The sequence below is a fragment of the Neopelma chrysocephalum genome, unplaced genomic scaffold (assembly GCF_003984885.1).
Source record: "Neopelma chrysocephalum unplaced genomic scaffold, ASM398488v2 Primary Assembly neopelma1_69, whole genome shotgun sequence".
Taxonomy (NCBI): domain Eukaryota; kingdom Metazoa; phylum Chordata; class Aves; order Passeriformes; family Pipridae; genus Neopelma; species Neopelma chrysocephalum.
This window is the reverse complement of record NW_020897729.1, coordinates 5413745-5557923: the sequence shown is the minus strand read 5'-3', so window position 1 is coordinate 5557923 and position 144179 is coordinate 5413745.

The window sequence follows — 144179 nt, the reverse complement described above, 5'->3', positions numbered from 1 at the left end:
AGTCAGGCTTTGAAGAAGAAAATAGCTCATTACCATGCAAACGCATGTTGTCTTGGTTCCAGGCTAATTGTTGTATAGCATATCCTATATAACTCAAGACAAAGCCCCAAGGCTTGTAAGCCAAGTAAAATGCAAATTACACCATTGACAGAGCTGAAGGCTCCATGCAACTTTAATCAAGGGGAGGGTGCAATGTATTTGTGAGACAAATGAGCAGGGAAGTTATATCAGAAAGACAGAGCTCTCTAATATGCAACTTGACTAATAAGCTTGAACACGGGTGAGAAAACGTTCACCTTGGCCACCAAAGTCCAAGGAAATTCACACTTGCAAAACCCACCATAGTCATTGTGTGCCAATGGTATTTAACATTTCTGTAATAGGTTATGGAAGTGCTCCACGCTCCAGTGGCTGTTTCCTTTCTTTCCCGTCTTTATCACTATTTGTTGTATAGGAGCCCTCTGGGCTAGAAACATTCACAAAGGTATTCCTGCCCCATAGAATGACCACTTTAAATACACTGTGCTGACACACTCTAATACCAGAGGCTGGTAACTCCCAGAGGCTGAGAGTTAATAGACCAAGGGCCCATGTTAACCTGAATTGCTGGTCTTCAAATCAGGGGATTCCAGCCCATGGTCAGGAGGTGGCATCCACCTCTGGGTTGCCCAGAACAATCTGTAAAGCATCTGACTGCTGTACCATTTGGGCTGCTGGCCTTCTGTCGTGGATGACCTGTTGGTCTAGAGATTCAAGCATCCCTCCAAAACATTTAAAGGAGCTTGGAAGTGAAAAAGTCACCCTCTTGATGTGAGGAACAGGCACTGAGAGAAAGAGAAGAGGTGTGAGGTGAACCACTGAAAGAGAATAGAAGAACCGAAAATTAGAACCGTTCAGTCAAGCCTCTAGCTGATGCAAATATGAGTCATTCACAAACAGAAATACAGCTGATTTTTGGGGAAAGGCACTGGAAATGCCAGATGCATCATGTGGGAAACTGGCTCATCAAGTAGTTGTTACTCTTCCATGGCAAGCCCTGGTGAGTTCTCTGGAAGAGCTTTGCAAAGGCCCCGGGAGACGCAGGAGTTTTGCAGTGGTTTCTGTTGCCTGATACGGTCTCGCCTCATTTAGTTTCAATATGAGCAGGCGCTCCACGTGTCCTGGGATCAAACACTGAGTGGATCTCCACGCTGTTTCATGTACTGTGCACACTGCAGCTGAGACATTTCCAGTTTCATAATGCAAGAATTCAGAAATAGATATAAATTTACACGTTCCACCACAAACAGATGGTGTGTTTGGCTGGCTTTCGCCGTGTTCCTCGAAGGTAACGCTGGGTTGCAAAAGTCGATCTTCCTACAACAATCCCTTCTTGCAGGTGTTTTGGGGTTTGTTTTGGTGTCCCATTCACATTGCACACTGGCAAGGTCTCAATGAACACAGAGGGGGTTTCCCAACCTTCTTCCCATGCCAGGAGATGTGATAACTGCTTGAGGTGGCCACAAAACAAAGTTCTGGTTCTCACTTCTCCGTGGCACCCAGCAGAACTAGTGTGAGAGTTTATGGCTCACCTGAAGCTCTCAGAGGGAGGAATTGAGACAATCCTCCAAAGTCACCTCTTTCTGCAGACCTAGGGAAAAACTGTCTGAAGAGAAACACCTGCTACCCCTGCTGATGGTGAGGACGTGACTGTAATGCAGGAATATTGCAAGGGGCCTTCTCAGAGCACAGCAGTCATTGGCTGCGAGGATGTATCGCCTCTGGATGAGGACAGCTCAGGGGAATGGTCCTCTCAGCAGAGCACATTTAGGTCCAATTCCAGCACAAAAGGTCACTCACAAGGAAATGGTATCTGGTAACATGCCCGTGGGGAGAACTTACAGCAGTTTCCCGTCTCGGGCGCAGCTGCTCCAAGGGCTGGGGAGAGCTCGACTGCTTGTGACTCTGCTCATCAGCCCTCAAGAACAACTGCTGCTTCCTCGTGCCTTCCACAGCTGAAAAACTATTTCACGAGTGTGACAACCCCAAACTTCACAAAGAAGGACCGTGCCCAGGGTGAAGTGTGAGGGATTGCCCCACACTAAAGTGATGAGCTCAGCTCTGTGTTCAGTGCCGCTGATGCTTCCCAAGAAACCCATCACAAACAAAAATCATGTCTCTGCATCTCTTCCAATCCCCTTCGCATCCCCACGCTATTTATCCTGAGTGGGCTAAGCCAAAGCACACATACCAAGGAGTGTTTGGGACTGGTGAAAGCTTTCGGGAGGCAGAGTTGGCTGAGCTTCTGTGGCTGGTTACGTAAGGGGACTATGTGACATTTGGACCACCCAGAGAAACGATTCCCAGGGGTGAGAAACTCGAGTGAGGAATACATGTTACAACTGTGAATTCCTTCAGCTTTTGAGCTGACACTGAATTTATTGGAGAGGAGATGAAGGAGAAATGGCAAGAAACAAAACCACCTAGCAACAAATGCACTGGGGGAGGCAGCTCTGATTATTTCTCAGCCATTCACTCAGAAAGCAAAGTTATGTAGCTCTTCAAGCAGCCTATTTAACACTGGCACCACACAGTAAAGGGAACTTTGCCAGCATATTTCATTAAAATACCTCTCCATCAGTTAATAGTCATTCTCTGCGCTTTAACATCAGTTCTCCTCCAAGATTTCCAAGCAAACCCATAAAAGTCAGCTCAGCTTAGGGAGAGAATATATTCTTAGAGCTATTTTATATGTGGGTAGATGGAGCGACAGAGAGATGTTCCTCCCAAAGTCCTGTATTTTTGCCCCAGCCCTGCATGGCAGCAAGTCTTTATGCATGAAGTCAGATAACTAAGTGGTTGTTTGCATAATGATGGCCTAAGTTAAAGGCCGAGCCAGAAATCAAATCCAGGACTGGTGATTCTTATTCACTGCTTTTCCCCTTCTAATAAAAATTTCCACAGATGCTGTGGATGAGAAGTTATATGCCAAATTCCAGGAATAAGTAAATTGGAAACAAATGTGCTGTGTGACCTAGTAAAGTGTGTTTACAAGAGGACGACTGCTACACTGCTGCAACACCAGTCTGGTGCATGAGGAGATCTGAAACTGGATGAGCAGCATCCTGGCTCCCCATTCCCACAAAGGCAGCCTTTTCACGTGGGTCTATTGGCTTTCGAATGGTAACATCAAATATTTATTTTTTTCCAAGTCAGAAGAACAGCCAGCTTCCTTGATTTTTGTCTGTGGTCCAGGCAAAGAAATTTCCCAGTAACTGGGAATTTTCCTAACAGTGAAACAAGTATCTGTGTTACTCGTGCACCATATTTAACTTAATCTGAATTACTGAGAACAGACAAAAAAGCAGAGCTATTAATCTGCTTGAAAATAGAGAAACTTTTGCTGTCCAGTTCAAACAGAAATTGCTCATACTAAATATTGTACCTTATATCACCTATAAAAGGAACACATCAAGGATCTCTCTGGTACTGTGCATGTGCCACTCTTCATTTTTCACAAGGTATGACCTTATAAAAAGTTGCTTTATCACAGTGGGCCACTCTGATCTTCTCAAAAACTGAAGTTCCCCAAGTGCACATGGAAACAGACAACATTAATAAACCCAATAATAATAACGCCATTATGTTGTGGGTCAAAATCTTGATCCTAATAAGTAATGGTATGGAATACATATGGACTTTTGAAAAGCAGCCTTCAAGGCATGCAGAGCTATAGACAGCACCAGGAGGAGGAATTTCTCCACAAAAATACTCCAATCACCATAAAACCCACCTACATTTATTCCAGGGACTTGGAGCCTTCATTCATGAGGCCAGCTGACAGCACTGGAAACTCCCTCTCACAGGGGATTGGAGCTGTACTTGTTAAGGAGGAAGGACCCGGCTCACAGAGACCCAGCTCTCTTGCTCCAGTGTTAAACCAGTGAGGAGTTGGGCGTAGTGGGGTGGAAAAAGTGTCACTGCTTTAAAGGCTTTCCAAGGCAGGCATTGTGGGAAATCCAGCACTTTAGGTTCATATCTGCCACTGACATGAGCTCCCAATGCCGCTGGCAAGGCCCAGAAGAGCCTGTGTGCCCTAATCCCAAAGTGTTCCACAATTACACTATCTGATATTTCCATCCCAGCCACTCTGGAGACATTGATGTCCATCTTCCACCCTCGGAGACAGATAAGTAGGAAACCATACATATTTCTGGTAAAGCTGGTTGTAATCCTGTATCAGAGAAACCTTCCGATGTTTTCATATTTAGCTTTTTTTTTCCCCCTGACTTTAAGAAAAACCCCAAAGCCATGAATGCATAGAGACATTTGCTTTATAAAGGAATTCCTTCTCAGGGAGCTGTCTCAGTGTATAAAAGGGAGACCACAGAGGATCCTTAAGCCACTGGAAGATGTTTGAGAATATCATTAAGATACTATAAGATGCCCAGTCTTTGCCTAATAGCGGCACGCTGTACACTAAGTGTCTCTGAGGTCATGCTTTTGGCAGACTGTGAGCCAGGTTTTGAGGGCACCAGGTGAAAATGTTGCAGGTACTTGTGCTAAGGAACAGTTTCTGTGTATCCTTGATGTGATGGGGCTGCAGCCTTTAGAGATAAGAGGAGGCAGAATAGCACAGAGCATCTTATCTGGTCAGGGTCAAGCTGGCTGGAGAGGACACAGTCGATGTCAGAACAGCACAAATATATTTTTTTTTATCATTACTGATGTCCAAGCCATCTTTTAATCTGCTGCTTGACCTGCCTGGCAGCCCATGGTCGGAAGCTCCCCAGCCTGACAGCCCTGTTCGCCGCCTGCACTCCTTTTCCTCAAACAGATGGAGAAAAGACAGGATAGGAAATGATAATGTGCTTTTCCTTCTTTTGAGACAAATGGCCAGAGGAAGCACCACCTTTTAAATTAGCTGTCATTTGGAAAGCAGTCGCAGGATTCCCAGCAGAGCGACTCTCTGCCCCGGATCTGCTCCGGCATTACGAGTACGACCAAGGCCACCCGGGCGCCCGACACAATGTGATGCACAGATGTTGATAAATCCTCCCATGTGAAAAAAATATTAAGTCATTACAAACAAAACAGCCTCATAAACAGGGCTTAGGAAACTATGATAAATCAAGTTCGTTAGGCAGCAGAGTTGGTACGAGCCGCTGTCTCAGCTAATGTAGATTGAGAGTTCAACACATGCTGCATAGATCAGCATTTTAAACACATACCGTTTACTGGCCTTAATGAATACTAAAAGCCCAATAAGCAGCAGCCAGAGCCACTCAGACATGGTTTCATACAGATGTCAGCAGCGTTGTCTTTCATTTTATTTGCTAATGAGTTATCGATAGTGGTAATTTGCTGCTGATAATGCTGCAGGTTATAAAAGAGAAAAATTAACAAGTTCTGTTAAATGAGGAAACAGGCTGTATGCCCTGCTCCATCTCTGCATGGAAGCTGATGCCAGGTGGGGTTGCAGGCAGCAAAGGCATTGAAGTCCCTGGTCCAGGCAGAGCTGTGGTGGTGCTCACCACGGCCCACCACCACCACCACCATGCTTGGCCACGGCCCCAGGCAAAGCTGATTCCTCCAGCAGGGAGGGAAGTGATGAACCAGCTGCTGTTGGCACAGCTCTAAGTGCTGCCAGAAAGAGTGGAAAGAGGAGAAAAGAGCAAATCAATGTGTTCTGGGCATAATAAAGCTGCAGGCTGAGTCTACCCTGCTACAGCATTAGGCAGGACTCCTCGTCCTGGGTTATATCCTCACTTAAGCTGGGGACTCTGGTGACACTGAGTTCTGGTCCTGAATGAATCACTGCCTTCCCCAGGTCTCGACTGACCTTCCAGTTCCGCTGTTGTAAATTCTGAACATCATCTTCAGCCATTTGTGGTAATACATATACATAACTATAGGCACTGACCTGCCCAGCTCACTGTAACAACTGATTTCATACAGTTGGTGAGGAGCTTCGAGGAGGAAAACCCAAGGCACAAGCAAAATATTATTTTTACCCATTGCAGCTAATGGGTGATATTCTTGATAAATGCAGAGGGCAAAATAACCCCATGGAGCAGCTTCTAGTCAAGGAAGGAAAGTGTTAAGGAAGGCAGGGGTGACCTTTGCCTGGGCAGAGCAGGAGGGGACGACTGGGGACAAGGCATGGCCTGGAGGTTGGTGCCTTCAGCACCTGCAGTTGCATACACAGTGATTTTTAGAAAATCTGCATCTGTTCATCAGTCTCTGACTTTGTAAGTCCGATGAAGTTCTGTCGTTTGCTAAGCACCTTCAGCTCCTGGATGGAAGCATTGTTGATCAATTCCTGAAGTGTTGGCTCAAACCTACGCTTGGCACTGAGCTGGGCAATCCTCCAGCTGCACACAAAGTCAACAGGGTGCTGCCTGGAGGAAAACACTCCAGAATCTCAGCACTGGGTGCTGGCAAAGGAAAAAGACTATCGTTACAGTTGCTAGCATTAATAAGGGTCCAACCCTTGCAGTCCCTCAGATAACAAGCAGTAAGTGCGTAGTGTTGATGTGTTTGTGTGTAACAGACAAGCCATGTGTCCATGAACCAGTGTTTCTGTGGGGCACTGAGGTGTGCAGCAGGCACTGCTGCAATTTATCTTAGTGCTAGTGTGTCATCCCCTCTGTGGATGCGGGTCTTTTGCACTTCTTGGAAAAGCATTACTGAGTTGCCCTATTTTCCATTTATTTTTCTGTAAAGGAAGTCACACTGATCCAGTTTTCCTCCACTGAAAGTGAGTGGACATCCCTGGCTCTCAGCTGGAAAAGCCTGAGGAAAAATAGGATCAGAGCGTTTTGCAGTTTGCAACCAATGGTCTTCAAGTCCAGTGCCTGGCTGTGACACTCGCTGGCAGCTCCTTGGCACCAAAACTCTGCAGGGACCCAAAGGAACAATCACTGTGACACACAGAAAAAAGGAAAATACAGTTACAGATGTCATCTGGGGGTGAGCAGGTTGCAGGAGGTTTTCCAGCCTGCCCGTGCTGCCTGCCAAACACGGTCTGTGGCTCTCTGCCTGGCTGGCCCATGAGATGCTCCTTGCCCATTTCCCTGTTTTGTTCCATGTTTCCTTCCAGCAGGATGAGCTACCTCTTGGGATGGTGAATGGAGAGAATCCCATGGCTGTGCTGGAGCCGGGGCCAACTCAATTGCCACCTTCTGCCAACAAACCATGTCCAGATTGTGGCTGAAACACTACACAGGAGAAAAAAGCAACTTCACCATGAGTATTAAGGTTTCACCTTCAGATGCCTTCTTTAGTAGTTTCTAATTTTAAATCAGGGTAATTAGTGGTTATAGTTTTAGATTTATAGGTTTAGATGCCATTAGTAAATCCCTGACACTATGGGCTTCATGGAGGACCAAAGGCAGGCTTGCTGTCTGCATGTCTGCCACCACAGGGAAATTAAGGTATATAGGGAATTTGGATTGGAACCAGCAGGCAAGAGACAGCTACTGAGTCCTAATTAAGGTGTGAAATCTTTGATTTTCCCTCCCTCATTTTCTGCTTGTGGTGCTTATGGAAATTAATTTAAAAGTATAGTGCAATTAAAAAAAAATTAATGGTTTCCTTCCTCTGGAATTGAGAGCTTTCTTCTGAGCAGGAGGGAGGGGTTTGTGAGCATGTCATTCTTTTTTAGGGGGCTGAATAGAGGCTTCTATCCTCTCACAGCTTCTCTCCTCTCATGTTTTAATTAATTTTCTATAGTTGCTTCATTAATTGATATTTATGTATTGCTTGTTGTGCATAAATCCTGGAAACAGCACATAAGAGGATGTTCTCGTTACAGTTCTACAAGTGCTTGGCCAATACTGGAATATTAATAGTTGGAGTCGCATGGAAAAGTACAGTTTGTTTCCCTTTCTCTGAGGTTTCTGTCCCATATGGTGCCTTCAGGGAATAAACAGTGCTTGAAGAAAGGCTTTTTTTTGTGTGCTGCAAGAATATTTTGTCTGTGGAGGTAAGTGCCAAAATGATGGGGATGCAGCTGAAGCCTCTGTAGCTCTGAGTTTTGTAGGTCCTATAAAACTGATCGTGGACAGAAAGTGCCTTCATGTGTGCACCTTTCCCATTCCTGCTAGCTAGTGGTCCAGCTTCCTGCTGAGAAGGGCAGGTAAGTACCCAGGCTGGTATCCCCAGCTTTTGCTGATACCCCTCAGCACAGCCGGTGTTCCCTACAGCTGAAAATCAAGGTCTGATGTACTTCTCAGTGCTCACAAGCTGTTCCTAAGTTGGCATTTCTCTGTTGACTCACGGCTAAAAACAATCTCCCCCACAGAGCAATCAGCCAGTGTCCTCTAAAGGCATGTGTCTGCCTGAGAGGCGAGTTATGATCTGCCCATTGAGCTATTGTTATTTGAGATTTTATTAATCATTTACTACATTTTATGAGGTTAGTCACCTGCATCGTCTCTGTGCTGACACAATAATTTACCACTACAAGGATGAAAAATAAAATAAAAGATCATTTACTGGCAGCTCACAAAGCTCTTACCAGGTTACAAAGGCAGCTGGTGGAGAGAGATTTCTGCTGGGGAATGAAAATAAAACAAAAAAGGCATGATGAGGCACAGCCAAAAGGGTATCACTGGAGATCAGTTTTATACTGAAGTGTATGGTAATCAATTATTCAGAAACATGGCGTTGAACTATCTTTCCCCATGGGTTTATAAACCTCTCACTGCCTTAGCTCTGGTAACAGTTATCCAGAGATATGTAAGGGTATCACTGGAAGCCACAAGAGGACATTGATATTAGGCACATAATGTAGATAAGGAGGGTATTAGAAAGCACAGAACTAGATCATCTCCTGCTGTAAATGTATATTGCTCCATTCCATCAAGGTCAATGGTATCTCTGCCAGCTCTCACCAACTGTGGGTTGGACCCACAAACTGTCACACAGGGCTTGGAAAAGAAAGAGCCCCACCGGGCAGGTCCATGGTACTCCTTTTCAAGCTGGGAGCAGCAGGCAGGGTTAAGCTATGGGCACACTGACACCCTTCTGCCAGCTTGTCTTCTTGTAGCAGGACAGCAACCCCTCAGTGTGGGCAGGACACAGCTGGCCATGGTGAGTGAGCAGAGTGCTGTGCCATGTGCCCAGGGGAGCAGAGATGGACATGAGGTTCAAGCCTCCTTAAAAGCATTTTTCAAAATAATTGATAAATTATTTACCAGCTATAAATGGCCAGGATAAATCTGCTGGTAAGCAGCAGCACAGCACAGTTAGTTTTGACAACTGAAAATTTATAGCCCCTGGTAGACCACTGTTAAGGATATTACTCACTTGGTCTCCCAATACAACACTTAAAACATAACAAACAATGTCCCCAACCTCTCCCTGTTCAGGAGGCCATCTCCTCCTGGCTCCTCATGACTTGGCTCTCTGGCTTCTCTAGCAATGCCTGTTGTTCAGCCCTGCCATCGCTCTCTGCTCTGGGCATTTCCCAGGCAATTTTCCCAGGACATTTGCAGCCCCTGGCTCGTCAGTGACATGGCAATGAGGCGCAGAATTTCTCCCTGGATGCAGCTGCTGAGGCCTTGGCAGAAGCGGCAGCCTTATGAAAAGATAATGGGAGATGTACAGTGGCCATGGTGATGCACAGTGTGGATCTCTGCCCCACCAGCCAGCAAAACACTGCTACTCCTTACTGCTGCATGTAAGAAGAAGTGACAATTTAATTTCCAGACCTACTCCAGGGGCTCCTCCTGCAAAGGGGGAAGAGCAGCTTGGCTGCTGACGACGAGGGAGACGTCTGTCCTGCCCGCAGGCGGGTGGTGAGGCTGGGTGTTGGAGGGACAGAAATGTGCTAAAACAGACAAACAGTCTTTCCCCCACTTACAGCATGGATATAACAAATATGCAAAAGTCACGTATTTTTTGCAAGTGTGGAGCCTTCCTAGCAATAATTAGCTTCTAAACATTCCCCTGTCCTGTATAATAAATGAGCAGCATAGTAAATGTTATGAGAATAATTCATTATTCATCAGGAATAGCAAATGAAGGGAATAATTTACCATCCGCTAATCTCTAAAAGGGCCCCGCTTCTTCTCTAATCATGTAGGGATGCTGAGTGCCGAGCAAGAGGCCCCTGTTCAGCCACACAGCCCCCATGGCTGCTGCTGCTGCTGCTGCTGGGTGGGTGCCCTGGCCTCGGGCCAGCACGCTGCTGCTGTGTATCAGTGGCTCTGTGACACAACCTGTGCATATGGAACCGTGGAATGTCCTGAGTTGGGAAGGTCCCACAAGGATCATCGAGTCCAGCTCCTGGTCCTGCACAGGACAGCCCCAGGAATCACACCACGTGTGATGTAAGCTTTTGCATGGGTCAGGATGGTGGTGAATCTCTGTTGTCCTTTCCACCCCCACGCTCTTTCCCGAGCCCATCTGTCTCCCTGCACGGCTGTCACAGATCTAGACAAGTTACCCTCCTGCAGCCCTGGCAAAGCCTCTAGCACAGTGCTGTACTTTGGCTGTGACAAAGAGCCCCGAGGTGTCAAAACAGCAATCAAAGGCCTGGTCACACGGGTGAAACGTATGAGTATTTTTTGGCCTCATCAGCTCTGTGGCACACACTACACCTGCTCCACCTGCCTGGCTGGGCAGGGGGATTTCGATGCTCACACCACATTCAGCATTACAGCCTGAATCCAGTCTTGCCCCCTGCCACAGCTATCTCCCAGGGTTTCCCCTGTCTACCTCTGTACCAGGAGCTCTCCTTTTCTCATTCTCCAGTATCAGATTTCTTTTTCCATGGCCACAGCCAATTTGTTCTGGTGTTGCCTGTTTCCTTCAAGGTACACAGTGCTGGATCACTCCTCTAAAGGATTTAAACCCTTGCCAAAACCTCCCTCTTTTGCCCTTCTCCTGGGGAACTGAGAGCCCCCACAATCCCTTTCCCTGGGAGCTTAACACTGCTGTCTGTTTGGGGGTAGCATTTGTGGAGTCATTGCTGTGTTATCTCTGCTGATTATTATTTGTTTATTGCTCTTCCTTCTCTTGTGTTCCTCCAGTGCTCCAGATGACAGACAGCACATAAATCACTGTAATGGAGCACAGTGAAAGGAGACCAAGGTGCACAAATTGTCTGTGTGTGCATGCAGGCAGATAAGGAGTTTTGGAGTATCATTTTGGTGCCTTCCACAGCCAAAAGTTACATTGCACAGAGAACACAGGGAATCTGTGCTCCCAGCCCAGGCATCTCCTGCATCCCTGAGCACTAAGGATGATCAAGATAATACCCTTGAGAAATGGGTCCCCTAAAAAATCGCTCAATGTACCATGCTTGCCAGCTGTCCTGATACCAGCAACCCCTGGAGATTGTTTTCAACTGTGATTTGTTATAAAAAACCAAACTAAGTGCTCACGCCTCATCCCTGGAAGTGTTCAAGACCAGGTTGGATGAAGCTCTGAGCAACCTGGTCCAGTGGGAGTTATCCCTGTCCACAGCAAGAAGGTTGGAAGTAGATGGTTTTTAAGGTCCCTTCCAACCCAAGCCATTCTGTGATTCTGTGATTCCATGTGCACCTGGTAGATCTGAATATAAAAATTAAAACTCTGCGTTGTGATTTTAGGAAGGTTTTGTTTTTTTTATTCCAACTTTTCACCTATAATATTGCTCCTGGATGTGAATAAGCACCAAAATATAAAAACTTAGTTAAAAGCATCTGCCTATTACACAGTAACTGCCCTCCTGTGAATTTAGCTCGGTGAGTACATTTAATGTTTTCCAATGATTCTAGCTCCAAGTTTTGCTAAACTTGCATTTTTTGAGACTATTTTTGAGTAAAGACTTCCATACTATAATCAAGATAATGCTGGCAAACTGACTTCTGACCTCCAATATCTCAAAATATTCACAAACCTGCTGACTAACTGGGTATATTTTTGGTTCTGTGGACTTTCCAGCCCTGAATGGAGTGATTAGCAACAAAGAGGGGATTTATATTTAAATCAGCAGGAGCTAATGAAACTCTGGTGCGTGCCAGCTGCGGCCTCAGATGAATATGCTGTGATGCTGTGCTGAGGAGCGTTTGACGCCTCAGTGGCTGCCACTCCATAAAACCCCAGCACCCCAGCAGCACCTGGGCTTCTCTCACTCACCCAGACATCAAAAGTAGGAACATCAAAATCATGCAACACCCCCAGTCTAATAACATTTAACCAGGGAGATGATGGTCAGACCCCCAGAGGAGGTCTAGAAGATGCTTTCTGAAAGCAAATGAGACAAGAAGAGTCATCCAAAGCATTGCATCTACCTACCAGCCTTCCTGGGCTGCTCTTTTCCTTGGGGTGCTGTAGAGGGGTGTTTCAATCTCATCATTTCTTACACATACCTTCTGGCTCTGGAGGACTGACAGATTTCCACGTGCACCCATGATTTTATGGCTAGATCCCACACAACCTCACTACAATAAGCCAGCAAAGAGCTTCCTCAGATACCTGCAGGGACCTGCATTTCAACAGGGTCCCAAAGATGATCAATTAAATGCATTTTCCAGAAGACCCAATTTAGGCGGCTTTAATGAGAATTACAGCACTAATTTGAACACTCGTGTGGGGGTATGAGCAGGTTTGACCCTCCCATATGTGCTTTTCAAAGACAGAGACAGCCCACCTGATGGTGGCTCATAGCACTGACCTGCAGAGTGGGACCTTGGTGTGGGTTGAAGGAGAGTTTGTGAAAATTTTAACCTTCTTAACTGGCATTGTGCCTCCTCAGGCTTTATCGGTCAGCTTTGAAGTCTAACCAGCTCCCTTGTGAGGAATTCATATTTGGCACGCTTGCATGAGACATAATGTGGTAACAGAGGTAGCTCTATATGTATGGTAATTTTTAGAGTTGAGTGACATTTCTCAAATGGATAAGTTCACTGAAAAATGCAGGAACCAACGGTATTTGTGAAAAAAATTAGAAAGTGTACAAATGTTTCATTTTGACATGTCAAAAAGAAATGTTTTGGAGATACAGAGGCATTTTGTTTCAACATCATCAAAACAAAATATTTTGACTTTTTGTTTGGAAACAAGCTTTGTTGTTTAAAAACTGACCTAAATTTTAGGAAAGGATTTTTTAAACCAGAATTACATAATTTTAAAAAAAGACCATTTCTTTTCCTGTTGAGGAAAATGCTTGAGTTTACTCATTTTCCCCCTGTTTTTGGATTTGACAACCAAACTAAAAAATCCATATTCATCTACTTTTCTCACTGTTAGCACTCCCGTCGCATCTCCAGCTGCTGAAAGGAAGCAACGCCTTCATCCAACAGTGTATCACAGTCGTTCCTCAACGTTCCTTTTTTTTGCTGTGCAAAAAGGGGGCTGTTAAAATGGGGTTCTGTCTGTGCCCAAAAGCATGGGGGCATTCTGGGTATGTGTGGCCACAGGTGACTCGGTGTCCCTGGCACAGGACATGGACGTGCCTGCCCGCCCCACGGTCTCCTCTGGGCCCCACCACACCTGCGTTTGCCCCCACCAGGGCTCTGCTCTTATCAGGGCTGTATTCAGCCAAGCTGGTTAATGAATAACCTCGTGTTTCACCAGCGAAATGAACCCTTGCCTGTGCCTTATCTCCCGATCGGGCGCAGCGAGGGAGCAGAAGAACAAAGGCGGATTTATCGTGTCCTCTGTTACTCACCGCCTGAAATGGCTGATAGAGCTCAGCAATGTGGCTGCGCGGCTTTTAATGGCTAATTTATCTGCTTTCTGCTTCCCTTCCCACCCGTGAGTTTCGATTCCAAAAATAGCTTTAATCAAACAGTCGCTGTGGAACCGGCTCTGTTTATGGCTGGCTTAGTTTCTGCTCCTGCTCTGGTGCTCTCAGACAACTGTTTTGCTGGCGTTTAAGCTCACCTGCCCTAGCAGCGCTCATTTGCAGAGCAGGGACCCTCAAAACCATCAGGCACATTCTGGAGCTCAGGATGTTGTGGTCAGTGAGCTCTGGTGTCTTGTGCTCTGGAGCCAAAGGACCTGGGGAGCTCATTATGGTGGAGTTCTTCAGATGCTGCAGCTCCTCGAGATGCTTGAAGCCACCCAAGCCCTTGGGGTATCTTTATTGTAAAAGTCTCTTCATTAACAGCAGATGAATTTGAGGTTTTAGTATGCCCACAGAAAGGATAGTTTGCCCCTATGTGTGAAAGGGCTGTAAGTTGCCTGCAACACTCACATATCCCTGCTGTGGCAGTCTGAGCATCAATGGAAACAGCTCCCAGTCCATGGAGTGGAGCCAGATTTCAACCTGTACTTCATCAACAGCTACTGACACACTTACTCTTCAACCTCAACTCTTTATGGGCCTTGGCCTCCTCATCTAATTTGTTTAAAAACTCTTCTGCCCGGAGTTTACCTGGACACTGACACTATAACATTGTCATGATGGGGTAACTGAACCCTCTTGCCACAGAAGCACATCCACTACTTTTTACCTTCCTTCCTGCAGCCCTTTTGGTTTTTGCTGCAAGAATCAGGATAGTGAGGAAATCCTAATGAACAGGGAATTCCTACAGGTTTTCTGACACCCTTCATGACACAAGTGTCTTCATCTGTCTGTTTCTAGACTCTGCAGGAGAAAAGGCATGCAGGAAATAGAAATTAATTTCTGTGCCCTGCCCAGCACTGAGGTTAGCAAATTCTGGTTCTTTTCACTCATTCACAGTGCATTGCTAGTGCCATTTTCTTCTGTTTTCACAGAATCATAGATGGTTGGGTTGGAAGGGACCTTAAAGATTATGTAGTTCCAACCCCCTGCCATGGGCAGGGACACCTTCCACTAGACCAGGTTGCTCAAAACCCTATCCAAGCTTGCCTTGAACGCTTTCAGGGATGGGGCATTCCCTGCTTCTCTGGGCAACCTGTTCCAGTGCCTCACCACCTTCCAGTAAGGAATTTCTTCCTAAAATCTAATCTAAGTCCCTCCTCTTATAGTTTAAAACCATTAAGGGTCCTACCACTATCCACCCATGTAAAAAGTCACTCTCCCTTTTTTTTATTAGCCCCCTTTAAGTACTGGAAGGCCACAGTGAGACCTCCCCAGAGGCTTCCTTTCTGCATATTTTAGTCTATTCCCCTCTTCTCCCACCTCTCTCTGTTTTGTATAACCCCAGGGTGCAGATTGACTCTCAGTGGCTGGGATGGAGCAGTAACATATCTGCAGCTCAGGGCTCAGTGTCCTGCAGCTCTGACTCAGAGCACACATCTCTGCTTTCAAAAAACCCTTTCTCCAGGACATCACAATTCAAAAATAATTTCCAGTTCTATTATTATTCTCTGCCCAAGGCAATTCTTCTTTGGTGCAGCCAGCTCTGCCAGTCACTCCTGTTAAATATACCCAGTTTTCCTTCCAGTTTAGGGTTAACAAAAATTAAATTTGTGTTGCCAAATATAGGCAGAGATTTCATTCCCGTGAGGCCATGTCTGCATTATTGAATCCCAGCCTTTTTCATGTGAAACAGAAATATACCAGTCATATTTTCTTTTATGAAATAATATCCCACTGAATTATGTTTCAGGGGAAAGGAGTGAGTTTGGGTTTTCCACCGTGACTGCAGCACTGAGGAATGAGCATTATCCAGGCTCCAGAAACAGAAAGGAAAATAGATGCAGAAGATTTGTGCACAGTAGTGTTGCTGCTCCTGATAGCTGAGTCGGGAAGGGTTTGGAGAATGGCAGGAATTGGATGAAATGTTCAGAACTTTGCAATATATGTAAATATGTAGTAACAAATTCCTCCAAAGGTATCCTCTGTCCTTGTTATTTGTTTTTCATGAACGTATGCTCTGATGCAGGGATGCTAATGAAGAGTGGGAGGTTTGCAATCCAATTTGTGGGATTTTTTATTTTCCCCTACCCATATCAGTCTCAGGATCATCCTCTTGTGGATAATCCATAGATCTGAAAGAGGAAGCAGAAAACATTAAATAACTCGCTCTTTCCCAATGCTTGTCCCAGTGCTAATCTATAATGTTGAGATGCTAAGCCGTGTCCATGAGTGCTGCTGTGGGATAATGATGTGCCTGGTGGGGCTGAACCAGGAGTAGTGGGAGCAGGGATCAGCCCATGGCATGGGCAAACTGCCTTTGCAGCACTGTGTAAAGGAGGAAAACCTATAAAAACTGCTTTTAACACAGTGAGGTCTTTAAGAATAGGGAGAAAAATACCTGTCATGGCACCCGGGATATACCAGTGCTGATGTGTTTATTGTGGTTATGTAATAATTATGATCAAGTAGTAACAAACATTAATAATTAATAGCACAATAATGATGTTAACGGTTAGGATTATTATTTCTGAACTTTATAGATCAAAAATTTCAATGCTAAGCCTTCTATTAGGCAAATCTGCATTCACATGTGATGTAATAAGAAGTAGGGATCGCCAAGAACCTGGTTCTGTGTTATCTCCCTCAAACATGAAGGTAGGTATTGTTAAATATGGATCTCTATGTGCATAACCAATCATTTTAAACAATTTTCATGGCCCGTAGAGGCATTTAGTAGGTAATAACTAAAACATAGTTAGGTCAAAAATAGTTAAATAGTTTTAAATGTGACTCTTCTCCTGGTTTTTTGTTAAGACAAAATAAATGCATGAGGTTCCTGGGAGAATTACAGATATGAAGGGAGTGAGCTATCTGAAATACAGTTTTTCTGTCTTATCAGACTTCTTTGAAATGGCTTTTCTTCAAAATTACACAGAGTTTTGGAATTTCCCCTCCAAATTTTCTGTCTGCACTTTTGGCACTTGCTGTACCTCTGTGGTTTCATCCCAGAAGGGTGCTGCAGACAAGTGTTGAATCTGCACAAATGTTTCCAAATCAAAACAGTCAAAGTGCTACTCTATTTCCCTGGTTCTCTGATGTTTAGAAATAAACATTGGCAGTGCTTATTTGGGGCGTTCTGGAGCATTTCTGCGCATGTCAGCAGCGCACGCTCTCGCAGACTGGTGGAGCTTGCAATTTTGTCTGGTTACTCAAAAGTGCAGCCTTGGAAAGAGTATTTAAAAAAAAAAAAGGTAAAAGAGAAGAGAAAACAGAAGTCCTACATGGAACACCTGCAGTATCCATATATTGAATGGTACCAGTGCATGGCATCCGATGGTCCATGGGGACAGGGGGAGCAGAGCCTGGTGCCAGCTTGAACCAGTGCTGGCCATGGCACAGCATCACCTGGCTCCCAACCAGCACACCAGGGCTGTTTCACACGTGCCCTCAGCTCTCTCCCTGGTTTTTTTCCCACCTTGTACAAATCTCCTGCCCCTTCCTTGCACATCGTATTGCCTCCTACTTCCCTCAGTGGAAGATATTTTTTCCACGCCTCCCCTAATCCTATGTGTAAAAACTCCCTTAACATCTCTACTCTTTGATGGCATGTTTTGCTCTCACCCAGAAAACAAATTCCAATATCTAAATTTTGAAAATTATTTTGTTTAATCATTCGCAACTTCTTATCTTGCCTGTCTTCACTCCCTTCTTATAAGTCTTGATTTTGTTCTTTTAAGATTTACTGCGATGTACAAATTGTTTCTATTTGTATCTGTGAAGTCATTTGTGAGGTGTTTGGGAAAATTTGCTTTAAAAACATAATAAGAAAATAAACAACATCAGGGAAAGCTAAGCTGGCTTATTGTCAATCCATTTTCCACCTTAGGAGGATTTCTTTTTTTGTATCATTTGCATTATTGCCTTATTTACATTATTGCCTTTTTCTGGGAATCACTCCAATGGTGGGACTAAAGGATCATAATTTGATGGAATACGGTGACGGTGATGCCAGATAAAATGTGCATGCACTGTTCTTTTTGGTTAATGTTACTGAGATAGCAGGGTGGTGGAGAAAATGGATGACCTACTTTTATCCTCTGCATCAGAGATACGTTTTACAAGGTTGTGAAACTGTTCTAAAATACATGCAAAATCCAAATGGGATCACCCCCATGACTTCCATTTACACTGGTGTAAGTAAAATCAGAATTGCAGAGTAAAGATAAAGGAAAAGCACAAATATTTTTGTGTCTGCAGCATAGCTCCACCCTGCTATTCTTGGGAAACTTCATGTCCAACTCTGCTGTGAAATGGCATTCAATCATCCTCAACTGCTTTTAATTATATTAGTGATGTTATTGTAGTTGTTATCATCTAAGGAGATGACTGAAGCCCTATTTATACAGAAAATATGATTTGTTGGACCAGCTGATACGCTGACAAGCTTTTTGGCATATAAGCCTGAAAAAGGGTCTGTGTGTCTGAAAACATACCTGCTTTTTTTCCCCTAGACTATCAGTTTGTTCTAATAAAAGGCATTACCTCTCCTTGTAGACTTCGTCTCATTTAATTATATTAACACTGAAAGCAGCTAAACTGAATTTCATAAGATAATTTGTTTTCTCCCCAAACTGTGCTACCAGCTCCCTCTGGAAGCTCCCTCTGTTTCCAAACAGAGCTAGAACATCAGGTTGAAATTATTACCAGATACATAGTAACTCCTTTAAATGAAAAATATCAGAAAGAGCATAATGAAAAATATCAGAAAGAGTATGAAGCATCAGACTTTGGGCTTTAAATAAATCTTTGTCTTTGAGAGACAGGACTGAGACTGATAAGGGTGGTGTCTACATATACTTGTGCAGGGGCTGCCCTTGCTAAAGGTGCATGAAGGGACTGCTGTTGGTGCCATGTTGGGTCAGAATGGGCCCCAGGTCTGTTCCAGTGAGGCAGCTCCTGTATCTCCACCTTGCTGCACAGTTATTTTCACATTGACCCATTTCTCTGTCTGGCAGAAGCTCAAAGCAGCAGCCCCAAAACACTTGAACTCATTGTATTTCAGCTCAACACAAGCAAGAATCGTCCAAAATCTTTGGCCAAAATAATTTCTTAACAAGTTTCCAGCCAAATTTGTAGGCTCAAGGGAGCCCACGAATCACAGATAAGCAGCCAGACGTTTTCTGTCTAACTTTGCTTCTAATTACAAATGGGCAAACATAATGGATGGAGTCATTAATTGCTCAAAAATAACACTGGGAATTTGATGTAATGGGATCAATGCTTAGATACAATGATGAGAAATACAAGTATTCAGTGTATGGGCAAAATGCAAGCTTCTTGGCTAGCAAAATGAAAAAAATTTTTAATGCTTTCTTGTACCTTGATTACACAGGGTTTAACATCATGTTTTACTTTAAATATTAGAGAATGGCTTTGTTTTGATCACATGCACTGTGGCCTCCTCATAACATTTATTCCTCAGGAGTAAGGATTTTATTTAAAGCAGAATTTGCAGACCGAAAGGTTTAATCTTTCGTATGCCTTCTCCTTTGGAGAGGTTTTTTTAGAAGGAATATATTTGTTTCATAGCTTTCTATCTTTTAGTATAAGTGCTTGCTCCCTCTTTCCCTTTCTCCACAGCTTGTTTACTAAGGGAATAAAAACTTGACCTTGACTTTAAGGTCTTTGGTGTTTCAGACTGTGCAGTCAGCAGAGAGTAAGGGGAAAAATCGATGTGTAGTGTATTAGACAAGTAGAAGACTAATGCATAAGTGCTGGGAACTCATCCTGGAAATGGAAACAACTGAGGTAGTTCTTAAAGGAGAGCATACCCCGCTGATGCATCTCTTGTGGTTAAAACCCCCCATCTCACCTTCTCCTTTCTGCACCCTTTCTCTCTCCAGCTGTCTCACACATCCTTGGGGCCATAAGAAGATGGGGATGCACCAGAGCCCTCCAAAGATACCCACCTCAGCTGGGTGGGAGCTGGAGCCAGGGGACAAAGCAGTGGCTCATGTCTTCACCTCCTGCCAGATCTGTCTCCACATCTGTGACTCTGAGTATTGCAGGGGTCCTGTCAAGATCTCCAATATAAGAAGCATGTCAAAAGAATCAACAAGCCAGGTGAGAAAGGGCAGCACAGTGGAAAAGAGATGTGATGCTGCTAATGAGGATGTCAGCAATTGATAAGATTGTGTTTGTCACCACCGGGCTCACAAAGTACCTTGTCTGTGCTGTGTTTTGGAGAAACTCTGCTGTTTCCTTGCCATTTCTCGATTTATGGAGTGAAATCCTAGCTGAGCTGTCTCAGTGTACTGTTGGGAGGTCAGGGAGGCAAAGTCAGACTTCATCCACCAGTAATGCCTTTCCAGGAAGCCCTATGGATCATTGCCATTTAAATGCAAATCAGGTTTGGTTCAATATATCTAAATACCAGTGAAATGTCCTCAGTGATAATAGAAGACTGTTAATACATATGGGTATGAAATTCTTAATTAATTAGATGACATTAGAGTACCAGTTGTGTTCTCAAAACAGCTCAAAAGTACTCTTCTAAAGGAAATTAATATTTAAAAGGAAAAAAATGCAATAGCATCCTGAAGTCTAAATTAAATGTGTGTACCTTCATGGTTTTTGCAAGTGTTTTACTCATAATTTAGTGTGCCAGGGATGTGCATCATAGGTGTTTTCTGCAACAGTGGGGGTTGCCCTGGGAAGTACACCATCTATCAGGCTTTCCTTCTGAGCCTGATTCCCCTGCTTAAACAAGGACCTTAGGGAAAAATATCATTTTTTTCCCCTTGCAAATAATCTACTGGAGGAATGAGAAGGGAAATTGCACCAGGTAAGGAGAAGACACACCCTCTGGGGTAGGGTACCTCTCTGTAGGTAGGGGAGCCCATCTGTCCCCCAGCCTGTCATGGGCTGAGGCTCTGTGTGAGCTGCAGGCAGCACTCTGGGAGCACTCACAGAGGTGATATTTGTGCCCCACCACAGGAATCAGGTGCCACATTTAGCCATTTCACAGGATTATCAGGTTAACATTCCCAGAGCTGGAACATCTGGGGTCACATCCCAGATATTGCAAATGATGGTCATGACCAGGGAAAGTCCCCATGCAAAGAACCTGTGAGGTTAATGTGAAAACAGCTGACATGTCACAGTAATGGCCATTCCTCAAATAAATTAGGCCCACATATGTACATCCTTATTAGCCAATAATCCATAGGTGTCATCAAACAATTTCCATTTTCTTTCTTATGTCACAGAAAATTAGGCAGTAGACAGCTAAAGTGAACTTCAAACTGAAGCCCTCTGAGAAAGCCATGTTGTTGCGAAAAAACATCATTTAGGGTAAGTTGAGAAACCAGCTGCTAAAATTAAGTTACTTTTTCCAGGACAGAAGAATTTATAGACCGAATCTTCAATACAAATAATCTCCATTAGATTCCCTTGCTTTTAAAATTGGGTTCCACTAACTTTTATTTATCCTGCTTCCTCAGGACTGCACAAATTAGACAGCAGCCTCTTTTCAGTTTAAACACGGAAAGCAAGTATGTACAATGTCTAGCATGAATAGTTTCAGCCATGGTTTTATTTCCACGACTGTTTCAGAGCTCCAGATGTTACTGCTCAAAACCCACCCTCTATAACAGCAGGGCTTCTTCAGTACCACTGTGTTATAAACAACACTAATAGTAGTAATAGTAGCGGGTAGTTCTTTAAGTTATCTCATATCTTTCTTCAATTTTGCTCTTGCAACGCCATGTCAGGACGTTTTGTTGGAGCTGATGGGAAGAAGGTGTATTGATTTTCTCAAGATTGCTGGCTTTTTCTCATCCTGTTTAGTGCCAAGGGCTGGTATGAATCGCGCCGGGAGCGCGGCACAGTGCAGGCATGGCTGGGGCTGGGGCTGCAGCAACGCCTGCTCGCTCAGACAGTTCACAGCAGGGACCTTGCTTGAAATCTCGGTGTATTTTTAGTTGAGCCATGTGAGGGATGAAAGTAGGGCATTGGCGCTCAGCAGAACTGCACAGACAGGTTTTGCATACAGAGCAAAACCGGAGAACGCGGTGGGGGTTGGGCTTTTCCCTTTTTTCCTTTCATTCTGCTGACTTTGTGCAAAAGTTGAACATCAGGTTTTACCCAGTGAACTTACATGAGTTTGTACAATAGATGTGCGAGAGAAAAATAAGCCTGTTCAGAGCCAGAGCAGGACCAGCCAGGTCTGAATCACCAACAGCCCCATGGGGGACAGTGAGAGAACTGGGGTGGGAAGAGGTTTCTGCAGCTTCTTCAAGATATCCTCTCAGTGCTCCTGGCTGGGAAACTGAGCTGGGATATTGGCATAGCTTGAGGCACTTCTCTCCAGCCTTATTCTGTGGTCTGGAAAGCAATTTGAAAGGAAAATGAAGAGAGTTTGAGGACAAATCAGTGAAGGAAAAATGGGATGAATACAAGAGGAGAAGAAATTAAAGGAGCGGAGTCTGGGCTTGAAAAACTCTTCAGTATCAGCATTTCTCCCCACCAAAAGGAAGTATTTTATTTTCCCTGTAAGGAGGCGAAATGAACAGCAGGGAATATTGTTGTGGCAAGAACACCTGGAGATGTGTGAGCTGCAGCGAGAGCTCGCTGGCAGGGATAGCAATGGCATAATTTGCAGCAAACATCTGCAGTTGGCCCAGCAACCATCTCTCCTCATTAATTAGCAGAAGCAGTAGGTTTACCAGACAGTCCCATTGGCTTTTGCCTTGTTACTGTAGCCCTTAGCTAATGAGCCATCCTCTTCCCTTCCTGCTGAGTGAGGTATATCCAGTCTGACCACAGAACGGGCACAGAAATCCAATGTGCATGAGAGGAGGTGACAGTGCTTGCCATCATTTTGTGTATATACCCTGCAGGTCATATTTACTACAACCACATGATTCAACAGCAGTGGGCTGTAGGCCTATGGAGATAATAGCAGAGGTTCACCGATGACTCCCCTGTCTCCTCCAGTGCATCTAATTTTATGCTGCAAGGCGTGCAACCATGTATGTATGGTTCTGGTTTTTACTTTCTCAAATTGTTTTGGATTATATGTAGTTTATTCACAATTCTGCTTTGGTCCTCCAAGCTGACAAATGCGTTCTTTCACCTTGCCTCATTTTCTCTGCCTGGAAATAAGACCTGTGGCCCCGTCCTTCAGGAGTGATTTGATTTCCACCAGTGAGACACTATCATAACCCAACTTTGTTTAAATCACATTTACACAGTATAGTCCAGTTATGCAAGGAAACAATATGTGGATCAGTACACAAGGACCCCAGGGGCGCCTTTGCCTGGCCATTCCATGCCATACCCATTGAGCACTGTCCTGGTCATGAATTGCTGCAGCAGTGGAGAAATTAATACAAGGCAGAGGAAGGCAGCAACCATTAGCAAGTTCCCGGCAAGCTTAGCTTTCTTTTCCAGGTTTGCACCTCAGATCAGATGTCAACTCCTACGTGTGGCTAAGGGACTGCAGGCTGTCACCTGGGGAGCCCCAGGTCTTGGTGCAGGAGAGCTTCCCTCAGGTGGCGGCTGCCCAGCCCTGTGGGTCCTGCAGGATCCCGTTTGCCTGCACACAGCACGAGCCTCAGGCAGCCTTGCTCAAGTAATTTCATGCACAGTTTAATTCTTTCCATAGTGGGGAGGGGGACTTATTCCAAGAAAACCCGATCCAAAATGATCAAGGTGGCTTAATAACACGAGGCAAACGGCAGTGCTATGGCCCTGCTAGACAATAGCAAAACACATTCGGATGCGCAGCTCAGACCTTGCTGCATTACACATGTAATTAGGTTGTTTCCATGGTAATGATCTAATTATGGTCGTCTTGGCTTTGTGTAATCACATTTGCTGCATTTTGGCAGAGCTGTTTTCCTTATTTTTGAACTGCAACACTTGGCAAGATGTTCTTTCTAAAGCCGAATAATAATTTCTGCCTGATGGAAACCGACGAGTCTGTGAGCTTTTATTTAAAGCAGGATTTAAGATACAAGAGAAGACAAAACTATATATATATATAGTATATCTATAATATATATGTATATATAAAGAAGGATTTTTATCCTTGTAATTTCTATTCCTCCTTCCTTCCTATTTTTTTTTGTGAATTCTTAAAATAATGAATTGTAGCAATGACTCCCACATGGGAGTGGAACCTCCAGGGACCTCTCTTCTGTTCCTGGGGTTAGTGATGGGCTGACCTTAGGGCATGAGATTTCACCTCTCTCTGTCTTATTTTCCCTGTATGGGCACTATATTGACTTTATTGACTTCAGACAAGATGCATACGCAAAATGTGCATTATTTCTTATAAACTATTTTAGCTCCTGGTAAGAATGATACCTTGGAGACAGCTGGTGAAATCCTGGCCCTGTAGAAATCCAAGGGCAAACACATTGATTTCCAGAGTGCTGAGGTTTCCCATGTGGCTGTTCAAAACATCAGATACAAAAAGTCATGGATACAAGCAGCAGGGATTCTCCACCCTGCTGCCCCAGAGATGGGCAGAGGGTGGGTTGGACTCTGGAGACATGTGCAGTACCTCTCTTCACTGCCACGGCACTGCCAGGGAATCCTGCTGATGGATTTGTTCACAAGTTACCAAACCCACCCTCCCTAGAGCTCAGCTCATCCCCCTGTATTATAGGGTGGTTTTAGGGAGGTGCAGAGTTCAAGGCTCTGATAGACCCAATGCTCGTAGGGATTTCCTGTGGTCCATGCTCTGTTGTGCAGGAGAGGTGCTTATTATAGCCTGTAATCTCTCCTAAGGCAACTCCCTCCCTGAAGTCAGCTGCAGGATCTGGCTGTTGCTTATCACTCATAAAGATTTGTAAAGCTTTCTTGCAAAACAAAAGATGTATTTCTAGCTTGAGCAATAAGGGATCTGGAGAAAGACAGGAGATGAAAGGTCAAGCAAGAGGAGCTTGTGAAACCCCATTGGAGCAGAACTGCAGGCTGTAGTCAGCCAGGAGCTTGTACTGCAATTGACAGGGCTATTCATGGAAAGGGTTTTGATTAGAGTTGCCATGACAATAGGAAACACCTAAAAAAGATCTATGAAATGTTATATCGGCATCAAGCCAAGAAGTGAAGCCAAATCCCACACTCTGGTTATTCCTATGAGTCAGTGGCTTTCATCATAGCATTGCTAAAAGAAGGATTTGCTCCTCCGACTTTGAAGATTTGGGAAAACAGGTATGAAATGCAAATTATGATGGAAAAGATTCATGCTGTAAAGAATTTGCTGTGGAAGGATGTTGGAAATCTTGCAAATACTGTTTGCAGCTCTTGCTTACTGTACTGCACATACACACACCAGAGTCCTCTGATTCTGATGGACAGGTGGGTATAGCTGTGTTCTGAATGAATGCAATATAACACCCACTCTGCAGGTCCTCTAGGGTCCAGGGATTGAAATTTCCATCTCTAAGCCTTTACAGAGAGTTTTCAAATCCAAAATGAGTGGCACTGAATTTCATGGACCCAGCAAAAAATAATTCACTTTCGAAAGCAGTGTTTTCTCAAGATATCAGAGGTGAGAAGAAAACCTGGTTGTTGCCATTTTTGGAATGAATAATGATGTGAGGGAGGTTTTTATTTTTCTTCATTTTATGTATCTCTGAATACAGGATCCCTGGAGCTTACAGCAAGGACCAGAGACTGTATCCCCTGCCAATTTGTTTGGTTTTTTTTCAGAACTGACCAGGCTGTTAGCCCAGAGAAAGTAAGTTATGCTGTTGAGCCATATGCTTTCCTGTTATGTTCTGCAGAGAATAAATCTAACTGTGATTAGCTATTGCCACTTCAGTTTTAGCAGATTGACACCTCTCAAATGCCAAGATGTACCCAAAAAAGCCCACAACAAATGCTTGTGAATGGACAGGCAACTGCATAGCAGTCATGGTGAAAGTCAAACAACAGCAGTGGAGTGGGGTGGGATCTCAGGTCTGCTCTGTCATTTCTCCTAGTGATGTGAACCCTTCTTCTGGGGACCTTTCAGTGAGTCACAGGTCATTGACTTGTACATCTTCCTTGTGGAGCAGGTGGGTATGAAACGTGCACTCTGATGGAACATTGCTTGTCTCCAGAGAGAATAATGGCATGTTAATGTGAGCCTCGCTCCCTTGAACTGCTAGTTCTTGTACTTTGGCTCTGGTTGTGGTATGGGAGGACATGGAATAGCATATTTTACTGTACAGGCTGCACAGATGCCCCTGTTGTGCAAATCCTCGCGTGCGAACCGCAGTTATCACCATCTCCTGCCTTCGAGGTATTGCACACTCGTAGGACTGAAATCAGAGTCGAGGAGCCTGTCCTCCTTTCCACAAGCCTGTGAATTTCATTAATGCCACCAAGGGGTTTATGTCTGCCAGTACCAGACCCCCCCCAATTTATTCTGCCTTGTTTCCTGCTTTTGCAACCCAGATATTTGCATAACACAGAGCAGCAATGCCAAGTGCCAGTGCCTCTGTTCCTGCTGCACAGGCTCCATATGCTGCCTATCTCTGTCAATCCCAGGGAGTTCTACCATTGCAGGCGGACAATTTTCAGACTGTATGAGTGTAAATTAGAGCTGACAGTCTGCAGCTTTAATTCATGGACTGAAGCTGATCCTTGCTCACACCCTACCCATCAGATAACCTTAGCACCATGATCAATACAGCCAGATAATTACAACAAGCAGAAAAGCTAAATGTAGTTTCCAGGTTTCTTTGCATCGAAACAAAGTCCTAGTGATATGTTCCTTCCAAGGCTTATACAGTTCTCCTTTATTACACTGGGAGCTCACACAAGCCTAATACTATATAATAGTTTTTACACGAACACCCTCAAACAGAAATTCCCTCTCATCTAAATCTAGCTCATCTATCTTGGTATGAATCTCTAATTCTGCATGTGTAGGGGGGGAACTATTTCCCTGTTGTTCTAGTGCCAAATACAGTAACATCAACAGCCAGAATGAGAAAGAGATTGAGAAAAAGGAAAACCTGATCCATGAAACTTCAGGGATTTCACCTTTGGGCTTCACTACCTAAAACTGGTTGATATAATTTCCCACTTGTATCCAGTCACTCCAGATCATGTTTCTCAAACATATGTTGCCCTTTTGCTCTTCGCATATTTGCTTTGCTAACGATCAAGAGAAGTTTGTCCCTTGCAGGCACTGACTTGGGAAGAGATACTGGCGAGCAGCAAGCCAGTTCACACTGCCCTGGGAAGAATTAGGGACATCCTGATTTTCTGTGTCAGGTGGAGCACCAAGGAGGACACTGCTGCTGACCACAAGCATTGACTGCCAAGCCTAAAGGACATGTCACCGTTCAGTGCATGGTGTTAAGTGAAACATGAGTGCTTTACTATTTTCACTTCACATTATACAAAATCAACAAGGTCCTCGAACAGGACACAAGGAACAGCTCAGTGATAAATAAAAACTCACCTCTGTGCACCAGAGCAACACAAGTGGGTGAACCCTCTTCATGGGAAAGGCAATGTCAAGGTCTGACTCCTAGGACCTCTGGAGTTAAAGAGCAGTACTAACCCTGCAATGGCAAGGAAGCAAAATGACTTCAATCATTAATTGCACTGCTATAAATTCTCTGCTATGACAAACTTTTGTCTGTGCACATAGTTGTGAAGAAGCCATCATCAACATGGGCTGTAGTGCACATATATACACACACACAGCATATGTACACACAGAGAGATCAATAGATTGCATATGGTGCACACGGCATAATTCATGACTCTTCTTGAAGGCTGTCACAAATCTGAGATGTATTGGGTGAGAAGAGTACTGGGGTAGTCTTTTAATTAGTCCACAGCTTGGCTGTGTTGTAAAATTTACTCTCTGACATTGCATCCAAAATTTATAACCTTTTAAATCAAAGGAACATCTCAGACTCTGAGTTTTTGCTAATCGGAGGTGTTAATGATAAAAGCACAAGCCTGGAAAAGTGACATGTTAGGCAATTATTCATAATATTCAGAACTGTTTCTCAGGCCAATGCGTTGCCCTATAAAAATTAATTTGAAAATATATGGGGCTCCCAGATGTCTTACTCATACCTGGATATTATCTGCTTGGAGCCGGTGGAGGGCAGGTTGCCCTTTGCTCATCTGTGGTGAATCCTTCCCAGGACTGCTGTTAAATGAGCAGAGTGTGGCTGCTACAGAGCCTTCAGGCACAACCATACCAGAAAGGAACAGCTCCTGGTGGCCACACTCAGGGCTCAGCAGCCTTAGTGAGCACTAGACCCCAGGAGGACAAGTATGGCATTGGCTTGAGGGGATTTGGGGTGCTGGAGTAGATGACTGTGGCTCTTGGCCACATGAATATTTTGCTTTAATAAGACACACATTAGTGTCTCTTGGCTTCTTGACAGCTGTTGCCAGATGTGCCCTACCTGCTGTCAGGATGGGAAGGAGAAAGACACCTCCAAAGTCAGTTTGAAGACATACTGAAACAGCTGCTCTCTGAAAAAGTTTGTGTTGTGCAGTTGTTCCTTCCTGCCGGGTAGTTATGATGCATGGCTTTTTCAGACATCAAAATGCTACTGAAGTTGATGGCAAAAGCAAAGTCAGACAACCTTGTGTCATTCTCAGGGGTCACCATGGGAGTGGTGCAACAAGAGTCCTCTCTACCTGAAAAGTAATTTATGCAAAAAGAGAACCAATGTGGGATTGACTGGCAGGGAGTTTTTGAAAAACTTTTATAAAAATTTAACCTTCCTTTATCTCCAAAATCAATTTGTTTTCAGTTATTTTGAAAAGTTTTTTTCAGTGTTGTCCAATCACAGGCTGTCTTGCAATGAGCTTTCCTTTCAAGCCACAGAGTTCTTTCATATTGAAATTTTTCATTTGGAAAATGTTTAAAGGTGCATTTCAATCATTGAAAACCCCTTTCCTTCAAAAATATTGAAAAATATTGCTTAAACCAGCCACTAAATATTTCAGTGTATGCTATTCAGTGATTTCTAAGCACAACTGCTGAAAGTCTTAAATACCACTACAGCAAATTAATTGAAATATCCTTTGCTCTTTAGAGTAGGGCCCAGTAGAGTACAAAGAGAAAGGCGAGAACACGAGAGGCTGACTTTTGACACCAGACATACTCTTTTTTTGCATTTATTACATCTGTATCCATACTGCAAATAGGTGATTAGAGTTTCCCGTATTAGATAGACCCCAAGTAGTTTGCAGGGTCCAAGTGGTCACTATGTTTGGTTTGTTCATTTGTTTTTTAATCAGCTCCAGTTTATTCCCCAGTGTTGAGGGATTTGAGGCAACTGCACTGCAGGTTGTGATCATCATGGGTGAATATGGCTTTGTTTGCTAAGAGTAATGAAAGTCCCTTGTTACATTGGGTGATGGTTTTACTTTGTGGTTAAAATATTTTTCAACTTCACCAAAGAAAAAGAAAGAAAGAAAAGCCCCTTTTTTCATGAGTATGTATTGATAGGACAAGGGCTAATGGCTTCAAACTGAAAGAGAGCAGATTTAGATTAGATATGAGGTAAAATCTTTACTTGTGAGAGTGGTGAGACATTGGTAGGGGCTGCCCAGAGAAGTTGTGGATGCCCCATCTCTGGAAGTGTTCAAGGCCAGGTTGGACAGGGCCTTGAGCAACCTGGTCTAGTGGAAGGTGTCCCTGCACATGGCAGAGTGGTTGTAACAAGATGATCTTTAAGGTCCCTTCCAACCCAGACCAGTCTCTGATTCTACGAACAGAAGGAGTTTCGTGGATACTTTTGCATATTTCCAGTAACCATTTCCATTTGCAGAAAACAGTCGTAAGAAAAACCCATATGATGCTTGGATATTTCAAGGTCCTTGTTGCAAAGGTGCAGGTGGCCACGCTCCTGCAGGTCTGTATGTTCTGCAGGTTCCCAAGACTCCAGCCTCTTTAGAAAGCCCAACCTGCATTCCCTGACAGAGCCCTGTCTGGGAAGGATTTTGCCCCCATGAGGAGGGACCAGCAGATGCTGTTGGCTGTGGGTAAAAGCCTGGCAGCAGTGGAGAGCCTGGGGAAAGCCCATTAGTTAAGAGCTGAGGCACCCGATGCTGTTATCACTAATGCCTTCAGCACAGGACAGGGCTGCAATCAATTTTATAATAAATCAACCCCATTTTCTAATATGAACCAATTTATCTGCCAGGCTGACTTGCCAAACACTATTAGAGGCTGAGGTCAAACTGAAAAAGACATATCACGTTTTCAGCTTCTGCTCCTAACTTCGTATCTCCAAGGCACACTCTGCAGTCACTGGTTCACAGCTCTTCCCCCTCCCTGGAGACTTCTCCTTCAGGAGACTCCCATTTAGAGACGATGCAGACACAGCAGGAATGATGTATTTAATGCCAAACACTAACACCACAGCTAAGTCTGAAGCTATCACCTGTCTTTTGTCACCACTGTACAGTATTTATAGAGATGGAATGAGAAGATATTTGGAAGGTTGGATTTGCAGCAGAACCAAGAAAATCCTGGTTTACTACAACCAAGATTACATTATGATTTTTATCTGTGTTCATTTAGGCTACACCTCTCGTGGAGACACCCAACTTAAAGAATTAGCTATGGTAAAAAAGATAGGAGAGAGATCTGAGAATGTTATTTATAGAAAGAACACATGGAGATGACCATAAAAATGATTAATGCATAACAAACATGGATAGCATTTGTCTAAGGATACACAAAAGAAACAAAGGAATCTCTGCCTTGAATGGTCATTGTACGGCACAGGCTCGTGGAAAATTCACACACACGTGAGCGAGGAGCTGAGAGCTGCTGGCAGCTGGGAGCCGTGGGCTGCACCAGATGAAAATACACTGATATTTAACTATTCATCTGACGTTACAGAGAGGCACAGTCAGCCATTGCCATCCCCAGACAGCCAGAGAGTATTGATTATCCCATTCAGAAGAGTTAAGGTGTTGCTGAAAGCTAGAACAGTAATAATTGCATCAGCAGCTATCATCCTGGGTGAGCGTGCACGTGAGCACGCATGTAAACAAAGGATGAGAGGTGCATTCCAGGGGAGGAACAGGGAGAAATGGGAAAAATGGGCTTAGTCTAAAGAAAAACTTGGTTCAGAACAACATAACCAAAACTGCAGGGAAAAAAGGCACAGGGTTAACTAGCAGCTTTCTCTAACAACACAACTACCATGGCAGCAGCACAAATGCCACCAACACCCAGGCATCTCTGTGCAGCAGCCGAGCTTTTTCCATACTTGTTTCCTCGCAAATACATACTTGCACCACTATTTCCACCATACTAATGGAAATAAAATCCAAATTGTTTAAGGAGAGGCTTCACAATTTACAGCGATAGCAACGAACCAGTCAGAACAATATTTTTAAAATCAAAAGTCTTAAAGAGAAGAAAGCCAAAGCATTGCAAATGCAAATCTGGGTGAAGCCTCACTGCACAGAAAGGCCAGTCACTAGAAATTTCAGTGACACAGGCAGTTACTGAAGATGCCAAGGAAGGTGGCTTGTTTGATTCTTCTGTGCAAAGCAAATTCCCTCTGCTGCATTTTTGGAAATCTTTTGATTTTGCACTTACAGCACTTACCTACTGGAAAATAGCTCAAGAGTATTGACAACCCCAAACTCTTATTATTCCTGGTATCTCATTTCAAACAAATATCCCTTAATATTCTTTCCGAATGCTAATTTTTAAAAAAGTGTTTTCCCAGCAGAAAAGAAATGGTCAAATCTGCAGTAAAGAAGATTACTTATGGCAGGCTTTTAAAAAATTATGCATATAAAGGCATAAAAGGAAGGATGTACTCTCTTAACCTTTCCCTTCCAAAGAAGCTGACCTTTTTCTATCCTAGATTCTATCTAGCTGATGTATATCTTCATATGCAAATCTGATTTGATACAAAGCCTGCTGAACTCAGTAGAAGGGTTTCCACTGGCATTCATCAGCACCGAGCCAAGTCCATACTACTAATGAAATTTCTTAGATAGTAATAATAACATTATGAGTGGTGTCACCTTTGTTATAAATCCAGGTACATTAATATTAAATTTGGCACTACCTTAGAATTTCTGAAACTTTGGTCCAGAGAGCTCTTCAACTTAGCCACAAAGCTGACTACAGTTAAAAAAAAAATGCAGCAGGAAAGTAGGAAAAAGGGTGAAAGCCTATAATCCATATTCTGAATGGAAGTACAATGAAAAGAATAGGTTCCACAGAGCAACCACAAATTACTTCACCATGGCCTCACAGATCGTAAGTGGTTTGTGCTGGTGACTTGGGTATCAACAGCCAAGAAGATGCAATAATATTATTCAGAAATTTTATCCATGTGATTTTTGCATATTGTTAAAATTGAAAAATTGAAGAAAAAATTATTCTGGGTTGTCATGAAGTTGTTCTTCCCCTTTTTGCCCCCCAAGACATAACCCACACAAACTAAAGATCTAAAAGCAGATATTGAGTTGACCAAAGTCTGATTCATCCCATCTTCAGCTTAAGCTTTTGAAGCAATGAAAATTTAAGATGGACAGTGCATTTATGCACTGCAACACATCTGGATGAGGGCACTGCTGGGACTCTGTGTCAGCTGAGCCAGACAGGAGGCAGGGAGGGTGACAACGAAGGCATGGTTGGTGGTTGGGGATGTCACCTGGCGTGTCCCTCAGCAGAGGCTGCTCCACCACTGGAGAGAAGAGAAAAAGAGAAGCTCTGCTGACCTTTTGGCTGTACTTGCCTCATCTCAGCCTGGTGTAGGTGCAAAAGTTAGGACACCTCTCACAGAGCTGGATGGTCACAGTGACCCATTGTCCCAGCGACCCATTGTCCCAGCAGCTTCCACATGACGCTTGTTTGGGAAATAGCTCCTTACAAATAAGCGTGTCAGGAAACTCTGCAATAGCAGTAAAATACCTGCTATGAAGCGAGTTGTAATTTCTTTCCCCATATAAACCTACCTGTAGAAAACGATCCCACAGCCACTTACATTAAACTGTCAGCGAGCACATCCCTTAAAAGCTTTTTATTCTGTTTTTAATTTATGGCATTTGACAGGGAAGAGAATTGAACATCGCTGATTCCAGCACAGTTCAGCTGATTTGCTCTGGCCGAGTGCTGGGCCAAGTGCCCGACAGCCCAAGCTGTATATCCTGGTTTTTCATTAACAGATATTGTCACTCCACCACCTCTGCACTCTGTTTTTATCTGGCTACTGAGCTCTGGAAACCATTAGGTGTCTTTCTCCATTAGCCATTAAGAACAGGTACATACATGTATTTGAGCAAGAAGTTTTCTCTGGTTGCATGACTCTCTCCTTTTTTTCTAAATGTTCTCATTTATCCCACAATGTTTTAGACACTCTGGGATGGACAATGCACCAGGAGTGCTGTGGTCCTTCTGGTTGTGGCAACTGGGCAGGATATGATCCCAGTAGGACCACTCTCACTGAGAGCAGCTCACAGCCCGTGACTCCTCGGGCTCCATTTGTGAAAGACAGCTAAGAAAGAAATTCTACCTTCAGTTGGCTTCAATTTACTGCAACTGTAGCTGCAGCTCCACTGGAAATTGGTGTCAGCAATCACTGAAACTCAAACACAGAACCACCTTTAAACTTAAGGAGTAAAAGACCAAACCTTGGGATACTCCAGAGGTGCCTGTGAGCAGCTGCTAGCAAATCCTGATTTTTGCAGGGGAAAATATCTGCACTTTTTTAAGAGCCTGGACCCTGCTTCTGCTTGGTACAGGTCAAACCCGGGGCAGACACTCCACAGGGTCCCAGACCTTCACCACAATATGATCACTGCTGCATCAGATGCTTCAATGTCATAGCATCAGCTCATTAGTAAGGGGAAAGAGCTTCCCTTGATTAGCATTACTGTCAGTAGGTATTTAAGGAAGCAGTCTTTGAGTGTTGCCTTCTGTGGTATGTGCTAGGACAGCCCAAGTTTTCTGTCCCATAGACACAGATGCGGTGTGGAACAGGGAATCTTGATCCTGTCTCCTGAACTCAACCCAGGAACAAACTCCAGGAGCAAACAACCAATCAATCAGTGCAGAAGACAAGCAAGAAAATCCTGCAAAATCTAGGGGAAAGCCTCCTTCCTGCAGCTATAACCACCCACCATGGTGTGCTGGACACCATCACCTGTATGCTAAGGGAGCACTGTTGGAGATGAAAACTTCAGACAATTTAGGGGGACAGTATATCAGGGCCTCTCCTTGCATTTCTTTGTTCAGCGCCAGGAGAGACTGTGCCTGGGCTGGTTATATTTATAAAACTTCAGTGAGCAATGGGAGTGTTGCAATCAGCTCCCTGTGCTAAATGTGGCTTTGGCAGATAGTCTCGAGCTGCACTAAATCCCCTTCCTTAGGGAAGGAGAGCGTCTCAGACTGTCTATCACCCCGTTTGCTCTGGCCAGCCTCAGCACGTGGCAGCACCTGCTGCCCCCAGAGGCTTCTGGCAGGGCTGTATCTCAGGCAGTGATGCTGTGAGGAAGGTAGGAGCAAGTCAGAAGCAAAGTTAACATGCAAAGAGGAGCAAAAAAAAAAAAAAAGCCACCTTTATTCTCTTTTATTCTTATTTACGTCTTGAAAAGGTCAGGCTGGTCACTGCTCACAGCTTTGGGCATTTCGTTTGGCTGGCACGTCTGGGGCAGCATTTGATGGATTCCTGGGTTGAAAACATGGCTTTCAGAGGGTGGTGGTCTCCAAAAATCAGGCAGAGATGTTGGGAAATACCAAGGGGAAACCTGAGGCAAGCAACATGGCTGGGCTTAAAGACCTGGAAAACCTGGAAGATAGCAGTGAAACCATCACTCCAGTGGCACGTATTTGAGCCTCTGCCAGGGGAAAACTTCTGAGGTTTAACTAACAAATGGAGGCATTTTCTTGCCACAAAGAAGCTCTCTTTTGGGTCTGGGTAACCTAATCCACTTGCAGTGCTGACAACGGCTCATGGAAATATTTGGCAGATGGAAGGGGAGAGAGGCAGGGCAGGGTGCCAGGGATGCAGTGGAGAGGAGGTGTCCCATCCAGCAAGTCATGTTTCCACCCCACTTCAGCTCCTATTAAGAGAGGCACAAGGGCCTAGTAGTGCAGATGTGCCTTGTGGGATATCACGTGGACTTTTTAGGAGCCTTATGGGGTTTATTTGAGAGTGCCAACACCTAGAAATTGCATTGTCTCCCCAAAAGCCTTCCTTAAGATCTGATGCTGTCTCTCTGTGACTCAGTTTCCTCTGCAGGTCATGGGCAAATATTGTCTCCCAGATGTGTTACAAAAATAAACACATTAAAAACTGCAAGATATCCAGAAACACAGTCATTTGTGTCAAGTACATCCTACAGATAGGAGAGAAAAAAGTCTCTAAAGCAAAACTCAGTGTATTTGCAGATGCTCATGAGCTCACTTATAGAATGATGGGGTTTTTGATGTTGTCCTGTGCAGAACAGACCAGGAGCTGGACTCAAAGATCCTTGTGTGTCCCTTCCAACTCAGGATGTTCTATGATTCTGTGATTCAAATGCCTCACAGCAGATCACCAGTGCAGTCATTTCTGCAACAGCAATCAATGTCAGCATCTCTGTGCTGGCTGCTCTTCATTTATAGTGAGTGGCCCCAACATTTGGGATTCCGAGCAGGTTTGGGAGCAAGTTGACTCAGGTACTGCAGGTTGTTCTTGTAGCACCACGGTGCTCCCAGAGCTTGGACAGGGAGGTGAACTGTCCACACTCACTGACACGGGGGCCTCCCAGCATCTCAGATGCCAACTGCCCCTGGATAATCACCTCAAGTGGCCAACAGAGACAAACCCAGGCTGCCTCTGGGCACTTAGGAGCCATGAGAAACTCTTGGAGTTGTCTGCATACCTCCAGTTCTGGTGACAAGTCTAGTTCAAAATCAATACAGCAGGTCACCTGTGTGAGACGTCACATTTTGTAATGTTACTTCATTGTGTCCAGTAAAGCTAAAATCAAGGAGAATTTCCCCATCTTTCTCCTTTTCCCTACCTATATATTAAATAGCAATGGAAATATATTAATTTTATCATCAGTAGAAAGGAGACATTTGTCCTTCCCAATATTTGTTGGCTTCCAACATCACCCTGATGTTCCCATTCTCTTTTACTGTTCTCTCTTGAAGTACAGCATCTTTTTCAACAGCTTTCTAACGTAGGCCAGAAAACACTGAACTTCCTATAGATTGTGTGTCCTCCAAGCTAAAGACCTCCTTTGTCCTGAGTCTGAATTGAAGCCTGAGATGAAGTGGGATGCTCAGGTGCCTGCCTGGGAATGATGGGCCAGTGGGGCCAGGGCAGAACCCTCTCTGATTTCTGAACTGACTGGCTACCAGCAGCCCCACTGGGAAATGATTGATTAGTTTTGCCTTTGCCATCTGTTAATTAGCTAAGGGGATGGATTTGCAGGTCCAGAGAGCTGCCTGAGGGGATGAAAACAGCCGAAGACATTGGTCCCTGTCGGGGGTTGACAGAGAACCTGTCAGCAGCCTGGCACTTATCGACGAAGCAGTCGATGTTGACCAGATCAAAGTGTACCCCTGAGATGGACTGAAAGAGAGGACTGAGGCCCTGATCCTGACAATATACTGATGCATCCTGAAGAAGCTGTCCCGTGAGAACAGGAACATTGTCTCATGAGAACAGAGACCTGTTTTGAACAAGAGTGGTTGGGAAAAACATCAGCATGAGAGAAAAATAAGAGCAGGTGCTCGGGACTGTTGTGGGAACCTCACAGGGCTGTTTTGAGAAAGAGCAAAGTTGTTGTGAGAAAGTAGAGTTTAGAAAATGCACCTATTAGCTGTAAGAATTCTGGTGTGAGAGTTTGAACTGTCCTATCTGTGTAGATTACGTGTGTTCAAAAACTGTACTTAAAGGGACTGCTAAGCAGCCCCGGTGTGCTTTCTTTTTCCTGGAAATAAACTTTGTTGGAACCTTTTTTATGTCGCATGGCCGTTCCTACCGCGACAGGTCCCCTCAGGTCAGTGCTGACAGCACACAGCAGCATTTGAAGCTCCCAGAGACTCAGCCATCGTGAGGACCAGCCCATGGGTCACGTTTTCTCCAGCCAGGAGCCACTTGCTGCCCACGCCCTGCTGCTTTCATGATGAGAAAAGGGAGGCAAGGGAGAGAGGCTGCCCCAGTGCTTGAGTGACTTTAAAATTAAAATTAGTAAAATCCATTAATGCTTACATGTTTGCATTGCTATTGTCAGACTAGAGGACTGCAGGATCACCTTGGGGTCAAAATCCAGCCCCCAGCTGTACCAAACCCCTAATATCCATGGAACAGCATGGACAAGTGAAGGGCAGGGTTTGGTGCCAGGACTGGATATAATTTCATGTGTTATGTCCACTTGATTGCCTACTTAGAAATTATAAAAATGTACTGTATTTTAAAACTGCAGTCATAAGACAGCAGTTTCCATCTGAATGATAATGAAACACACTCCAAGGTTACGCTGGTACTTCTCTGGTGCTATTAGAGATCAGCTCACAGCTACAAAAGAAAAAATATATTGCACTAATAAGTGTTCCTCATGTATAAGTTCCCCTTCAGGAGTAATTAAATGTGACTTTTCTTTTTTTTCTTTTAGATGGCTGATTTGTGGGGTAGCTGTCATATTTTTGTCTGAGGCTCGAAAAAGGGAATTTGAAGACTGAGATATTTAAAGAGAGTAACAAACACTCTGGGGAGAATTCCCACCTGGCCACGGCAGGAGCTTCTGCTCGGGAAATGGGCTGCCAGGTCTGTGAGTGAGGGCACAAGGGTGATTTTCAGTGTACCACAGAGAAAGTGTGCATGGGCTTGATCCTGCACCCTTTTCCCCACGGAGCACAGCTCAGGGGCTCCTTCAGCTCTTCTGTCTGTACCTCCCATGGAAATGCTTCCAGAAATGGGAGGCACAATCTTTCAGGATCTTGGGAAGTCTAAGAATTGCTGGGAGGCAGCACCTTGTGCTCTTGAATGGCCATGCAGATAAATCCAGCTGTGAATCCAAGGGATGAATCCAGGAATGGACTTGGGATGCAGTGGGGATACATGTGGGCGGTGCACCCAGGAATGCACTGGGTATGCACCCAGGGGATGCACCTATCAGGCATCTTGCCTGGCTTTTTACCTTAGTGGAACAGATGCCTTTTGTCAAGCATTAGAACAGACTGCCTAGGAAAGTGATGGAATCACTGTCCCTGGAAGTGTTCAAAAATGTGTAGATGCAGCCCTTAGGGACATGGTTTAGTGGTGGACTTGGCAGAGTTTGGATAAATGGTTGGACTCAATGATCTTAGACATCTTTTCCAACCTAAATGATCCTATGACTAACATGGAGTCCTACATAAATATTAAGCCTCACGAGGGGTGATTTTTCAAATGCGACAAATTACAAAACAACTGCATGAAACTCAGTATAATTACACCTCTGTGGCTCAACATATTATGTCAAGCCTCTCCAACTCCCCAGTATCCATTACCCACCCATGAAGGTTATATGTGCTACTGAGGGAAAGCTCATCACCAGCAATATGTGATTATTGCTGACTGCTCTATCCAGGTCAGGAGGTGAGTGACTGCTGCTCCAGATACCTTTTCTGGAAGCTGGGTAACAGCTGGGAGGAATCAGTCCACCCAGGACTGGCAGGGTGAACCTCTGGGTCTCCTCTGCAGAGGAAAAGCGACAGATTTGACCTCCTGGCTGCTGGTGTGGATAAGGAGGAGAGAGGGTGACCAGACTGGGCTACTGAGCATTTTATGCCACTGAGGCCAAAGGAATTAGCATGGGGGCTGGGAGGGAAAAGCTTGATTCTAGCTTTTACAGTCTTATATCCACACAATTAAGGTCAGGGTTTTATTTCTATTTGTTTATTTATTTGTTTTCTTGGTTTCAGGACTGGATGGCTGCATTTGAGCCCTGCAAGCTGCTGATTTTGCGATCTTCTCTCTCTGATGAAAGTGTTTTGTTTATATTACCAGGCATGTGTTATTTCAATTTTTGTTTATATCTCCTGTATCAATCAGTGAAATAGTCTCAAGAAACATGGCCAGACCAATGAGAAACATGCAGGTTTTATTTGGACTGAGATACAGCATTCCAGAAAGTTGGCTGTGCCTCAGAAAGACTGAGAATAATGGTATTTACTGATCCCCACCTCGCAAACAGAGCTGAAACCCAGGCTTTTCCCACTAGTGGCTGTTAAAGCTGATGGGGAAGGTAGAGGTGATTAACCCCTGGCTTCCCTCACTTTATTAGTTCTTTAGATGGTAAAAAAAAATATCCCTTTCTGGGCCAAGCCTGAAAGTGGACTTGGCCACCCTTTTAGTGTCTTTCATCCGTGCTGAGGGGCTGGTGCTCGGTACCCAGCTAACAGGACAGGAGCATCCATGGATGAAAACAGGTCTTTGCTGTGAACAGATCTGTGTACATCTGTTTTTAATCCCTCTCCCTGCCTACCACAGGAAAAAAAATACTATCTGCTGAGTCTCATTTCCTGGTGCTCTGCACAAGCAATGGGATCAGACCATTTGCATGTTAACTGCTCATCCCCAGCATCCGAATCCCGAGCTGACGGTGAGCATCAGGATGGAGGGGCTGCCAAGCCTGGAAGATGGGCTTGGTACCCTAATCTGGTGAGGCTGGTAAGGAATCTCTGGGCTCAGCAGACTGCAGAGGCTGTCCCCAGCTATCATGGTGATCTGATCTGCAGGCAGCGACTGGGAGAGGCAGGGAGCAGGATCACTGCCACTGGTGCTCACGGAGTGGGAGAGGACTCAAACTGTATTTTCTCTTTGGACTTGAGATTTTTGACTCCTTGAATTAAAACAAGACATCTTCCAAAAAACAAAGATGGGGAGGGGGAAAAGAGAGACAGTCTGCTCACTATTGCTGGAGAGGTCAAAGAAATTGGTTTCCTAACCGGAATGTGACAGCTCAAGGATTTACAGCTAAAAGCTTAAAGACACATGCATATTTGTGCTTGAGATGGATGTAAAAGGACTTAAATACCAGTTAAAATGTATTCTAAGAAAAAAACTAATACACTTGTACTCGAATCATTACAATTCAAACAAAGCAATTGTCAATTCCCGGGCAATTTACATTTAAATGCACAATATAATTCTCATGCTAAATTGTCTATTTCCAGTGCTGGCCTTCTCAGACTGTGTGTGTGGGGGAAGGAGAGGCAGGCTACAGCTGAACTCGAGGATAGCCACTGGTCTGGGGGACCTGCTGTACTGCCAAGCTGAGTGACCTATATTTTGGGTTTCCCTCAAACAACTGAGACAGTCATGCAGAGAAACCCAGAAATATTTTCACCTCAAAAGCACACAGGAGATGAGCAGATCTGGAAAAACAGAGATCTAAGATCTAAATGTGCAGGAGTACCAGGGCATTAAATAGTATGACCCTTTCAGACACAAGCAGGTCCCTCATCAGACAGAAAGGTCTTCTCCTATTTCATGCTCAAAACCAACCCTCTCCCAGAGCTCTGCTTATTGCAACATATTTCTGCTAACAAGATAAGACTTGCTGTAACATCAGCCTGCCTACACATCATCCACTGCCTGCTTCCCATCTGTTAGTCTTGATATTTCCTTAATCTCTTTCTCTCACACAGCTCCATGAATAGTTCCCCTCTGTAGCACAGGGAGTGAAATTGGAGAATGCAGCATTGCTCTCTGGGAAAGGCATATATTGGCTTGAAACAAGAAGCTTAAAGGCACAGGCAGGTTGGTTGTTCCCTGAGACAGCAGGGAGAAACGCAATGAGAAAATGGAGGGAGAGTTGAATTCGAAGTGTCTGTTCTTTAATTATAAATGTTCTTCCTCCAAACAGCTTTTCTTAACAGCTGGTCATCAATTACGCGGAGTTACTGAGGTTTTCAGACAGGAGATCAATAAATGGGATTTTTTCTTGGCCAGGAGAAACCATTACATAATGGCTGTGTTTCTTCCCTCTGCTTGCCAAGCTTTCAGGAACTGGCAGGCATTCAAGACAGTAAGGCTATTCTTAGATGAGGGGTACAGCATCAAGCTTGGCAGCAACAGCAGCGTGGTCTCCAACACCCAGAGCCCGGGAGGGCATTCCAGGGAGAGTCAGTGTGGGACAGGACAGCTCAGCCCCCCCCACCCCAGGAAGGGCACAGAGCTGGATGCAGCTTTTGGAGGATGTATGTTAATGAATCAAGAGCCTCAGTGCACCAGCATGTCCAAGATGCATTTAAAAACGTGCCAGATCTAAATAAAACCAGACCAGACGGTGACAGGGGAAGATGGACAGCCTTCCAGAGCTATCTACTGCTTCACACAGGAACCTCGGGATGTGAGGGGGAATAAATGCCTGTAGTGTAACAACATGAGAACTGTACACCTTTGCTGTTTGGTTTGACTGTGTTATTTGCAGTGAAACCCAGGCTATCTGCACAAAAAAAGAGAGAGCTGCTTTTTCACAGGCTGCAACCTTTGCGTGTTCCATATAAATCAGTATGCTTTAAATGGAGAATCTCATCTGCGTCTCTGCAGATGACCTTTCTCACACTGACATGACACATAAGCATTTCTAGAGACATTTCTGTGACCCACTATCATTCCATAAACCATCTGGCTACCTCTAGAGTAGCAGAGCTTAAAAATAAGGCCACTCCCTTCACAATCTGTGGCTTACAAATAAAACCAAATTCTATGCATGGGTTGTGCTGCCACAACCTCAAAGCATCACGTGCCAGCCTGGAGCTGCAGCAGCATGTTCCTGTCACAGCCAGCACTACAGGGGATAATGGCTTTGTCAGCTCCTCGTGACACAGCACTGCCATATGGGATGGTGCTCTCACCCACATCCATCTATCAGCCCTTCCTCAGGTGAGAGCGAACAGGATCAAGCTCATTAGGTTACGCTTGGTAGAAACATAAACCTAAGAAAAAGCAAATTTCTCCCTGCCATGTGCTGAGCAGGGGAAATGCATCTACTCCCACCAGTCGTCAGCAGCATCAAGCAAGGAGGACAGGACCAGGGTGGGCTGAGAACCAGCCTGAAGCCACTCGTGTGAGTGTCGCTCATGTGAGCATCACCATTGAGACCCCAGGCAGGGTGGTCTTTGAAATTTTGTTCAGCAAAGCAGTGCAAAAACCAGAAAAAAACTCCAAATATTTTCATGGCCCAAACACTGCGTGAGACAGTTCAAGCTGCCAGAAAGGCCTGGTGCTCTGGGGAGAAATGAAAAGATGCATTTCAAAGCAGAGCAATAAAAGCACGTTACAGCACCTGAGCCAAAACGTGCTCTCAGTTCACCTTCCAGTGTAAGATCCAGAACAACGCTTGGCTGATATCCACACGTATAAAGGTTTGGTTTCAGAAATATGGACTTCCAAGGCTCTTTCCCAGTACAACAAGCTGGGGCACAAAGGCGTTTGTGGTGTTGGCTTTCCCCAAGCCTCAGGGGTCTTGCTGTGATAGTTCCAGCCATTACACAGTCAGCAATTTTCTTGTCTGACCTGTGAACAAAGCAAGTATAACTCAGTCATCTTGTATCTGACAGCTCTTCTACTTGCCTGTGCAGCTGATTTCCCTTAAAATAAGTATGGTATCTACTGCCAGGTAGTCAGTGAATCCTGTTTGCAAGCAAGATAACTAACACCACAACCCCTTGAAGAAAACCAGCCAAATGTTAGAAATAGCCCCTCAAGCAAAGGCTTCACAAAGCAAGTGCACATCACAGGAGCAGCAGTGGACTCTGTGACATCATTTCCAAGATTAATTCATGCTTAATAAACAGCATAAAAAAGTAGGGTGATAGCAATGCTTTTCTTCAGGACAAGGTAATGCTCATTGCCTTTATTGTGTCTGATGTATATTCAGAAGGGAACATGTGCCAGTGTTGGTTTGAAAAAGCAAATTACACTTCATAGGTGAGACTAAAGGAACAGATAGCATTTGGAGAGGGGGAAGACATTAATCTGGAGTGGTCCTGGGGTCATACCAGACCATTTACCTAAAGGGGAAGAGGTAGATCCTGCCAAGTGTGGCTAGGGGCAGCATCCCTGTGGTACCAGCAGCTCATCCTGGTCTGGGGGATCCTGACGCCCCCTCTTTGGCTGCAGTCCCACTGCAGACCAACAGCCTTTTAGCCCAGCAGCAGAAGCACTCATCCCACACTTCTCAGGCTCCTTCCCAGCCTGTGATTCACTTGCATTTTTCAGTCTGCTCTGGGTCACCCACATTTACTTTTTCCCCGAAGAGGAGGAAAAATAAATTAATGAAACATCACAGCATGCAAGACGCCCTCCCCCTCACTGCCTGGCTTCTTCTGTGAAGACTGCCAGTGCTTCACCTCCTATTTGATGTACATTCAGCAGAAGACAGGGAGGCGCGGTAGTTTCTGTGGGCAGCAGAAATGAAAGGGAACGACAGAGGCAGGAAAAAAAAACAAGGAAAGAGAAAGATCTTACAGCTCTTTGATTGTACTGGCTCTTTGTTTGAGGTGCACGAAAAAAAAGCCCAACCTGCTGAAGGATTTACCTCTTCAAGATAATAACCTGTTCAGGAGACTCGTCTCACCTTTCAAGCATGGAGTTCCTCCGAAGGGATCCCACCTCTCGGGTGGCCCCTAAACATCAGGGCTATTTTTGGTTGAGGCTGAGATTCTCTTCTGAGCCCTTTTCCCTCCCAGTTTTGACACAGGACCACTGCTCACCCACAGACAGGCTGCCACCCTCGTGGAGCTGTGTGTGGTGCTGGGCTGGAGTGTGGTAGGAGACACCAGCGAGAGCACCCTTGGGAGGACGGGAGGGGTTGTCCCCACTGCAGAGCCTGGACATCAGTGTGCAGAAGAGACAATCAGCAAATGGGCAAGCAAGATGGACAGGCCACAGGCCAGATACTCATGGGGTGTACATCAGCAAACTGCCCCCAGACTCATACCCTTCAGAGTAACGGATGTGTGCTGCCTGCAGGCTGCTGAGAAAGAGTTAAATTCCATGATTCAGCAGGCATCTGCTCGGCTCCCAGGAAAGCATTATGGAAGATTTATGTCAGTCTTGAAAGAAGGGAACCAGACCAAACTAAAGCAAATCTATAGCATTTTAGGAAAATATCCTCTTTTCCCTTAACTTCTGAGAATTTCCTCATTACATCTGCTATATTAATTTTTTTCCTTTTTGTGACATGGTCCTGCAAACTTCTAGTACTGAGAATAACTTCAAAACATTTAAATCATTCTCCATTCTCCAACATTTGGATGTTAAAGTACTTTACAAGCATTCATGGGTCTCAGCCAAGATTTTCAAAAGCAACTATTTATTCTAGGTGCCTGCATTGCTGGATGCCTCCTTCCACAGAAAATTTCTGTAACAGGGCTTCATTTTCAGAGGTGCTGGAGTACCCAACCTCCGCAGATGAAGTCAGAGAAACAAAATCACTCATCACTTTTGAAAGCCTGACCTTTAATTTGACAATACCTTTGCAGAGTCTGATTACTAGAGAGGAGAATCATCAGGAGTTGGAGGATACATCCAAGGTCACACAAGAAGGCTGGGACAAGCAAGGCGTGGAGTAAACTGTGCTCAAAAATCACCCTAATTGCAAGACCATTCTTCTTGTGTTAGCTGCAGTAGAAAAAAACCACCTTCTTTGCAGGAAAAGGTTGTTATTTTCATGACTGAAAGAGTTCTTAAGGAGAAAAAAGAATGCACTGTTGGCAGCCAAAACCCAATCTAATAACTTTCGATTGTTCTTTCGTTTTATTTTAGCTTTTTGTAAAACAACAAAGATGCTGAGGCAAAAACTGAAAACAAATTTGGGATCAAACTGCATTTTGCCAGAAAGGTAAGCCCCAGCTCCTGACAGAGTTTACCCAATAAAGACAACTTGGCTGATAAGAATGGCCCAGCAAATTAAACATGTGAAAAAAAATTGTAATCAAAAGGGACCCCTAGTCTCATTTATTCCTTTTTTTTAACATAAGACGATGACAGAAAGCTAGAAAGCAGATATGATATTTAGGCTCTAAAATCGTCAATACAGACTTGGAAAGGGACTGACTGATGGATCAGGTTATAATTAACTATCCATTACTGGTTTGTCCAGCACAGCGAAGCCAGATCAGCTGCTGCCCGATGCCACACGCGGAGCTGGAAGGATTTCATACAAAGAGGTTTGGAGCAGGGAAAGCAGTTCCTGCTTAAATAACTCCTAATGGAGGACTGTATTTGAACAGTGATGAGAGGCTTTTATGTGCCTTCAGCGCTGTGAAAGAGCTTAAAACGTGAACTCTCAGCTCTCTCCTGGCCAGAGGAGATGAATGAAGGTTGTCATTGTTCAAGGCGTCATCACCATCAGAAGAAATTTTAGACTCTGCTGGGAAGGGGAAGCAGTTTTTCATCTGAGAAGCCTTATCTATTGTGCAGAGGTCTATTCACAACAGAGATTTTTTTCTGGAGAGAGACAGTAAAGCTCATTCTTGCCCCACTCGTGCTCTGCCTGGCTGCTCCGGGGGCATAGGTGGGATCTGCAGGACGCCTGGAGGACACGGTGACAACATCCCTGCAGTGGGGGAGCAGAGCCACCACCGGTGGTCCGGGCTGTCCCACCTAGCTGTGTGCTGCAGGGTGCTGCAAGGACAGCAGAAAGGCATGGACCCTGTGCGTGCAGGGCTGTGCAAGGCAACATTAGCCCTGGGAAGCCCCCTGTGAGCCGTGAGAGCAGCTGCAAAAGCTGTGCTGACACATATCATGTGTCGCTTTGGCCTTTCCAAAAGCCAGAATCTAGAAGGAGCAAAGTTATTATAGAGTTACTACTGCTTTTCCCTTCCTTGGCTGCAATTTCTGTGCCATACCCCTTAGGGAATACAGCATGAAGTGGGATACAAAGGCAGGATTTAGCTCAAGGCAGTGCAGTGGTCAGGAAGAACAGATTTAGGGATTAGCAATGCTTCTTTGGTGCCTACCTCTCAGGTGAGCAGCTGATACAAAAGAAATGTGGTTTTAACACAGTTCTTGGAGGACTTCTGCAGTCCTGACCCCTCAGAAAACTCTTTTCTTGTCCGTTTCTGCTGATATTAATCACATCTTTGTCACTGAATTTCCCATAGAGTGTGATGGCCTCACTTAGATCTCTGTACCAGTGTGTAAGCTAACATAGCTGTCCATCTTCCCTGATGAATCAAATTCCATGGTCAAGGGATACCAGTCATCATTAATTCTCTTTCAGAATAAATTGATTGGGGCAAGACTTGACCACAGATGTATTTTTAGCAGACTGAGGCCCATGCTTTCAAATCCAGATACTTTTGTATGTGCAGTCCAGCTGTAGGCTCATACCAAGGTATTTTTGTAGCCATTTCTCAGACAGGGATTCCATATCTCTCTTTTTAAAAAAAACAAAACAAAAACCAACAACAGGATCAACACTATCTGTATATAGAAGAATAGTGGAATGAATGAAAGGGTTTGCTGGGCTCTGAATTTCCCATCTGTTGGTTGTTAGTTTGTGACAGGATTGTCTGAAAGTTGTTCCAAGGGAGGAGTGCACAGCAGAGAGCATTTCCAAGAATACAGCTCTTTTTCCAGGAATTAATTTTAATTTTTGACCATTTAAATTAAACTGCCGTGAGGCCCCAACAGTGTGCACTCACAAACAGGAAAGTCTTCACTCATGGGAAAAAACACATTTTTGAATCTTACATTTGACTTGAAGATGTGAAATCTATAATTTTACTAATCTTAGGCAGCAGAGCAGGAGACCAGCAGAAGCTGAGAACCATTTTGCTGGCAGGAGTCACAGCAGAAACAAATCAGGCAGCCTGAAAATTAACCAAAACAGGGCACACTTCTCAGGAAACCAAGCAATTATTCATGCAATGGAAAGACATTTGGTAGTGGGCGAGCAAATAATTTTGCATAGCTAATGAGCCTGAAAATTGCAAAGGAGAAAGCATAGAGGGACTTATTTCTGTGGGTTATAATTTGGTCAGTGCTGGTGCAAGCCCTTGCAAAGTGACCTGCTTTGGACACACAACCACAGATACCCAAGGGAGCAGCAGGGAAGCACATGAGCCTTGGCCCTCCAGCAAGATGTTCCAGGGACTGAAAACACTGGAGCTTATGGGCATCCTCATTCCTGCAAGGAAACAGCTCCAGCAGGGAAGGTACCACCTGGAGAGACTGTACGGCTCCAACTGGAGCAAACCTTCCTCGTCTGAAGTCCTGAGGAGCATTTTCACACCTATTGCCCCACATCTCCCCTGATTTGGTCAATAAAGACGGAGCAAAGGTGAAATGTCAGGAACAGGGTGGAGGTTGTAGCAGCCCCAAACAGGCCATTGATCCATTGCCTTCAGGCAAATGAGAGAGCTGACTAGGTAGCAGAGGAACAAATTCTTTCCCAAAATCACCTCCATCCCACATGATGGTGGGACAGGACAATTCTGCCACGGTAGCTTCCCAGTCCAATCTCTGTGTCCAGCCGCAGGGATGTGCTGTGACATCATCTCTGGAGACACGGTGGATCTGGCCTCACTGTTTTTACAGAGGAGACTAAAAGTAATTGAACAAAATCTGTTTCAGATTAAAGAGATTATATCTCATAGAGCGTTTTTTAAAATTGCACTTAAATGGCTTTTATGTAGCTTGTTATTTTGCAATAAGATTAACACCAAGGTGGATTGAATTACCTGTTAATTCAACACATAATTTACTGGTACGTCCATGTGCCATCAAGGATATATTTAAAGACGTCTTGACAACGGATCCATAGAGCACACAATAAGGACATCATTACTTAAGAAGATACATCCCCAAAGAGACACATGACATTAACCCCATCTGTAGATGACTAATCAGAGCTAAATCAGGAATGTTCCCTTTTAATCTAAAAGAAATGGTGCCCTATAAATTCCATATACAAAAATCCTAGCAATTTACCACATGATTAAACCATAGTGATTTTTTTTTATACAGCAGTTTTGCTGAAATATTTTAACTTGGGATCCTAAAAAAAAAAAGATTTATAGCTCCGAATGCAGTGCTCCTGCTTGGAATAATCAATACTGATTTTAATATACTTTTAAAAAGATTTATTTCCTTGTTGCGGAAAAGATTAAAATTGCAGGGTGCCAACAACTGATGAATTATGATTTAGGGCCAAATATGTTTCACTTGGAAGAATGGTGATTTTAAATTCAATGAAGTTTCTCTGATGAGTAGGACAAGAAAGTTTTGGCCCACATTTTTCTTGAAAACCCACCAATAAAGTAATTATCTTGTCACGCTGACAGCCATGTGTATTTATGGCTGGAAAGCATCACGCCCTGGAGACATGTGACAAACAGGCACTTTCTCTGCAGCTCTTCTCCAAACACTGCCTTGTGCTGTGATGGAGTGAGGGTGGGAGAAGCGCCCAGGAATGTGGCTGTCAGGTCACAACAAGTGTGCACACAGCTCCCTACCCCGAGCGTGTTTACTTTACATACCTGAAGAATACTTTTTAAGATTTTGATTTTAAATGCTCTGTAACAGGGAGCATGGTGGCACTTTCCTTGCTACTGCACACAGAGACTGGGAGAGCTCCAAGCCAGGGATCACCAGCATCTCCCCACTCCAGTGCCCTGCTCTCACCCGAGCAATTAATACTGTATATCCACAGAACCATAGTTGGATAAAAACCTGGTATTTAATCTTGTCCATCCCCGAGCAGTTCATGATTGCTCCCCTGAGTCTATTCATGAGCGCTTTGTTCATTCCAGTTTTAAATGACTCAAGAGCTGATAGGGACTCCACCACCTCCCGTAGGAGATAAATCAGTACACTTAAATAAAAGACAAGATGGTATCTAGCATGCTGTTTCTACAACATTCGCCATTAGTTCTTACCCCAAGGCAAGCATGAAATAAACATTGCCTGCTCCCAGGTTAACTGCCTGCCTTTCCTTTGGTACAGTGTGGTATGGACTGTGCTATCATCAACATACAAAATCAACTTCTACCCAATGCTGACAGAGACACATTTAACGCACATACTTTGGCATCGCATCCAGCATTAATTTCCCAGCCCCAGACATGAGGAACGGAAAAGCTTTATTAGATCACTCAGTTCTGCTCACTGTTAGGCAAATGATTTGTTCCTTAGTGACAGCCCCTGGAGTTTTCTCCAGTCCAAATTGCAAAATCCTGCAGCACAAGAATCACCTCCCTGTGGACTGAGCATTTGTCTTCGCATTTATATTTACATCTGTATTTTCTGTACCTTTCTTAAAATCACCCTTATTTTTCTGACTGCACTCCTAGGAAACCCTCTCGCTAATTCCTCTCTCACTCTTTTTTTTGCCCTGCTTTATGATTTTTCACAAGTTAGCCCATCCAGCTCCTCATAATGACTGTCAGCTTTTCAGATTTTATTTCAACTACTGTCTTTCTTAAGCAGAGGCCTGAAGGCTGAAGGTGGAATCTCTAGCAGGTTCTCCATTGCCACCAGGAACAGACCTGCCCCTATGATAATGTCTTTGCTATGTCCTTCCTCCTTCAGGGCCAGATCCCAAAGGTACACTGAGTTCCCTGTTTCAACCAGCACCCTTGCTTTTTTCAGCGATGAGATGGAGTGTTTCTCTTCACATGGATTAACTGCAATTTTCCTATTTCTATCGTTAATGTTATTTTACTCTAACCACATTTTCCTTCATATCTAGGCAATTACAAGACAATTCACTGCAAATTTTCATGGGGATAGTTCATTACGTACTAGAAAATGTACAATAATGAAGCGTGAAAAACATGGCAGCTTGGAGTGGCATTTGCTTTTCAGACTGAATAAAAGGGGGGAAAGAGTGTTCTGTAGAGCCTGGGAAGTATCTGAATTAGGAGAGAGAAAGATTATTTATAAAAAAAATAGGGCAGAAACTTCCCAAATAAATTATGGTGTGTCTAATAGTGTATCGATCCTATTTTTTAATTCCTCCTACAGCATTTGAATTTTCATGATTGTGCAGTCACAAAAAAAAAACCACATCAAAAAGAGATTCTAACACGTGGCTATGTGGTTGGAAATCCATGGCTCCATGATATATGTATTTTAAAAGTTTGCTTAGTGCAAAGGAAAAACAAAATTCAGGACATCAAGGGTTAAACCAAATTAATAAATACTGATTCTGCTATCTGAAAAAGCACCTTGTGCTGAAATTGTCCTTCCTCATAGTGGATGATCAAACATTGTGGTGACAAACTGGTTTATCTCAGACCAGGTGCTCAAGTCAAAAGATGCATTCAAAAGGACAAATCTCAGGGAGAAAAGAAATGGCTCTAATCAAATTGTGCTCTCCTACATGAGCGAGCTCTCCAGCACATACAGGCACTGTTACAAGAAATTGTGCAGCAAGCTTGCCTCAAGCATTCCTCTCTCCCACAGGCTGTATAATAAATGCAAGAAATGATTCAAAAGGGCCATTCTTGCTTCCCTCAGACATATTTCGCTAAACCGTAGCAATAAAGATCAACTCTACCAAACAGTCTCTTTTTCTCCTGCCTCGTGTCTTTCTTCATCTGTCAGCATTAGACTTCATCTAAAGAGTGGGTTGTGTATTTTCCAGCTCCTTACATGAGTCAGGCAAGTGATGGATCTTACACGAGGCACAGACTTACTGGGGACTGGGGAGGCATGTGGAAAAGGGTGTCCTAAAGGTCTTGAAGAGTATTCTTCCTCATTGTTAGCACTTGATGCAGGCGTGTGTATGCATTATATGTAGTATTTCATTACATCAGGTCTGCATCTGCTCCTCCCTCCACTGGAAGGAATTCAAAACATTTTCTGGTTGCTGCCCTTTAGCTATCAAAGCCAGCACTTGGAATAGGAACAAAATATGTAATGCTTTCAGAATAACTTGCTTTTCACAGATCCCTAAAAATGGAAACACTTTTAGTAGTAGTCTCTGAAGATGAGGTGGACTGGGGATTTTATGGAAGAAGGGGGCATTTGAGGAGCCTGCAGGCGGTTTGTGCTGCTCGCTTCTAATGCCAGTGCTCATCTCCTGGAGCCTGAGGATAGCAAAGGAAAGTGTTGGGAGGCAATGTGTTAAACGCCCCAGGCTCTCAAGTGTAAAGCCCAAGACCTGCAGACAGTCAAAGTATTTCAGCAGGCTGCTCAGGAACATCCTGACACAAGAGAGGTACCTATTGCTGGGGCACATCTTTGCACGTTCTTGATTCTCCAGGGAGACAGGAACATCACTTCCTAGTGAAAGCTGTCCTCTGGGTCTTGGCACTTGACCTCTACTAGCCCAAAGCTAATTCTTTTAGCTTTGCAGGAAAGAATCCACAGTTCCTCGCATAAGCAAGGATTCTCTCCCCCCACCCCCCCCCCAACCCCAGCCTTTGATCTGCCCTTGAACAGAGGTTCCCTGAGGATCTGGTTGCAGTGCTGCTCATTGCTTTCCTTGCAAACCCTCTGGGGAGTAAACCCATTAGAGGTGTTGGATTTACCTCTGCACACCACTGCCAGCTTGGAAAGGAAGACAACCTGCCATTTCAGTGGGCAAAGGGTTAAGTTCTCAATTATAAAATTGAGAGCAGAGTTCCTATAAAGTGAAATGAAGCAATAAAATGCAGCTACACATTATATTTAACCAGATTGTTTCTGAGCTGTTTCAGAGCCTCAGCTGAAACAGTGGTTGAGCTTCAATCCAGGGCTGGCTGCTCTGGGGCTCTTCTCCCCAGCCAAGTGTGCTGCTCTGTTCCTCCCCCAGGATTTCTAGCTTAAAATAGCCTCTTGCTGCTCATGAGATTTTTAAGGCTCTCACAAATGTTCTCCAAATCACTGATCACAAACAGTGATCTCTGTATGCATCTCTTATTAAATGCACAGTATTTGCTTTGAGTTCTTAATGAAAAACAAACCTGCATTCTTCACAGGGAATACATATTTGGCATTTTGGTGACTTCAGTAACCTTGCTACCTTCCTCTTCCTCCCAAGCACAGATCTAGTGTGGATTTGGGGTGTCCTGATGAAAAAATGGCCATATACAAGTAATTATGTTGAAATAACTGATGAAAACAGGAAGGATATGGACTATCATGGAGAAAAAAGATGGGTAAGCACTAGAGGAGATTCCAACAGCACATTGTGTGGGTGAGGTAAGTTGAGGGACTCCAATAAAAGAAATAGATATAAAGAAGAGAGGACTGAAAAATATGTAAGATGTTAATTTACAGCATCATTTTGCCTTACTCTTCACCAACAATAACCCTAATAATTTGTCATCCTATATGCAACATCCTAGTGTTGAACTCTAAACCTTTTTGAGGGAAGTGAGCATTGACTTGCTCAGAATGGGTACACTGGCAGTCATGCAGATGGACCTTATTTCCAGGAGGCTCCTAACCTGATTTTCAGAACTAGAGATGCCCAGAGACCACAGTCCAAGTCAAGAGGAGACTGAATGGCAAGGTGAGAGAGGAACTCAGGAGTTTCTTGCTCCGTCTCTCCAACAGCCATTAGCAAATTCCCTTCTCCTACCTTCTCACTATCAGTGAAAGTTAACATCTTCTGATGGCCACTGCCTGGCTCAGGAGCCCTGCCTGGCTCAGCGACCCTGCCCAGTCCTGCCCTCACATGGCACTGACGGCTCACGGCATCTCTGAGATCACAGCTCGGCTGAGTCTCTGCGGCAGCACCGAGCTGCTCTGACGTTTTCATTTCTCCTGAAAGTGTGTGTCCAGGGATGCCCAGGGAGTCTTATTTAGCAGAGCAATGAAACACAGGCCCATTACTCTGCCTGTCAAGTTACTTATATGCTTCTCCATCACCGCAGTACCTACTGCCTTTATATTGTTGTAGATGAAAGGAGTTTATCCCCCAAGGTAAGGAAATGTTAGCCCTAGCCTATGAACCATGAGCTAGAGGCTAAGACCACACAGGGAAGTTTGTGGCTCATTGGGGAAATTCACAATTCTCTAAACCAACTTCCAAATCCTGCTTTCCTCATCAGCTCTTCTCCATTTCATTACAGCACGTCCCCTGACATCAAATAAGGCTTTTGCATCTATTTTTCTTTCATGCTCCAAAAGGAAAATTCTGGCAGTCTTTCTTAAATTTAATATTTTCTTGAAAAACAATATTTTCAGAATGATCTCTAATGAGATTCCATAGCCAACCCTAGAAATAGATCCTGTATTTCCAATTCTTGCATGAAGCAAGGAAGGGAGTAAGAAACCATATCATTTATTTTCATAAGGATGGAAAAATTCAACTGAAACAATCTTCTTGTGACTCTGTGAGAGCACAGCTCCAAGGCTGTATATCATCCCAGAAAAGTTTTAATCTGTCTCTGAAAACATTGAAATGGAGGATTTTCCAATGAGCTCTACCTGTGGGAAAATTCTCATGTAAAGCAGAGGGGCAAAATCAGCTCTGATGTGGAGTGATGCTGCAAATACTCCTCTGACAAGCTTTAGTGCCTGAGCATGTTTATGTGGCAAAGTCCACAAAGACAGTGGGGAGCTTCTTCCTGTGGGCAAAATTGGTTAATTTTTTGAAATATGGTCCATGCCCAAAGCCAAACATTTGCTTCACAGGGATGTTCCTACTGCCTCCAGATAAATCATCCTGGCAGGGATGAGTCAGCAGGGGACAAGTTTCATCAGTGGCCAGGATATCACCTCATCCTTCCTTTCAACGTAACAGGAGGTTTTTAATCGGACTCCTGATTACTCCCAAGTGCCATAACAACCAAGATTTGTTATCATGCATTTTGGATTATTACCAAAATCATAGTGGTATAATACATACCCTGCAAAAAATTTTTACCACTGCAAGTAGATAAAATGCTTGCAATTAAAAAGCACTAACTTCCATGCTTGCTGCTTTAAACAATTCCTGCTATTATCATCTTTGATAATAACTAATCCTTATCGCTTGCACAATCCAAAGATCCTTTGGCAGATTTGAAGATGTCCCATTTGAGTTGGTTGCTTTGTTTGTTTATTTTAAGAAGCATTGTCATCAAGAAACCTGTAAGACTCAAGAAAGAGCTGATTGATCACAAGGTCCTATCAAATGTCAAAGCTGGCCCTCGCTGACCTCCCATCTCCTCAGAACTGCTTTGATTTAATCTACAGACTGGCTGCCTCTCCTGCCTGTGAGTTCTGTCTGTAACCCATGTGTCAGTGTTTTGAGATATGACCTGTTTCATGCTCCATTCATCTCATCTGAAGGACGGAAATTAAACTGGAGGGTCAGCAAGGGGCACAGCTCAAAATACACACACATTAAACTGGAGTCTTTTGTTTGGGCCCATCAGAAGAGTTAGAGCAACCATCAAAAATGATATTCAAGTGGAATTGATTTTCTTTTTCCTATTGAAATTTGTAGTACTAATGGATGTGGAAGGGTGGTAAGCCTTGTCACAGCAGAAGGAAAAATAATCATGGTGCCTTCCCCAGAGGCTTGTGACACTTCTAATGCTGTCAGTATATGAGTGTGTGAACACCTCCAGGTATAGTAGGGTGCACAAGGCAGTATTTCCATTGTAAATCCAGTATTCCAAGCCTTTTTATGTTGGTCATAACATTACAGTTTGAGCTGAGACGTAGTGGAAAGTTCACAGCATGGATCACAATGTTTTAAACCTCATCTGTCTTCCTTGGGTTTTGTTATAATTTGGAAAATGCTTAGCTCCAGTTCTTGCCCTGTGGAACACAGCCAGCAGCTCAGATGGATAATTCTCAAGGGTGACCACAACTTTGCAAAGCAATTTTCATACTGACTTTTACTTGGCGAGGAGAATGAGTATGAAGGATGAACCCTCAGTGGCCATGCCAACCTTCATGTACTCTTACAGCTCTGTCGTGAGCTGCACTGACTCAGAGATGTTCTCCTGGCTGAGCTGCAGGGCAAGCCAAGGCTCCTGCAGACTGGCTGCAGGTGGACCAGATGAATCTCAGCCCAGAGATGCTCGTATAACAAACCACACACACCCCAGACACCCAGTGGGACATGCAGCTGAGAGAGGATGTGTTTCTCCTTGCAATCCTTTTTTTCTCAGAGATATGTTAAAATTCTCAGCCTGTAGACCCAGTTCATAGAATTGTAGAATCACAGAATATCTTGTGTTGGAAGGCAAAAGGATGATCAAAATCCAACTCCTGGCTCTGCCCAGGACAGCCCCAGGAATCCCACCATGTGCCTGAGAGTGTTGTCCAAACACTTCTTGGACTCTGTCAGCCTTGGTGCTGTGGCCACTGCCCTGGGGAGCCTGTTACAGTGCCCAACCACCCTCTGGGTGAGCATCCCTTTCCAAATATCCCACCCAAAGTCCCCAAGACACAGTTTCAAGACATTCCCTTGGGTCCTGTCACCGGTCTCCAGGGAGAAGGGATCAGTCCCTGCCCCTCCGCTTCCCCTCGCGAGGAAGTTGATATTATAGTTGATAAAAGTCTATTGCACTCACCTCTTGGGTATGCAGATTACTACTAAGTGATGACATGTAACTAAAATAACACCACCTCTACCAGCAAAAAGAGCAAATAAAGGGGTTCACAATCAGAGCTCCAACGAGAACATTGGGGATTGTCACCATTTTTGTAAATCATCTTGTCAGTTCAGTAATACAAAAGAGCCCAAATCCCTCTGTTTCATATCTTTCTTCAACCTAGTATCCTTCATAAATTAATATATTAAAACCCCTAACAATTTAAACTTAAAAGCTCAAGGAGACATTGTTTTGGAGGGTATGCTGCTGTTTGCAAATCTGCCTGCCAATCAACAGCAGAAAAAAATTTAGCGATTTGTAAAGATGTTTCTTTGTTGGAAGAAAAAACCAGAATGATATTTATCAAAGGCACATTTGCCCTTGAGCCTGAAAAAAAGAAAGCATGAAAATGCCTTCAAATTCTTTTTAGTTCTAAGGCATGTCTTTTTGTTCATGCTTAACTGCAGAAGAAAAATTAGGAACAAGTGTGTGCATATCAGTGCATGTGTTAGCATAGGCTTTAATTGGCTAGGAGTAAATTAATGGCTGCTTGCAATATTTCTGGCAATCTGTTATAAGCTATGTAAATTTTTAAAAGAGGTTTCTTGAAAAGGCTGGCTGAAATCCTGTAATTCATATTCTGCTGGGGGAATTGATTTGAGAAATAATAATGAAATGTTTTACCTCAGTGATGAATCTCAGTTTTGTAGCCCTGCAATTTTTTAAATATTCTTGTAAATAATGCTATGAGTGTTTCTAAGAATAATCTACTTGAAATAAATATATCTGTCTCTGAATTAATAGCATTTTTTTCACTGCTTTTTTCACCTCTTTCTTATGCCACCATTCCAGGGATTCATTGCAAAGCCAGCATTAGCTTTGATATTATTATAATAAATTAAAATCCAACATTTGTTACCACGTGGCCTGCTCCAGTAGGTTTTAGTAGCAATTTTACTATTTAATTCAGTTGGAACTTAATCAAATCCTTAAGAAATAGGTCCAGTTGGAGGTAAGTTGGAAATGGCCCAACATACCACCAGCTCTTCAAGGTGAGCCTGACTGGGTCATTTCTGTGGGAGCTGCTAAACATTGATTAGGACAGTGGAAAAACATCTACCTTGGCTGCCCAGGGCACTCATTAAGGCTGCAAGAAAAGAATTAAAGTCTCACACTAGGTGGATGAAAGGCATGGAGCTGAAAGTCCCACAGTCACTCTCCTTGAGCACACTCAGGGAAAGGGAAAAGTTCCTCACTCCACCCTATGATTGTGATCCACATGGACCATCCATGCTCTAGATGGTCGGTGACCAGCTCTCAAAACTAAAACAGTTCTTTAAAAGGCTCACAATTCAATACACAGGGTTTTCCTCTGGTTTTCAGGTGAATCACAGCGATTGCACTTCAGTTGAACACACACCATGTGCCCAAACAAGTTTTAATTGCCGTTGGCCTGAGGGACACACAGACAGAAAGAGATGCTTCTGCTTTTTTTGGGAACAACACCTCGCAGCAGGAAACTCAGGCCAAAGAGCCCCTCTCCAGAAACAATGAAGAAAATTTGCAAGTTTTACTGCTTGTCCTAGGCAGGTAATACTGAATGTCTTTGGAGGAAAGCCCCAAGACAGAAACCAGCTAAAAGCAAATTACTAGTATAGCTTTTATCATGGCTGGAAGTATAGCTCCTGAAATGTGCCTGACTGCCTCAGCTCTACTTTTCTCTTATCTTGTATATCTGACATTTTCCTTTTTAATGCTTAGCAGTATGCAAGGAAGTATCTTGCACTGTCAATAATGCTCTTATCCTTAAATAAAAAATTAGAAGCTACCAAAAAAAAAAGAAAAGAGAGGGGGAGGAGGGAGAAAGGCTATGGCAGAATATGGCTCAGTGCCTAGAAAACTTCAATATGTTGTAAAAGGAAAAGACTGCTAATTAGGCTCTTGCATAGCCTATTCTAGTCCCCTCTGTGCTGCAAGAAATTTAACCCAGCTTACTTGGCTCATGGTTGGAGAAGTAGGAATAGAGTGTGGGAGCTCTGGAATCAGATTATTGAGATGATCTATAAAGTAATGAGTCAGTGAAATGAAGCTGGGCTGCAGGGATTTCACTGTTGGGCTCAAAACACAGGGAAAAGGTTCTTAAATTAAGCAGAAGGCTGGTCCATCCCACAGCTCATCATTATACTTGGCTGTACTGAAATGTCCCACCAGACTGGCCCCACATTGCTGCAAAGCAGGGGCAACAGGCTTTGGAAAAGCTGACTGCTACTCCAGATGCTCTGAGAGATCAGCCACACTGTTTTGGAAAGGAGGAAGAAAATGATGCAGGGAATATACCATGAGAGCTCTTCAGGCCACGTGAAGACCCTATAAATGCCCTCCTTGAGCTCCCAGCTTTTAACATCTGCAGCCAAACTCCATATTTCTCTGGGATATGTAGGATGCAAACCCATGTGGAGTGGAGAACATGATCTGGGGTTTGGGAAAGACAAATGGGACGGAAATGCACTTCTCAGAACAGTCATCCCCCAGAGGTCTCAGCTCTATTCCTTGCACCTCCTACCACACAGGTGAGCTTTCCCAGGAGCCACTGCCTGGATCTGGCCTCTGCTTATCCAAGGGGAACCACAAAGAAAGTGGCTCTTGTGCAGGACCTCCAGCCACAGCTGCTCATGTCATTCCCACCGTTATTCATTGACCTGCTGTTTTGGGAACAGCTGCTCCCAAGTCATTTTAGGTTTGATAATGTTGGGTTTTCTTTCCCGCACTTACAAATAACCTGCCTGCAGCTTTTGCTGCTGTTGTTATAATGACCTGGGTAAAATCTGTCATCTCGCAGATGAGCTCAGTAAATGGTGTCTCACTAATGATTTCATTTGGAAAAGGTGATATTTTGAAATCTAACTACATGAATTTAGCTGGAGATCAGCAGCTCAGTTACAGACATTTACAGGCATGAAAAATTAGTTTGAAAAATATGAGAGATCCTTTAAACTTCCAGTGTTGTATCTTCAGGCAGAGGCAGATGAAATGACATGCACATCTTCCCTGCTACCATGGAGTAATACATATGGGCTCATAAACAAGTACACAAGCTACCTGCTTACCATCCAGGCAGTAGGCTTGGAAAGATATATGTAGACACAAATAACACATGGATTAATTTGCATACTAATTAATCTGTAATATCCTATTTGCATATATATTAATCTGAAGGTGCTATATAAAATACTTGCTTTTAAGGAGTGCTAGTGCGTACTTGACAGTCATAATAATCTTCATTTTAGCTTAAAAAAGGAATTAATAATGACTTTGGCTAATATTAAAATGCAAGTTCAAAAGGAGAAATGGAAAACATCTGCAGCCTGGAGTCATTGGGGTAAACTCCATCAAGGCTAAGGAATTTATTCAGCCTTTGCAGTTCACTGAGGTGACTCAGAGAGTCAGAGGGGCTCATCACTCATTGTGGCCCCATCTTCCCCTGGGTAGGTCACTTGTGCCATCAGCCACAGAAGTATGGCATGAATGTGGGTAATTCACTCTCAATTTAATGTCTCTTCTCCTGGAAACTGCAGCAGCTATCACAGGCAGAGCTGCAAACAGACAAGGGCTCAGGGAAATGTTGTCTCAGCTCAGTCAAGGCAGGGAAGTGGTGATGGGAAAAGCTGAGGTGGTTCTGCTCAGCTCTCAGCCTACATGTGGCTGAGCTGGGCGAGGTGGGCAAGGTGGAGGTGTTTGGAGGCTACAGACCATTGTCCCAGCCTGGCTGAGCGTTTACACCAAAACAACACGAACCAGGTGTGCTGCTTCATCAGCAATGCAGCATTTTGTGGCGTTACAGCCAGTTCAAAGGCAGTTTCTTCGGGAAAGCTTTGGGGACACAAGGCTTTCAGGGCACTTTGGACAACATGCAAAGCTGAACACAAACTCTCACGTTTCTGACACACATGCCTGGGGACAGGGTTTCATTATTGAGAAAGGAATTATCAAGTAGAAGGCGTTAAAAAATGCCTAAACCCAAGAAAAATGTTTCAGTGGCACTGGTCCACTAAAGATATGACCTCAGACATAGACAACTTGTGCTCACACTACTATGGGGTGCAGGTGGGCTTTTGCTGCTTGTCCAAAGCAGCATAGATAAATGGGGAGCTCCTTCCTGGAGCACTGTCACTGCCTTGCCTTTTGGGTGGTGTTTCTGCCACAGAAGAGGATGCTGAACAGGAGCAATATGATTTTAAGACAACTCTTATTTACTGTGCAAGCTGCCATTGCAAACTGTGATTAAAGGTGCTCTTTTTTCCAAGACACAGCTCTTTTTTACTGCAAGCTCTGCCTTTAAATTCTGCTGATATTTTGAAAAGGACAGGCACAGAGGGAGTGCAATGGGGGCTGGGAAACGTCTCCAGGCAGGCCAGGTTGAAACGGATGCAAGTGCAGTGTGCTCTTCTCCCTGGGGCAAAGGAGACAACTGTGGTGGCCAAGGGGACTGATATGGCTGTTGATTTTGGGAAGAAGCCTGTAGTGTTTGCATTTCACAGAAGGGAAAGCTCATGTACTGAGTGATACATTCCCAGGTGGTGTAACAGACGCATTTAATCCAAAAAAATATTTAGCAAATCTATACTGAAATCAGCTCCTGAGTAGGCTCATACATTACAGTGCCATGGAGATAAAATCAAACCCATGTAATTCCTGTCCCCCTTGCTGGGGTGACTGAAGGCACTCAGGTTATGAGACCTGACAGCTGGAGGTCACTTTTGGGGACCTTGGCTTGCATCATGCAGCAAGAGGAGGGGAGAGAAGGCGTGAACATCAGACTGCTTAACACTCTTACTCAGGGAGATCTCGTCCTGGGGAAAAACCTTGCAAATCCTGCAGCTTGCAGAGCCAAGCCATCGGCTCAGGGGGAGGCAGCTGCCTTCCTTGGTCCTGCCGGCCACAGCTGTGCTGGAGGTTCAGCCAGGCCAGGGGAATCCTCCACACAGAGGGCTGCTCCTTCCCCTCTCTGCAGCTGGTCCCTCTGACTGCCATCTGGAAATACCTTTCCTCCTGCTTTGGTGCCAAGGAACAGCTTGCTTATACCTTGCTTCTTCTGCACTACCCTCCATAGCCCTCCTTCTTGCCAAATACCTCCCTGCAGTCCCCAGTGAACGGCACAACTCCCTTGTCACTGATTTGTTTTTACTGCTGCCTATGAGCTTTCCAAAGAGTGCCTCAACCTTAGAAAAACATCCTTCTCCTCAGAACTATGGGTGCTGTTTGCCCGCTAAAAGCCTTTAAGGGGTACTGATTCTGGACTGTCCCAGTTTTGAAGCAGGCCTAGAGAGATCAGAGTGCTAATTTTAAACAGATGGCCTTGACACTAAAAGATACCTCGATTAAATTAAACCTGTGCTCAGCAAAGCTCTGACATAGCTACAGTGACCCTATTTATAGGAGATGCCATTGCACTGATATCTGTTACACATGGACTCTGCTTGGGTTCAGTTTCTTATCGCCTGAAGGGAATAAACAGCACTGAGAAAACGCAAAAATCTTCTCCTTTTTTTTTTTTTTTTTTAAGTGAATTAAGCAGCAGGTAAGGCTTTCTCTGCAAGGAAGGAATTACACCCACGTAGCAAATGCCATGGGAACAGCAGAGCTCCAAGCACCCATTCCCAGCTGCCTCCACTGGGAGCTCCCCAGGGAGGCCCGGCCACACCGGCTCCTGCTCCTCAGAAAGCACCAGAGCACCAGGGAGAGCTGAGAGCAAAAATGCAAAACATGCATTTAAACTTTAAAAATTAATGTTGACATTTATTTAAAAATGAGAGCTGGCAGCTCTCCAGTGGTTCACCAAGTACATTAACTTAGTCAAACGCCCATTACTTCCTCCCCTTCCCACTAACTAGAGTGTTTTGAAGAGGCGAGCTCTGCGAGCTCCTCAGCAAAGCACATACCCCTTCCTTTTTTTTCATCCAAGCTGCTGAAAGCAAAGACTATTTATAGAGAGTGGTACAGACACAGGCTTGAAGAAAATCTAGATGAGGGTGCTCTAAAATTTAGAAGCGAGAAAGGATTGTCTCGGAGCCAAGATTTAAAAAACAGGAATGTGGGCTTAGTCCTCCCTCTGCCTCTGTGCATCTCAGCACCCTGCCACCCCATGCTGCTCCCACCAGCCCTCCCTTAAGGCTGGGACACCTTGGTGCACTTCTCCACTCAGTGGCCTCTAATCTTCACTAGCAGCTATGAGAGTCACAGTAACACAAATAATTTCCCAGGAAAGTTCATACCTAGCATTGTCCCTACATGCTATCCTGACACAGCACTGACCCTGAAGTCTCCAGCCAGGCCTGACCTCCCCTGTGCAAGCCCCAGTTCCCAAACTGTTTGTGTCAACAAACACCAAGCCCAATGATTTTGCAGCACCATCTGTGGTATTTGGGGTGCAGTAGTTCTTTGAATACAACTGTGCAGTAATGAGCACATTCTGCAGCTGTCTTTTGGACATGGGAGATGTAACTACAGAGCTGCTTAGGGAATTTCTAGTGCATCCGTTGTTATGATATCACAGCATTCAGACATATGAGCTGACAAATTTTGTGGCTGTAAACAGCAGAGGCTTGCTGAGAATCTGGACACTAGTGTATAAAATGGGAATACCTTCCTAACGTGAAGACAAGTGAAATCCGTATGGTCTTTCCAGGAAGTCTCTCAGCCCGCTGGAAAGCCTGCAGTTGCTGTATGGGAATAGTATAATTTCAATATTGCCAGTTCCCATAAGGACTTAGCAGTGAACAGTGTATTAAATACTAGTTTCAGAAGCCAGTTTTCTAAGCCTATGGAAATAGATTTTAGGCAATGCTGCTGCTGGAATGAAATGAGAAAGGAATACCCTTATATAAATCTTTTATGATTACAGGTATGTCATCTGTCGACTTCTGATTTCCAGACCTGCTATAAGTAAAGAAGCCATTTATTCTCCAGAAAGAAAAGACAAAATCATCTCCAGTGGTGTATTTTCCAGTAGATAATAGGTCAGGTTCTGAGCTCCTTTAGAACTAAGGAAAGGCAGAATGACTAGAGTCCTTGGCTTCAGTCCCACAAAGTTACTTCAGGGTCACGCCAAATAAACAGAGATCAGACTTTGATCCAATTTAAGTTTTTCATTATTTTTCCCCTCAACATGTGTTTTGCGAAGTTTTCTTCTGAAATGGGAGGATGTGGTTTCATTTTTCAAGAAAATTGTGCTCAAGGGTGTAAGGAGCCGATGTGGTGACGGTGATAAAGCCGTGGGGAACTGCTGGGGTTCCAAAGGGAGGGAGGGACCGGGAGAGGTGAGTCTGTACACACCACACATCCAGCCCACCCCTGCTGTAAGGGCTACAGGTGCAAACCCAATTCATAATGAGCCCTTCAACATGTTGTTACTGCTCCCATAGGTTATATTCATGTCACTGAGCTATTTAAATCCAAGTGGGAAAAGCCCAGCACTCACCACGCAATGCCGGGCACAAGGATGCGATCTGAGGCTCTCCCAGTGCCAGTCTCTCCTTCCCCCTGCAGCAACCACGGCAGCAACCTCGGGGCTGATTTGAGATGAGATTCCTGCTTTATGGACCCTGTGCACTTCTCCTACACAAAGAATCTTCGCTTTGGAGTGAACGGGATGGATTTTATTCAGATGGCAGGAGAATAACATTGCAGATGACTGCCATTGAAAGCCCTGTTAGATTCTTACTGTGCAATCTCTGCCATATATTTTAGCAAAATACTCACCCTACACTCCAAAATCTCATTAAAAATCAAATTTAAAATGGAAACATTCCCCCTTTATATCTCATAAGCTTATTGCATGTGTTACATGTGGGTGGTGAGCATGTTAGGTACAATTTAGAACATAATTTCAGAGAACTGAAATGTCACCAAGAAAAAGATTGTAAATAATGAAAGTTTGCAAGGAATATGAGATCTTCATAACAGATAATCATATTTTAATTCTGACTTATGGCTCGTCCAATTGCCTACAGTTAGAGAAAAACAATCCTTTTTTCTTATTATATGGAAATCAGATGAATCAGATGAAAAGCCATCAACATCACAGCTTGAAAAACATATACCAATGTTCAGTGATGTGAGCAAAGCCCATGAAACTGCTTCAGTTTGTGACCCTTTTTATTGGTTTTCCTCAAATATTTATAAGAGATCTATGGTCATAAAAATGTTAGTTGAAAAGTTTTCTAGAAATACCACAGATCACAGAATTGTTGAGGTTGGAAAAGCAAGTTCATGGAACAACTCCTACTGAGTTAGGCTGCTAGGGAAAGCTGGAAATCTCTTTTCCTCTCTGTAGGATTTTCAGAGTCAGCCAAGGACCAAAATTAGTAGTAGATCACATGGCTTCTCAATCATGGAGTTGGAAGAATGACTATTAAATGGTAAATAGTCAGAGCAAATAGTATATCCATAGCCCCAACAGGCAGGAATATGCTGGCAAAATGCTTTGGATCTGATTTGAATATAAAAAATAAAATGCAGAGACATCAAACACTCTTTTAGCATAATTAGGAAGAGCAAAATTGGACAAAATGCATCAAATAAATTATTGCAAATGCTTTGCCTAATGACTGTTACCACAAAGACATGCTGCAGTATCCAAGAAAAACAAGGCCAGAGCATTTCAATGCCTAGACATGTTCTGATTTTCATTTAAGCCCATCTCTCTTTCCTGTTGTTCCCAAAATCCTTGAAGCTTTATACTAAGGAATTGCCAATAACTGGGGCTTTTTGCAGCTGAGAGACCAGCTCAGTGAGAATTTGTGATGTGAGCACACTTTTGGCTATCTCCAAAGAGCTGAAAAGGTAAGACAATCCATAAAGTTAAGATTTTGTGTAAAGTCCATCCCCACTGCAAAGCAAAGCTGTATCCCAGAGTGTCCATCAGTCCATGGGCACGGAGGGAGAGAGGCCCTCAGGGTGCATTTGCCTCCCCCTCCTAACTTCTTGCCTTTTGCCACAGCTCTGTGAATGTCTCAGTTCCCCTTGCCTACGGCTGCTGAATTATACACACACTGATGTACATGCACGTACACACACATCATTCAAAGGAAAAAATAATAAATAGCTGCAGAACAACTTCCAAAGAACTCATTTCATTCATTATGTTTTCCAGGAATCTTATTTCTGGTCCCCTGCCATCCTGCTTTTCGCTAAACAAAATCAAGATCAGTGCTTTCTCATCCTCTTCCTAAAGGAGACTGTACAACACTATGGCAAATGCCTTCAGTTATCCACCCAGGAACACTCCACAAACATGGATGGTACTACAGGAACACAAGTCCTCATCACTCCCAGAAGCTGCATCCCAGTTTCCACTGGCCTTGCACCAGGGTCCCTCGCTCGCCCTGGCAGTGGCTGTGCGAACCCTGCTGGGTGAGTGTGCGTGTCCTCGGGTAGCTGGCACTGGGGAATCTCCCAAGACATACCACAGCCTTGCAAATAACTGTTTTTCCTGTTCAGTGCCTAAACCAAAAGTCAGGGAATAAACAAAAAAAAGGAATCACTTTGTATTGATGCAAAGCAGCATTTTTCCACGTTTTCTTGGCAAGAAATAATTATGCTAACAAACCCAAAAGAACAAAGTATCTGTTTAAGATCTGACTAAACAGTCAATTTGTGTGCTAGTTAACCCTTCTCCTTGGAACCAGGCTACTTGTACCTGAGAATACCATGTTGAATATTTAAAAAAGGAGTCCTTTCCCCCACCCTTCCTTTTCTCCAAAAGGCAAACTCCCAAACAGTTCATTGACACTCTTTGCATCTTCGTGACTCCCTTCCCACCCACAGCTTCCTTTTTCCAAGCTTTCCTTTTGACTGAGAACCCGCCTCTTTGGGGGGAGATGCTTTGCCATAAAGACACGATTGTCTGAGATTCCAGTATTGGCCTAGTTTAGCGTTTGATGTCATTCCTTCAATTACCAACACTGAATCGCCTTTGTATTAAACAGGACAAAAACAAGGAAATGAATAAAAAATCCCATCTACGATGCTACACGACCCAATCAGAAACCATCAGACATACCATCTTTACTCATATCCTCCAGAAAAAACAGCCTTTCCACAAATTTAGACCCCTGATGGCATCCACAGACTCCCCCGGCAAACGCAAGGAGACAGAGCAAAGTGTTGTTTTGGGGCTGTCCTGGGATGCTTTGTGCCAGCACATGAGATGGCTTTACTGTCCAAAAAGATGAGTAGTTGGGCGGATATGGAACATTTCCAAACAAGAGACAAGGTGAATTTCTTACACACTGCAAACCTGACTGGTATTTCTTTTTTTAAATAACTACATATGTTTTATTATCTTGGACTTTTTAATGCCTCACATCCCTAATTGTAGTGGTAATTATTAGCTCAGTTAATGAAAGCTTTGGAAACAAGATTGTGTGGGCGTATTTCAAGTCATGAGTTAAATCTTTTAACTCAGTAATTGCCAATGATGAATTCATTTTTCCATTTAAGCACTGAAAAGCTGAAATATTATTTCCTTGAACTATATTTGTGCTTGGCAGTTCTGAGTTAATTACTACTCTGTGAGCCCCTTTAAATCAAATTCAGAGGTTTCCAGGTGTACATATCATAAGGTCCTGGTAAATCCTTCAACATCTGCTTGGAAAAGGATTACTGAATTTGAGTGATGATGCTGTTCTTCTGAAGGTCTGCCTGTTATGCACCTACAGCCCATTAAAGGCACTACAAGTGCAATGGCAGTAAAGAGCTCAGGCTTGTGAAAGTTCTCACATAAATAAGGATAATACTCATGAATGTCTGGTTTGGAAATCATCCACCTTAATTTTTCTGGATGGAGACAAGGTCTTGGTCAAAGCCCTGGAAAAATACAAGTATGTGCATAAATCTCCAGTTCACCAGCTATGACTGGTGAAACAAGCTGCACTTCCACAAGGAACTGTAACAACCACAGCTCATCTTTGAGCAAACCCAGGCAGAGTGTGGGGATGATTTGGCCCATTTCTGTCATTTCAACTCCAGATGTGGTTCTCTTACCTGAGCAGCAGGGACTCAACGCACAAAGAGGTAGACACAGAGAGAATCAAGGAGGTGCAAAGGACACATTACACCACTGGAGTTCTGGCTCCTCACACATCCCCAGTACCACAGAAACAGGGGCTCAGGGCAGTCCAGCACACAGGTGAACTCTCCTAAATCATGCCTTTCACACAGGACTCCCAGGTTCTCTGCCAGGACCATATGGAGCCATCTTCTCTCTGCAAGACAGAACGACTGAGAACAGGAAAGGGACAAAAAGGGCATTTTTTTCTAGTGCTGTATGTCACCATGGCTCTTTATCCCTAGCAGTGATTTCCTCTTCCTTAAGGATGCTCCCAAGCACTAACACATCCCCAGGGTGCTTCCTGGCCCAGTTAACATTTGCTTTCCTGATTCAGGGCTTAGGGATCTGCTAACCCGGAATCCTCCTTGCCCCAGTGGGACAGAAGAGTTTGCCAGTGCTGCACTCTGTGATGTTGCAGTGAAGGAGGAGGAGGAATACCACCACAAGGAAAGAAGCAGCTGTGTCTGTAAAGGGATCAACATATGTTCTGGGCCTTGAAAAAAACATTGTACAATTCCTGCAGTGCACTGAAGCCCACTCCTGGGTCCTGATCCTTGCTTCCAGCACAATTTCTGTGTTTTCTCTGCTGCAACTCAAACATAAAAGACATAAAAAGCACGAAGAGCAGAACTGGGATACAACACAGCCCTTTCCAAGAGCAGAAACAATGCTAGCAAGCATTGACTCTGGTCTGATAATCACAGGTGACTTAAATTCCTTTTTTTTTCATGTCAGATGTGCACAGTCCAGATGAGCAAAGCAGGATCCTGATCCTAACTGGAGAGAGGTCTCTGCTTTCAGCCCTGATGCTGATGCCTGCCCAGACAGCATTTAAGGCACAGTCCCATACAAGGTGTATCCTGTGGCTCACTCCAGTCTAGGAATGCTGCCTTGGTTTCCACTTCACATGGTGCAGGGGAGAAACCAGGCAGCCTTGGGTCCTTGATGCCGCCCTGGGTCTTACAAAATGGCAGAAAGCATGGCAGCTACCTGGAAAACACCCAAATCACAGAACAGATTTAACCCTCTGCCTTTGGCTAAGCCTGGCAAGTTGATGAGAGACCTTCCAAGCTGAAAATTGTTGGAGCAACCTGTTCAGAGACGAATCTACTCAGCTAGAAGCTGGATTTGGGCCAAAAAGACCTTCTTGCCTTTCAGCTCTCTCTCTCAACTAGAACATTGTATTCCCATATTTGTTGTGGTCTATTACTCCTTATTGTTAATTCAAGGTTTATTAAAAATTAACATCTGTTAACCAGAGACACTAATCTCATCCAGACTTTTAAAGTTCTTGAGTGCAAATTATCCTGGACTGCTAAATCAAAAATGTTTAACTCTACTAAACCTTGTTGAGCATTTTCTTCAGTGGCTATTAATCTGAAAATTACTTCCTTTTCCTCATCTAGTGTGAGTACAGCTCCCTTATTTTGTTAAAAAACAGGACAGAAAATTTTAATCAAACTTGTTTGGTTTTTCTCTGTATCACTACACTAAATTAAATCAATAACTTTCAGGTGGCAGGGAGAAATCCATGAATTTCTTGTTAGTTCTTTGTGCAGTTATCTTTCTTCATTAGCAACACCTGAGACCCATGCTAGAATATATGTTAATATATAGGTCAACTTTTAAACTGCTTTCTTTATTATTCATGTTTTTTGAGTGCTGTTGCTGACTGGCACATCAGAGGTCTGGCAGGCTATAAGTGGAATCATTAAAAATAGTTCATTTTAGTAATAACACAGCACTATTCATATTTTATTCAATATTTAACAGTCCACAGGAGACTCTCATGCTTTCTTATTTGCCAGATTGTCTCTTCTAAATGTCATTGTCAACATTTCACACCCAGTTCATCCTCCTGAGCAAAGTGGGTTTCATAAAGCCTACCATAACCAGAGCAGCTAAACAGATGGAAGGCTGCATCCCTGCAATCTCCTCAGGCTTGAGTTTCATCCCTTTAAAATAATAGCTCCCCTTGAAGTAAGTATGTTCCTTTGTATTAAAACATGAAATATAATAATTACAGGACTATGGAGCAATTCACTTGGTCATTGAATGAGCAACATAAATAAGTGCAGGAGCAGGTAAGTAGACTGGAGGGACTCCTACACACCCAAACACAGCACTGACCCAAGGTGGTCTGGGCTACATGCTGAGATAGATTATTTATTTAAGTACCTCAAATTTAAGTCCCTGTGTTTAGACTCGTTGGAGCAGCTCTTCCCTGAAGTTAATCAACTCCCTGTGGCAATTCTTTAACACTCAGAGGTGAAAAGAGTGAATATTTCAGCATAAGAAAGGGAAAGCAGCAGTGACCCAAATGTCTCAGAGATGTGTCGTCACTGGCACAAGTGTCTTCATACCCAGTTGCACCACAGCCTGTGGAAAATGGTCACAGCTGTTTCAGGGTGATGTAGAGGCTTCTAGGACATGTTTTTGGTTATTTATGGCCCTTGTGTTTCCCTCCCACTGGGCTCCAAGACCTTAACCTGGGCTTCACAACAGTGAGGCAGCATTAGGCACACAGGAAATAGAATAAGGAAAGGGAGGCAAATGGGTGAAGAAACACGAGTGTCTTTGGATCTGGACTTTTGCTCTGAGGGACAATTAAGCTGCAGCCCACCTCCTCTGGCCAGAGTTTAAAAAATATAAATAATTGGGGTCCTGCAGTTGGGGTGCCTGGAGCCACGTGCCAACAAAATCACAGCATCTTCATCATGGGCAGAACCAGCCCTGCTCTGCCTTCCCTCCCCATCACTCAGGCAGCCTCTGCTGTCCTGCTTTCCACAGGAAAAAAAGGAAGAAAGACTGAGAAAACTGAGTGCCCCTCTGCTGTGACCTCCTCATCCCAGTAGTACAGGTCATAATCCCCTTTCAGAGTGAAGACATTTGATCTCACCGGAAAAAACAACTCCAAGCATGGAGTGATGTGATGCCCTGCCTGAGGCTGGTGCTTGGTCAGACCCGTGCAACTGAATGGAGAACTGTTGGTCTTCCCAAAGGTTCTTCCAAAGGACTCTATGAATCAGTCCCTGCCCACTGCCTCTCCAGGAGCAGCTTTCTAGGGAAATTTAACCCAATCAACATCCTGGTCCTGTTCTTTGAGAAGCCCCAAGCTCGAAAAACTGCCTGCAGGTATTTTGCAAATTGGCTAACCCAATGCCTGGATTACAAAGTGGAGTTAAAAATGTTGGTCCACGCAGCTATAGTTTCTAGTTTGGGATGACTAGTTCTTCTATTTTCATCTCTTTGCCCATTTGATTTACTTGGATTATAAACTCCAACCCTTAGTACAGTTTATACACTTCTTAGTGTAAAGAGATGCTAATCTCTGTGCGGGTAACTGTAACATAGATAAGAGTGAATCAACATCACAAGAATATATTAGTTAAACTGTTTCATTCAAGGAGATTAAGAGAAGGAGATTATACTGGCATTAAACTTTAAAAAGTTCAATAAATGCAATCTATGTGTTTGTTCCTTTTTCCAGGGATATTATTTTGTTGCAGGTTTATACAGTGTCCTTGAAATGAGCCTAAAGCTCTTCCAAAGGATCTCCCTTCTCTGATACAGCCGCCTCTGGGGCTGGCCCATGACAGCTGTTCAGCACCACGCTGGGACACTAGTAATAATAGTACTTACAGCACTTACATAGCGTTTTATACTTCCAAAGCACTTAAATTAATTAGTTACAGGGCTGCAGTATGGATTTGGGCAGGATGTGAAAAAGAAAAGTATATCCAGTGGAAACTACAGAGGGAATTTAGGGAAACATGATGTAATTACCCAATTTGGAATCTGGCCAGAGCACCACTGCTCGAAACACCATGGGGTCTCTCTGACCACACACGGTCAGGACCTCAGCTTCCCCTATGCTCCAAAAGATTAGGAGTGCCCTAACAAAATCTGTTCAGTCATCAGGTACAGGAAAGAGATGATTTTACAAAATCCAGTTTCTCCCCTAGACACCTCTTAGCTATGAGCACTGGTCTGGGCTCAGCAGTGCCATGAGGCTTCGTGTCGAGTCAGACCCTGGGAACTTCCCAATTCTTTTCAATTAAACAGTTCCAACATTTGATGATATTTACAAATGATCCACCTCCTAAGTCCATTAACTGGTCTTAATTGGGTTAAAATCCCCAAGAAATTAGTCATCTCAGCCATTCCCCTCCGCACCCCCCCCCCCGTGCTCACACGTGTACCCTAATTTTAGCTAAAACAAGCACATCAGGTGGTTGCGTTGCTGAGCTACAGCATTGCTCTGTGCCAATTTGGAAATGTTAATGCCATGTAGACATGCAAATGTCACAAGGGGCCAATTTTAGGATGCACAAAAGAGGGACCGCTAATTGGAAGGAAGGGGGAGAAAGCGATTACAATTCCCACTCACCTCAGTGGTGCCGCAGGAGAAAAGGAAAAATGCTGACAAAAGCCAGTTGGTCTTGCTGACAGTGTTTGATGTACACCATGTATCAGGGTGGTGGGGACAGGGACATTTCAGCTTCACAAAACCTGTAAGGTGGTAATCCCCAAGTGCTGATTTGGGGCAGAACACCCACAGCCTGATGCTTTTTCACACAGCTGGATCTCTGCAGTGTTCAGTTTCTCAGCAACACCCGGATGTGGGTGCTGAGGGATCTTTGGCTGAATTTGAAACACAACATGCAAGGAGGAGCTGCTGGCAGCTGCCTGCCTGAGTAGCCTGGGAACTCAGATTAGTCCAGAGAGGCCTGGAGCAGCTCAGAGATAGTCTGAGGGAGAAAGGGGGAGATGGGCAGCCTGTCTGGCAGAACGCGAACCAAGGACCCACTTCTGCCTATCAAGGAATCTGGACTCTCAGGCCTCATCATCATCTTTCACACTGACTACTGAGGGCTGAAGGTTCCAGGGAGTAAGGAGATACTTTGCTATAAACATTAAAAGAAAAAAAAAGGAATAAAATTGGGAAAATTCATTCATTTTTCTCAAAAAAGGTTACATTTTGTACACAGATTTTTCCAGCATGTTGAAAAAGCACATAAAGGACAGCTCTTGGTAATGTCACAATCCCCTCTGACAGACTGCAGGGGCCAACTCCTCTCATTTACACCTCTGTCACATAAGCATCACTCCACCAAATTCCGTGGATTTATTCTTGAGTCATACCAGCATAAGTAAAATCAAGCTCAGAACTTTGCTTCCATTTTCGTCTCTGTAGGACTCCCATCTCTTGCAGCTTTTCTTAATCTATCGATGAGTATGTCTGGAATTTATTTACCCAATATATTAATTCTGGTTGTGTCTGCAAAACATTGTCCCTGGTGGGGAACCCTCTGCATGCATTTGCCATGCAAACGAGTCCTGAGCGCAGATTTGCCCTGCACACACGTATCCCCTGAGCACCACCAGCACAGCCCCTTTTAACACAACAATCCTCTGCTTGCTGGTCTGTCCAGCCAGCTATAATTAGGTTGTTTAGTACCCAGCTTTGACATACCTTTGGTCATCATCACAGCATTTCTCTGCTGTGGTTTTCCATGCCTTGCTTAAGCAATAGAGATGTGACAGGGACTGCATTAACCCCAGCACTCGTGCACCTAGGGGAGTCTCCTCCACCCAGAATGACCACACCACGATAACCGGTGTTTGAACAGGATCTCCAAGGTATCTTCTATGAAATTAGACATGGCAGCTGGTTTTGCAAAGTTTAGAGAACTCCTTTATAGGATTAAAACTCACTGCTCCTCGGACTATACCTTGGGAGTGACCATGCAGCAGGCAGCAGGAGGAGGAAAGAGACCTCTTCTCATTAGAGGCTGCTGTTTGTTGGGTGAAAATAACAGATCTGAACCTAAACAACTCCCGGTGACTCAACAGGACACAGTGAGGATGTGGGATCCAATCTCAGTGTGATGGATGTGTTCAGCTCTCCCATACCTGTGCTGTAATGAGCTGCCAGGTCACGAGGGCATCAGCAGCGCTGCTAGTTTGCTTCCCCTGAAAATGACTCAGTGCTCTGGTTTGGGTAATGAGCTCTCTTGTTCACACAGAAACAGGCACAAAAAACTGCAGTGGGTGTCTTTAACAGCACAGGCTCCTGCAAACACCTCACACCTGACCTTCTGTCACTTCACCAGCCTTTTGCAAAATCTGGAGTTATATTCAAGGTCTCAGCTCTCATCTCTGAAGTGTTCAATAGCTCGACCCTAGGACACCCACACGGACACTTATAGCTCCCAGGTACAAGGTGTTTCCCCCATTAATGTGCTTCAGCACAATAAAGTACTCTCTGCATGGTGGGTTTGTCTCTGCAACATCGAATTCTCTGTTTGAGGCAGGTGGAGGCAGTGGGACAGACAGCTGGAAGAAACAAACAGTGGGACCCTTCTAGGCACAAGGCTCACCTCCCAGAATTAGCTATTGCTAATGTAAAAAAGTGCACATGCATATTCCTAAAACTCTTCCAAATCCAAGCAATACTGAGCACTTTCTCTCCCAAAAGCAGTTCCAGAAGGGTGGAGGCTGAGTAAGGCACAGAGCAGGAGCTGCACAGTCACTGCCAAGGGGAGCACGGCACAGCGGCCGCAGGGAAAATCATCTCACAGCAAAAACTCAGGGGGACAATAATCCAAGGCAATCCAGTTGTCTCTGTCATTCCTGTGGCTTTGTCTGGGCTCCTTTTAATGAGGCCCAACAGTTCACCACTGCCCTTTCTCCTTACAGAGAAAGCTTTGCAAGGACACGTCTCTCCTGAGCCCGATTTCCCTCTTGCAGAAGCCAGACTCTCACTGCAGCGGGAGGCAGGGAAAGAGTGGTGCACCAAGTCCTGGGCTCTTCAGGGAGATGAGAACATAATAAAACAGGTTGTAGTGTAAAAAAGAGAGAAAACATAAGCCAACTACAAAAGCTAACAAGGTCAATGATACCTCTCTGGGAGGGTCAGATGCAAGTGTGGGGGACAGAGACTTCGTGGTGCCTGTGAGTGGGGTGCACACAGAGGCAAGCACAGTCCATCTGTACAGACAGCCTTTGCCCCCAGGGATGCTGCCCTAAATCCTCTGCAGCCACGCTGGTGATGCAGGGCATGAACCGGTGCCTTTGGGCCAGTTCAGATGGCACCGAACCTGAGATGCATCTTCTGTGGATGTTTTCATTTTTTGCAGTAGAAGGATTCACTGGGGTTAGATCTCAGGTACTCCCAAGAGCATGGATATGTTTCACATGTTTTCTTGTAAGTAGATACTTCAAAGGCAGCCTTTTTGTTATACCCACTCAGGCAGTGACTGCAAAAGAAATTAGGGCATGGTGCTGGTATACTGGCCTTAGCAGATCCCACAGCAACTTCAGTGGGAGTTGTGCTACAGACAGAGCTGGCCCTTGAGTGAGCAGGGTGAGAGAAAGGGCTGTGTGTGCACAGCCTGCCCTTGGAAGAGGCTGGGGCACCACGAGTCCATCCATAGTCCTGCTTTAACCCCATTGTGGCTGCATATAACAGTAAATAAGCACAATATTAAAATGGTGCAGCTTATTCCCATGGCCTTCCACCTTTTCTAGAGAAATAAACCAGTTTCTGTGCTCATCACAAGTCAGGGTAAGCCTAGGGAAGGTTTAACCTAAAGAAGAGGAGGTCCAGCTTCCTGAATTAGTAGACAACAATAGCGCAACAGGCTTTGTTTCAGCACTGTTTTGCTATGTGCCCAAATCTCTCTGGTAACACTGAAGCTTGGGCAGAAAGCAGTTTGTCACCCCCTCAGCTGTCAGCTCCCCAGGAGCTCTTACCATCAGCAGGACTGGGGATCAGTGCACCCCTCTCTGCAGCACACGACCTGCTCCACGCTTCCATGTGTTCTTCTAGTATATCAAACCCATTTTACTTTGCTAGATAAGTTATCTTTTAGTGAAAGGAAGAGAATTAGGTTTCATCAAAGAGCTTTTCAACAAGTTGTCACCACCTCAGTGATTTAGGGTAGGCAGAACACCTCATATTCCCAGTTGCCCTCATGCCACCACAAGCTGCCAGTCAGTGTGAAAGCATAGCCCACTATAGCATCTGGAAAGGTCAGAGTTGAAGTGTTTTCACAGAAAGATAATCAAGCCATAAGACAAATGCCTCATCAGGAGGAAATGTTAGCTCCTGAACGAGGATGGTTATTATATAAGACATTTCTTTACCTAAGGAAGCAGGTTAATATACCTTTAAATGACTATTTATCACACCACATAATGTTAAATTTCCAGTGTAATTTCCACCAGGGTTTCTATTGCACGTGTGGAAATCAATTTAGAGATCAGTGAATCCTTTCTTCTGCATTTTTACAGCAGCAGGTAAACTAAGAAAAGCCACAACAAAGCAAAAGACCATGTAACAAAGAAAAATAATAATGTGAGATGTGCATTTAAAAAATGTCATACCCTTGTATGTTCAAATTTATCACTTCATATCACTTCAACACATCATCTTTTGCAACTTTAATAGGAAAGACTCAAGAGGGAGTGTGCTTTGGATTCCAGCAGGGAAGGCAGAGGGGCACAGTGGAGAGGAGCTTAGAGCAAAGAGCTTACGAGGAGCACAAAAGGCATTTTAAAAAATGTCTTGAAGGACTCATCAGCAGACACTGGGTGAGACAGCATGAAAGAACTCACACAGGAGCCCTGGGAGAAGAGTCAGAGAGGCAGCATGTGAAGGAGGCTGACAACAGTGTGAGATTTGGAGAGTGCTGGAAAAAAAACACATAAGCACTGTGAGGAAAGAGGGCGATGCCGCTCAGAAGAAATGAAAAGTTACAGCCAAGTGTATTTAAGAGCACCACACATTAGGAGAGTGATGGAGTGACAGTGAATTTGAGAGTCTCAGAATGAGGAGTAATTTCCTTTCAGGAAATATGTGACCTTTAAAAAAAATTCCATTGATGAACACTTTCCAAAGGGCTCTAAAAAACAAGTAACTCTTTTCAAGCTTTTAAATTACTTGCAAAACAGCCTAGATTATTTTTACTGCAATGTCTTTCTCCTTACTCTCCTGGGCTGAAAATCCTCCTTCCCATGCCTGCTACCTGTGATAATGGGAGCCTGCTCACAGAGTCTGCTGAGACCAGTTGCCTCTGAAAGCCCTCCCTGCACAGCCTCTGCCCTGGGGTACATGGGGATAAATCTCCACCAGCTTGACCACTTCTTCAGTAATTAAAGACAAAATAAATAATGCTCAGAGGTGCTGCTTAGAGCCCCATAGAATTAGCACTCTAATACTGCTGAGCTCTTTTCTGATTTCACTCTAATTTTTACAGCCTAGTAGTTTTATATTTCCAAAAGGTATTCTGTGACCAACTCCCAGTCATCTCACCCCTGATCAGGAGATTCAAACCAGCTATATTTCCTCCTCAGCAACTCTCAAGTCATTCAAGATATATATATTTTTTTGCCTTGCTGACAAGATCTACTTCGGGCCATGTTGTTTCTCACCCACTACCTTGCTCTAATAACAGTTACATTTTACAATTTTCAAAAGCTGTCAACATCATCGATCTTCCAGACTGAATGCACTTGTCTTCTATTATGTGTGTTGAATTGCTTGTGCCACAATTAAGTCTTTATTTGGCTGAAGGCAGCTCACCTCCGTGGCAGCGTGTCATTTGCTCTCTCTAGCAGAGTAATAATGGTGTAGGTCTAAAAATATATATGCACATTCAAAAAAAAAAAAAGAAAAAAGACTCCAGCAGGGTCTTGTAAGATGGACACTCTCCGCATGGTAAACTATCACTCTGGTGGGATAATTGGTTTGGTTTGATCAAAACCGCGTGCTCTTACAGAACGGAGCGTCTGGCAGTACTCACAGCTCAGCGTTAAAAGAGAAGATTGTCTTTGTCAGATCTGTCATGAAAACTGGAAAAGGAGAGACTGGACTGTACTGAGCAAGAACGAAGGGATGTCCTCTAAATCCAAAAGACGTGCAGCTTATTTATCCTGGTGCTACACATTTAGTTTCCACTGTAAGTTCTCTATGATCTCTTTTGATGTCTTCTATTAAAGGGAAGGAAAGCTGCCAGCAAAGACATCCCACAGAAAGCCTATCCATTTCTTCCTGACTCTTTAGAAAGGCCATGATAACTTGAGCACTGCCACATCACGCAGGCAATGAAAAATAAAATACTGCTACCTGCACCATTAATTGGAAAATGCATATTGTTTTATTGCCACCCAGAAAAATGACTGTTGAGGTCTACAGCCGACACATTCCAGGTTTGCACACAGGGAAGGGTGCAGAAAACACGGCAATTAGCTGCCCTGATGGTCTCATCTACCAGCTACAGTACTTTCAAGCACCAGGTTCCTGCTTGGGCTGCAGCATCTCTTCCAGAAAAATCCCCCACCTTGGCGGAAATCCTGGGAACACACAAGTTACCACTGCCCTGTGCTGTTTGTTCCTAAAGCCGGTTGCACTCCCCACAACCACCGTGCGTAGCAGCAAGTTTTTTCTGGTTTATGATCTCCCAGACTATCTGCACCTGCGTCTTTTGTGGTGATACTCCAACACTCCTGGCATTTAAGAAGATCCATGTCTCACTTGACAGACATTTGTAAAAGATGCTATGTTTTGATTTGCAGAACAAAAACAAATTTGGTCTAGAATCCTGCCATCTGGTGACTCCAAATAATTCTTGCATATGGTTACAAAGGCTTGCATCTTTTACTTTACCACTTGTCATTTATCTGTCCTTCCACAGCCCTTTTCTCTGTGTATTGCAAAACTCTTTGAATAAAAAAGGTCCTTTCAGCTGAACACAGCACTTTTGTCTTCGTTTTACAAGCAAAAATATGATGACGCACAAGGGTAAGAACCTTGGCCAAAATCACTCAGCATGCCAGAAAAAAAGGATGCAATCCAACTCTCTGAATCTTCTACATCCACCTTGAAACAACTGTACAACCAGCCCACTAACAGGTTTGTTTTGTTTTAATAAGGTAAACTCTATTTGAAAAAATAGAAAGAGAAAAAAACCAGCCAGTGCGCTCATGATATTAGAGAGGAGATGCATCATCGTCTTGACAAATGTAGTTTGTGCCCCACTACTCCATGTAGTGAAATAGAAATGGGCTTAGAAAAGAGCTGGCACAAACCCCCAAACCTCACAGGGCTATTTGGAATGTCCCTTTGCCACAGATACCAGGCAACCACCTGCCTCCCTCCTGCCCATACTGCATGGGGTACAGCAGCCCCAGCTTACCAATGTGGTGCTTTAGGATACCAAGGGGAACTTTCAGCTCCAGCTCACCCTGCTCCCTGGCACAGCCTGACATGCAGCCTGGCCATCTTTATGTGCCTCTCTTGCCAGGTGGAAAAATAAAAGTTCCTCTCTGAAGGGACTCTGACGTCACCTGTTTTTAACAGACAAATGACATTTCCACACAGCCAGGACCTGATTTGCTGATAAACAGCCAACACGACAGCCAGTCTGCAGGTACCAAAGCAGGTGGCTCAGCTCTGCCCCCCAACCTGGCACTGTGTCTGCAGAGTGCCCTGCCCAAGCACCCTGCCTGTGGTGCGGTGTGGGAGAGGGTCCCAAACCCAGGTCTGCCAAGTGAGAGCCATCATTCCATCATTCCAAAATCCTCTGCTTTCTCTGGCTATGTCTGCTGGCCAGAACCTGCCTGTTGTCCCAGGCCACAGGACATCTCCTGATTTGAGCCCTGGAAACAGGAGGAAAACCCATCCCAGAGGCTGAGTCAGGATAATTGAGTGATGCAAATAATACTCGATTAAGATTCAGATCACGTAATTCACGCAGCCCATGCTCTTATGCAGCTAACACAGGGGCCAGCCCTGCAGCTCACAGTTCCTCCCACTACCTTCAGGGCGACTAAGGCAGTGACACCTCCTGAGGATACATGCCGTGATTTTTTTATTTGCAAGGTCCAGCATGTGCCACAATGACATGAGCAGCAGAGATGTCAGTCAGTCTCAGGCTCTTTCACAAATGGGGAAAGCACCATCCTGAGAGAGTGACAGCCACTTTGAAAGCAACCCAAACCCTGCCTCTTCCCTTGTCTGTCCACCGGGCGGGAAGGAAGTAAGGAGGAGAGCATTGCAGCTCTCCAGGGCATGTAAAATTGGACGCTCTTCTTTCCTTCTTCTCTCTCCCTTCTCAAAAGGGTCTTGGACTTGCTCCCAGAGGTGCAAACATATATACTGAGGGTATCCAGGTTGTTATCCTGCAAGGAAACTATTGTTATTAGAAAAGAGGTGGTTAAACAACAAAACAATCTCTTGGAAGCCTCCTCTCACGCTCAGCTCAATTTGCTAATATTTCCATTCCTAGAGAAGGGCTTGTGTGAACAGACACTGCTGCTGCTGGAGGAGGAGGAAAATCCAGCTAAACTGCACTTTCAGCTGCTGTCAGATAGTCAAAAACCAAAAGCTGAGTAAAAGGAACAGGCTGGCCTAAGTGTACTCCCCTTGAGATCCTTAGATGGGCATAGAAGTATTGTCATTATTACTTTTCCATATTTTCCTTATGGAGCTGAAGCACATGGTACCTGAATGCCACCAGCTCCCCTAAGGTCAGTGCCCCAAACCCTGAAGTTCCAACTAAGCTCCACCCCAGGTCCTTCTCAGCCCTTCATTACCTTCCAGACAGAAGCTCTGCTTGGATCCTGCCTCAGCACTGGAGAATAGGGGGCAGCACTTGGCATATCACACACGGCACATGCCCATGAAAAGGCACAGAGCCTGTGTGCTCAAACACCCACCCTTCCCTGGGATGTCCAGCTTCAGATTGCCCACAAGTGGAGACAAAGTTGGAGAAGGAGTGGGAAGCCTGGGCACCAGCAGACAAATGCACATTCAACCATCCTGGAGGATGGAAAGTCTGCAACTCTGCGGTTTTGGTCCCAGTTCCACACTGGGTGTAGCTGTGAAAGCAAAACAATGTTCCCTAAAGTAAGCGTGATTAGGCTTTCTCCATAAACCTTATTTATGGAGGGCAGGGCCCAGTGAGTGAAAAGCTGCAGAGAATTTTCATTCTGCCTGAAGGACTCACAAACCATAGATTAGGTGACAAAGTTTAGTGACTGGGAATTCTGCCCAGATTCAGTTTTAGGGAAGGAATTAGCAAACTAGTTTAATGGATCAATCTTTTCACTCCATTTCATGATGTAATGGTGGCGATGTGAAATTTGAAGGAGGATATGTACATCTCACAGTGATTTTCTACAGATTCATGTCCAACTTGTGCACCCTCATGGGAAAGTGAGTTACCTCCCTCTGCCTACAGCAGCCTGGCAGGATATTATAACAGAGCAATCCAATATGTGAAAAATAATCAATCCAGCTTTCTAAATCTCTGCCATTTTCTCACTCCAAGGAGTACATTTTTGCAATTATCACGCTGCTGTGTTGAGCAGCTAAACAAGGATGCAGGTTCAGTTTTGTCTCAGGTCACTGCTTAATAGTTCTAGAAATTTATATATATATATATGTATTTATATATACATAAAACAGTGTTCCCAAATGGTTTCTTCTGAGGGGGCAGACAATAGCTGGTGCATACTCTTTGCTTTAGATGGATTTTTTCTCCCACTATTTGCAGAAAACAATAATAAAGAACAGGCAAAAAAAAAATTAAAAAAAGAAATAGAGAAAATAGTGAAAAATAGCAATTGTTCTGGAGGAGATGGAGGGGAAGAAAGTAAGCCATTGATCCAAAACTCTCAGCCATTTGATACACAAATTGCTCACTTCTAAATGCTCTGAGACCTCTCAGCACAGCTCCAACACCCCAGTGCACCTCGTGACTGCCCAAAGTTCATGTAAGTCTGTGGGAATGAATCTACCAACACAACTGGCTTTGGTTCAGCCTTTAGTCATGCATGTAGATGACAAAATTTGAAAAAAACCGTTCACACAAAAGAAAGGGTTCGGAAGCTGTAAGAGGGAGGGATGTTTCTGGCATTAGCATTTCTGAAAAACCACTTCTGCAGCACCCACTAAAGGCAGGACAGCAAGAGCTGGTTTAGGGAAGCCTCTCCTCAGGGTGGCACTGAAGCGTGTTTGTTCAGTTGCAATTGAGCATGTCCTTACACATGTCCATTAATTAGGGAGGAAAGGCTTGAAGCAGTTTGGATCCTACGGTTGCCCCTGGGGTGTTGTGTGGAGGGGGAGTGAAAACTTCAGACAAGCCCACGTGCAGCTGAGCTCCATTTTACAATGACTTCTTATGATGAGAAAACCTGGGAGAAAGACATCAATAGCAACTGAGATAAAGTGCCTTTGATCCTCTGAGAGCCACAGAGCTGTGACCCACTACAGCCACCTCCCGCTGACATCTGTTGGGGCAGCAAACACTGGTATCACCCATGTCACTTTTGGAGACTTGAAGAGGGATTTACCAATTTGTGGTAATACATTTATTGCCGCTGTGTGCCCTTGCTTCTGACACCAACTCTGTGGTCAACATTGCAAAAATACAGGACACAAAAAAGAAAGGCACAAAAGTTGTCATTTAGGGGTCTCACCCTACCACCAGCAAACTCCCTAAAAATTACCTTAAGCGTCATCAAGGTGGCCATTAGGTGCTACCTACCCTTTTAATTGAACATCTTGCTTATGGTGCTCTACCCCTGGGCTCCAGGGAAGCTGGAGTCCCCATGACCCTGGATCTGTTGCTGGAGCTGCCCCAGGATCCCAGGACACAGAGCATCTCACTGATTCACCCATTAAAAAAAAAATCAGATTTTCAAAATGAGCCCTGTGGTGTTGCGTTTAATGCAGGAGTGATATCCAGTGATAGACCACCTGGGAAAAGCTGTGGAGGTGAAGGGAAACTATTGTTCTTCTTTTTTGCATTTGATTAGCGCGGGGGCAGAGAAAAGCTGAGATGAACGCTCTTGCTCTCCCCCACATGCTCACCCTGATCACCCTGGCTCGTTACGAACCGCATCCTTACAAGCGCTGCTTAAGCAAAACCACGTTCCCATGGATACGCCGAGGATTTTCTGCCGGGGGCTGCACGCGATGCGAGCGGAGCGGCGAGAGTGACTCGGCTGATATGGTAAACACGGAGCGGAGTCCCCTTCCAGACCCGGGGATAACCTGTCTGTGTGCCAGCAGTGTGCACCCGGGGGAGCCAACCCCTCCGGTGTACTCGGGGCAGTGAATTGCCTCAGTGGCCGGGCAGGGCTCCTGTATTTCAAGGGACCATTTCCATGGGGTGGGTAAAGGCCAATCTTCTCCCAGAGCACCGCAGCTTGCACCTGCAGGTTGCTCTTGCTGTGGCCCCAAATACGCTCTGCTCCCTCCTTCCAGGGTGGCTGCAGCCCCGATTTTAAACTGGCGTGCAGTGAGAGAATGGAGGAAATATTTCCCTTAAAAAAAACCAAAAACAAAACAAAACCAAAAAAGCAGCCAGAGCTAATGCTGTGGCTGTGGTACACGCTGAGCACCCCGGTGGGCATAGCAAATTCGATAATGTGGGTAATACAAGCAGGGCAGGCATCTCGCTGAATGACAAAGAGACACAGCCTGTTATGAAACATGAGCAGGAATCTAAAGAGAGGCCTGAGCAGGACAGTGCTGGTTCATATCACAGCTGCTGGAAGGAGGGAGGAATTTCAGGACCCATGTGAAGGGTGGCTCCTCTGTACAGTGGGGCAGCACACAGCGCTGCCCACCAAGGAACACCCAGTGAGGGAGTGACGCAGTCCATGAAATTCCCTGCTCCTAAAGCAGGATGCGAACACATGGAATATATTCTTCATGTTGAACTACTTAAGAAATTATTATTTCCCTATAAAAGAAGCGAGAATAACGTGTTTATATAAAAATAATTTAGAGCTTCGCTTTTTCTGGGTATCTTTGGCAGGAAGAATAGCAATTAGCAGAAACAGGGCTGGAAAGAAGGAATTGCTTAGTCCATCCTTCCCAAAGCAGAAACAGGGCTGGAAAGAAGGAATTGCTTAGTCCATCCTTCCCAAAGCAGACCCAACCCTATGTACATACTTTTGTCAAATGTCCCCCCACATTTTTAAAGGTCTCCAGTAGTGGATACACATGGTGGTCCACAGAAAATCTACTCCATTCTATTTTTAAATTCAAATTTGTCTTTTTTGAAAGACTTTTGTCATTGGTCACCAAACCACAATTACACACAGAAGTCCTTCTCCTACTCCTGGAACATTAGAACCTTCTCCAATGTCATCTGGTGGCAGGCAGCGTGGGAAACAGCTCGTGTTTGCTGCATACTAAATCTCATTTCTCAGCCTTTGCTCTTCCTGACAGGAATGCTCCTAAGAGCCTGCTCCGGGAATGATAATTAGTTTGTTGATTAATCATCAATGCTCAATGATACAGTGTCATTCCCAGTGCTTTTAGGTTTGGAGAGAGCTGTCCCCCTCAGCAGGAGAAAGCTTGGGATGGTGCGACATCAATCCACCACCTGGAGAACAGCTCTAGACACAGGCAGGGCTGCAGGTATCGAGTGAGACCATCACCCACCCACACTGGATGTCACAAAAACCAGGGCAGAACCACCAGCTCTGCACAGTGAGCCCAAAGACCTCACCTGGCTCTACCCCTCCAGCCAGCAAAGCACTTTAACATTTCCATGGCAATTCCGTTGGTTTCCACCCGCTTGCAAACTCTGCCTTTGTTAAATACAAGTTGTAAATTTGTTTCATTTTCTTCAGGAGCTCCCACACCATCAAGATCAAATTTAAGGTGTTAATTAAATGGAACGTGTAACACTTTACAGTCCAACAGACAACAATTTGGGCTAATGGCAATGGCTGGAGGGGGGTTATAGCCGTGGGCAGGGAAGGATCTGATTGCCCCCTGTTGGCCTCCCTCTAACCAATATTCCTGTTTTCCTATGTATTCTCCCACTCCCCAGATTTCAATAATTATTTGACTACACCTCACTGACAGCACACATTCAATTTAAAGGCTTTACTTGTCAGCTTATACATGCATATCTGCAAAAATAATTCTCCATGTTTATGGTTTTCAGCTCCTCAGCCTCCCGGATGTCTTTCAGTTCAACTTTATTTTGCCATCATCTTAATTCAGCATCTGCAGAGGAACACACAGCAACTTCCAGGTTAACTAGTTGATGGGTTTTAGCCAAACATCGTAAAGAGTTCATGGTCGACCATAAACTCATTTGAGGCAATAGCAAGCAGGTCAGTCTCTGCACAACAACAAGCTGTCTGCAGCAAAATCCAGCTGCAAACACAGAAAAACCCCAGAGTGCCTCAGAAGTGCCCCTGCATTGCCCTGGTCTGTGCACCCTGTATGGCAATATGAAATTTTATTTTAAAATAAATTTTTGTTCAGAAACTTGTTTCTAATAGTGAATAACAGAGTTTTCCTGATGATTGGGCTTCTGTTTTCCGTAAGTTTGTATTAAAGGTTGAGCTGATTGATTGGACAGCATAAGATCTCTTCTAGGTATGAACTGTCCAAAAGCAGCATCAGATTTTCCGAACTGATTTACCATCAGTCTGAATACTTCTGGTGACAGTTGGAGCTGTTCATAAGGAATTTGGTATTTGATACTGGAAATGCAGACCTTGTTCATTAATTTGGATAAGAGACAGACAGCTGGTGGTGTCTTGTTTTGGCCACGCTTAGAAAAAGTTTCCAGTGTGTGTATTTATATGTAGAAGTTCAAAATGTCTTTCTACGCACATTCTTTGCACCAGCCTCTAATTCCCTGCTTATGCCAAAGTCTTTGCAAACAAAACTGATCTGTTACAATCTCCTCAGAACAAAATACAAGACGGGTGCAAACACCAGCAAAGCCAATCTAGGGTTTTATTTACTTATTTACAGATAACTTGGTGAGGGATTTTCTCTGCTTCAGTTAACAGCTGCTTTGCTTTTTCTGCAGCAAACTCATCAATCCGCCTCAGTTTCTGTTGTGGTGGAATGGCAAACCCAGCAGTGAAATGGGGGATAAAGCCAAGTGAATGCATTAATGTAGTGCACACTATTTGCTGTCTAAAGCTATGCAGTTCAAATTATATTTCCTCAGTTTTAGCTCAGTTTGTGAGCATAAACAGCTACGCTGCTAGACTAAAATGAAATTATAAATGTTAAAAAATTTTAATCAGTGCCCAGACCCAGAACCTTTTTATCCTGGAAAGTGTGTTATAGTTCCTCACCACATCATCACACTCCTGCAATCACCAGCATCCCACATGGAACAGAACAGGTTAATTTTTCCAAGGCTGAAACATCACAGAATTCATCTATAATAGCCCATGCAGAATAAAAAGCAAGAGATGCATTTAAATACCCCCAAAGTAATTTGGTTAGTCAATGAACCACAGTATCTTCTCCCCACTCACTGGTTCACTTGGCATCCATCACTTTTATTTTGTATCAGATACTCATTGTCTGGAGCGATAACAGATATGTGATCCAAAGAAAGGAGCATCCCATTGAATTGCTGGCACACAGCACAACACTGTCATTATGCAGCATTGTGGTGCAAGCCAAAATACCCATTTTTAATGTGTTCTCTGCAAAGAAATGAAGGCACCCACGTCTCTGCTACATAATTTCAGCATGTTGTTAAAACCAGTAACACTCTTGATTTCGTTACATCCTGAGTGAGGTAACACGGGTTGGTCGTAGTTTTAAACTCCTAATTCCACAAATAGAAATGATGTGGACATTTCTCTTTTCTTTCTTCTTTCTTCTTCTTTTTCTTTTCCTATTCTTGCAGAATAACATTTTTCAAGTTGACATCAAGTTTTCAGATTTTCACAGCACAGAAGCTGTGAGCACAGTGTTTACTCCTGAAAATGCGTGCTGTAAAGCTGACAGCTTAAGAAGAGGTGAAAATTGGATAAATGACTAGCAGAGAGGGCACAAATGTAACAGAACACCTTTTCACTTGCAGCCGTGGGCACCAAATGTACCCAGAGAACTCGTTTTCCTTCACTGTCATGGGCACAGCTCTTTCCTGCGGTTCCAAGCTGAACTACATTTCCCTCCCACCTCCTTCCAGCAGCTGTCTCACTCCTCTCTGCTCAATCTCACCCTGAGCCTGTTCTCTTAAGATGAGGTGTTTAGTGTGTTGCACAGCAAGAACGTAGCACAGCAAAATGGTTAAATATCTACAGATATTCCTACCATATTTTTCTTAGCAAAAAACTCACAGTCTGCCTGACAGTTTCTTACTCCAAGGTGCAGCAACCCTATCCTACCACTGTGTCCCTTTTGACACACGTCATCCAGGGAGCCCCAGCAGAGAGAAATTAGTTTTGTTCCACCATACACCCCAGGATCACAGATGCTCAGGGAAATCTCCAGCAATCTCAGTTCTCAGAAATAGCATCCAGCACCAAAACTTCGTTCAGAGGGAATTACCTGGCTCAGAAGAAAGGCTGAAGTCAGAGTCTCACAGCCTGCTTCACTCTCCCCACCCAGGAAACCTTTAAATCCAGCATGACTATGCCAAGCCTGTCACTGAGGACTCAAAGCCTGCCCACAGGTAGCTCTAGACAGTTACAGGTGCTCTGCAGAGTCTCAGGTCCTGCACCTCGTTATATACATATACAGCATTTCTTCTTTGTTTAGGTGTTTCTGTAACCTTTTGGTCAGAGGGAAACCTGTGTAAAGATGCAAATGATGCTTCTGGGGTAAAACACAGAGAGATCATGGTGGATCCCCAGACAAACCACCTCAGGAAGGGCAGGACAAGAGGCTGCAACAGAAAAGCTGGGTTTTTTTGGGCTGCTGCACTTAGAGCACAGAAGGGAGGGTCGCCAAGGTGAGAACAGTCTTTGTGGTGGAGGTCCTGTGAGGTGCATGGAAAATGACCCTATGCCTGTGGTTCTCCTCCAGGACCTCTAGCACTTTCAGATGAAAGGGAAAAAATCTGCAAGATCACAGCTTATTTCTCCACTCTGAGGAGAACATAAGAAAACCAGAGATGACTCAGCAAAAACTGCTCGTGCAAATTGCCAGTGGGAGCTGCCCTGGCATCCTGCAGCAACCTGATGTTTCTGCAGGCACTCCAAGTACTGAAAACCTCTGAGCATCACAACCAGCCAGTGCTCCAGTGCAATAGATATCAAAGCTGAGGCTCAGGGGTTTGGCTTTTACTCAGACACATCCAAACTGTTTTGGTTCACTGATTATTCCTGGCTTACCTAAAAGGTAAAGTTTAAAGGTTAAGTGAAACAGTAACAAAACCAAAGCCAAGGAGGATTCTCATTGATTTTTGAACGAGGTGAGGGAGCACTGGTTTGCACCAGCTCTCCAGAAAGGGAATAATTGTAAATAAACAGCCTCCACACCTTCCTCCCACACATTCAAGCCAGCACACTCTAAGCTGCTTTCTCACTTCATTCAGCTCCAACAGCTCCCAGTATTAAAGATAATTAACCCTTTTTATTATTAGTTCCAATGCATGGCATGCTAGCATTTTGCTTTTATCGCCTGAGGCTTCTAACTCTAGCCAATTAACCATGTGGGATGGGGAGGGAAGCTTGAAAGGAGACCTCTCAGTACAGAATTATACTCGGGCAGCCATTTGCGCGCGAGCTAAAATTGGGGGACCACTGTCCCTTCCCTGCATGCAGAACCAGCACCACTACAGTGTCCTCCTGCAGACAACAGCCACTTGTGAGCAGCTGACCAACCTCCACGGGCTCAGGCACCATCATATTTACCCCTACTTACCATGCTTCTGTTGATGTAACATCCATTTGAACCCTAAAATCCCCACTCCTGACAATCAGCATTGCCTATTTAGGTTGCTTTAGCCCAAAATAAGCCCTATGGCACTGACGAGTTCTGGGGAACAAAGGAGGCATACCTGGTTCCCACTTAAGCTCATCAGAACCTGATCTCTGCATTTAATCTCTTTCTTCATCACCAGTATTGTTCAGAGAGCTGGGAACATGCAGTCAATGCATATTTAGGAAATATCAGGAGGGATATAAATATCTAACATAGGCTTGGAGATTTTCCATACAGAACAACTATTCAGGCTTCCAAAAGAAGATACACATATGTGTGTGTGTATATGTATGTATATATATATATAAACCTGTATGTATATACATGTATATGTATACATACACATATACACATACCACGGTCAGAGTATCTGGACACTACTATACAGCAGAAATAAGTTTTTCCAGCCACCTGGGGAAGGCTCCAGAAGGCTCCAGTTTTGCAGAGGCAGCCAGGTTTGGGCTCATGGCAGCTCCTCTGGCTGCGGCTGTGGGCACAAGAGGGGGCTGCTTCAGCCTCCGGCAGTCCCCTCCCCTGTCCTGTGAGAGAGCAGAGAACAGCTGCAAACCTCTGGAAAACTCTCCTCCAAGGTCCTGGGTGCACCCTGGGGCCAGCAATTCCCTGGCCATCCAAGCTGGTGCTCCTGGGCAGGGCTGACCCAGAAACAGCATCACCGGCTGACAAGCTGTGAGTTTCCCTGCACCACACAGCTGTCCCCCTGCAGCAAAGAATTTAAGTTTATTTCTCATGTGGGTATTTTTTCCACGTGTGCAGCCGCAGCAAGGATGCTGGCTTGGGCTGCAGTGCTGCCGTGCCTGTGTGAGCACGGCTGGGAGCCGACACGGGGCTGGGGACCAGAAAGTGCTGAGCCAGGGTTTCACCCCCTCCCTGCCGTGTACCGCCGGGACCAGCCTCTCCACAGGGCAGGGAAACGCTCGGCTGCTGTTATGAAACAGCGTCCGAGAATGGGTTTGTTCCACGGTGAAATTATGACAGCCTTGACCTGCTTTGCAGGCATCCCGGCTCTCTGCCAGGCTGGTGAATCAAGGGATGCTGAACTGCCAAATCCACCAAACATCAAAGGAAATGAAGCCGTTCCCATGGGACTCATTTTGCTCTCTGGCCACAGCAATGTTGCATCAGAGTTTTCCTTTGAAGAGCCAGGCAATGAGGTGCAGTGGGATCCCCAGGAGCTTCTCACCTCAGCCAAGCAGAGCTTTGTCTCCTCTGTGGTACAAATCGAAATGTCTCAAAATGATTGTGAAAAATCCCTTGCAAACATAATAGGAATGAATAAAAGGAGAGGTAAAAATAGCTAAGAAAAGGGAAAAGGTAGTAAAAGAATTAGGGCCATTTGCAGATGGTTTGTATTTCCAAATAAATTCCTTGCTGGTTGCCAGCTGTCTGAGCCCTGAAACTTGGCATAACTACAACAGACGCTGAATTTGATACAGACATTTGGTTCCCTGTATTAATCATGTAGAGGTTAGAAATAGAATACATTGCTTATGTGTTTGCCTCATCAGCTAAGGCTTTATCCCCATTAGACTTAATGGAAACCTTCCCTTTACTTTCCTTGTGGCCACGAATTCAGCTCCAGAGCACACTCCAAGAAGACACCACTGGGAGGAAAAATCCCATGCACCTGCATCCTGACAGAGAAATTCCAACACTACAGGCTTATATCTTGCATAGTCAGGACTAAGTGGACTGCTCTTATGTCCTTTACAGAGGACACAAACCCCAAAAGAGCAAAGGACATCGGAATCCAGCTGCTTGTGCTGTAGGGGAGAGAGAGCAAGTAAGTAAGTGGAGGGAGAGGGGGGAGATGTGGTACACCCTGGGCAGTCAGGACATCCCTCTCTCACAGAGCATGGACTGGATTATGTCAAGTGAAGCAAAATGGTCCCATGTGACCTTAAAATACATTAAAAGGTCAATGCACATCTTTGTGGTACATTGACAAAAAGCTTTGGAGTACCACTAGCCTGGCCTATGGTGCAAAAGCCAGGAGGGGGAGAAGAAGTGACTCACTGCAGCATCTCTGCTTTCTCCTTCAAACACCAAACACCCACACAATTACCCTAAAACCATAATGCATCAGGGGGGTTAGAATAATAATGGATGCCTTATGCCAGTATTGTTCTAGAAATGTCTTTTTTCTTCCTTTCAGCTACTCCCACAGGGCAGTAAGCACAATACATGTGCATGCATCTGGTGTGCCACAGACATCACAAAATGAGTCAGGTCCTCAGCTGGTTTTATTCAGCTTGGCTGTCCTGATGGTTTTAATATTTATTTTTTTATTATTTCTGTTCCTCCTTCCAAACACTCTCCCCTCTCACATTCTGTATGCAACAATAGCACCACAATATATAATTTTATCATAAGCATCTCTGCAGTCCCTCACAAAAGAAAAAGAGATGTGTAGATGCTGCTGACAAAGCAGCTGTGTCTGGGTGGCATTTTGTTTAAAAATTTCTGACATCGGATTCTAAATCCTACCTTCACTTTCCTGTATAAAAAGAGTTTCTCCTTCAGTTCTGGTTATCTAATATACAAATCCTGAAAGTACTGTTCTGAATATTTTCATGCTGGGAGTGGATTCTCAGGTTATTGGCTGATGCATGAACACAAGTCCCTTCCTCTGCACCCACAGCTCTGCACATCACATCATTTTCCCTGCACCACTGATCATTTTGTCCTGTTAGTGTTAAAAAGGTTCATTCACCTGCTGGACAGGAACCCTCTTCTGATTTCCAGAAATGTGAAGCTTTTGCTTGAACTATTAATTCCACGTAAAAAAGAGTGTATTTTGCTTACGGTTTTTGTCATTATTCTAGGGAGGGAAAGCAGATGTGTTTTGTCCTCTGCTGATTTAAAAGGTTCCATGTTGCATTTTCATACCTGGTGGTAGACATCGCCTCCTTTTTCTGACTCAAAGACCTGCACTGCATATGGCCATGCTGCAAAAAGCCCTCATGTGATTTCCAAGTCTGCATCAATCTTACTGAACAAAACCATTTGATTCTTGACAAATATTATATTTTATTCCACTACAATGCACCCCACAGAAGAATTATCATATCAAGACAGACCAAAGGTCATTCAAGCCCAAACTCAGTGCTTTGATCTTGCCCAGGAGTGAACAAATGTACAGGAAAAGCTTCTTTGCCCCAACAGACAATGGACTGTCCTTCATTCCAAAAGTCTGCCATACAAGGACTTTCTAGAGTTTATGTGTGAAGTGTTACCATCAGAAAAAGCCCTGAACAAGAGGTTCTCACCATCTTCATTCTGCTCCATAGCTTCCCTGCAAAGACCCTGCAAAAGAGTGCCAGAACAGCACTGATAAGAGGGAGTCTTATGACAAAGTTGCCATATAACTTTATGACACAATCTTATGGCAGCATCTTATGACAAAGTTATGGTAACAACGTTCAGTGTGGCCATTTGTCACCCTCTAGAGGTGGTTGAGCAATGAAAGGATTGATCCAACCTGGCTGTCCGGCTGCTCCCACCACCCCTTGCTGCTGAGAGAGACCCTTGCAGCTCCCCAGGGCAGGACCTGCTCATTCACAGCCAGGGATGCCAGGTTTGGCCTCCTGGTCCCGCTGCCCATGTCACTGCAGGGCATTGTTCACAAAGATCTGTCTTCCAGACTCCCCACAACAAATACCTGAAACACTTGAAACACTCTATTCTTGAAACTCCCATAAAGCTGCTTTTAAAACCACTCCTTTATTTAAAGGGTTTATCCATTAAAAAACCCATCATAGTTCACACCCACCATTTACCCCCACAACAACTGAGCTCCCCCTGTAATCAACCTTGTTTGGTGGTTGCCTCTTAATCTGGAATGGCATGTTCAATCTCTGTAAACAAATACTGGATATTGGGGGGAAAAAGCCAAGGTATGAACTTTTTGCTATGTATTGATCTATCAGCAGTGTGACAAACAGAAAAGGAACTGAAAAACTATCTATGTGGTTCATCTTACATTTAAGTGTATAAAAATAGACCAAAGTCTGTGGGAGAAGAAGGAAACAAAATAAATTATTACCCATATCTTACTTGTGCTGAGGTGGTTTCTGAAAGCACACACTAATGTGTTAGGATCTCTATGAACACAGAAGCATGTTTACATCACTGAGCTCTGGATCAGCACAGCCCTCCTGCTTCCCTTTTATACCATCCCAATGTATTTCTCCAATTTCTTGCACTCAATATAAAGGAAGAATCTAGACAAAGCCAAAGATGCTCCCGTTCTTTGGCATCTCTAAGTCATAATGCATCAAACCCCTCTGCCTCTAAGGAAACCCCCAGGTGAAAGGGACAGAATCAGCAGTCCTGGCTTTTGCTCCCAGAGGCTAATCCTGGTGCTGATGTGTGGTGTCGGTCCATGGCCTGGATCTACAAAGTCTACACTTCCAGGATCCAACTTATCAGGAAGCAAGGCTCCCACAGAAGCTTTTTTTCTCTGTCAGCACCTATGTAGTGGAATTAAATGCTTTACACAATAAAGCTTACAACCCTGTAAGATGTGCCACCATAGGCTGGGACACATTTCTTCCTTGCCTGTGGCCATTCACAGCCAATGAGGGAAAGGACCAGAGGCTGGTTGGCAGCAGAGTCATTCTCTTTGCACCACTTGGCTTTGTCCCATGGAAGCTCCTCATGTGTGGGAGGAACAATGAAAATCAACTTAGCAAAAGGGCATGAGGAACCAGTGCAGGTGTTGCCAGAGCAGTTTGCACAAGATGACCATTGCATTACACAAGCTGAGCTGAAATACTGGTCAGAGGCCAACCTGTCTGTCTGGTTGTCTTTCCTGATCTTTCATCACAAGATTTACTCTGCTGGAGGAGACAGCCATGCAAACAGTTAGGACAGCCTTTGGAGTGGAGCAGAATTGCATAACTCCAGCTATCTCACACACATCTGTGCCTGTTTATACAAGAGGGGGAGTCTGGTCCTGTGGTTTCGTAAAAGCAATCAGCATCACATTCTGAAAAGATTATTGTTTTATTCTCATCATTCTGAGAGGTCAGGTAAAAAAACCACTGGAAGTTAGGTTAATGAATTCTCTGCAAAACCTGAAATTCCTACAACAACAAAAATTGTAACGCTTGGCTCCAGATCTCACTTTTCCTGGGTAACCTAGTGATAGCATCTTCACTAAGTTCAGCAGCACGTTTCCACCTAGGAAGAACCTAGACCACTATTCCCATTTAAAGGGGCAGTGAAAGAAACATGCATTTCTAATAAATCTTGCACCTCTATTCCCCTTTACCCCATCAAAAGATACAAGGAACAAAAGAACAAAGACAAGTTCTTAAACTTTCACATCTGAGGTGTGAAAGCAAATATTAAGAAGGCACAAAGCATTTTTTTTCTAATCTCCAAATTAGTAAGAGGATAACTCCTGAGCACTGGCTGTATTCCAGTGCACTTTCACTAACCCATTTAAATCCTCAACCCCTCTGAAGTGACAGGATCTGCATGCTCCTTTTAAAGGGATGTTTTTAAGTGCTGAAGTGTGTGTTGGTTTCTCAGGGCTACAGGAATAAATGTAATATTTCAATTGCATATACTCCTTCCCCTCCACGTTGTTGTTTGGGAAACAAGGAACATGACTTCAGTCAAACTCCTCTGGAAGTGCTCACTCCATCCAGTCTGTCTGTGCAAAGCCCATTTTGGCTTCAGCAGTTCTTTCAGAGGAAGTTCTTACAAAAACTGCATCTCTGCTGGGAGCAGCAGACTGGGCTGTGCCAGGCAGTTAAATACTTCCATCATTATGCTGTCTAATGCCTTCTTTAGACCAAGCTTGTCAAACATTTTTGACATCATGTATTTCTCTCACACTGACAGTGCTTTGGATCTTTTGAAGCTTGTCAAACTGCTGAGTTTGGTTTCCGCAGCAAACTGTGCACGGAGGTAATTCCCCATCCAGACAGCTCTGCTGCTCAGCAAGGCCAGCTCTCACCCTTCTGCACAGCTGTTCTCTGTTCACCTTTTCCTAACAGAGGTAACATGTTTGCATGTGTTTTATACTCATAATAATCAGAATGCCACAAAAAAAATCTCAATTATTAACCCAGTGAAAAAATCAGAAAGATACAGCAGAAATGGCACCTATCCCAGACATTTGTAGGACAAACACTCTCTAACGAACTGTAGTCCAAGATTTGTTTGGGATGATTAATGAGATGTAATGACAGATGATGAATATCCTAAGAACATCTCCATTCCTCCTACTTACTCTGTGAGTCTAACAGAGCTGACCTTTTCATAATGCCTGGTAATTTTCATATTACATCCTGAAAACACCGGTAAAATGAGCGTGCTAAATGGCAGTATGGGACCAAAAAGGACACACCAAGCAGGGGAAAGGTGTGAGCAAAATGTGACAAATTACTTATTCGCAGCTTTTCAGGCCAAGGTTCTGTCCAATTTGAGAGTCTGAGTGATATATGTTTGATGGATTCAGCTTAGCTATATCAGACAGACTGGCCTATAATCCACTTTATAACTGTCACACATTAGTTGATAATGCTTAGGAGAGGATTGGCAGGACAGAATGACATGATAACAGAATTACCTCCATCACCTACCTTACATGTACCATGTACTGAACTCGGATCAGAACTTGTGAGTCAGTGCTCAGGACCTCATCACGACACACTTTGTTCAGAAATCACATCTCAGTTGCTCGAACAACTCTTTTTTTTCTGGCCTGCCTGACATTTAGAAAAGTTGGGAAATAAAGTTGTTTGGGGATGAAAACACATGATTCACTTTCTGATAAAAGGAGGGAGGGCGTGAATTTCAAACCCACAAATGTTCACTTCAAATAAAAATTTTAAAACTTGCAGTTTGACAAATATTGAAATGAAACATTTCATTCATTCTGTCTTTTTCTTGTGACAGGTTGCTTGGCACTTTTCTTTCTTACTGAAATATTATTTGAGGCTTATATTGATTTGCAAAATATATTGGTTAAGCCAATTTTTCATTTTTCACCCAAAATTATCTTGACATTACAACTGTATTTCATATTATTTTACTCCATAGACATCCTGTCTTTCCAGGAAGAACACGGAATTATCAATGCTGAATGTAGGCTGGCAGTGATGGAACAGGGATACAAATAAGTTTCTATCAACTTCTGTAGCCCTCAGGTTTATGAGAAGGGAGTTGTATCTCCTTTCCTTGCACCTGTAGAGATTAGTTCTTTACATGGGCAACTTCTGTTTGCAAATAGCATTGCCCACATACAAAGGGGTCAACTCTTGAACAGACACGTAGCTGTAGCTAAGAGAGCTGTGGTCAAGAGCAACCAGCGCATCAGGTCTGTTTCCTTCAGCTTTGGTTTGCTGGGTCTCTTCCTTCTCATGTCTCTGCTAAAAGCCTTTGTGACCATCATCTCCTTCCCTCTTGACTCCTTCCACTCTCTTTAGGCTACCTTTCGCTGCTTGGTAGAAATGGGACACAAGAAGAAGGATTGTTGGCAAAACACAAAACATCACAGGGCATGGGTCTGCAAGAAGTAAAGAAGAGTTTTCTGGAACGACTGTGCTATTCCTTAATTGTAGCGTTAATCCCAGCCACACAGCTTCTTACCCCACCACTCTCTTGGACTGGGCCTATTCAGACTGAGAGTTTGTCAAAGGATGGATCTTGTTTCAAGTTTGGGAGATGTAAATGCTGAGTGGCCTTAATAAAACAGTGCCGGAGCAGTCCACCACACATCCTCTGTGAATGTCTGTGTAGTGCCAAGAACAGTTTTTGGTGTCATACAAAAATAATAAAGATGGATGTAGTTAATAAATAGGTAAGTTCATTTTCAGCCCTCTGAGCTCCTCATTTTCTTTCAGCATAAGCCCATTTTTTACAGCTGACTGCTGTGATGTTCCAAGGGATGTGCTGATGTGGCTTGAACCAAGTTAATTTGCTTCCTTTTTTTTTTTTTTCAGGATTGCAGATGTCATCAAAAATAAACAGTACAAAGAGGGGGGAGAAAGAATAGGCAAAGCAGAAACTGATTCAGAAACTAATTAAAATAAAGCATAGTTCTCAAAACCTCTAAGTTATTCAGATGTCACAATCCCAGGAAAAGCTGTTCTTTTTCTAAGTGTTCTGCTTTTTTACCTTCCTCCTCCCTGCTGAAATAAGTCATCTAATTAAATGTTGAAGATGTCTCCAAGTGAATTCAGGTTATCACAGACACCAGTTTTGGAGGCATCCAAGATCTCCAAGTTATAGTACTTTTGAAGAGTTAAGTGCATGTTTTTTACTAAAAGTGGTGAAATTCAGGACTCAGGAACTAAAGGGTGGGGGACCTGGTACAGCTGCCAATACTCCCTGGGCACTGTACAATGAAGGGAGCAGCTCCAGCACATCTGGAGGTTTGAGAATGATTTAGGGCTCAAGGATTTACAGTCCCTTTCTCTCCACTTGCCATGGGCACAGAGGACAGAGAGGCAATGAATGGCATCTGCTGCTCCACCACTCCAGCTCTTCTTTGTCCACTTGTTTACACCAAAGGGCATCACATAAATGTGCAACCACCATTGCCATCCTATTGCAATGGAGGCACCAAGCAGAGGGATGCTTGCTCTGCTTCAAACCATGATATTCAAACTGTTCTCTTGCCTCATTTGCAATAAACAACACAAATTCCAAATACATAAAATAATAGTAGATTAGTGAGCTCTTTGGAGTGAATTTTAATCCAGTGGGTGTTTCTACCAAGAAGGCAACTTTCCAAAGCCTTCATTTCATATCTTCCCAAGTGCAGCAGGACAGGCCAGCATTTACCCACCATGTCAGGACTCCTTCTCCTGCCAGACCATGGGTATTGCTGAGCTCTGAGCCTTTTCCATCCCAGAGGGGGAACAAGGCCTTCAGTTTTGGGTGGTGACAAGACATAAAATCCTCAACCATGACCTTTTCTCTCTATGTGAATATTCCAAGGAAACACACAAGGAAATTGCTATTTCAAGATGGTTGGGAGGGTATTTGTGCTGGCTGAACATGCTAGGAATGCATTAAAAGACTGCAGCAGATCATAATTCTCACTTAACCTACTTAATATCCCCAGCATTATCACTGCTGCTGGTGCACTCCTTCCCTAACCTACAGAAAATACCCAAATTCAGTCGCTTTGCTGCTGCAGCTTGGTTTTGGCAGTACCAAGACACAATCTCCAGTGCAGGGCTTCCCCCACCCTAGGAGCCACTTCTCATATCTCTAAGTGCTTCTCTTAATTTTTTTTTCTCTTTGTTACTGCTGTGCAGCCTTGTGTAAATCCTCCACCCATTTTTGCCCCCAAACCCAGCCCCTGCCCACAGGTCTTCAGCTTCACTCGCTCGAGAGTGATTCTGAGAGCAGTCGTGTCTCCTGCAGCTGGTAATCTGTCATTAGCTTGCCATAAGTCAACCAGATATACTGCACCATTACAGAACCTCAACAGAGTGGAAAAAATCATTTGCTTTACTGTCAACATAAAAACTTTTTATCTTCATTGACAGTTTTATTTAGAAAAATCTTGGCTATGTTTTAATTTGGCTCTAATGATAGCTCTCAGGAAGCAGTGTCTGTGTGTTGAAGTTTACTGCAATAGCAGCTGCTAATTTTCTTTTTCCACTTTTTGGTTTTGTTTCACAGATACTTCTTAAGAAAGGATGCTTCTGGGGTATTTCTGTTGTTGTAAAAAAGCACTAATTTCTGACAACCTTGAAAACTGGCTAATTACCAATGGTTGCTAAAACCAGATTCCTCCGTTTTCACCAGCATTTGAATTTTAAGGGACATATTTAAATCTTTAACTAGGAGAACACCTACAAATTTACTTCACAGAGAACATGTTAGATGTTTTGGTGCAATAGCATCCTGCCTTTGCACTGTGAATATTTATCTCCTCCATAAGAAAACCAATGACTTGGAGTGAAGTCAAAATGCAGGGGCTGGTGAAACACTTTTGTATCTATAATTTCAGTGAGCAGGCTGGATGCTGAGAAAGGAGAAATCACTGATGGTTTGAGGCCCTGTTTTCTGCAAAATAAGCAAAAGCAATGAAGGCATCATGTCCCCACCCATACATTTGATCTTATTCTGTGTTTTACTGTGGTGGGTTAACCAGATTTTCCTGGTTCAAGCCCACAATGAATTTATCCATGCATGGGGAAAGTACCTAAACGAGCAGCTAAGGTTCTCTATTTAGCCAAAACCAAACTGCCTTCTATAAAGTATTTTCTTTGGAAATGTCAAAGTTTCTACAGAGCTCAGCTCTGGGATTTTGTGAACTGAAGTTCATAAAAGTCTATACGCTGGTAGAAATCCTTGCTGGTAGAGAATGGCTTGCAACAGGCCAGAACTCTGGCTGTCCCTCCTTCACGCCACACCAAACAGCCACAACAGTGCCAGTGCCTAGAGCTGACAGACAGTCAGCAGTTTTTGGGGTAGTTCTCACCACACCAAGGTAAGACCATGTAAGACCCTAAAGTGTGTAAAACCAAACCCACTATGCTCTTCCTTTAAAATCTGTGCATGGCACGGGATTCTTGGTAGCAATTTGTCAAAAAAAAATCCACCAGAGGCTGTCAAAAGAATAATGTTTGTAAAAGGTGTTCCAGAGGGATCGTTCAGGCTTTGACTAGACATGGACAGCAAGAATGGGAGTTGGATTGAACCTCTGCAGAATCTGGGTTTGTTTGTTTTATTTTAAAATGTAACAATATGAAACTGATCTTCCAAAACACTTTCTTTTTTTCTTTCTAAAAGATAAAACCCCAGAGCAAGAATATTTGTGCTGGAAAAAAAGTTCCTCACATGAATAGCTTTGTGCAGACAAGGATAGAATTGCCTGAAATAGCTTTGTTTTGAAACAATACATTGTCTCACAGGAATTTTAGACATTCTTTAGGAAGGCAGCACTTGGCATTATATTTCATGCCTTTCAAAGTATCTATTTTCATAGGAAATGAAGGAAGGGGATGGGAAAGAGATGGTTTTCACCCAACTGATTTCACAGTTGTAAGGATCTCAAGAAGGAAAGATGTATAACAATGGACAGAAGAAAAAATATTATGTCCTCTTCATCCCAAATGGCAACAGGAAAAATGAAACACTCTCCCCAGATCATATGCATGAAAAAAATTTTATTTGAAGAAAGTCTTCTCTTTATCGCTATAAGTGTGCTTCAGCTTAACTGATGAATGCTAGAGAATTGCATAGGTGAATTGAGGAGACCAGAGCTAACAAATGTCACAAATTCAGGCTAGATCATTCAATCAGCTCAAATACAGTCCCTGTGTTTTCCTAGCAGTTTATGTTCTGCGTCAGGCACGCTTTTTAAGCCTTTTTTTGCTAGAGAAAATGTAATGTAGTAATGTTTGCATATGAGTCCTATTTACAATGCCTTCAAAATCTGAAAGGTCTGATGTGGTGGTCTGGTTCATATCCATTTGTCTCTAACGTCCAAGGCACAAACTCCAACAGCTTTCCCACAGCACTGTGGATCCAATATTATGGTCTGGGGAATTATGGATAAATTCCCCCAGGACTCAGATTTCAGCTCTGGAGCATCAAGTCACTTAATCTCCTGGTGGTTCCATCAATTATGGGAAAGTACCATAAAGGAAGAAAAAAACCCTACCAGGTACACAAAAACTTTCTCTTTCTGAGCTGCAAGTCCCACAGTTTCACCCTCTCACACAGAGAGAGTGTTATTTCACTTTGTGGTTTATGCCTGTTGCTACCATCTTGCCAGAGGGCTGGCTCACACCTCAGCCTCGCGGATTAATTTTCGGTTGGCAGTTAAATCCATCATTCAAATAATTTTTCATTTGTATATTTCTTCTGAAGAAAGGTCCACGGTGGGCACATTATTACTCACTCTCTATTTCCAGTATAAATTTTAAGTCACCTCTTTGTCCCTTGTGCAGCCCACACACTGACGCAGCATCTTCTCACACTTCTCTCCCACACAGGCAGCTCATGAAATTACACTCCTAAGCCATGCAGGGGATGATGGATGGCTGGTATTTGTCTATTCTATGCAGGACTGGCTTACTCAGAGGCTGGTAATAGGTAAGAGAAGTTTTAGCTGGCTCAAGCACCATTCAAGATGCACTGGTTGCCTACATATAGATCCCAAATTGCTTAAAGAATTTGACTTCACAAAAAATAAATCCTTGATTGACAAGTCTACAGGCAGCCTTGGGCAAGAGGTCAAGGAGCTGATTGCCATCTGAAGCTGAACACTACCAATTCATCAATTGGGTGATGGAGTTACCCCAGAGGAGCATTGACCAGGGGGGCCCTGTGCAAAGTGATCTGTAGAAGGTCGCTGGAGGATGGAGCTGCTGGAGGAATTGATGTAGGGGTGGAGGAGAGCTTTCACCAAGGAATGGGAAAGGTGGAGCTGAATATGGTATTTGTGCTCTTGTCGGATAATACTGCTATGCAAGAGTGAAAAAACAGCTGTAGAGATCTGTTTTTCCATTTGTCCCCTCACATCAGTAATTATTTGCAGGAAATCACCCCACTGCAGACACACTGGTAAAATACAGTTGCAACCTGTCTCACTTTCATGTTTGGGTTTTTTCCTTTCCTTGCCAAGGTGTGGAACACGAGGCCAATAAATTTGCCTCAGGAACAAAAAAAAATTAGCTTGGACGAGCTGCTTCATCATCTCCCTTCTGCTTTTCTCCAACAGTCAGTGTGGCAATATCCGCTTAAGTTTAGAAAGCATATTGTTACAGGATGTGTGGGAACCACAAATACCATTTGAGGCCAAGTTACAGTAAATCCTATTCTTAGTGTCATTAGTGGAAGTGCTTCCTTCTCGTCACAAAAGCAAACGAAAGGAGGTCCATTAATTTTTCACTCGTGGAGCTGTAAGAAGGCGCTTTAGAAAGGGGGAGGAAGGACTTCAGTCAGGTACACGAGTGACTACAGATCTTGGCATGCTGCTGAGCCCAAAGGTTGGAAACCAGTTCTGTCTGTGAATGGTCAATACCTGAGTTCTGCTTGTTGCTTTATAAATATCTTAAATTAAGCTCGATTTGAATCTGTAATTATGTTTGTGTTAGCATGATACTAGTTATTAAGGCCAAGCACTGCAATAAACAGCTAATCATTACTTCTGCTGTTCCTGGCAACTGTCTGCACTACAGTAGAATAAACCAGAAGAAACATATTTTCTACTACTTTGAATATAATAAGACATGAGACAGTAAATATTTCACTTGGTCTTAGCATTTACACTCCCTGGGCTGGGTATTCCCTTGATTTATGCCAAAGTGAAGTAGGTGCAAATCCACCAAAGTCAATGGAGTTAAGCTAGGGTAAATCAAGCCCTCTATTACCAAAAATCAATTTTCCATTTGTTTTAATACCATTAATTTAAATGAACTCACTTGATATTCTCATACCTCTGATATGTGCACACAATTTATGTCAGGAGTAATCCTGGGTTAACCTGGGTGCTTATGGCTTCTCAGCCCACTCAAATCTGAATGACTAGTTCAAATAAAAGTATTAATAGGATTTATTTTTTGATCTCATATACTGAAGCCAAGAGCAGGGCATCCAGTTAACTTAAAAACAATGTAGAAGGCTTCAGCCAACCAAGCATGTTATTACTGCTCATCTTCTTTATCTTGGGGTCCCTTTACATTTCCATTTTTAGCTGCACACCTATTTGTACCATGGCTGTGAAGGCTGGAAGAACTGTTAATTAGAAGTCTGGGGCACAGACCCCACTTAAGAGCCTGCCTCCCTGGTTTGGGGGTTAAGCTCCTCCTGCTCCCTTGGTGTTCCCTGTCAGAGTTTTTGCCTCAAGAATTCACCAGAGCATCAGTTAACTAGTTCCTATATAAGATGAAAGGAGGAAAAAAGCTAGATCTCATTTACTAAAGCTTTATCTTGCGAAGACCCACATCCACTGACAGTGTCTGAGCATAAAAACACACCTAGCTAATGTCACTGCACATTACAGGAAGAGACAGGGCTATACCACATCCACCTCAAGATAACAAATGGGAAGAAACCTCCAGAGAAAAATGTAATGTTCCAAGGAAAAGATGCTTTTTTTAAAAAAACAAGAGGTGCAAGTGGGAAAAAGCACTGATCAGCAGCAGGGATATAAATCCTTCTTTCAGGGGTGGAATGGAAACAAACTGAAAGCTAAATATGGTTACAAAACAATTACTCTAGGTTTGCTGAGGGCAGAGAGAGAAGGGCAATGGGAAAGGTCATTTTTGCCTCAAGGGCCTGGGCACAGCTGGGATGTGGGGGTTGGGTGTCGTGAAACCGAGAGACTCAAGTAACCCTGCTTTTGACCCCTCTGGAAATGTGGGAATTTAATCCCAGGGCCATCTCTGATCCATTCTCCCTTGAGTATCAGACCTGAGGAAATGACTGTTTTGGGACAGATTGTTTTGGGAATGTTGCTCCTCCACTGGCCCCAGGCAACTGTGCTTGTCCAGATGCACTTGGCCCTATAGCTCCAGTGAGCACATCGGCCACAGGATGCCTCATTCCAGGATACATGTGTATAGGATCTGATGCAGCCTCATCTGGAAAAGTGACAAAATCACTTAAAGCCTTCAGGAAAACTACATCACCCAACTGAGATTCTTCCATAAAGGTCATCCAGTGCTGCATACAAGGAACTGACAGATAACATGAAGCCTTGCCTTTAATAAATAGGACATCTCGTCCCTGGAAAAGTCCATTCCTTATTTCTTCATAATAATGTTGTGAAGATTGATAGTCATAATAAAAAAAAAAATCTTGGCATGTCTGCATTTTCTTACATACATTAGGTAGATTAGCAGGGTACTTCCAGCAGAAGTGCTGTAAACAGAAGTAAATTATGGTTTATGTATCTTGTGAGCTGCTAGTATTAAAAGTCTAAATATTTGATCAGACACATACATCTTCACATTTCTTCTCCTTGGCTGATAAGGCAAACAGTGAGTAGACAAAAAGAACTTAAATCAAACAAAGACCCCTCTTGAGAGACAGCTGTAGAGAAAGGGAGGAAGCTCTGAAAGGCCACGAGAACAATCGGAGATCTGAAAGGTCCCTCTTAATGAATCATTATGAACTAAAATTCGTACAGTTTTTGTGAGGCACCAGCTAAGCAACCACATGATGAACAAGGGAGCATTTTTTGAGGTATGGACCCAGTTCTTTTGGCTGTGAGAAGAAATAACACTTTGAGCTACCTTGAAATACATCTTGGCTTTCTGCAGGAAATTTTCCCTGGCAAAGTTTTGCCAGTGTTAGGCCATGTCAGTGCATCACTGCAAGGACAAAGACATGAGAACAGTGAAGGCAGCAAGAGGAGGAGGGGTCAGGGAAATGAGTTGTGAGAGACAAGGGAAAAGGGATAAGGGAAGAAAAGTGAATGGGAAGGAGGGAGCGAGATGAAAGGAAGTACAGGAAAGCTGCTGAAAAAGGGCCGGGCAAATCGTCCCCCCACAACAGCACATTCATTTCCATCATTGTTCTACTCTGAAGTCTTGGTTTCCAGATTCTGCATCACTTCTGACTGCCCAGAAACCCAGCCCTGGGAGAAACAATGCAGCTGCCTGGGCCAGTGGCCAGGATGCTGTCTGCCTAAGAACATTTTTATTGAACTTGGGGTTACAATTCTTTGTTTCTGAAAATGTAACATTTGATATAAGCCCAGAGTCCTGACCTATTCCTTTTGAAAACATAGAAGTCATTTGGGTTTCAGTTCCAGCTTTTGATTAAAAGGCTTTTAAGGGAAAACCTCAAAAAAAGTTCCTATGAAAATTCCATGCCAAACCCATTTTCTGGCCTTTAATTTCCAATAACCAGGGAGAAAACAACAATAAGTGCAGGGAACAGAGACACTATAAGTAACTTCAAGGAGTTTATTCGTTTTCCTTAATAAAGGTCTTTAACAGCGTGACGACTCATGCAATATAGATAAGCAGAAACAAATAAATAAAGAAATTCAATAGAAACAGAAAACAAATGGAAAATTCAGAAGAAAAAGCATTTAATAAAAAACTTGTGAAGGGGGAGGGAATGAACTGGTTCCCCATGTAACACTACTGGCTGGGATTTTTTTGCCCTTTGTGGGCCATTTCTTTTGCCTATGTCTTTTTCTATGACAGAAAAAGTCTTTGGGAGTTGATTGAGCTCCCTATTCCTCCAGCGATGGAGCTGGTACAACAAGGAAGCCAGGCTCTTCCTGTGTGTCCTTCAAACACATAACCAGAGACCCCTCCATCACTCATCTGTCTGTTCTCTTAGAAGTAAAGATCCTGGAAGGAACTAGCAAAGGGCTGCTGGGAAGATGCAGAATAGGGACCATCTTCTGCTGTAAATATACTACAGAGATGAAAGAGAGATCACAGTAGAAAATGCCTATGGCTTGGGTTGGTTCTGTTGCACTTTTAAACTTGGATTTTGACTCTACTCTGTGAGAGAGCCCCTGACATGGACAAGCATCTGTATTTTTGGATTTTGTGGTGCTCTTGGCAGATCTGTGCAGCGGTACTTTTAGACCTGCAGTGAGAGATGGTGTGATTTGTGCAGATAGATCAAGTGCACCTTACAGTGTTTCCACTTGTTATCTTCTTTGTATTTAACACCATTATTTTAGAATTTTAAAAAAGATCAGAGCTGGATGATACGCTCAAAACGAACAATGACTTAATTAAAGCACCACCTTTCTTTTGTCTTTCAATCTGAGAAAACGCTCCCACTCTTTCATGCCCATCATTCCAGCATTTGCTGATGCTTTGTTTTAATGATGACAATCTGTTGCAGCTCAGACACAGAACTCACATTTTCCCCCAGACACCCAGTCATTTCTTTCTTTGTGTGTGTGCTTTATTTTTTATGGGGCCAGCTGCTTTGTGATCAGTGAAATGTCAGAAAAATCATCTTACCATAACAAAGCTGAAAATAAAATATTCAAGGAAGCAAACTCCCATGGAAATCTTTAAAGCCCTAACAAGGGAGAATTCTCATCTCTGTGCACATGGGTGACTCACTGAAGTAAATGTGAATTACGTGACTGCATCAAAGATTTCAGTATAAAGAGCAGAGATTTTTCTCCCAGCTTTGGCCTTTTGTAATGAACTCACAAATAAGTTTTGATGAAGATTCTAGATAAACTTGCTCAGTGATATCAGCCATGACCAGAATGATCTGAGGGGGTTACGGTATTTTCCTATCAAGATTAATTGCACACTTAACATAATACGTCCTTAAATGGTTTTTATAAATTGAGCACTCACATTCAACTGTCCAATTTGCAAATGGAATGAATGATATTTAAAGGTGTGTCTTTCCAAAAGTAGATGTTAATTGACATAAAACTTGTTGCAACTTGCAATATGGAAAAAAGCTGTTTCTGTAAATATTGTAATTAAACAGAATGTTGTTTTTCTAATTGTTGGAAAAGAAAGCCCCAAATTACCAGGAGGAAAGAAATTAGAGCAAACAGATCTGCAGGAAAATAACCCTATGAAAAATTCACAAAGATATACTCATGATGCACCAAATTATCCTCCCGGGTTTCATAATTCTGTGAGCGAGTGCAATTAGTTAACGGTGGTGTTGTTATAAAACTACATACTGTGGCTGACGGGTTTTGAAACTACTCCAGAAACCAAAGTCTGACGCTAAACAACTATTGTGTTTGGGTATTAGGCAACAGGAAATCTGCCTGATGATAACTGAGTTATACCAAGCCCTGCAGCAGCCACTGAGACACTATGTCCATTTAATCTGCAGATGGCAAAGTAGATACGCCATTCACAGCTGCATGCATGAGGATATGACATCTTTGTCTATATTAATCTCATGGCTGGCTTCACATGACTCATTCAACCTTTTTTTTTTCTATTTCATGAAGGGAAGTTAACTAGCAAGACCTCTGGTGATTTTTAAATAGGTCCAGCCCTGCTGTGATCTACATTTCGAGCAATGGACTACAGAGCTCCTCTCCCTGTTCCTAAAGCCCAAATGCCACACAGTTGTGCAGGTCCACTGCAGCTACACAAATCCCCCATTTGTGCCATTAGCTCATTTCCAAAGCAGCCTGTTTAAAACACACAGTCTGTGATGCCAAGAATATGACAAGTGGGTCAAATGTATTGAAGTCTACATCGAGAGAGACAACATCGGCAGGCTTTGTTATTCCAGTTATCAGGAGGGAGATAGAAGACTTCAATATATGAACAACCTTAATTTAAAAAAGGAAAAATCTGCAGTATCTCTGTTCCACAAAGATAAGCTGACAGCTAAGGCAAAACATGGTTATGCCTAGAGGCAGTAGGAGCATAACAGGCTTCCCAGCTCTCCTCATCCTCTGCGGCAAGATTAAGAAAAACACCATGGGTTTAGCTCCAAGTGGTTCACAGGAGTTTTGCTGTTCAGAGTAGCTTGATTTTGAGATCTTGCGCTCCGCTTTTCAATCAATATTCAGATAAATACATCTTCAAAGTGGAATATCACCAGGGGAAAAATATCAAGCTTTTCATCATCTTTTCCTGGAAAAAATGTAAAGAACCCTCGCAGGTTTGAGGACATCCACACAATAGTACTATTTTCAGTTATAGTAGCTCCTTCAAGCCTCAGAGGAGATTCTGTTTTGAAGAGCAAGAGACATTCCCCTCAGGAATCTCTCCTCAATATAGTATCTCCTAGAATTAGGCAAGATACTGAAAGTGAGAAACAGAACAGAAAAGCAGAAAAGCTGTCATGGTCAGCAATGGACATATAGACCCCTCAGGGCAGGGGTTAGCTGAGGATGCAAAATGATATAGGGAAAAAATAAAAGCAAAAATCTTTTTAAAAGAATTTTCAGGAGGAAAAACAAACATTTTCATGCTAAATTCCTATTTTGAAGTTGAGAGACCATGTTTTCCACAATAACCCCATACAACCTTATGTAAACAAAAATGATCAAACAAGAGTGGAATATTTTCCCCACAAATACTTTTCTCATGTGGACAGGAAGCTCAGTTGCTTGCAGAAAGCTGAAGAATCAAGGCTCCAGCCCTAATGACAAGGTTTTCAAGATGTTCTTGTTTGCATCTCTCTGCTCCATTAACAGTGTGCTGCCTGCTGAAAGGTAAGGCAAGTATACTCAGAGAATAAGTTATCAGTAGAAAATAACTTGTGGAGTGAACATCTGCCTCAGGGAAGTGGAACCAGATTCTAGTGAAATGCTTTAAACCTCCCATCATCTCCACTTTTTCTGTATGTAAAAAAAAAAAATAAATACTTAATAAAGTTTAAAGTATTTGAAGATGTCCAGATTCTTTAGGAAGGCTAAATTAAGCTTTTTAGAGGCTTTTTGATGATCAATAGCTAGATCAGCACTATGATTGAAGCAAGCTCACTAACTGTGCTTGAGAATACTTTTAACTTCAAAGATTGATGCGCTTAAGGGACAGCAAAAGAAATTACTTTTTAAAAAAAATTAATCTAAACACAATCAGAAAAACTTTGATGGACACCTGCATTGATCTGGGAGCTGAACTGCAACAGCCACATTTGTAAGTTACAACATGTTTAAAATAGAAGGGAGTAACTAACTTCTTCCAGAACTGGGAACCAGGAAACCAATGGATATCCTTGGACTTTGCAAGGTACATCCAAAACTGTATCACATCTTGGCAGGTCAAAACCCCACAGATTCTCAGCATAGGTCCCTTGTAGAGAACACATGTGTCTGTCTATGCTAATATTTTTCTGTTTGCTTACAAAAGAAAAGCAGAGATGCTGTTGAGTATTCCCAAAACTCTCCAGCGACAAGAGTTGCAGTGTTGTCCCTAAGCAACCAGTGCTTACAAACCTCTTTACCTCTTCCAAAACCCCAGTGCACTGAACTAAGACAGCATTTCCTTTTTCTTTAACAGATCAATGCTTATGACACACAGATGAGCAGTGGTGCTTATTGCTTAATCCTACTGTGCCAGTATGTCTTTGTGTGCATGAGATGTAAAGTAAGATATTGATACCAGATTTGGAAACCATGAAAAGGCGGGGGGGCTTAGAGTATGACCACAGCAATAAGAAATGACCTTGTTCATGTGCTGGTTCCTAGTAGGAAATACCACCGTGCATCCAGATACAGAGATGGACATTCACATTTCTGCTAAGCAATCTGCAGGAGCAAAGGCATTTCAGTCAAACCTATAATTTAATGTCTAGCAGGAATTAAATGGATTAAATTCACTCCTTGTGGATCTGGCTAAAATTATTTGTCATTTTACCACGAGATAAAGCAGCAGTATTGCCACAAGATAACCACAGAGTTACTCTTGTTTGCGAGGAGCTGCTGCATTGTTACCATATATCCATTCAAAGTTACTGTGCGGTGTTTCTGAAGACTTACGCCAATGAATAACCTGTCAGCAGAGAGCACCTCACCACTATCCCTCCAGGGATACTCAGTGAACAGGAGCTGATCCCTCCTTTGGAAAGAGAATATTGCTGAAATATTACACTGAGAAAAGCAGAAAGCTTTTGAAATTGCTTTTCATCCTTTTACAGCTCTGCTCTTACCTCTTGACTCCACTGGTAGGAAGTGGGCATTGGCAGTCACTATCTCTTGACTGTCAAACCTGACAACAGAATTAACAGCTCTGGTAATTAGCAGGAAAAGTCCTTTCCCAGGCACAAGGCTCAGACTGCAAGGTGATCTATAGAATTTCTTTCCTCGCCCTCCCACTCCACAGTCAGGGTAGAGGTAAAATCATAAAAATGGTAAATTGCTTATGATATGAAAAGAGACAGTTGAGCTACAAATTTTAGCTCAGCAGATTGTAGTCAGATACTCTATAAAGACATCACTTAACCTTTACCTCAAAGCTTGTTAAAAACAAAGCAAATATCTTAGAAACCCAGCAAATTAAATATACTGCAGACAGTTAACAGGAATAAAGGCAATTAAACAGCCACTAGTTGCACTTTCAAAATCAGAGGAGAATTTAGTGCTCATCTGAACGGTTTCAGACACAAAACACTCTCCTCCCAGCAAGACAGAAACTAAATGTATGACTCTTGAGCTAAGAGGCTTGCTGACCACTTTTAAAATTACCAACACCTCACATATTTCTTAAGATGAAAAAAGTATGGGAAAGTGCCTGAGAAATAGATGTTCATACTTCCCTGCACTTAGTGTACAGCTTTTGGCAGTAGAGTGGTTCTAAGTGACCCAGAGCCCTGTTTGCAGTAACAGTACCATGGGTACACGACCAAAACAATCCTAGTGCAATGTCCTTATTGTTACAGGAATGGTCACGCTGCCTTCCTGAAGGAAAATTACTTTTTTTACTGAAGTCGAGGTTTCCATGAAAAAAAACCAAACCCACCAGGTTTAATTTGGAAAGCATTCAGTTTCAGATGGCAAATACGTTTTTGGAGCACAAAAATTGGAAAAAAATTTCAAGAGAACAGGCTGGGGATGATTTAAAAAAAATATACCCAAGTGTTCACTCTTTTTTTTTTTTCCTTTTTTTTTTTCTGCAAGGAGGAAATATAGCCTCCCAATCAGCTGTTCTCACTATTCAGAACACATAAATATCAAAGCAAAACAGAAACATGGAAACGGTATGGAAATACTCTCGAGGAATGACAGACTACCTAGTGGCCTAGTCTGCAACTAAAATTGCAAGTTACAGTGAAACCCTCTTTCTAAGTAGCCATGAAAAAAAAATAATGATGTGCTGACAAAGCAGAAAGGTCTTGTTCATTTGCAGGCTTGAGGGCTGCACCATATCAGGAGCAGCCTGGGAAAACCTCTTGGAGGACATGCATGACATGCACAGTGATTTAGCACCAGGATTAACATGACACAGTAAAGTAACACAATGATATAAACATCATGAAGGAAAAAGTCTCCTTGTTTGTTACTAACTACACTTTGGAAAATATCAATATTTTGAACAATATTGGCTCAAATTTTAAACTAATTTTCCTTTGTATTCGAAAACATTATTTTTATGTATATTAATATTTACCAAGAGAAGCAATTCTGTGTGTTAGCAGCTACCCTAGAACATAATTCAAGCAGTTGTGTCCCTTTTGTGCTTCTAATCTAAATATACAGAGAAAGCACTGGGGAAAGGAAACGTTATTATTCCCACCTTAGAGCTGAAGAATTGAGACAGATAAGAACTGAGCAATTTTCCATCCTTAGAAGGGAAGTCTGTGTCAGAAACTGGGACAGAATGCAAATTTCTACAGCTATTCTCAAAGCAGGTTTGTTGGCATAACTGTTTTTTAACTGCACATGTTGCCAAAGAATCCTGAGGAGCATTTATGGAAAGTGAACCTTAAATATGTGTATTCAATGGAGAGACCTTTTGTGTTAAGGTAGTGGATGGGGAAAGAGATTCTGTGCAGTTGACTTCAGAAAATCATGAGTAGTGACAAAAGTGGAAGACCACATGATCCAAGCAAAGTGAAATGCAGTCACGTGGGATACCATAAGCACAAACTGCAGCACACACATGGAAAATGATACCCAAACACGGTTGGGTGGTCTGTGGGCAAAGTATCAACTCAAGTCACTGAACTCAGAAATGTTGCTGCAGCCAGCTAAAAGCATTGTCATGCACTGATTAACAAGGTGAGATCTAGACAAAGGGAAAAAATTACGTACGAATGTGGGGGGATTTTTATGATAAAAAACTCCTATAAGGAACTGGCACAAATACAAATATAATAAAACCACACATATGTTGTTGGCACCCCACTAAAATAAATGGGTTTCCATCCTCTGGTAGAGGTAGAATTTCAAGATTGGGTGTGAATAAATCCAAATGTACTGGGATTTCACTGAGGAAGACAAAATTACAGGCTGACTGTGCTGCAGACCACAGTGACAATATTGATGTAGTTTGACCTTTTATTGGAACCTTCTCCAGAAAAAAACACACTGTGCTTGATTCCAACCTTCAGATTTGGTACAAATCAATCTCTTTTGTTGGGAGCAATTGGGTAAAGTATAGCACTTAAAGATACATCTCAAAGGATTTCTCACCCACAAATCTTTAGGTGTATGGGATTCTAATAGTGGGTAGATTTGAAATTAGGGTCGCATTTTCCCAAGATTTTACAAAACACTAATATTTATATACAGTTGCTTCACTGCTCTTTAGAATCATAGAATGGTTTGGGTTGGAAGGGATGTTAAAGCTCATCTAGATTTAAACACCCTGCTGTGGGCAGAGACACCTCCTGCAAGACCAGGGTGCTCAGAGTCCCAGTCAAAGTGGCCTTGAACAATTCCAGGGATGGGACAATCACAGCAACCAGTTCCAGTGCCTCACCACCCTCACAGTAAAGAATTTCTTCTCATATCTAATCTAAATCAACCCTCCTGTAGCTTAAAGCCATTCCCCCTTGTCATATCATTACACGCCCTTGTGAAAAGCTCCTTTCCAGTCTTCTTGTAGGCCCCCCTCAGGTACTGGAAAGCTGCTATAATGTCTCCCTGGAACCTTCTTTAGCTGTGCTATTCCCTGGATGCTTATTATTTTTCATCCCATTAAACAAAAGAATTGAGTCCAAGCACAGCACACGTGTGTGTCCGTGCGTTTGCGGTGGCTGACTCAGACCTGAGGATGACGGATGGCTTTGCTCGCTGCTGTGCCCTGTCAGATCTTCCCTGCGATGACTTTGCCAGCCTGATAGACTCAGCAGAGCTCCTCTCAGGATTTATCAGCAAAAGCAATGCCAGAATAAGACCCTGTGCTACTTCTGCTACAGCCTGTGGCAAAAACATGATTTCCTATTTGGGAGTTACTAATCTATCACACATTAATTAATCGTATAGACTGTAGATAGAGCGCGGCTGAACAAACTCGGCAGAGAGAGGAATCTGAAGCCAGTCCAATATCCCAAGGGCTTCTCAGAGCTCTGCCCTCCATACTCGGAAATGTCATTCTCTAAAGTAGGTCTTACATCTTTAGAAGATGAGCATGGGGAAGAGCTCTCATGTGGGATACAAAGACAGTTTCAGGCAAAATAGCAACAGTGGCTGCTCTAGTTTGATGAGGGTTTCCTCATTATATTCAGTGCATTTCAAATGTGATAGCTTGGCTTTGTAATGATGTTACACATCATCTTTGGGCCTCCAGGGGCTGGATGTAGGATTTCAGAAATAAATATATTAGCAGGAACAATTGCAGCTTAGGAAAAAAAAAAAAGTTATAGTTTCCTGATTGATAGTTCCTGTGTGCCACCTACAAAGGCTTGTGTGTCTCTGCTCTGGAGTTTCCCAGGCTCTGAGGTACTTCAATTAATTGTCATTTGTATAACCAATGCATCCCTTTCTCAGGGGCAATGAAAGCTCTGACTCAGGAGAAAGTCATCAGATCCTTTTCATCACTCGGGAGCAGGACCAGTGACTAAAAAGCATAATATTTCATTTGGGTTTAGTCTCATCTCTGCAGCATATTGTAACAGGCAGTGCTCTTTGCTGCCTAGTTTTTGTTTGCTGACTTCAGGAGTGTACTTCAAAAGCTCCCTGTCCTCCTAATGAAAGTACTATGCCTGTCTTTTATCATATTCTTTGTTGTGAGGTTTAGCCCATATTCCCAAATGGAAGATGAAGAGTAGGAAAACTTATTCAGCATGACAAACCAGTCATTGTGTTAGAAAAAAGTGTAGTGTGTATATAAGTGAAAACATTAGAGAGAAAAACTCCTAATAAAGAGAGCAAAGCTACTGAGATATGTTTTTCTTCTAACAGAGTGCCCTGGCCTAAAATAGGAAAAAAGAAAAACAGAAGAGACATATAGAAAGGAAAGGCCCATCCCCGTCCAGCTTTAAGAAGTCCTGTTGAACAGAGTTGGAGGTATGTGATGGGACATGTGGCTCATCTGCTACTCATGAATCCTCTGCCCTTGGCTCTATAAACTTCATGTACCAACTTCATTGAGGTCAAAGGAAGATGGCAGCAAAAACAATCTTTAAAGGAAAAAAAAAAGTTTTGGACAAAAAAATTTCCATATTTGTAAGGTGCTTTATTAAAAATGCTTTTCCTTGACTTATTTCTTCTCATCCAACAAATTATTTTTGAGGTGCAATAGTGATTTGTAATTTTATCTTCGGGATATATTTCTGAGTTTGAAAAGGAAAAATTTTAATAGAAAGACTGTAATCTCAGGATTGTTTATGTTTCCCTATGTTTAAAAAATTTAGTATTTGTATCTAGCAAGCTCAGTCTAGTCTTAGTGTTCTTCCTGGTGAGACTTACACAATACTCATACCTACCTCCTAGACCTGATTTCCTTAACAGCATTTGGACTGGATTTGCATCAGTTAATTAGTCATTCCAGAACAGCACAGCAAGTACCTTTCAATCCTAATCTCTTTTTGTGTAATTTATAGTGGCATTTAGTTAGAACAGGGCATGAATAACTTTCTGTGCAACTTTGGAGAGCTACTCATGCTCAATGTGGCATTTGTCTCTAAAAGCCTGATTTACCTGGGTTCTGAGCTGCAGAGTCCTGGCAGAAGGAGGTCACACACTTCCTGAGAAAGTACAGCTTGTGACTCATAACTGTATGTCAGATGTGGGGGAAAAAAAAAGGTGGCATCATTTCAGGAACATCAGTGGTCAGTAGCTCTCCATGAACCTGCCTTATCCTTTTTCCCTTCCTTCACAGCTGGCAACCTAAACTGGTCTCTAGTCTCAAAAAATCCTCTTATTTATAATCTGGATGGCCTTAATCTACTAACTCAAACTCATGATGAATGATTTGTAAAAGGTACAAAGCAATTTTTAGGCTTCCAGGAGGAATCTGGGCCATTTTGTTCTAGTTAGTAAATTTATCTGTATCAAGAGCACAGATCTCTGTGGGTCTGAGCAGGTTACAGATCCCTGGTACTCACACACATTTTTTTAACCTGAAGTGTCTCCAGCTTAAAGAAATTTATCTCTCTCACTTGTTCATTTTACTACTTGACTTCAATCAAAACTATCTCCACTGAAGTCATTCTACAGATTTCATTTCTCTACTTAAACACACCATCTATCCTCACTTGTACCACCTCCCTCCTCCTACTCATTTAAATGGGCTGTTATAACAGGGTAGATTAATGTCACCACTGTCTCCCTTGATTTAAATGGTGTTTGATTATATCTGTCAGGATATACTTCTCTCTAAGCATGTGTTCTTGCCTGATGTGTTAATCTGATGGAGTAAATGGGCCTAGAGACATGGCCTAATCATTGCACAACATTAAATAGTTAAGGCAAGGTTCAGGCCTCCAGGTACAGACTTGTTGTATTGACAATCCCCACAGGCAGAGGAAAAGATTCCAGGTTTTGATGATATAACAGCCAAAACACAAAAGGAAGTAGCGTTCTCCAAGCATGAGGTAGTCAGCAAATACCACATTTTCTACATTTTTATTTATCTTCTTTTTTTCCCTCATAACCCTTCCTTTTTTTTTTTTGAACCTGTCTTAGAAAAAGCTTCTTTGTCTCCAGCTCAATTTCAGAGCTGGGACACCAGCCATGAAAGCTGCTTTTCTTGGACCTAAGAAGGAAAATTAAATTTTCACCCTACCACCAGTTTCACCCTTTCAAACACTCCCCTGGGTAAGGAGATCTGGATGGACCATGTCACCTCCTTCAGCACAGATAGCTTCAAGATGAGGTGAAATAATAAGACATTGGGGATGGGAAAAGCCCATGAAAGCAAAGCAAAGTCTCATGTTTTAGGACAGACCTTATTGGAGGAGATCTGGACCCTCCTTCAGGACGGCACCTTTTTTTTTGGCGTGCAGTGTAGATGGTGCAGTGCAGACTCTTTAGGACCTTACCACTCTTTGACCATAACTGGATACTGTTTTTATACCAACTTCATCAACAAGACTGTCGTCCAGTCTGAGAGTACATTTCCTAAGGGAGAATCTCTGAAAAGGTTGTAGAACTCCATCATTTGCTGAAAACTCCGTAAATTTGGGAGTTTGCTTTCATTTCAAAATAGAAAACAACAGTCACAGTCCTCATTTTGGATTACTTCTCTTGAGACAAGAGTCTTATATTTCTTATGTCTTTCTCTCTCATGACACTCTCTGCCTCCCAGAGACCACAGCCCTACCACAGCTCTGTGAAACATTTCCATGTCTGTGCTGTCCTTCAGGTTATTGCAGTCCTCACTTCACACAAGAATTCTTGAGATCACTAATATTGGCCTTCAGTTTCTGCATCTCAGTCCAGGGCCAAATCCATGGTAAAGTGCCCTACTCAAAACTGCTGTATCACAATCAGATTCGTGCTTTATCTGGGAAAAGAAAGAAATAACATGGAGAATAGACTTCTTCCCTGAAATGAGTACATCAGATAAGGACAAAAATCTTCCCTGCCAGAAAAAACTTTCCTCAGCAACGTCAATTTGTGGATAGGTCAAAAATGAGAAACCAAAGAAATGATGAACAGATAGATGATGACACAAAGGCTTCCTAATAATGTTAGATGCACTAATCTTTTTCTTAGCTGCAATTTTACGACTAAGCATAACATGTCTTATGAGTGATAGTAGAAAGGAACCATAAAGCTGACAGCATAATGTATGACTGTGGTCCAAAACACCAGGACATAAATGTATGAGGAGAGAACAAAGTCTAGTCTGGGGAGGAATTGTTTTAGAGGTTTGCAATAAGGGACTTGTTAAACAGTTTTGTGGCAGTTACACCCAGTATCGGGTGTATATACTGTGGAAGTAACCACGATAACAGCTTCCTATTTCTCTAGCAGCTTCCTTCTAGATGGATCATTATTTATACTGCTCTTGGATATGGGGCTAGATGTCCCCTATAGGAATTTACAATCTCATTTTATTCATGATGTTCAGTTACTGCAGTAAAAAGAGCCATTTATATCTAGAGGCAGGCAAGCAGTAAGAGTAGCAAACAATGGGGAAGGCAATGCAAGAAAAAAGCAAAAAATCAAGATCACAGAGGTTTTATTCACTGGGAAGTTTGGGATGTCTTTCTGCAGCTACAAAGAACAGTTACTTTGGGGTGATGGTATATGATATTGTACTTTATATCAGTACAAATCTTTCCTATGCATATTCCCTAAGTTCACATTCATTCCTCGTATTCCTAAGCATTGGATTCAGCCTGATCCAGGGGAGAGAAAGTTTCACAGCACTGCAGGACTGTGGTTATCTATACACCAAATCAAAGGATACCAACAACACCAGGCCACAGCACACTTCATCCCCAGTTCAACGCTGGCAAACAAGACAGTCCAGCAGAACTGGGAGAACAGGTGAACCTGTTGTGGAGTCCACACTGCAGCTGAGAAAATGCCATCAAGGAGTCAAGATGCACTGATCACAGGAAAGGAGGCAGCCCCAAGTCACAGCCAGACAGTTCTGCTGCATGTGTGTAACACCCCTAACTGAGCCCAGGCCCTCTCAGAAGCCCACGTGTGAGAAAAGTGCACAGATCCCAGGGAAGAGCCCTACAACAAACTCCCTTCTCCACAATCATTCATGAATTATACAAGGGAAGAGAAAGAAGTGATATTGCACCTAGCACACAGTGTCGCTATTCCCAGCCCCTGACCTCTTGTTTTATGTTTCACTACCCACAATATCAAGGCTTCCCAAAGCCATCTGCAACAGAGTAAAGTGTTTTCTCTTCTCTGTCTCCTGAAATGAGTTATTTTTTTTTAAACCAGAAGGTTTATTGATGGTATAAATGTGAGAGAAAGAGCTACTCCTAATTACATCCCTATCAACAAAGGAGGTTTGAGGCAAGCAGGAAAACACATGGAATTAGAAGGGCTAGAAGGAAGGCTTCAAGGATACTCCTTTCTACAAAAAGAAGCTTAGTGGCAACAGGAAAAGTACTGAGAGAGAAAATCCTCTAGGAACAGGAGTAGCAGTGATTCACCACTCACAGAATTAGATCTGACAGTGGTATGAAAGAGCCCACCCATCCATTTTCTCTTTTTCATTATCATCATTGGTTCATCATGGTAAGGGGATAGTGGTATTTGCAAGGCTGATGTACAGCAATGATTTCTGGTTAACAAATCAGACTTAAAATTAATTACTTTGTTATCCTCACAGAATACCATCACAAAGATATTTTATTATCCTGTATTATTTTGTGATCGTCTTGTATCTACCCTTCAGCCCTTAGTCCTTTCACACACTGGTAGCTAACTAGGCAGGCCCCCAGACAGCCAGTACTACATCATTAATGCACACATATAGCGAGCTACTCAGAGGCACAATATTACCCATGAACATGGCCTATAGCTATTTTGACAAAATCCACAAAGAAAAAAAAGAGATTGTAGTTACTATGCAGATAAAAAATATTTTTCATCTAGAATGAGACTGTGTGATTCAACTACAAGCCAAAATACTTCCTTCTGAACTATGTTCTAATGCTGTTCTTTACACAAACATTGATTGTGTACACAAGATAATAAATGTTGGGAGAAAGTTTTTAGAATTGTTCATCTAGTATGAAAGGTGGATGTTTCCTAATCAAAATAACTGTGCATAGAGAAACGAATGAAAGGAAAACAAACCCAGCCATTATCCCCACTTGGCCTCATGAACGAAGTGTTAGGCTGAGCCAAGCACTGGTATCAATTTTCTTTGCTTAATGAAAAGGTTTTCCGAGATGTAGTCCTTTCTGCTTCACTGTGGATTGACAATGCATTCTGACCTAATGGATGCTGATTACTGTTTCCATTATGCAGGGCTGACAGAAGCAATATTTCTTCAAACCACAACCTGTTGTTGAGCACAGAGTTATTGTAGTGTGACTCTGTGCTACAAAGGCCTTTTCATATCACATGCTCCTCATCTGCTTTGAGCCACAAGACATCCTCTCACGTGACAACGGGCAGACCTGTGAGGCTGTCCTGCTGTCACAGCTGGGATATCATCACCCAAGAGAAAAAACAGAACCATCTGGAAGACTTGGTTCAGCATGAAAACCAGATGGGACACATACTACTCTTCAATTCTCTAAATTCGGAGACAAAAATGTAGTAAGTACCACAATTGAGAGATTAACTGGGTGGGAAGTCCTTAGCTCCTCCTGATCTCCCCAAGGCTTCAAATGAGCACTACCAGAACTGGCACAAGAAACCACAGCAAAGAGAAATTTAAACTGTATTACTGTGTACATCTTGTACCTACCCAACAGCTATTTCCATTTGGAAGATTTGGGAATTTACCAAAGCAGGGGCAGAGCCAGGGCTGCTCAAGCCAGGCCTGGGCTCAGTCATTACACACAGCCCTGCCACTGCCTCCTCTCAAAGCTATTTATGTACTTGGTGCTTTGTTTGTATTTGTTGATCATATGCATCAAGGATCTTTTCAGCATTTACATGTCACAGCCTAACAGCTGACACCAATTCTGCCATAGCACATTTTTCTGGGTGCACTATGGGCTGCGTGCCCCAAAGGGAGCTTCATGTGTCCCTTCCCACCACAACAAATCAGCCTGGCCAATGCAGGATGCAGCCAATCTCACAAGACTGTGTGAAGTAGGAAACCAACAGGCTGGTGTGCCATAGCAACGTGTCCTGGGCAGCAGGAGAAGTGGGAACTGAGGAGGTGAATAGCCAGTGTTAGAGTTACAAGCCTGCAGAAAGGCTCTGAAAAAAAAGGTGGAAAGCTCAGTACCAGAGGCAGAAGAAAGCGTATTCAACTGGGGAGCAGAGTATCCAGCATGTCCCATATCTGAGCTGTCACTGTGGGAGCTGCTCTGAGGCTACCCAGGGTTTTACCTGCCTCTTGGTTTCAGCATCAGTGTGCTGGGCAGCCATTTCAGGGCAGACCCTCCAGAGTGCTTTGCTTTGCCCGTGTGATCAGTGTCACTACAGCTTGTGGGAACCCTCAGTGTCCTCTAAATTAGACACATCCTTGCTAAACCAGCTGTGAAACACGCTTGTGCCTGCAGAGCCTCAGGAAAAAAAGAAAAAAACCCCAACCCACCAACATGAAAAGAGGCCTTTTCCAAAGAATATTAAAGGAGAACTAACATGGTTTTCACATGCTGGGTGGGGAGGCCTGAGTCAGCATAAGGAAGTGGTTGTCTCTACACCACCTCAAACCACTCTCAGCTGTTCTGAGCCTCTGAGTGAATTTTCCCTCAGAGAGAACAAACTAATGCTAAAATATATTCCTTAGGTTTTGGTGCATGCATTTGCTCCATTTGGCTTATATTCCTTCCAGTTGTCTGCTATCAGAAAAATATATGGCACAGTACATGGCAGAGCACAGCCAGTGCTGGAGGGCATTGCCTGGACCCTGTTCCTGTGTGGTGGGCAGCAGAACCCTCAGTCACAGATCTCTCCAGCCTCTGCTGACCCTGAAAAGAACAAACCATCTGTGATTGCTTGGAGTATTTCTCCCTACATTTCTGCTGTGGCCATGGCTTCACCTGCCAAATGGTGTGTTGCTGGGTGACTAGAATTTTGTTAAGCTGCAACAAGAGCAAAACCATTTATTGCTTTTAAAATAACAACTAAAAGGATGGGAGAGAAATTAAAAAAAAAAACATAAACAAACAAACACACCCCCCCAAAAACACCACCACCACCAAAAGAAACAAACAAAAACTCAAACAAAACCACCAAAACCCCCAAACAAACAAACAAACAAACAAAAAAGACCAAAACAAAACAAAAACCCAAAACAAAATCTGAAAAGCAAAACCCCAAACACATTGCTGCATGTGATTATTCTGCAGAAACCTAACAGCTAGCACGGTGCCACCAAAGGCAGAGAAGCTGAAGGACAGAACCACATGAAAAGCCAGACACCTATCAATTACCAGATAAGAGTCATTACTTGTGCACTCGTGGCTTTATTTTTCTGGGAACCAAAGGGAATATAATATTCTACAGCTCCATGAACTACAAATTTTTACACCAGGTTGATATTGCAGGTAATCCACTTCCTTTAATGAAAATACACTGCTCTCCTAAACTTTCCCAACACAAGTGACCTGTGGTCTTTTACAACTCTACACAGTGAACAGCAACAGAGAGGACAGTAATTGGCTTCTCCACTGGCCACTTGGCACCTCCACTGGGTATCTGCAGCCAGGCACTGTGACTCCTGCCCAGCACCTGGCTCTGGAACTCAGGGGTCAACCTTTGCTTGTCAGCCAGGCCTAAGGTGGTGGGGTTTGCCTAAATGGCACCGTTATCAGCCGCCTGAGGAGCCACTTCATGGCAGTACAGTGTCTATGGAAGTTTCCTGCTTAAAGTACAAAAGATAGAAAAGGAAACCTACAAAGTGACCTCTTTAAAATCAAGCAGAACCACAAGTAAAACCACAACTCTCCCCAGCTCTGTGCCACAGATTTATTTCTGGAGCCGCAGACCACACTAAGTTGCTTGACTTCAGAAGCCTGTGTGGGTGAATGAGAGCAGCAACTCTTTCTAGTTCCCTTTTGCTGTGTAAGATAATCCTGTTATATCTCACACATCCTTGATGCTTCCTGTCACTCGGCTGGCTTTCCTGCATAGGATACTTCTGATTATCTGCTTACCATCTTGCCTGACATGCAGGACAAATAGTTTGGGTTGTGCATTATTCAGAGTGCTGTGCATGGTGAGTATGAGTTTTGTTTGCCATTCTTGAGCTACTGAGATCCTACATCAATGCTCTGTAAGAAACAGCTATGGACAAATGCCTAGTGGATAATTATGCCTTGCCATCACTCTGCAAAACTTTACACTCTTTAAAGACTGACTGATTGTGGCCCATGTAATGTGGATGTTTTTGCCAATAGGAACTGTACTCACAAAACAATTTCATAAGACATGCAGCCATGCTGGTATTTGCATATTTGTATACTTCATTTAAAAGGGTCTACTTTGTGTTGTGGCTTGTTTTCCAGGCAACGCTAAGTCATATTCTCCTAACTCTTCTATTTGTAGCAACTTCACCCTCCTTCAATTCCCTCCAGTTCACTGGGAACACTGCTACTGCAGTACTCTGCCATTTACATGAACAAATAAGTCCCACAACCCCTTGGAAACTGTTACCACAGGTATTCAGGAAATAGCTGGCAAGAAGACTGTTGCAGTTCACATTCCCCCTGGGGCAAGCACAAGATTGGCACAGTGCAAAACCAAGCCAAAAAATTCATAAATACAGATGAAAAGAAAATTCAGCATAATCCTTTCCCAAAGCCGATCCTTAGTGAATCTCTGAGATGACAGCCTGGCTCTGTGCTGACATTATAATGGCTGATAAGACTTTGGCAAACATGTATCAGGGAATTAGCTGTGCCTGCAAGACACCTTCAGTTGCATCTCACAACACCTGGGCAGGAAACTTCACCTCCTGAAAGCAGCACTACAGCAACCTCAGAAACAGAGCTGGAGATACTGATGTACCCATGGAGAATATTGGTTCACAGAAACAAAGATGTTGGTTATGGTAACAAGGCAAATCAGGAAAGTGCCTAGCAGAAACACAGTGAGCATCTTGTCTGCAAGATGCCCACAACCCACCTGCCAGGCTGAATTCCCACCAGTCTGGGAGTCCTGCCTTTCAAAATCCTATTTTCTTTAATCTCTTTGCAAATTAGGCTACAGCTCCCAGCTACTGGGCACTGCCTGGTCTTTGGTTAACCAGAGGAGTTTCCTCACACTGGTACTTCACAGCAGTCTGGTTTTTGAGGGTTTTTTTCCCCTACATGCTGGTTTCAAGCAGGAATTTCAGCTTCCAGACAGGTTTATTTTTAACAATAACAGCCAGATCCTCATTTGCTATAGATGACTGTATCTCCATGGAAAATAAGGATAACACTTGACTAAAGGTGTACCAGGTTGTGTTTCAGGGTGTAATGTGATCTGATATCCACCTCAGCTCTAATCAGACCAGGATTTGGAAAACTTGGGGCAGAAACTACACATTCAAATTTCCTTCAATATGGTGCTTGACTTTTAACCATAGGCTTGCTTCTGTGAAAATCCAAGCGCTCTCAGGCTGCATGATCTTTATCACATATTCTTTTAGATATCTGTTGCTTGTCACTTCCTCTTTTGAGTATGTGTAGAAACAATTCTAATGAAGGTACCCAAAAAGCAAGTTGGTACAAACCTATGCAAGCCTATTAGCTTCTAAGTGGTCACGCTGACTTAAGTGGAAAGACTCCAGCTGACTTCATGGGAAGCTGAATCAGGTCAGTAATGAAGGCTGCAAATTCAGGTTTGGTTCAGGCACACAGAACTTCAAAGACTTGTCTAGATCTGTTGAATATATGAAATTACCAAGACTTTTGCACTTTGCAAGAGCATACGCTACCATAAGAGTCTTGAAAATGAGGATATTGTAAGACTAACCCTTCTCACAGCACTGCTGCTACACTGAGAATTGAAAAGAGAAAGGCAAAAAAAAGGGGTATTTGGTATAGAGGTGAACACAATCTCAAAAAGAGGAATTTTTTTTTTCCCTCCTTCCTGAATGCTCATCTTTATTTCGCTTCCTTTATGGCACTGGCTCTTTTCATCAGGAAAAACAGTATGCTCCTCTCTGCTTTCTCAGGTGCTAGCCTTGGTCCAAATTACAATCTTAACCACGTATATTATTAGTTACATGTCTATGGTGATCAGCTCCTCTCCTCCACAAAAGGCTTTGCTCCCCTATTAACAATATTTCATCGCTGCATAGATAGATACAGACTGACAAAGGCATATGAAATAATGAACAATGCAATGAAAGCCCCTTGGATTTTCCTATTCTGCCCACAGTACAGGACAAGAATGAGAAGACATTTCATGACATTAGAAAGGCTGCAAAGGCTGATACAGATTAAAGGGAAGACTTTTCCTCTTTGAACGTAGTTTATAACCAGTCTGTGAAATTAACTGCTGCCTACTCAGAGCCGGGGAAGAACAAGATCATATTTTCTGTGTCCTTTTCTTTCATGTGGGATCTAGCAATATTCATCTCCTCAAAGCACATTTTGAAATAAAGTAATAAGGGAACATCTTAGTTAAAAGAAGATATGAAACAGGAGGCATCAGTCTGCAAAAGGCCCCGTTGGTTGTCCGTCTGGATTGGCCTTAACAATGTATTGAAGAGGAGGAGGCTTAGAATAAGGTGCTTGAAAGCCATTGCCCAGGAGGGAAGGCTGAGATGCAAAGTCAACAAGCTAAAGACCTAGAAGTCTACCTAGACTTCTGAAGAATAGGATGGGCAGCTCTGTGGATCCCACAGTGGGAATGATGTCTGGGACAAGGCAGCAATGCCTTGCTGAACTGAGGCTCATCAGGAACAATAGGCACAGGGGACACTGAGCTGGCACTGCCTGCCCTAGCCTGGGGCAAGAGACACAGAGAAGTCAAAGTGTTGAGCCTCTGCCTTCCAGGACACAATAGCCATGCAGCTCTGGCCAGAAGCAGCCCAAGATCCACACTGCTCTGCATGTTGCAGTTTGCCATACAAACCCATCCTTTATTACTCAGGAATCTTCAGTGTGCTACATTTCATGGTGCCAAGCATCTTTAATTAAGAAAATTAAAGGTGGTCTAATTCTCTCTCACAGTGAATATATTAGTAAAGTTAAGCTCAGCTCCTCCTTAGTGAGCTTGTTTCTGTGCCTATAAATCCCCAATGCTAACTTGTGATTTATTTGATGGTACTCCTGACAGCAGGACTGGTCACCATCCTCTTCCTCCACTGGCATAAGCAGCTGTCTTGCCTGGTCTATTTGCACAAGTGGCAGTGGGACAATACCAAGACCATGCCGTACTTCCCCACCAGCTCCTTTTTCTAAGATGAAAATCACATTATATTTTACTCAAAGATTCAAAAGCTCATTGTAGTAGTTTAATATCCACTGGCAAAATTAAAAGTGATAAGGGATGTTAATCTTCATGCTCCAGGGTATAAACTAATTACCATCTGGAATCACAGGAGGAAGCTTTCCTCTGTATACTGATACAGCCTTTTACTGTTGCCTGGGAAAATGATGAGTTTGGAAGGGGTTGTTCCTCTCTCTGATGCATTGACCTTTGTCAAAGACTGGATTCTCAGCTAGTGGATCAATGGCCTATTTTAGGATGACATTCCTGTGTTGATATATCACCTTCCATTCAAATTCATCCATTTGATTTAACATCCATTAGTAAGGTAATGCCCCAGAGCCTTGTATTTGTCAAACTGTTTGTTTACCCTTTTTATTCCAGAGATTAGTGCAATCTTACATGCAAAGTGCAAGTGAACACACTCATAGCTCCCCGACTGCCTCTGGTCTGAAAGGTTCTTGTTCCCTCCATGCCTTTTGGAGGCAGCAGCAATGGTGACACTAGTACAGACCTAAGCCTTTTATCAATGAGCAGCGTGGCAGGTCTATTTGTTTGAGCCCTTGCTGACACCCACAGTCTCTGTAATTCAGTCTGACAGATTGAGGCCATGTTCCAGATCTCACAAAAGAAGCAGAGGCGGGTATTGATTTTTCTGTTATTGTTGGTGATTTGCTGCTTCATTCCTTTAACAAATGTTAAAATATATATACATATATATAGTAAACAGGAAGGTCACGGCTGCAGGTTGGCAGAGCACTCTGTGCTGTTCCCCCTGTTCTTCTCTTCTGTCTCTGTCTTTCTGATTCAATTGACATGTTCCACAGACCTTAAGCTTCAACACTGGATAAATATGAAATAACAGCCAGAGTGCTGGTAACAACTCAGGGACTTTGGGAGAGCTGGCTCCAAGCATCATTCACACTGCAACTCTTAGTAATGATCCTGAATCCCAATTCAGAGAAACAACTGTATTTATAGCTTCTCCTGCATTAATTCTGGCACAGAGACAACCCTCATGTTCTTGTGGAAACCAGGCCCCTCAGTACACCAAACTCAGGCTTAACTCTCAAGATGACCCTGAGATTAGCTCAGTTGATCAGAGCATGGTGCTAATAACACCAAGGTTGCGGATTTAATCCCTGTATGGGCCACTCACTTAAGAGTTGAACTCAATGATCCTTGTGGGTCCTTTCCAACTCAGCACATTCTGTGAATTTTCTGTGAATTCTAACTCCCCTAAGGTGTCAAGTCCTTTGTCAGGCCCAGAACCAGTGCAGGTCCTACCACAGATGTGCTGAATGCTGCTGGTCATGTCCCCTCATTTCTCCCACCTCTGATCTGGTACACACCTGCCCTGTGCATCTGCTGCATTTGTTTGGCAAGCTGCACTTCTTGTAGCACCTCAGTCCTGATGTACAAGGATGCTGAGGAATCAGTCTCCCATTGAAACCAACTGAACTCAAAAACCTGAATCCTTTTCCTAATCTAGTCTATTGGTTCCTGTGCTTTTGGGAGCTTTCTAATCTCCAGGCATACTAAAGTTAACAAAGGATAAATTTTTATAGGTCTGTTGCTTTTATTATACATCATCCTGAAATGTTCAGGATTTCCTTTTAACAGCTAATTCAGGACAGAAAATTTGTAAATTTGAACTCCTGGACAGAGTGTGCTTCCATGTGTGGATATAAGCCATTCCTAGTAATTCTCAGATAGATTCTGAATTTATTGTCAGTGTTTTCAGATTTCTCTTAGGAAATGCTGAGCGCTGCTTTGTGTTTCGTGCTGTGTTAAAAACCCCGAACAAATAAAACAATAAACAGTTGCAGTCACTCAGGTTTGGGTTTCTTTCATTCTTGGGAGAGTGGGCTGGAGTGAACTGCTCCCACATATCCTCGACAGAGCAATAGAAACCTATTGTTTCTATTTAATTGTGTGTTGATGCCTCTAATGTAAGTACAAAATATATAAGGGATTTTTTTCAGCAGCTTTTCAGACTTTGAGAGAGATAAGTAATATCTTGGTACTGCAAGCAGAGCCATTTTCACTATCACAGGACTTTGACAACCAGCTTCCTACGCAGTTTGTCATGCTGAATGTCACTAATACCATCTGAATACTGATCCTGTTCATGACTTATTGTTGTGTTGCATGTAACGATTTTATGTATTTCATTTAGCAAAGGCATTGATAAACGGATATTCATCTTTGGAGAGGCTACTGAAAAAACTCCTTTAATATCACAATGATGTCTGTGCTGAGTTAGACTTCAAAAATATTTACATTTTACCCTTTTCATGAGCTCACTGGCATTGCAGTGATTGTTTTTAAAGATGATTGGAAAACATATTGAACTCCTGGGAACACTGACATAAATCTGGAATAACCTTGTTGCTTCTGATGGAGGTACCTGTGCATTAGTGGGAGTGCTATTCAGCTCAGTGATTGTGTCATACCTGCACTTATCAGTAAGGAGAAATATAAGTACTTAGCTTGCTACACATCCTTGCCCTTCCTTCTAGAAATCCTTGGTTTAATTGCCAAAACAAGTATTTTCCCTTCTCTATGTGTGATGTCAGTGTTGTGCAATGCCTTCTTCTGGCACTGGCTCATGAGGAGCATATTCTGCTTTCCCAGAGGGATGGGCCAGCAAATGAGAAACCTGCTCCTTCATGGTTCACCGGTCAGATAGATGGAAGCAGGTCCACCAAAATCAGCAGAAATCTTTATTTCTCTTGCTCCTGGCATTGCTGGCGTGCACTTCTTCCAATTCAGCCTTACTCCCATCAGCTGGCTTCAGGAAGAGCACGAGGGCACATCCCTTAATAGCCATTCTGCAGCAGGGAGTCTGTAGCATGGGCTACACAGGGCAGCTGCAGACTGAATAAACATCTGCTCCAGCCAGCAAACACTGAGCTATCAGTGGCTTTGCTTTTACCCCTTATAGCCCTACCTCTTCTGCTGCCTTTTTTAATTTTTACATTATTACTTTTTACATTTAAAAATAAATGCGATGCTTTCAAGGAGATAAATCACTGTTCTTAGTGCTCTGCCTCTTAGGAGCGGATCTGTGCTCTCAGGCAGGACAGACCTCTTTGAAAGGCACGAAGTTTACTTCCCACAGTGCCAGTGCACTTCTATTTTACTCACCCTGGCCTGGAAGTGATAACAGTGGTGAGGGCAACCACTTTGCACCTTGGAACGCTGACACATCAGTGAATGCAGCTTATTAGCAATCCTGCAGCCCCACGGAAAGGGAAGGTGTGACTTTTCACTGTTTCCATTAGCACTGTGCCAAGAGGTCACTGCGAAGGCTGAAGGGAGTAGGATCACACCGGGGGTGTAAGAACAAGCAGCCAGTCCCAGCACCAAGGTGCTCAGCCAAATATCAAAGCAGAGTGAGGTGGGAGTAAAAACGAAGGCAGAGAGAGGTGAAGTCATTGACCCAAGGTCAAGGCAAAGCTCTTTGCCAGAGTTGCAAACACAGCTCTCACGAGTCTGTCTATGGAGCTCTGCCGACAGTCTGAGCAACTTTCCCCTAAGTGAAATAAAGGCTTCTTCTGACAGCATTTTATTGTGTACAACTATAATTGTGAACTTGCCATGGTAAACTGCTTGATCCTATTTGAGATATTACTTCTTCACAATACTCAAGTTATCCAGCAGGAATGCCTTGCAAATGCTGTTCATGCCACACCTCAGGGGCAAGATAAATATTGCATAAATGGAATGAACACCCAGGCACATTAGTGGAGAAGGCCATGGAACTCCAGCTACCCATTTTTCTCACAGAAATTGTTTCCATTGATATTTTTATTTAAATTGGGCTGAAATGGTTGAAGGAGGAAAGTTTAATCAGAAGGTTGTCAACAAATTACTCACTTAAGAACAGTGAACATCATTGCTACTCCCTTTTTCATACTATATATATATATATATCTTTCCTACAGATAAATTGTTCTGGGGCTGTCTGAGGAGTTGTGGTGAATAAAAAAATCCCACAAAAATGTATAATATTTAATTTTTTACTTTGTGTAGGAAAAAATGCTTGGATTTTTTTCGTTGCTGGTGTATTTTTGCAAGAAGTAAAAACATTAAGCTGGTACAAAATAGTATTTAATGTAATTGTGTAATTTTCCTCAGTATTGAGAGACTCATGGTTAGCCATTGAAAAGAGTTATGCTGACTGAAATAAGGAAAACCATGGAAACTCTTTCTGCTATAATAGATAAAAATCACTGCCACTCTATCAATTAAGCAGCTGAAGATCTGTCAACTTTGCCTTTTGACTTCACTATCCACAGCAGCTCCCACCCTCCCCTATCATGACCCCTTGATACTTTCAGCCCCTGATTTACATCATGAGGTCTGTGGAGCAATTATTTGTCTCTTTGTTCAGCTCCTGTAACCTCTCTTATTTCCAGTGCCTGCAATTAACAGCAATACCACCTCTGCAATGCAAGACCTCAGTTGCTGCCCAGTTTGGTGTCAAAGTAAACATTCACCATTATCTTCACAGTCTACAGAGATTTAAGAGTTTGAATTAGAAGAGTCCACTGTTGCCTAGCAGCCAAAGGCTAACTTCAACCCAATAGGACCGCATCCTCCCTCCAGAAAAGTTTCTCTTCCCATAAGGCACAGGAAAGCAGTGGTCCTACTTCACAATGTCCTTTCCTCTCATTCACCCAGATACTTTCTCTTTCTTTAACCCAGATACCCCTGCATCAAGCTCAACTCCTGTGATCTGGAATGTTTGTTTGTTTTTATAGTGGATGAAAACCACTCATCCTTCCCTGAGCTACTTCCTGCACCTTGCCTTTATCTTTCTAGTGCTGGCAAGATCTCATTTTCCAGCAACAGAATCCAGCCAGGGATGAAAGAAAACATTGTTCATTTGGGTTTGGTATAAATTTGTCAACCTGAGGAGAGCTTTCTTTCCCAGATTAACTCTTGTGAAGACACAAGTAGGGATGCAGAAAGTCAGAGAGAGATTGGCCAGGTAACACTACAGATTTGTCCCTGCCCACACCGACTGACCTGATAAGAGCATCATTTACAACAGGAGACCAGCCTAGTGTAGGAGGGACAGCAGCTGCTTGGCAACTTGGTAAAAGGGATTTTAGGGTAGTTTTTGGTAAACAAGAGATCTTCACCAGTAGAAAGATTAATGTCTGAAACAGCCATGTACTTCATTGTACAGTGATATAATAATGACTGCATAGGTTCTTTTCATCAAAAAATTAGGAAGCTTGTTTGCTTTTTTAAAATCAAACACTAATTCAAGGTCAATAGTAAATACCTGCAGTACTACAAGTGACAGAGAAAGCCGGCCCAGAATACAAAAAACATTAGAACAAGAAGCAAATTAAGAAGTGCTTATAAATTGATAGTGTTAAAGTCTGGGGAACAGTAAATGAGGAACACTCCAGTCAGTTATAAAAAGACTTAGATAATTTAGAAGCTAATGGCAAAGACAGTTCAAAGCTGACAAACACAGAATAATGAGGACTTTTAAATATCTAATACTCTCTGTGAATCTTAAAATGCACAGATTAAAAAGGTAAGGAGCTCCAAAGAGACAATCTAGACTTGTTTTGTTTTTTTCTCTTCTGGAAGTGAAGAGCAAAATGCAGTCTTTCCTAGGAACAAGTGTGTTGAGTAAATGCCCTTACACTGGGGAGAAATTTAGCCAAAACAGTAAAATTGTTTAGTAGGTAGCATAAAATCTAAGGAGAATGGCAAGAATAATTTAGAAGAAAATTGCTTGAGATTAACGTAAGTAACGTTAGTTATGTATTCTTGAAAATTATAATAAACATCTGAATTCCTTTGCAGATATGGCATTCAAGCAATTAAAAGTCACGTTTCTTTAAGAAGACACCATACTTCAGAGTTCACTTGCTTAAATCATCCTCCACTGTGAGACTAAGGCTTCTGAGTTGCTTTAGTGCTTTGGAAAACACCACTTTGTGCCCAAACCAATCCCATATCAAGTCCATACAAATCACACCCTTCGGTTCATTCTGCCAGACCAGACTTCACATTTAAATATACTCTATATGAATATTCAGAGAGTATCTTTCACAGCTTACAAGATCTTGCTGCTCACACCAGAGCCAAGCAGATCTACCATTACCTGTCTAGTATTTAATTAGGCGTTCTAATCTTTTGCTTGTTTCCAAAAATCATATTTCTTCATGAGGCAGCTGACATGTAGCTCCCAGCAGATCCTGGCTGTTACATGGCTCTTCCCAGAACATAAAAACCAGAGTCTCTTTCTCCACAGTGGAGCTATTCAACAAGGGTAAAAAAGGTACTATTTTCACAGGATCTTTTGAAATCGTACTCTGGAGCCAACTCACACCTCTCCAAGCTGACCAGCCTCCACCTACATCACAGATAGGTGTTCAGTGACGTCTCTGAACAGTTCCAAAGCTTCATGAAAGCACTAAACTGTGAATGCCACAGTTCTAGACTCACAGCCCTCACTGGCCTCTAAGCTGCTGAAAATTCAGCAGCTCTATACAACTAAAGCAGCGGTTGGTTTGCATATATTAAATAACATTGACAAAAACTATACTGAGCTCCTGTGTACAAATTACTTGGCCAACAAACATCATTAAGCTTTGCTTAGTAATGTTGAAGCATTTAGCAAACATACTGTTCAATAAGTTCCTTATGAATTTAATAATTTAAGACTTTCTTTGAGATATGTAGTTCTAAGAGTGAGCTTGTATTTTATTAAAAGATATCATAAACCCCCAATCAAACAGAGTAAGTATTGAAAAGACTTCAGAAGCTTAAAAAAAAAAAAAAGGAATGGGAGGGGGAAGAAAAAAGTCAAGCAGACCTACTTGAACACCCTGGAAAATTGCCTGAATATGGAGTTTGCAGCCATTTTAAGGGCTAGGCAGTGTCAGAATATCACCTGTAGGTGTTTAATGACCAGCAGGTCTGTGCTGCCATGTAATCTGCAAATGACATACATGAAACAAAACTCCTGTCAGTAGGATACACGGCAATTTTTGGAGCATTTCACACTCCTTTAGATGTAGCCTTGCAGGTACTGAAGGGACAAAGGCACAAACCTGTGCTGAAGTCATGAAGGTAACTATTTCCCGTGGGCTGGTCAGCTTGTTTTGATTACGCAGATGATAAAACTTGAACTGGAAGAAGGATAATGGAGTAAACCACTTTGTATTCAGGACAAATTGGTGAAGAAGGGTTGCAGTAATCAATGTAAAGAATGACTGACTAAGACATAGCATAATAGATTAAAACCAAGAATTATTAGAAGTGCAAAATGTAATTCCTCCTGAGGCTTCAAAATTCACCAAAGGAATGAAATAAATATACACAATAATGTCTTGTTCCAATTTAAAAGTGAGTCAATTGGGAAAAGATTAAAAGTTAAAACCATGTATTGAAACTGAGAGAAAGAATAAGTAGATTTTTATAGTTGTGTTCAAGAAGGGACAATTATACTAAAAATACAAGAAGATTAAATAGGCCAAATATGTTACTGCTACTGTAACATCACAGTTAGAAACCTCATTGAATTAAACAGATAAAAAATAAATAAGAGATTATGTGTTCCAGGTCTGTTGTATCACGTTCTCAGTTACTACATACTGGCCTAAACACCACTCATTTTACTCTAACCAGTTTCACTCGTCACATGCAAGGACAGGTAGAACACAGAGAATCCTCAATGCTTTGTATAATCTTTTTGCCATTGAAATACAGCCACTTCCCAGAAAGTGTGACAGTGCAATGCAAAGATCCTGTGCTTCAAGGACCATGCCAGGAAATCAATGTCTTTTCCATAAGGAAAACTCCAGGATAAATTCCTCATTTATATTTTTTAAATGGGAAAAAATCATTATTTTTTCTCTGCTAGGAGACTGATGTTCTTTTGAAACTTTTCAATATTTAGGTATTACACAAAACCTTTTGATCAGCTTTGCTCTAACAGACACACAGAAATGAAAATTGAGACAAGGGTATCAACCAATGGCCCAGGCTGCCACAGGTATCAGACCCTCTAACCCAGGATCTGACCCTACCACCTGAAAAATATTATTTTTTAAGAAAATTCCACACAAAGGACTTTCATTTGTGATATCTTGTCCAGGTAACTCACACCTGGCAGCCTTATAATACTTCAATTTATAAGCCTCAGAAAGCTAAAGGAATGCCTTTTAGATGTCTCTGGACTGGTGTAAGTCTGTGTGAAATCAATAGGCAGCATTCATTTAGCTGGAGGTTGAACTCACGCCAACTCTGACTGAACTGGAAGGTCAAATAAACATAGATATTTCAAGATTAAGGTTTGGGAAAATTAATTGACCTTTCATATGCTTCTCTAAAATTACATCCTTAGTTCTGGGGGCCAATTAAAGGAGCTGGAGCTCTACAGTGACTAGATCACGTTGCTGACACGTGAAGTTACTGTCCACAGCTTTAATTTAAGGAATGACGCCATCTAAGCACAGACGTAAAGAGGCTCTGTGGGTTCACGTTTTCCAACCAGTGCTTTTGGAGGAAAGAAAGGAAGGGGCCATGTCCTGCATTTGAGAAATAAATGACTGTCACTGATAAAGCTCTGGCTGCTGCTACATTTTCATTTGGCATCATGGGGGAGGCAGTCCTTGCCCAGAAGGGTTGACCAATGACATAGGAAGGAATGTGGATGAAAAAGAATAAATATCCTGCACCTCACCCTCGGCCATGGCCCAACACAGAGGTCAAACATATCTGTGGAAGCCATGGCTGGTCTCCTACTCTCTGATGTGCTCCTCCCTCTCAGCACAGAGGGGAAAAGGTGACCTCCCTCTTCAAAGAGAAATCATCCCCAATTACCATAACCTGAAATTCTTCAGTGAAGAGGCACTTTTTGAAGCTGGGCCAGGTACAGAGGACAAAAGGAAACTGGCATACACAGTAACTGTTTCAGAACGTTGCTTCAAAGTTTCTCCAAATGATCCAATTTTTATGCTATTTATCTGTGCAAGAAGGCAAATACAGCTCACCTCAGTAGATTATAGTGCTGCTGATGGATTAAGACTTAAAGCAAGTCTTGTCATCTTTTATTAGGCATAACATTAGAACACACTGGTAAGGTATAAACTGCTTCATTGCTAGGTAACATGAAATTTTTCAATTATTATTCCAGTCATCATCGTGCTGGAACGTGTAGAGATTTAAAAGGCAAATACCATAATTATACCCACAGAAGGAGCATGTGTAGGGGTGTCTTTGCTGGGTTCATGGGTACACACTCTTGGCAGGTCTGGTTTCTATATGAAATTTTTTTTTTAAAGCAGTGCAGCTATAATTCAGGCATTCACATGTCCATTACCTTTTTCTTCTTGCAAATATGCAAACCAACACATTCAAGTATAATTGGAACTGTACAATTTGGAAATCCAGCAGGAGAAAATGAAAATGAATAAGGTTGAATATTTCAGAGTCATAGAAAACCATTCTGAATTTCATGGAGCTCAAATTACACAAAGTTGCTTTCATCTCTGTTAGTACTTTTTTCCCCACCATCTCCTCTGAAAGGCTGCACCAATTTTGCCTATTTAATAAGTTACAGAAAGTCCTGTGTACCACATCCCACATTGATAACGTGTTCTGAAGACCCTCAAGGAAAGTAAGGTTTCCACTGACATCAGCAGCTTTGGATGGGGTTGAAAGGAAGTGTTGGTTATGTTTGGGTTTTTTTCTTCAAAGAAACAAGCTGATGATCTTGGCACGTTTATAGCAGAAATCCAGTAAGACAGCAAAGGACAGGATTAACTGTACCTGGATAAAGACAGGAGGATGAAGGTAGTCATAGTATGGCATCTCTGGTCTTTTTTCCCCAGCTGGCTGTGCCACCAGCTGCAGACACAGTACTGTGATGGGCATTGCTGCTGCAGCAAGTCCCTGCCAGATGCCTCCTTGCCCACCCATTTCCTTCTCTCCGGGGCAGAGAAAGGCAGCTGAGTTTGGCCCTCAGACTTTCCAAGGAACAGTGCCACATACCAGGCTGAAGTATAAGCACAGCTCTGATGGGAACTGCTCCTGCAAATCAAACAAGTCGTTCTGGCCATACCTACTACTGCACTTGCTTTCTCCTACTGCCAGTAGATAGTTTTAGTCAATATAATGCATTTCCCTCCCACTTTAATCCATCACTCCATTGACCTCTGAACAACCTCAAATTGAAAAGATATTGGAACCATTTAACATTTCAAGCAGCACAGCTGTCTAGATCAACTTCCACAGAAGAACCAAGAGGAAAGGAAAGGTTTAAAACACTCTAGCATTTAGCACCAGGGAATATTATAAGATCTCGACAGTACAAATCCTGCTCCTGGGCCGTAAACATTAGATATTTGACGTGTCCATGAGAACCCTAAAAATAAATTAACTTGAATTTTAAAGGCCTTTGTATCCCTGAAGGCCAGCTAACCACCACCAGTACAGTTTGTTATCTCAGCAGTTCACGAACAGCAGGAGCTGCACAGCCCAGAACGGTCACGTAAGTGTCTGTGGCTGTTCTGCTACCACAGGAGGGGAATCAGGGATAATTACAGGCTGAATGAGTTGCATAATACAGTGTGCATCCTCAGCAGTACATTGTGTCCTGATTACCAGCACAGAAGCCAGAGCTGCACTGATATTATAGTTTTAAATTCAGCCATCTTTTTTTTTTTTTCCTAAGAGACTGAATGCAAGAGGCAGGAATAACCAATTCCAGAGATGAACAAAAATTGGTCAGGGGCTCAGAAAGAATTGTATTGTCTTCTTAGCTGGCAGTCTGACAGCTGCTGATTTCTGTGTAGCTCTGTGTCTAATAAATAGGTGGAAAGGCCTTTGAACAGGCTGGATTCCTTTCTAAGCTCTTCATTAAAAGGTTTAAATTTTAGGACACCACTCTCCTCCAGTTTCCAAGGGGTCAGGAAACCTATTTACAGTGACTGCTGCCCAAGGGATAAATAATGCCAGGTCCTGGCAAAAAGAGAAAGGACAAAAAGAGAGAAACAGCTGCTCAGTCTGACGCTCAGAGGCTGCAAAAGGATGGATTTTAAAATTAATGTAACCTGCCATGTGCTAAAATGTCCAAATAGGCTTTGGGTTCAGTTCCAGATCTTCAAAAGGAATGTATTCAATCATGTCTTTTCAGGGTTTTGAAACTTCTTATTAGCCTAGACCCTAAATGATTATTTCATTCTCACTTCCAAAAAAGGCCAGCCCCTTGCTGAACATCCCATGCTCTATTTCTTCTGAAACTGTCCCCATCATCTAGACAGTTTGTCACAGCCATTTTCATTTGGTTTTCATGTCATTTCTCACTGTACTACATTGCATATGGATTAAACTAATTTACCTCCTTCTTATGTTAACAAACAATTTTTAGTGAAGTCAAGGCTTCCTTCAAAGACACCTTTTCTTTTCATATTCTGCTGTATGTAAAATGCCCAAAGAGCCTCCTCTAGATTTCATTATTTATCACTTCTGATGGGAAAATCAAAGGCATACAGGACTGATGAAGTTGAATTTTCCTCAGAAGCAGACATCAAGATGTCCCATCACTGGTTCTGGCACAGACATGCAGGTATGTCTGTACATTCATATTCAGGTATAGATAGAGAAATACATACATACACACTAGTGCTCACCTATATTTATGCTCATTCTTCTGAATGTATGTATTGTGTATGGTATTCAGGTTGATGTATACAGTGCAGAATTTTAATTTTCATTCTGAATTAATTAAGAATTAATGACTACTTAGACTGCTAGTCATGTCTTGAAATGCTATTTTTCTCAAAGGAAGGCAGTGGCAGAATAAGTCAACTCTGAGCAGTACAATTAGATGCAGCTTCATGAAAAGCATGAAGAGTTCAGCACATTAAAGGATATTATTTTACTGAGCATGTTATATGCAGCGAGTGAACCTTTTGTATGTCTGCAAACCATTTAAAATTAATTTATTTTTCATTCAGTCTTACATATTGTATTAGATCTTCAGCTATCCAAGTATCCTTCATTTCTTCAGTCATTAAAATTAATATATTAGCATAACTCTAAAGTAGGACTGGACCTATAGTTAAAACAGTTTCCAACACAGCACAACAGAAATGTTCTTAAGGGGTACGGAACCCTGTGGTCATCATTCCCCCAGTGTACTACAAAATGTTATACCATTCCCCCCTCCCCATGGGAGGGTAATCAGCAACAAGAAGGCAGCAAGGAATTTTAAAAGAAGCCTCGTTCAGCAGATTTCTGCTGTACAGAATTCCCTGTGGGTGTGTTTCTTAGGTTGGAGAGTGTGAAAAGAAACTTTCAGCTACAAGAGATATTTGCACCTGGGAACGAGCCCCTGAGGCAACACATCTTCCTTGGGTGAGGGTCCATCGCAGGTGAGTATAAAATGAGCTGGGATCCTGAGAACCACAACATTATTCCTGATGCATTCTCCACTGAGGATTATTAAGCACTGACAGTATGCTTGTCACCCAGGGTTAAACACATCCCACGGAGAGGAATTACACAGGCCCATATGCCACGTTTCCAGAGCCAAGCAAGAATTTTTCAGGCAAATATTTTATTCACAAAAAGGGCTTATTTCTCAACTGAAATAATTTGCAAACGCAGATCAAATTCACTGAATTGCCTCAGAGGTTTAGTAAAAGAAGGGAAAACAAGCTTCTAAAAAAAAAAATTCAGCATATTTTAATCAGGTAATTTGAAACAACAAGTCTCATCTTTCTGTTTTGTAAAATTATTTCTTTTGCATTTGGCATAAGAATATATTCCAACAGAAGATCTCCATAAGCAGAAGTCTTCTCTCCCTACATTTTAGGTCAGAGCTTAATTTCACACAGACTTTGTTTCAGAGGTTTGTGGGGAAAGAAGTCATCTACATTGAAAAAGGCAGTTGCTGTTATAGTTAGAATACCCCAATGTTTTGGGACCTGATCATAATTTAGGTAAGTGTAAAAAAATATTTGTTCAAGTGAAAACTGCAAGGATAGGCCAATTTTTATGAACTGTGAAACCAAGGTGCTAAACCATGAGCTGTGTGTCTTGGGCAGATGAGAACATGAAGAGAAAAGCAGAAAATGAAAGAAGATGATCTACTGAGATCCTACAGGAAACAATATCACTGCTTTTCAAAAAGTCTCAAAAATTCCCAAGCCAGCAAGACAATTCCCATCTTAAAAATTAGGAATGTTCTTCCCCATATTGAGGTTTGAATTTGCTAACTCTAGGGATGGGATTTGGGCTTATTTAATCTAAAACAACAGGAATACAGAATATGTGCACAGAAAACAAGGGCAGCAAGAGACAATCATAATAACAGAGTTCAAAACCCTCCAGGAGATGAACAGATGATGCCAGTCATCAGTGAAACAAGGAAAAAAAGGAGATGAAATTTGAGGGGAAGAAGCATTTTTACAGCTCCAGCTAAATAAAATCTCTAACTCTCCTACAGTGTGTTAATGTTTATTGAGCAACAGAAATACAAAAGAAAAATGAGACAGCAACATTACAGCCACCCACATCTGTCCTCGGGTTATGCTTGTAGGGATAAAAGATGAAGTAGTTTAATACCTTCTAATAAGATTGAGTCATATCACCTCTTCTCGTCTGTGGCCTTCGTATCAGCACAACAGGAACGTCCTCACTTCAGCAGGCTCAAGGATACCTACACTGTCACAACTTTCCATTGTGTGAGCGGAACACTTGTGAGGGAAAGAAAACATTTCTGCACCAGACAGGCTATGTATCTGGATTTATGAAAAGGATTGTGTGATATGGGAGCCCGAGAGAGCACAGGACCAAGTCTGCCAAACGAGAAGAGTCTTTCCTACCTTACAAACCCATCATGGTCATGTTGCTGAAGTGCTACCCCACATCCCACCCCGTCCCCTGGTGCTCACACTTCAGCTGTGTGACTCTCCTCTCCAATGCCATGAATCCCAACAGGGAAGGGAGGTTCAGGTTCTGCTGCCAGTGTGGTCACCAGCCAGGGCTGGGGCCCTGGTTGCACACACACTCTGAACACAGACTTGGACACAAGTAGAGACATAGCCACAAGCAGGCTGCTACAAAAGGAGAATTTAGGATTTTTTTACTTTACTAGCAAGTGGATCCCCCAAAACCACCAATACCTATTTCACTGTACCATTTAATCCATGTCAGTCCTGGAGCTTGAAGTCAGCAGCAAAGGTAGTTGCAGATCTCATTTTAATTCATACTCAGAAAGTTCAGAAACACCAAAGGTATCACTATTTTCATTCCATCCTGCTATGCATGGGAATATAAATTTTGCCTTTCTCTGACACATCATCTTTCTTCAAGATCCCCTGCTTATTTAGTGAAAAGGGTGGAAATCATTTGCAGAAAGAGCAATTCGTTCTTTCCTTAGATATCCTCACTTGGAAAAATCTCTCAGCCTTTTCCCTCGTGCCTCTCTCGAGACTGAGCTCTGACAATAGCATTGTTTGTTTTCTTGTACACTTAACTAGAATATGGGACATCACACAGCATTTGCATGATTCATGAGGAATACAAGACACATCTTCACTTTTATGAGCAGCAGTATATTGTTGTCGTTTTACAGATGCAAAACTGAGATGCAAGGGGATTAAAAGAGAAAAAAAAAATCCCTTTGTTCCTTTGCATTTTTAGGGTAATTACTTTCCACACTTTTCCACATGAAATTGTGACAGGGCCTTGAAAACTGAGCCTTTTGGTGCCTAGTGGCAGAAGCCTCAGCATCTGAATGGCCTCTCATACTTCAGTGGAGTGCCACTGCAGCAGAGAGGTCAGGCTAAACCCTAGAGGAACGAGGGAGCATCCTGAGTGGGGCTTAGGTGCACACAGGAGGTCCTGGCAAATTCTCAGTTTGGACACTGAGCAGACTAGGAAAGCATCTCCAGGAGGTACTCCCATGGTCTTCACTCAGCATGAAGGATGTGTATGAATGAGAGGTTTGGTGTTCCCAAAGCAGGCAGCCTCTCCTTCCACGGGGAAAACAGGTCAAGCTGCGGTGTCTCTGCATTCTGTCACATGAATTATTCATGTAAGGCTATCAGGAGATGTTACCAGCTACCAAGGAAGCAAATCCAGACCTTCCCTTACTGATGTACTAGAGTGAATGGCTCCTAGATCTTTACTGTTTTGAAATCTTGAGTGTATCTTCTAACTTCAGCCCAGATGATTAAAACCTGGTATAATTAAAGCGACTAAAAGCCATATACAGCTACAGTCAGCCTCCCCACAATGGAAAGCCAATAAATACTGGAAGATGCATATTCCAGTTTGGGTCCTAAAATAAAGGACAGTACAAGGTTTGTGATTTAAAAGGGTCCATGTTTGCCTCTAAACAGGCATCTCACTCAAATTCTCACTCCTCAGACCTACTCACTGACAAGTGGCATTGGCAGCTACTCTGAAAATGTATCCAGAAAAAGAGCTAGAAGCAGCAATATAAGCAAGAAGATTTATTACCAGATTTTGGCATAAACTGTACTTGTCTTTCTCATCCATGACAGAGAGGATAATCTTCTGAGAATGATAGAAGGAAACAGATACGAAGTATGGAAGGATGCTTTGTAATGTGTTTTCTTTTCCTTCCTCTCCTTGTTCCCTGCTTTTACACAAAAATGATGATATGCACATGTAGAAAATCAGTTCCACAGCTCTCCAGACCCACAAACCCTGGCACATATCAGCAAAACTCATTTGCTTTCAGCAAGAGAGAGACAGTTTCTATCAGCTGAAGTGTCTGAACTGAATGAACATAAATACAAGCTTCTATAGCACTTGAAGAAAAATCTTAGCAATAGCAGCAACTATCTGATGAAACTTCACTAAAAGCATCAACATTCATCAGTGTAAAATAAATTTTTAAAAGGAGGAGGAGGAGCAAACAAGAGCAAATATTTCTGAATTTTAAATGTATCCACATTCAATTCAGCTGGTTTCAAGAACGTGATTATCGATAGATTAACATAATCTCCAAGTGAAAAAAAAAATCTCACTAAATATGTCCAGAAAAAGTCCCTCTAGATCCATTTAACCTGGAATGTAATGCAGTTTTTACTGGGACAGATGGCCAGCTGATGTCAATTTTGATTACTTTCTTTCCTGGAATAGAATCTTACCAATATATGCAAGTGTGTTTTCCCTTCACTCGGCCACCCTCCCCATTTTACAACAGGTTTTACAGTATTAATGATTGAAACTCCTCTTGGAAGCATGTTACTATGTGAAAATTTTGGCCTCCATATTTCAAGGAAACAAAGTTTAGCCACTAAGGTTGGACACGAAAGCCTGAGAACGTGACCTCTAAGGTACTGAAATCAACTGAGTACAACTTCACTTAGGGTTTTCCCTTTACACAGTCCCATGTTTTGTACTTTTCTGCCCAGTCTTGATTTCCTGTACACCGCCTTCGTGTTTTCCATCAGGGCAAATAAAATGCATCCCCAAACTTACATTTTGACAGAACAACTAATTTAAAAAAAACCAAGGTCAATTTTAATAATACCTCATATGTTTTAACTGCAGTGGAAATAACTGGCAAAACAGTCTCCAGCCATGGCTGCGATTCAAACATTGAACTGTGGCACGGCTAACATGAAACAGATGATAGGAAATAGTCACATGTAAATAGCAATAACATGAACAGTGGTTTACGCTGTCTGCATTGAGAGACATGTAAGCAACAAGTCTATTGTATTTTTAGAATTTTCCTAGTTTTAATCTAATGTTTTACTGTGAAAGAATATTTGTCATCTGTAATGTGAAAATTTTAATCAACTAATGTCTCATTATAAACCGTGTTTTTGAATAGGGCCTCTTTTAATAATTTTAACTGATCAATATATAGATTAACATAACAATCCTTTATTGCTAAATATATTTATATTGATGTCTATAGTACAGGGCTTTAGGTTTCTAACCCTTTATAACTCAGAAAGCTCTATATTGCTTGATTATCTAATTCTGTAAAACAACAAACATGCAGGAAAATTGTCATTAATTTAGAAAGTAATCTGGAATCCAATTCTTTCAGACAATTATTCCCTAAAAATAAGCCCCACAGCTTCAAATATTTAAGAACTTTAGTGCTGTTTCATTCCTTGATTGAGCTCATTTGAAGTCTTTCTTTTAAAGCAATGTATATTGGCATTGACTCCTCTGAAATTAGTTTAAGTTAGATCAGAAATAGACCTATTGCCCATAAAAATCTTATCTACTATAGATCAGTAGTTATCTCATGGTTACTGGAAAATATTTCTCCCTCCCTCTTTTATCCTCTCTATTTGTATTTTTTTCCTCCTACTTTAGAAAACAAACACACAACAGAAGAGACAAGTAAACCTCCTCACGCCCATAATTTTGCATCAGTGCAGACTTCAGATACCATGACTCAATTCGTTCAAGCCTTAGATCCACAAGTAAGACAATTCTTCCAACACAGGTGAAAAAAAAATCTATAAAAACCACGCTGTTGGAAAGGGCTTTAGCAATGGGCTGTTCAACAGTCATCCAAAAACCAATGAAGAGGAAATACTAAGAGCTAGATTTAGGATTTCGTCTGAATTTATGATAGATGAGAATCTGGCCCAGCATGAACAACAAATCATTTGTTAATTTCCTTTCAAATAAGAATTGCAATATCTCACGGGTTAAATCTGTTTAAATATGATTAATTTTATTTTTTAATAAAAAACTATTTTCCACCACCTTACTCCATGTATTTCCAGTTCTGTGTGGGTCTCGGCAGCCACTGAAAAATACAAAGCCTCTCTCTTTCTTTGGATTCAGGAAGCTGAAGACACCCTTGGCTCAGAGCATCCAGCCCTAGATTACCTGTTACCAGCATGTGGTTTGGACTCGAGTTTCATCTCGCTGCCCTGAGCAGTGATGATGTGGATATGTGCATTACTTTAACTGTCTTCTTAGCAGTCTCGTATTGGTGATTATTTTTTCAGACACACAATACCTGGAAATATGCTGGGTTTTCCTGATAATACATTAAAATAAATTTGCCTGCAAAAGTAGCACTGAAGTTTCCATTCCAAGCTGATAGCAATCACACAATCTAGGCCAGGGTTTACATCTGGGGTAGACCAGCCGAGCGCTATTTAAATCTAAAAATATATGACGATTTATATCAGTTGAGAATCAGACCAGCTGTTTCTAATGGGGTTTCATTTAAAGCAATTAGAAAACGTAAAGTTGGAAATCCTATCATCTCGTTAGTTTTCCAAGGGCTATTATTTAGTCTGTATTGCTTCTAGAGGAGTGGGGATCTTCTCCAATTACTCATTTCTAATTCATATGCCAGACTCTCCAAGCTTCTCCCTCCACGACTCCCTTTCCAGGACACAAAGAAAAGCTGCTGCATCACCTAGTGGCTAAAGCAAAGCCTTCAGAGGAGCAAGGACACTCCCGAGAATGGGTTTCTTCTCCCACAGCTTCCATTTCTCCCTTTTATAAAGCACGGAATTAACAGCATGCAGTATGTAGAATTTCTTTTCTTGTGCGTATTTTATTTGGAGAGCTATTATTTTAATATCTAAATATATGAAAATAGCTCCTCAATGAGGACTACCTTCTCTTCTGAAGTGGAAAGCAGAAGAGTTACCACGCAGAAGAGGGGAGAGGCAGGTCCTTGACAGTTAAGGGCTTCACCTCCTGACCACAGGCATGGCTCAAGCCACCAGAAGAGAAAAGAAATATTTCTTCTCTCAAGCCCACAGCAAGTACTACTAAGTCTCCCATGTTATTCACCTGGTCCACACAACTTGTGTGACTTCGCTACACAGGAATTACCCTTGAATCCACAGCCTACATCCACCTGAATAAGAGTCACTACCGAAGAGGGGATGCAGCATTATTTTGAATAAACAGTTAAAAGACAGACTTTTCCCTCTATGACAGTGGATCTGAACAGATCCTTACAACACAGACAGAAGGAGAACTTGCCATACCTTAACTCTGAGTAAAAACTATTAAATAAGAAGTTGAATTCCATGTTTATTATTATTAGATTTGACTGGGAGATTTTTCCTCAAAGTGATTTGCAAAGAGAGGAGGAAAAAAAAAATCACCAAAAAACCACAACAAAAGCAGATCTTTTCCAGACTGGAATTTGCCTCAGGAAGCACTTTCTGGTTTCTTCCCCATGTTTAGTACTTTGTGGAAGCTGTGAAAAAAAGTATAGCATGTGATTGATATACCATGCTGCAAAACTATCCTGCACTTGGATAGAGGCAAGAGACACCTGAACCACGTTTTCCATAACACGTTCCCAAGGCCTATAACTTTACACTGGTTCTAAACAAAAGGTTAAATATTCCTATACTACAGTGCTCTTCAGAACTCCCTGTTCATAAATATTTTCAATCTTTATTTCAGTTCAGGACAGAAACATGTCAGAATATCAGGCTTTTCTATGGCTAATGATTTCCAGTGTTGGCACAGCTCAAATAATATTTGTCTTTTACAGCACAGGTTTTACCCCAGAATACTTTACATTTCAGTACTCTCAGGATGACAGGGCAAGCATCAGAATTTTTCAGACAATTATGCTCTTTTGATATCTTTATTTTAATAGCAACCCAGAGCACTGTTACTAAATACACGTCTCCTATGTAAAAGTTACAAGTAACTCAGCACAGGTAGTTGGGTTAGTTTCTTGTCACCAGTTTTCTCCCTCAATTTGATAGGGAAAAGCAAGAAAAACTCTAGAAACTGTATATCTTACAGGAAAATGAAATCCTTCCTTACAGGCCACAGCATAAAATCCTCTGAGTACCAAAAACGCTGCCAAGAAAAGTTTTATATACACGCATGCAGGTTGTTAATAGTTGTGGTATTTTCCAGCCTGACACCTGGAGCTTCATGACACATGTCAGACTTTCACAGCCTCCCAGGAAAGCTGCCTGCACAGTGAAGTCTTTGTCAGATGCTTCCTCTGATTCATGTTCTCTACGACATGTGCTTATATCACTGTTACTCTGGTTAATAACCTGACCCTGAAAACTGGAAATATACCACAAATCACCACCATGGAAGAGCTTACTTCTCAACTTCCTGACTGGATTCAAAGTTCAAATGATAAACTCATCAGTGGGTGTGCTGCTTTCTGGCTTGTGGAAAATCTGTTACTGGTGGAGAACTATTAATCTTCCAAAAAGAACTGCACTGACTTACTTCAGATGATAACTTTGTGTTGGGGGAAAGCAAGAAAAATTGTATGGCAATCATTGCTGACCCCTGCCATTAAAATGCCATTTAGCAACTCTTCAAACCAGGGATCCAAACCCAGCAGGCAGCTCTCCAACAAGATCAAAGACAGTAGGAGCTTTGCCAGAGTAAGTATTAATAAGAGCCCAAATAAGGCACTTATCCAGAATGCAAATATTTCTTCCTTATTCAGCATGTGGAATTCCCATTGATGTAAATGAAAGTACCATGTGTGCAGACAATGCAAACGATATCTACAGCATGGATCAAGGGAAAAATTTTGCCTGCAGTGTTACGAAATCTTAATCATTCATACAGCTCAAGAACCCCAGGCTGAGGAAAAAAAAAGCTGCACATATTCCGTGTGAGAATCACACCATCCACCATATCAAAACCTTCTGAACTGGAATAGGAGCGATTTTCAATTGCCAAACTGAAGAAGTGAAGAAACTTGATGGGTTTTGCACGGAAACAGAGAATGAGGCTTATCAAATAAAATAAGCCAATTCTTATACTTGAATAAAAGTATCAGGATATCTTTAAATGACCTTAACTTAGTGTTATATCTCAGAAATGCAGTGTTTCTAATGCTAATGTACAGACAAACTGGCTTTAGCACCACATTTATAACTCTTTGAACAAGAATACAGTACCTGCCTCTGTGTCAACAGCCCTAGAGGACAGAAGAATATTACTTTAGTTCACCGTCCTGATATGGAAATGAGAAAACTTGCTCCCCTGTGGCCAGGTTTCAGAATTAGACTTTATTTACAAGTAAATCAAGGGTTGGATTGACCGAAAGATGCATCCTTCATAGACAATGATTTTGCTTGCAGACTTAACGGGTCTGGACAAATGACAAACTGACTGAAATACATCTGTAACTAAATGGCTGAGATGTGAATCATTATCATTCATAGAGGTCAGACTACCCAGGCTTCAGCAGTGTTCTTCTGACTGTTAATATTCTTGAGAGTGTGTGCAAATGCCCCAAGTTGCATGTTGTTTTCT